This window comes from Poromitra crassiceps, assembly GCF_964638095.1.
Source record: "Poromitra crassiceps genome assembly, chromosome: 26".
Lineage (NCBI taxonomy): Eukaryota > Metazoa > Chordata > Actinopteri > Beryciformes > Melamphaidae > Poromitra > Poromitra crassiceps.
In genome coordinates, this window is record NC_139640.1 from 6,551,080 (window position 1) to 6,695,258 (window position 144,179).

A 144,179-nucleotide genomic window follows, 5' to 3' on the forward strand; every position below is an offset into this window, starting at 1 on the left:
AGGAGAGGAGGAGAGCGCCGCCAGAGCAGAGCAGAGGGGGGGAACCAGAGGAGAGGAGAGCAGAGGGGGAGAGGAGAGGAGAGGGAGAGGAGAGAGGGGGAGAGGAGGAGGGGAGAGGGGGAACCAGGGGGAGAGAGGGGGAGAGGAGGGAGGGGAGAGAGGAGAGGGGGAACCAGGGGGAGAGGAGAGGAGAGAGGGGGAGAGGAGGGAGGGGAGAGAGGAGAGGGGGAACCAGGGGGAGAGGAGAGGAGAGGGAGAGGAGAGGGGGAACCAGAGGAGAGGAGAGCAGAGGGGGAGAGGAGAGGAGAGGGAGAGGAGAGAGGGGGAGAGGAGGAGGGGAGAGGGGGAACCAGGGGGAGAGAGGGGGAGAGGAGGGAGGGGAGAGAGGAGAGGGGGAACCAGGGGGAGAGGAGAGGAGAGAGGGGGAGAGGAGGGAGGGGAGAGAGGAGAGGGGGAACCAGGGGGAGAGGAGAGGAGAGGGAGAGGAGAGGAGGGGAGAGAGGAGAGGGGGAACCAGGGGGAGAGGAGAGGAGAGGAGAGGGGGGGAGAGGGGGAACCAGGGGGAGAGGAGAGGAGAGAGGGGGAGAGGAGAGGAGAGGAGAGGGAGAGGAGAGAGGGGGAGAGGAGGAGGGGAGAGGGGGAACCAGGGGGAGAGGAGAGGAGAGAGGGGGAGAGGAGGGAGGGGAGAGAGGAGAGGGGGAACCAGGGGGAGAGGAGAGGAGAGAGGGGGAGAGGAGGGAGGGGAGAGAGGAGAGGGGGAACCAGGGGGAGAGGAGAGGAGAGGGAGAGGAGAGGAGGGGAGAGAGGGTGGGGGAACCAGAGGAGAGGAGAGCGGAGGGGGAGAGCAGAGGGGGAACCAGAGGAGAGGAGAGCAGAGGGGGAGAGGAGAGGAGAGGGAGAGGAGAGAGGGGGAGAGGAGGAGGGGAGAGGGGGAACCAGGGGGAGAGAGGGGGAGAGGAGGGAGGGGAGAGAGGAGAGGGGGAACCAGGGGGAGAGGAGAGGAGAGAGGGGGAGAGGAGGGAGGGGAGAGAGGAGAGGGGGAACCAGGGGGAGAGGAGAGGAGAGGGAGAGGAGAGGAGGGGAGAGAGGAGAGGGCAGGAGAGGGGGAGAGGAGAGGAGGAGAGCGCCGCCAGAGGTGGGGGGCGCCCCCCGAAGCCTGGGGGGTGGGTGGGGGGAACCAGAGGAGAGGAGAGCAGAGGGGGAGAGCAGAGGGGGAACCAGAGGAGAGGAGAGCAGAGGGGGAGAGGAGAGAGGGGGAACCAGAGGAGAGGAGGGGAGAGAGGGGGAGAGGAGGAGAGGAGAGGAGGGGAGAGAGGAGGAGAGGAGAGGGGGAACCAGGGGGAGAGGAGAGGAGAGAGGGGGAGAGGAGAGGAGGGGAGAGAGGGGGAGAGGAGAGGAGAGGGGAGGGGAGGAGAGGAGGAGAGCGCCGCCAGCGGTGGGGGGCGCCCCCTGAAGTTTACCCCCCAACCCCCCCCCCCCCCCCCCCCATGGGCGGGGTATCCGGGGATATGAGTCAAGCGCGTGTGGGGGAGGGGGGGGGGCATAGTGCCTGGACCCTTCCAGGGGCACTGCCATCTCTGGGCGGCCCTGGTAGTGGAAGCAATCATCTTGCTCTATAATGACCAGAATGGGTGTTGTTCAAACTGAACATTTATTTCTTCAACATGCTGCTGCAGAAAGGGAGATAAACAGCGGACACTATTTTCATAGTTAAGCTATGAAGTAGCCTACTTCCCCCCGCAGCATCGTGACATTGAATGAAAGTATAGGCTCGTTTGAGATGACTTCTGGCTCGCCTGTAACCTCGCGTCACCAGGCTCTTCTCGGCGAGAAAGAGCCTGGCTCCCGCCCACAATTGATTTTGTCACCCTACTGGTTCCCGCCTAGAGCCCGCCCTAGACCGGATGGCAGCGTTTCTAGCTCGTCAACTTTCACGTTAACTTGACAATTTGACCCAAGTATCAGAATCCTCTTTCACCGTTTTGACCGGTGTGTCAGGCGGTGGTGGCGGAGATGCCATATTGCATAAACGTTTTGTTTTATGTAACGCTAGCTTTGTTTTGATCAGACTCTAGTTTAGGTAACATCACCGCGTCAAGCTAACGGCAACAAAGACGTTGTTAGGCGCATTGCCATCCGGTGTTAATTCTGGGTCCGGGGTTTACGCCCCCATGACAAAAAGCGGGGTGGAAGGTGCCCAGACTACTCGCCTGGGAAGCAGGCGAGTGCAGTCAGCCAATTAGAGGCAGAGAGGGGCGGGTCAGCCTTTGCCTAGCCTTCACCATCATGGGAAAAAAAAGATTGCGTCCCGGAGCTAGCCTGAGAGGCTAATAAAAGCTACATGTTACAGAGTAAGCTGACTATCAGTACGTTATTGCACGCATAGGCCTATCTTTACATTTAAACGTTTACATAGCAAAAATAGAAATAGAAGTAGTAGGCTATGTCAGTGTTTTCCCCTGAATAGCTGAGAAAGTGGACACTGTCAATAGTTAGCACTGTGAAGCTGATACAATTCAGGTGGTGGTAATGCAACATTTAAGGATGCCAACCGCCATAAAACACAGAAGAAGAAGCTGAGAAAAAGGAAGTGCTGTGGGGTTGCAGCTGGTGAAAACCGTCTATAGGCCTCACAGGTCAATTGTTGATATATGGCAGTCAGGTCCAAAATGACAGCAGCCTCACACAGCCTCCACTCAGTTTGGAGCTTGAGGAGCCCCCACCAAAGCACCTGGTCCAGCCATCCTCCAGGCCCTCAGCCCCTCTGGCCAGTCAGCCGCAGGCAGCTTAGGATGATCTCAGCAACACTGACTCTGCTATTCCTCATGTATATGTTTATGTATGGTTTCCCTTTATATTTACAGTTATATAACATTTCCAGGAAGGAGTACTGTGTTTTTTTATTGCATCAATACAACTTTTATTGAAGAGCATCCATCGGCCTCCAAGAGTTTCTGAATTGTCTCCTTGTTTCAGTATGAAGCTCACACACATTTTGTCCTTCATCCACTGCTGAGACCTTGTCGGTAGCCCCGCTCCACTGGCCATGCAGGACGTCTCCAGCCAGCTTCACCAGGCAGTGGACCAAACTGACCATCTGCTGCCTGCTCTCACCTTAACCACTGAGGAGGAGATGATTGAAAGTGATGCTGCTGACACCAAGCAGTGCTGCTCAGGGAAGAGCTCTGGCTCTGCATCAGACATTTTGCTTTTAGAGCCAAACTTTTCTCCATTCCTCTTGCATAAAGGTTATAATGTCATCTATTCTCTTGTGTTTCACAGATGCAGCCTTTGTTAGGCGTACAGCTGCTCCCACTAAGGCCATGTTCAGACTAGGAGGCCAAATCTGATTTGTGAACTTTAGTGACGTATTAATGACTTTATCCAGATTGGTTTTATGAGTCTGGACGCTCCAAGTCTGATTTGTGTCACTTGTCCCAAACCACATATGGAGGTAGTTTCCAATCTGCTTTCGACTGATGTGACTTGAGTGCGGACGCGCAGATCCACCAAATCTGATTTGAACGTCACTCGCAACTCGTCATCAAATGCTTCTGTGCAGGAAAACCACGTCACCAACGTACGTATTTACTGACGCCCACGTCGTTACCATAGCAACCCATGCAGATAGGCTGTTTAGGTCTGGACACACAGATCCGACTTGAGAATCAGATTTGTGGCAGTGCGGACACACTCCCAAATCAGATTTGGGAAACCAATCAAGATAATGATGATTAATGACTTTATCAGCAAATCGGATTTGTCTGTAATGTGAACATGGCCTAAGAGCTTTGGACCTCTGACTTCATTGCTCTGTTCCAGAAAGAGAAGAAGTGAGGATGACAGTGGTCTGGTCTCTGTCCGGGCCCGAGCCCGGCGGCGACCATGCCTCCAAGAGGGCGAGACACATCACCTTGTGCCTATCAGCTCACTGAGACCAACCTCTGAAAGACGAGCAGGGAGACTGAGTTCTGCCCTCATCACAAGAGACACAAGACCTCACAGCTGGATGCACACCATGAATTTGAGCCTTCTTTTTGCAAAATGCTGTGACACTGACAGCATCATATTTCAAACAGATTCATTATCATTATCATTCACTACAACATTGATTATCATTATCAAACAAAAAATATATGATATGGACTCCATATCATATATTTTTTGTGATTTTTGAGTGATTTACAACACTCAGTGTTGTAAATCACTTTTTTTGGTGCATCCACTTTCCCTCAACCTGCCTCACCTAGCCTATATTCATGCTAGAGATTTCCTTTTATGGTGGTGGAGAGAGCAATTTGATAGTGATAGCATTAGTAAGAGCAGGAGAGCTAGTGGTCTCAGGCAAGAAAAGGCCAGACGTAGGCTAGGACTAAGATAGATAGGCCTTACCTTTATTCATAAAGGACATAAAGGCTCAGATGAAAAAAATCATTTTAACAAGTCTTATTTTTTTAATTAATACACAGGACAAGATGTTACTATCTGTAGTAACTCAGACAGAGTACTCATTGTGAACAGGAGTTATTTATTCTCGTGAGAAATGTGGCAGCCTGGTTACAACGTAGTTTCAGGAAGTACACTAGATATGGCTTCTTCTTCTATATCCCCGGAACCCCATTACAGAGCCCTCTAGTGCAGTGGTTCTCAAATGGGGTCCGTGGCACTTTGCCAGGGGGTCCGCGAAAAGTTTTCAGGATTTTTTTTTTTAATAAAAAAAAATGCTACATGTTACTTATTCCTTCTCAAACTACTTCCTACATGGTGCTAGTCTATCAAAATATCTTGGCTGTCATTGATTGTGTTGCATAGTGGTTTTCTGTACTGTTGACAAATTGTGATATTGTAAGCCGCTTTGGACAAAACAAAAGCGTCTGCTAAATGACGTAATGTAATGTAATAAAAAAAAAATATATATATTTTTTTTTGCTAAATCTTCATAGTTCAACGAAAATAGTCCATGCTTTAAATCTAAAATGGTTCATGGGTTACATTCTAATAACAAACCTATCAAATTAAAAGTCAAGCACGTTACCGTGGAAACAATTAAGCTTAGCCCAAAATCACAAATCAGAATGAGGGGGTCCCTAGTATATTTTCTATCTTGTAAGGGGTCCTTGGCTGAAAAACATTTGAGAACCTCTGCTCTAGTGGACTGGATGTAGCACAACACAGTGAATCGCACATCATCACATCCCTCCCCCCTTAAGCTGTTTCTATGCAACCAACAGAAACCTTACATCAGACAAGTGTATTAAAAAAAAATTCTTCTTTTTTTCCACAGGTGCCTAAAAACACTCCTAAACAGTTACTGTACTCTCAGTGGAAATCAAAGTCTCTAAGGTGACTGGGCACCTTAGTTTCCCTCTTTGACTGTCTCCTAACTGGAGAGGAAGTTGACACAGTCCCTTGGTTTGTCCCCGATCGTCCTGCAGCTTCGGTCACTGCCGGCTCCTCCGCCGTCTCTCCACTGAGCACAACATCCTCCACGTCCGAGAATGTCTCTGCTGTTGTTGTTATGGGTTGACTTTGCAGAGTTGTGTCAGTCTCTGGTCTCTTCTTCGTGTATTTGTCTGGTTTCTGATACCGAGCCTGGATCTGGTCCACATGTCTCCTTACAACTCTCCCATCAACCAGGATCACTTTGGCCACTGGCCCTGTCACAGACTCAATAACTCCCGGGATCCACTTCGGTCCTAGACTTAAGTTCCGGGTCGGCACCGAGTCTCCCCCTTTTTTCCTTGACTGTTGTGACCCACCCTTAGCTTTTTCTGTGCTAGCTGCGCCTTTTGACCTGCACACTTTCTGAATATGGCCTGTCTTGCCACACTTGTGACAGGTTTCATTTATAAACCTGCAGTCCCCAGCCCTGTGCTGCTCACTCCCACACCTGTAGCACGCCTCCTCCAGCGACTGTGCGTCTCTCACGTCCTTGCTGGCCGTCTCAATAGCATGGGCCAACTCCAGCGCCTTGTCGAAGGTCAATTCCGGCTCCGACAACAACCGCCTTTGTATGCGATCATCACCGATCCCGCAAACCAGCCGGTCACGTAGCATTTCGGCTAACTTGTCTCCGTAGTTGCAATCTTGCGCTAATTTCCTCAGCGCAGCGACGTAGGCCGTGACCGATTCCCCGGGCGTCCTCCTGCCTCTTGAGTTGAATCTGTAGCGCTGCACGATCTCGCTGGGTTTGGGGTTGAAGTGGTCCTTCAACAGTCCCACCAGCTCAACAAAGGACTTGTCTCCCGGTTTAGCAGGGCTGACGAGATTCCTCATTAGACTGTATGTTTGACTGCCAACTGAGCACAGCAAAATAGCCTTCTGCCGAGCCGCGTCATCTATCTTGTTTGCTGCAAAAAAGTGTCCGAGAACTTCACAATATTCCTCCCACGTCTGGGTTTGGCGATCAAAAGGAGCCGTGCTTCCTACCAATGGTAGTACCATGGCGGCCGCCATCTTTCTGTGTAGGGCTTTTGTTTACTTTACTCACGGTCCCGGGAGCTCTCGTCTTTTTGCGGCTATTTAATTAGCAGTCCATGTGCATTCGTGCACTTTCTTCATGAGGCAATCCGCAGTCTGCTTTGGCTTTATCCTCGTCGCTATTTATGTAGTAACTCAGACAGAGTACTCATTCATGTGAACAGAGGAGTTATTTCTTCTCGTGGCAGCCTGGTTACAACGTAGTTTCAGGAAGTACACTTCTTCTTCTTCTTCTTCTTCTTCTTTCTTATTTCCGGCAGTGTAAACGCTACATGGCGTATTACTGCCCTCATCAGGTTCTATACTTCAACTACGCCCACAATTGAGAAAAAAATAAATACGCATAGAAATAAAAATAAATAAACATTATATCCTCTGGTACAACTCTGATTCATGCAGAAATTTCAGCACTGCCTCTGTGATCAGCTGGTGGTTCTTATTCTTCAGGCCAAAAAAAGATTTTAGAGAGAAAGAATAAACTCCTAATACTGTTAACCTCTTATAAAAGATTTCCCTTTCTTTCCTATACCTGTTACATTCTAGAAAAAAACATGCTTGACAGTTTCAGGCTCTCCACACTCACACCGCCCATCTGGATCCCCGGAACCCCATTACAGAGCCCTCTAGTGGACTGGATGTAGCACAACACAGTGAATCCCACATTATCACACTATCCCTTGTGTCAAAATCTGAGGAAAAACACATTTAGAAGCCCAATCCAGAATAAAACAAGCTAACAGGCTAACAAACTAATAAACAAGACACAAATCACCAGTTAGCTACCCTAGCCAACAGCAGTATGAAGCATGTCATTGGGGTTTTCAAGTGGGCACCTTCCTTCACCGACGTTTCGTTAAGTTAGGCCCACGACACCTCAAGAAGGCTTAACGGTGTAATCCAGCGTCCTGGAAACACCCCCCTCCATGCTACCACCGCACAACTGCATATTACCTCACCATCTAAAGCCTAGCTATCCAGGTCGGTTTGGTATGACATTCTTAACTACATGATATCAAGGTCAAACAACATGTTGGGGAGTTTGAGTTGTCACCTAGAATGAGTCAACACACTGTGGTCTAACTTCACCAGAGGTGAGATACATTGCTGCTAACGTGTGCAGAGTGTGACACGAAATTCACACCTCGTGCAGCGCAAGCAGAAGATAATCAACAGGGTTAATTTCTTTCAGATGGGACACTATATACAATATACTATTTTTTAAAATACTGTTATTAGTCTATAAATCACTTAATGGCCTAGGCCCAAAATACATAGCTGAATTGCTCCCACGCTACGAACCTCTAGAACAGGGGTGCCCACACTTTTTCAGCTTGGGAGCTACTTTTAAAATGACCAAGTCAAAGTGATCTACCAAACATATTTATTTATATATATATACACTGAGTATACAGTGGAAAACAGTGGAACAGTGGAACAGTGGAAAAACAGTGGAAAAACAGTGGAAACAGTGGAAAAACAGTGGAAACAGTGGAAAAACAGTGGAAAAACAGTAAAAAAAAAAAAAAAAAAAAAAAAAATCCCTCAATGCCATGCGATCGACCACACTACCTTTGCGATCGACCGGTCGATCGCGATCGACGTATTGGGCACCCCTGGTCTAGAACTCTTAGGTCAACAGGGTCCAGCTTATTAACTGTCTCTAGGATCAAATCAAATCATGGGAAGGCCGCATTTACCCACTATGCTTCTGCTAGCTGGAACAAATTGCCTGAAGACCTCAGATCTGCCCCAACCTTACTTACTTTTAAAAATAGACTAAAGACTTTTATGTTTACCGTCGCTTTTAACTGCTGACAGCTACTATGCAAACCCAATGAGTCCTCTATAAGTTTTTAGCTCTTTCTGCAACTGCTGCGCCTGTTGCTTAATGCACTTTTTTTACTCTTTTTTTAAGTTTTGTTGTGATGCTTTTAAATGTCCATTTTATTCTCTTCTTTTATTCTTTTATTTTCCTGTCAACCATTTTATGTGAAGCACTTTGAATTGCCTCTGTGTATGAAATGTGCTATACAAATAAACTTGACTTGACTTGACTATAACACCTCCCTTCATATGCAATTCTAGGCAATGTAATGGGGGATCGGTATAGAGTAATTATGTTGAGAGAGAAAAAGCATAACAGCGCATAAAATGGCCATAGCCTAGGCCAGTGATACTCAACCTGCGGCCCGGGGGCCAGACGCGGCCCGCAATAGGGTGCAGAGTGGCCCCCCGACGTGATGTGAAATAAACTGTGACTGAGCTCCAGCTAAATTGTCCAGGTACTGTAGGGGATTTTTTGCATGACTCACACATGGAATAGGTGAAAGCGTTTCTAGGTAAAAAGTGGTCAACAACAAGTTCCCTGAGGGATGATTAGCTAGGTGGTGTGGTTTCCTTTCATTGTGTGAACTTGGGCTTTGCGTGCGAGTCTCGGTTCAGTTTGGTATAAAATGATTGTGTGGTGTATAAATAAATCAGATTCATCTATCTTCACAGCGACTCAGAGGGTGTCCTATTATTTCGACATATTATATTTATAACTTAAAATTAGCCTAACTATACATCCTGTGTGCACACAATTGTCAGACTAAACTCCGGCAATCTGCTACAGAAAATGTTACATTATTAAGGTTTGTTTATTAACTGGCCCCTTGGCCTCCTATCATTTTGCAAAAGTGGCCCTAGCTCGGGCAAAGCAAGTTGAGTATCCCCTGGCCTAGGCGCTGGGCTGAGTCGACAATCCAAAAATATTATGGAGTAATGGTAAATGGCCTGCGTTTATATAGCGCTTTTATCCAAAGCGCTTTACCATCAGTAGGTACATTCACCCATTCATACACCAATGGCGGCAGGCTACCACGCAGGGTGCTGGCACACCAACAGGAGCAATTTGGGGTTCAGTGTCTCGCCCAAGGACACTTCGACATGCAGACTGGAGGAGGCGGGAATCGAACCACCGACCTCTTTTATCCAAAGCGATTAGTGGACGACCCGCTCTACCTCCTGAGCTACAGCCGCCCCCAGAGTAATATGGAGTAGTCCTCCATATTATGCATCACATCAACAGCTGCAACACCATGTCAATCAAACAATGCCAATATCACATAGTGTAAAAGCACCAGTGCATGTCAGTACTGTAAGTCCAGCTATGACAATAGGCCTATATATAATATCACTTCCGTAAAATATGACAAAGTAGAAACAACTGAAGGAATAACGTTCTTATTTATATTGCATTGTATGTTTTCTCAATGCATTCTCATTTGTTAATTGGTTTCTTGGTGCCAGCTATTTTCAGAACATTTTTATGCTTTAAAAAGTGATGGGGACAAAATCAGCCCAAATCACGCTGGGGAAATCTCCCCGGTGTAAATGACACACATGCTCAAAATGCAACATGCAGTATGGCTGTATTGCATTCTGGTCTACTCCTGGTTGCTGTGAGTGGAGAACCTGGTAGCAGAGATGGGGACTTGGACTTGGGACTTGGACTTAAGTCACACTTAAGTCTCACTCACAGTGACTTGAGACTTGACTTGAGACTCGTCCTGAAAGACTTGAGACTTGACTTGGACTTGAGTTTTGGGACTTGTGAACAATCTTTATTTTCTTATTTTATTTTTTTGGTGCATTAACATTAAGGAAATATCTACTAATGTCATCCAATCAATGCTGATACTGTATGCTAATAGATAAGGAGGATAATACAGTACATGCTTTGAATTCCTTGGTTTTAGCTCTGCAGTGTTCTAAGCAGACCAGATGGCATGTAGCAGATGATAGAACGCTCATCCATAAGAGACTTTAGACTTGACTTGGACTTGTGACCAAAGACTTGAGACTTGACTTGGACTTGCAAAAAATGACTTGTGAGCATCTCTGCCTGGGTAGTAGGCTACATCATGTCTCTTGTATGATTGTTGAAAAAAAATGCTAGAAATTGGCTTTTGCTCTTCAATTTCGACCGACTGACACCAAAACGTGATATTTTAAATGTTCTGTTAGGATAACACTTAGCCACACTCAATGAAAGCGTTTGGTATGATGATTATCACTGGTGGGAACCAGAGAACGGGCCTATTGTAGGACATAATCCTTTTGGGATCAGTTGGCCTAATCCAATTGAAGTTGAGCTGTTGACAACCCAGATGTGACGTCACTGCGGGTCCGGATAGAAGAAGGCTGAATCAGAAGAATCAGTGCGTGGCAGCAGAGCTCTGCTGGAGAAAACATCTGGACCGAGACGGAATAATGTCTTCTTCTTACTGCATGGAGACACTGCCCTGCCCGCCTTATTGCTATTTCCTAACGGGATTCAGCTTTTAATAATAGAGAAATAACGGTTCGGGGGGGGGGAATAAGGCGTTTGGGTCTTTCAGCTCTCCTGCAGTGTGTCCGAAAGAGACTTGTCAGAAGTTGGCACACAAGAAGGCTACAGACAGTAGCCGTTAACTACTCACCATGGATCAGTCCGTCGCAATTCAAGAAACGTTGGACAAAGAAGAAAGTTGCATCATAGTATCCTTTGCGACTGACATGCATCTGTTTGTGTTGTTTTGCTGGAATTAGCTAAACGGGGAGTTAGCAGCTGATTGAAGTCTGTTTACCCCCGACTCACTTTTTAGCCCAGAGTCGGGGTTGAGGCCTCCTTGTTAGGCTGCGGTGTTTCTCCTGCTAGAAGTGTCTCTAAATAAGTCTAAATAAAGTCCTACATGACTCTGGCAGTTATATCAGTCTAAAGCAAAAACATTAAAGACGTCGTTTTTGTAGCTACAGCAGCACGTTGAGTCGGGTGTGACTGTCATAGGCTTTGGTCCAACTTTTGCAATAACACCTTTCATCCACAAGGTGGCGACGTTGTTCCACCAACTGCAGCCAAGATTAGTTGTAGGCCTAATGAGAGGAATATTATTTGCTATTATATTACAAATATAGTTATTACAAAATTCATGTGTAGATGTCATGCCACTTTGGCCTTTATGAATGCATATATGTGCAAAATGTCCTTAACTAAACTGTAAACATGCCGTCCAATGCGATGTCCTTTCTGACAGTATCACAGAAAGCAGACTGCTGGGTTTGGTGGAGTCCGCAAAAGAACATGCGTGAGTTATTATAACATAACAGACTTGTTAGATAGACATAGGCCTATAGAATAATAGTTCCTGGTGTAAAAACATGATTGATCATGAAAGCATGATCGATTTGAACTACAACTTCAATTGTGCAATGTTTCATCTTTTGTAGGCTTTTTATTTACAACCATAGAAGGATGGCCATTACTGCTGATGACGTGTCCCTAGAAGACATTATTCCCATCTGCCTTGACTTTGCTGTTGTGGAAGGTAAGCAGGTTTAATATATATTTGATCTCAGCAGCTCAAATAAACAGAGAATCACTACGCGGTCAAGACATGGAATAATTTCCCTCAAGATAATTATTGCTTTAAAAATAATAATGGCATAATTCCTAAAGTCACACACATATCCTAATACATGTCTTGTGCTGCAATCTCCTTAGTTTCCTCACCAGATGAACTTGCAGTTGTGGGTGAGTTGTCCTCATTTCCATTACAACTTAATCACATGACTATTGGCTATTATTGATCCACTTAACTTATCAAATGTTGCCTGTGCGCTTCCCTCGCCCCGCCCCCCAGGTGCCGACACCAGAGTGAGAGTGAGCTTCCAGCAGGAGGCGCTGGTGCTCAGACTTCCCTTTGGCTCCCACTCACCGCCTCTTCCTGAGCGAGGTGAACAGAGCCTGGAGTGGTAGGTCGAGCCTCAGGTCTCTTTACCATCTGTTTACATGACTTCAAATCATGTGATCGCAGGTGAAATCAAACAAAATAGATGCACGGCCTTGAAAGTGCTTGATTTTGAAATTGAAATATAGCAGCCAAATTCATCAATATACATTTTTGACTTTATAGAGACATGTCTGGGAAACGCCCACAAAATGTTAAACGGCTGGCGCGCGAGTGGGGTAAAACCGCCGATATATCTCATGGGCTGACTCACCAAAAGACGGTGCTGCGGCTCTAAACTACAGGTTTGGGGGGTTCTAGAGCAGAACACAAGACGTCTGCTCAGATGTGCGTTTACTGCGGTGGTTAAATCCCCGATCGTGTCTGCCTGGGCTGGGCTATCAGCTAAATTCTAACTTTGCTGAATGGATAGAACGGGGGTTTTTACCCCACCCTGACCACGCCCCCAGCCAGGCTGAGCCAGCTAGACCAGCGTCTATGACGAGAGGTGGCCTCAACCTATGGGCTTGTCCAGAGCATATTACAATAAGTACATTTTGTCAAAAGTAGTCCCCTCGACGTGTATCTCAGTCTTCATCTGCTAAGCAGAGGTCAATATGCAGTAGTTCACTATCAAAGCTTGTGAAGATCACAGTTTAGGCCTCTCTCTGATGTCTTTTGACCAATGTCATCATGTCTCTGTTACTCCAAACGTGCCGATTTCAACTCCTTGATTTTCTACCAAGCATGACCTTGAAAGACCTTGAAAAGTCGTTGAACTTGATGTTCTTATATGAGAACACTGCTAACCAGTTGAAACGAGACAACAACACAAGTAGGCCACTGAGTGTAAATTGCTGTCGGTTGCACAACACTAAACTCTTTGTTCATCGTAGTATTTTGATGCACCAGATATCCTCTGGCTCAGGAAATGAGTGAGTTGCACGTCTGAGAACTGGCTGACGTTGGAAGGCATGCAAAACATCTGCTCTCATTATCTCTGGAGGAAACCTGCCCGGCAAGTCTTCATCTGCTTCCTTGTTGTGACAGTAGAAGGAGGTGGAGAGATTTGAGCGTAAAATACACAAATTATTATCGGCTTCAATTTGGAAAATAAGCAAACTGGGGAGGGAATTGGAGAAAAGAAAAGAAGGCTTGTGTGGTTAGACCAAATTTAGAAACTGCAAAACCTGTTGATCTGTCAGTCAACAGCCACACGTGACACACACTAGAGAGAGAGAGAGAGAGAGAGAGAGGGAGAGAGAGAGAGAGAGAGAGAGAGAGAGAGAGAGAGAGAGAGAGAGAGAGAGAGAGAGAGAGGTAAGAGAGAGGGAGGGAGAGAGAGAGAGAGAGACAGAGAGAAAGAGAGAAAGAGAGAGAGAGAGAGAGAGAGAGAGACAGAGAGAGAGAGAGAGAGAGAGAGAGAGAGAGAGAGAGAGAGAGGGAGAGAGGGAGGTAAGAGAGAGGGAGGGAGAGAGAGAGAGAGTTGAGAGAGAGAGAGAGAGAGAGTTGAGAGAGAGAGAGAGAGTTGAGAGAGAGAGAGAGAGAGAGAGTTGAGAGAGAGAGAGAGAGGGAGAGGGAGAGAGAGAAGTAAGAGAGAGGGAGGGAGAGAGGGAGAGAGAGACAGAGAGAGTTGAGAGAGAGAGAGAGAGAGAGAGAGAGTTGAGAGAGAGAGAGAGAGAGAGTTGAGAGAGAGAGAGAGAGAGAGAGAGTTGAGAGAGAGAGAGAGAGAGAGAGTTGAGAGAGAGGGAGAGAGAGAGGTAAGAGAGAGAGTTGAGAGAGAGAGAGAGAGAGTTGAGAGAGAGAGAGTTGAGAGAGAGAGAGTTGAGAGAGAGAGAGAGTTGAGAGAGGGGTGGGGTGGGGTGGAGTTTGAATGATAGTTTGGAAATCCATAAAAAAGGACACGTTAAAAGGATCTGTTCCTGCCTCTCAAATAATACTTTTTTTTTTATAAGCGTTTACTTGTTTTCTGTCTCTGTGTTGCTCATCTGAATGGCACGGGCCACATGAAAGAGTGACACACACAGGCTACTTTGTTGTGGACGCGTCACTTTTGGCACTGACTCACGACTCCACAAGGGAGACATTTCACATGCCGATGGAAGAGAGACGATGTTGCTTTTAGACTTTTGTGGTAGAGCCACACAGGCTGTTTGGACCCGGTGAGGTGATACCACCAGTGATGGAAAGTTTAAAAGACCTGGCAGATGTTGTTACTAGGAAGAATGTGAAAAACTCTCAAGGTAAGCGAAGTGAGATCGCTTTAATGTGGGATACAATATTTGAGCTTGTGGTTTTGTCGAAAGCGGTCGAGCAGAGAGTGTGGTCTGAAACGGTAGGAGCAGAGTGAAGAGAAGTCTACTGATTATTCTTGTTTTCCCTGTTGATCTTGATCTCAAAATTGTTTCCCCTCCGACCTTACCATTGCTGTTCCTCCAGTTTCTCTGCTTTTCAAATCAGCAGAAAATCCAAGTTTTGAGTTCTAGCTTCACTCGCAACGCATTGTTTGGATCATCCTCACCACGTTTTCCAATTCTCTCCTTTTTCTCCGTCTTTCCCTCAGATGTTTGCAAGTCTCCGTCGCAGGTGCCGAAGTTTGAGTGGGTTAAGAAGTACCACAAAGCCAGCAGGGGCCAAGGAGGATCGGTCAAACAGGCCCTCGCCCCTCTCGGAGCAACGCTCTCTAAACTCAACCAGCACAGGAAAACAGGTTTGCCATCTTATTTCTATTTGTGGAAGCGCTCTCCTTTCCGAGAAAGTTGACTCGAATCACCGCTCCGCTAGCGTCCATTCAGTGGGTGACAGTCTTGATGTTTATCTAAGCCAGTGGTTCTCAAATGGGGGTCCGGGGACCCCCAGGGGTCCGTGGAACTTTGCTAGGGGGTCCGCGAAAAGTTTTCAGGAAAATAAAAATAAAACCCTTTTTATTTTTTTTGCAAAAGCTACATAGTTAAATGAAAATATTTCATGCTTTAAATCCAAAATGGTTCATGGATTACATTCTAATTCAACAAACCTATCAATTTAAAAGTCAAGCCCGTTACCGTGGGAACAATTAAGCTTAGCCCAAAATCACAAATCAGAATGAGGGGGTCCCCGGTATATTTTCTATCTTGTAAGCGGTCCTTGGCTGAAAAACATTTGAGAACCTCTGATCTAAGCTGATCATCAGTGATATTGATGTTTTTTTTTGTGTGTGTTTTGCCCTTACGCTGTTTCTCAGCAGACATGTCTGACAAAATGCCTATATCAGGCGGTTGCCTCATAAAACGGGAACAGTTTTGCAATTAGCCTACTTCCCTTGACTACAAATGGCCCAACCGACACGACTTGAATGACGAGTAATCCTCTTCAGAAGCATCGTGCTCATTGAATCTGAGGGGGCGAGATTTCTTGGGGGAGAAAAAAAGAGAGGAAAAAAAGCAGTCATTAGTAGTAGAGCATCAATCCCCTTTTCAAACATGAAAATGAAAAGCTGTTAATTATTATGGGTATAGTTTGTATAGCAGGTTAGTTGGCTATGTCAGTGAAAATTATTGATTGATTGATTGATCGATTGATTGTTGATCATTATTGTCTGTGTTCAGTGTTGGTGAGTGGCCTTCCCCATCGGAGATGTGCTGTGGTTCCAAAACATCATTAAAAAACATCATTAAGATGAATCATCTCTGCTTGCTGAGCTTCAAAGGCCTTCAGGCATGTGAGGGAGAGAACGTCCAGGTCTGCTTGACCAGAGTGAGAGTTGAATCCTCCTGATGAGGTGATGGAACTTTACAGCAGACTCCGGAGGGTGGGGGCCAGCCACTCCTCGTTATAAGATATAGATATGAGTTAGCTTTGGGGGCACTTGTTCTGAAACTTCCAGTCGAGTGTGACTCTCTGTATACAGACAGACCATTACTTGGAAATAAATCCTCCTTTGTTAATTTCAACGAGCGACTGATTAATTGTTTCAAACAACAAGCATTTTTTGCCATTACAGCTACTTGTACCATGCAGCTAAAGATAGCATTGTGATGTTAGCCAGAGTTGTTATGGCAGTGAGCTGTTAGTTTTTACCACCACTATTACAGATTATACTATTAGCAAAACACTGAAACAGGCCATTTGATGTCTCCAGGTCAAGATGCAGTTTTTTTTTAAATAATTAGCATTGTGGGTATAGTCTTTTTATGTGAATACCATTTTGGGTGAAGTAAGATTGAGCTATATTTCAAGAAAAGTGGCAGCAACCATAGGTTGAGGCGATGTCTCGTCATAGACACTGGGTTAGCTGGCTCAGCTTGGCTGGGGGCGTGGTCAGGCTGGGGTAAATCCCCCGTTCTATCCATTCAGCAAAGTTAGAATTTAGCTGATAGCCCAGCCCAGCCCAGGCAGACACGATCGGGGATTTGACCACCGCAGTAAACGCACATCTGAGCAGACGTCTTGTGTTCTGCTCTAGAATCCCCAAACCTGTAGTGTAGAGCCGCAGCATCGTCTTTTGGTGAGTCAGCCCATTGAGATATATGGGCGGTTTTACCCCACTCGCGCGCCAGCCATCCATATCACATTTTGTGGGCGTTCTCTATAAAAGCACAAATAATTGACCAAAATCTCTAAATAAATATACAGTATTTACCCTAATGAGAAAAGGAGCAAAAATATTGATGGTTACCTTATTTATTTATGCAACTTTATTGTATTTATACTTTTAAAGAGAGTTTATTAAGTAATATTGATAATAGAAATTGTAAAATAAATGGTTTTTGTGCTGTCTCCCAATTCTCACTATTCCAATAGAGACAGTCTGCTGTTGTTAAATGGCTGGCGCGCGAGTGGGGTAAAACCGCCCATATATCTCATGGGCTGACTCACCAAAAGACGGTGCTGCGGCTCTAAACTACAGGTTTGGGGGTTCTAGAGCAGAACACAAGACGTCTGCTCAGATGTGCGTTTACTGCGGTGGTTAAATCCCCGATCGTGTCTGCCTGGGCTGGGTTATCAGCTCAATTCTAACTTTGCTGAATGGATAGAACGGGGTTTTTTACCCCACCCTGACCACGCCCCCAGGCTAACCCAGCGTCCATTGTGGGCGTTCCTAGAGCCTGTATGGGCGTTCCCAGACATGCGGACTGTCTCTTGATTTAACATATTTTAAGTCACCAGAATTGCTCAAACACATTTTTTATGCTATGATATGGTTGTTGTACACGTAAATCAGCAAAAAAAAACAAAAAAACATTTGCATTCCGCAGATTTTAAGAAAAAATATGCGCAGAAAATGCAAAAAAAAGAAAAAAAGTGCGCAGATTCCGTTTGGGCCTAGTATAGTGGGGGTTCCGGGTTGAACAGAGATGTCAGTTGATATTATTTTGGTGCACAGTAGTAGGTTGCTGTGGTCTCTGCCTGCTTCTGCGGCAGCAGCCGAGGAGACTCCTCCTCCTCCTCGCTAGCCTGGAGACTCCTCCTCCTCCTCGTCTCCAACACTCCTCCTCCTCGCTAACTCCTCCTCCTCGCTAGCCTGGGCAGGTCGCTCGGCAGATTGGACATTGCGCTGCCTGCACAGAATGTGTGGTGGGAGCGGTACAGGGAGATGTCTAGGGTGATCAGAGACTCTGGTATGAGAAATCATTACTGATTTTGTTGAATTTGACGTGGTGGAGTAGCGAGTGGTTGTATCCCTCTGTCATTTATGAAGTCTGAACCATAATTAGGCTCCTACCTAATGTGAACAAAATTAACGATATATGGTAGATTCTCTTCAAGGCAGCTAGCTAACTTTAGCAAGAACGCTAGCTAGAAGGCCATTATTAGCTAGGCTAAGTAATGATTATAGCTAGTATTAATCTCTGGGAGTATGACTATCGTTACGTGTTGCCGATCTAGCTAACGCTAACGTTATTATAGGTTGGTAAACTAGTGTGGTGGTAGACTGGTGACTCGTTGTTGATGTTTTTCATTGATGTTGTGGATGATGGACGCTGCTGCTGAGGACGTTAGAAAATCACAAACCTGTTGTGGTTGCTGGTGTAATATTAACGTTATAACATGGGAGTTGTCATCCTGGCTGTCGCCTGCTTTTGTGTCGGTTTCCTCTGCTCCTGCCCTGCAAAACGGTTGTTCGCATGTGGCTAACTGAAGCCCTGTTAGCTTTGCGCCATGGTTACCTGTAAACTTTCTCTAGACCACTTTCCAATGACACAAAAGCTGCTTCAGCAATCGCCACAGGGCCTGGGTGGTTACACTGGAAAGGCGTTCTGTTATCCAGTGACACTATAATAACATGATACATTTTCCATTTTAAACGTTTTCCTCAAATTAAATGGTTGTGTTGAGAGCAAAATTGTATTACTGATTGATGGTGCTAGGGAGTTATGCAATGCTGAACTTTGAAGTGGCACTTGCTGTAAGATGGTGTGACTAACTCCAGGTGTAATACGGAAGAGACATGTACAGTACAACAAGACAGAACAGCTTTCAACTTCAACCGCTTTCAATCACACAGACATTTTGGACAGACATATTGCCTTGACATCAAGACATCATTTAAATGTGTCCTCTATTAGCCAGTATATACTACTACTCCGCTTCCATGTGGAATGTTTAAAGCTCATTATCTGTTTACTAAAGCCATATGCAGGAATGTAACACATGCAATATAGGCTGAGCTATTCCTCGGGATCAGAGAGGTTTGATTAAATTCCTTCTTTCTTAGAAATATGACACCTGGTTCAGCTATTTTTTTTTATTTAACCTTTATTTGACCAGATAAGACATTTGAGATACAAGATCTCTTTTGCGAATGTGATCTGAAAGCTAGTGCTTGCAGTACCAGATATGAGGATTTGACCACATAAAGATGTTTCAGATGGTGTTGCATAAGTATACTGAATGAATGAATGAATGAAAGAATGAATATTTTATTTTCGTGTCATATCTAACAAAACATTCCGGTATGTTACCCAACCAGAAGCTTCCAGTGCAGCCCAAATTAGAGCAACAGAGTATATATACATGCAGACATGAAATGCCTATACATATATAGTACATACATATACATTCATACATACCTGCACATAGAATACGAAAATAAAAAAATAAATTATAATTTATCAGTTATACGTCAACCTTCTCCTCCTGTCCCACGCTTTAGAAAGAAATTCAGAGAATGCAAAAATATGATCAAAAATAAATTCGAGTAGAACTCCGTTCTCACGATCATATTTAGCTCAGGAGTATGGACTCTTTTAAACATTATTTCTCTCAAGTCATGATACAAAGGACAATATAAAATGATTGTACTAATTGTAGGGCAAAAAAGAGTAATATCTATTTGGCCATTACGTTCTGCAAACGATAATCTTTCAATTTGACAGTTGCGATGTAGGGCTTTTCTTTGGTGCACCTGTGAGTGTGTTGGATGTGGAGTTTCAACCTCACACAGCAGCGTTCTTAAACGCACTTCTAAAGACGTCTCACAGTTTGCTGGGCCTTTTCTCATCATACCATCATACATCATCCTCTTTTCTTTTCCTATTCGCTCTGACACACACACACACACACACACACACACACACACACACACACACACACACACACACACACACACACACTAGGCCTGCACGATATGAGGAAAATCTGCGATGTGCGATAACATTGTTCAATATAGCGATGACGATACGACTTGCGATAAATAAACAAATATTAAAGTATGCATATTAGCTATACGGTTCCTATGTCGTTCTGCTTTAATAATGCTAACATAGACCCCAAACATAGCCTATGCCCACTGAATAAAGAAATGACATACACACTGACTCTAGCTGAAACTACACACAGCGTGTTTGGGCTTTGGCAGAGGGGCGGAGCGCACTGTTGCAAGGGAAAGGTGTACGCTGGATTTACAACACAAGACAAAATGATCAGACGCTGAGTGGGAATGCATGACGCATGTAAATAAAACCACTTTTGTTACTCATTGCGTTTCAGTCAGTCTTTGCCATGTGTTTATTGCGCATGTTCATATTGCGATGACGATGAATTGTGCAGCCCTAACACACACACACACACACACACACACACACACACACACACACACACACACACACACACACACACACACACACACACACACACACACACACACACACACACACACACACACACACACACACACACACACACACACACACACACACACACACACACACACACACACACGCGCATTTAAGGCCAGGGGGGCCAGAATGGAGCCTGTGGAGTTTCCCAGTATACAGATACAGATACAGATATAGGCTATCTCAATTGTGGCATTCTGCCAGCCAGGTCGACCCTTGACCCCTTGATGTTCTGCATCTCTGCTCCCTCTCAGTGAGATCTTTGATGTCTCATTGCTGTGTTGACGGCATGCGAACCAATACTAAAATATTAGGCTGTGGCTTTACACGGTGAAACTTTCACCCAACTTTAGTTGGTTGAAACTGCAAATGATTTGCACGCTCTAAAGCCCTCTGCAACACACTTGAAACTTGTCTGAAACTGAAACTCAGCTGCAACAGTTGCAAAACTCGTTTCATGCAACAGCCAATCAAAACGCTAATAAGTAGGCTATTAATACACTGATGGATCTCTTCCTATACACCCCGATACGACACGTCCGAATTGGTATTATCCATCTAGAATAGGGATGTTCATCAATTATCGAAAATCGATAATTGATCGTTAAGGAATTGAATTGATCATGTGGAATTTTGATCAATTATTGTTATTATAATTTTTTTTTTTTTTTTTTTTTTTTTTTTGCCGACAAGGTTTGGGTGGAATTCGTTCCTCCTCGCTCCACTCCATTGCACAGCTGACTAACGTGAGGTGGAGCTTCATATAGTCTCTAGTTTTCTGGCTGGGCACGGGCCTTTGTGCCAACAAAACTGTTTTAAACATGGGGAATTCACACCGGCATGCGCCGGGGACAGCAGTGTTAGAGAGGAGACACATTGAAATAAAGAGTTCATTGAGGAGAACATGTTGTCTTTCGTATTTTCTGCCATAGGCATTCATTTTGTAAAAAAATAAATATATATATATATATATATATATATATATATATATATATATATATATATTATTATTATTATTAATATGATCGATAATCGATAATTGATCGTTCAACTTCATCAAGACCCCTTATGAGCACAACACATCAACTTCATCAAGACCCCTTATGAGCACAACACAGACCACTTCATCAAGACCCCTTATGAGCACAACACAGACCACTTCATCAAGACCCCTTATGAGCACAACACAGACCACTTCATCAAGACCCCTTATGAGCACAACACAGACCACTTCATCAAGACCCCTTATGAGCACAACACAGACCACTTCATCAAGACCCCTTATGAGCACAACACAGACCACTTCATCAAGACCCCTTATGAGCACAACACAGACCACTTCATCAAGACCGCTTATGAGCACAACACAGACCACTTCATCAAGACCTCTTATGAGCACAACACAGACCACTTCATCAAGACCCCTTATGAGCACAACACAGACCACTTCATCAAGACCCCTTATGAGCACAACACAGACCACTTCATCAAGACCCCTTATGAGCACAACACAGACCACTTCATCAAGACCCCTTATGAGCACAACACAGACCACTTCATCAAGACCCCTTATGAGCACAACACAGACCACTTCATCAAGACCCCTTATGAGCACAACACAGACCACTTCATCAAGACCGCTTATGAGCACAACACAGACCACTTCATCAAGACCTCTTATGAGCACAACACAGACCACTTCATCAAGACCCCTTATGAGCACAACACAGACCACTTCATCAAGACCCCTTATGAGCACAACACAGACCACTTCATCAAGACCCCTTATGAGCACAACACAGACCACTTCATCAAGACCCCTTATGAGCACAACACAGACCACTTCATCAAGACCCCTTATGAGCACAACACAGACCACTTCATCAAGACCCCTTATGAGCACAACACAGACCACTTCATCAAGACCCCTTATGAGCACAACACATCAACTTCATCAAGACCCCTTATGAGCACAACACAGACCACTTCATCAAGACCCCTTATGAGCACAACACAGACCACTTCATCAAGACCCCTTATGAGCACAACACAGACCACTTCATCAAGACCCCTTATGAGCACAACACAGACCACTTCATCAAGACCCCTTATGAGCACAACACAGACCACTTCATCAAGACCCCTTATGAGCACAACACATCAACTTCATCAAGACCCCTTATGAGCACAACACAGACCACTTCATCGTTCCCTAGATCCAAACATAAAGCTGCATTATCTCTGTTTGACTTGATTGTCTGTAAAGCACTTAGTTGTAACCTTGTTTTAAAAAGTGCCACATCAATTAGGACAGGGCCCCAGGGTAATGCAGGGTAATGCAGGGTAATGCAGGGTAATGCAGGGTAATGCAGGCCCGGTGGCCCACCGGTGCCCCCCACCGGGCCTAAGCATCATCAGGGATTTCCGCCCCTTTTGCTTAATTTTGCCTATGGACCTGTGTCATAGCTTTTTTTTAAAGTATCAATGGACCTTTTTCACAGCCGCCATTTTGTGTCTAAAAGTCAGGGTAACACACAGGTGCAACCAACTCACTAACTACGGCCCCGGCACTGGAACACCTAAATGGACTAGAAGTTGGAAAAGCCTAATTCATGTTTTGGTGCACCTCGTGTTACTTCCTGCCTTTTAAACACAAAATGGCCGCTGTGAAAAAGGTCCCCCTGTCAAAAGATACTTGCCACCGGAAACCCTGTAGTTATTATTAGCCTATTATCTACTGTCATCAGTGTTATTTCAATGTGTTTGAGCCGTGGAGTTCTTGTGTAGAATCCTGCACATATATCTCAGCAATATAAAAATGCACTAGGCTTTCATCTGGCCAGATAGAGACAGAGAGGTGGATCTTTCCTTGCAGAATACATCTTATCTCTTGGGGGGTAAAAAAAACAACAACGCCATTGATCAAACACACCCATGAGTCGTAACTTCTTCCAATTTAATTTCCTGTCCAAAGAACTTGGCTTCCCTTTTCAGAAGCGCCAAACCGTGTTCCCCGCCCGCCAAGCTGCAGGGCACAGGGGCCATATTGTCTCATACACTCACCCATTAACCGTACTACTGACTACTTAGGATGCATTCACTGTAACCAGACATACCCGCACTACCAGACAGGTGGCGAGGGAGCGTTTCACTTGACCTAGGCCTAGAACAAATGCAATAAAAAAATCTGTCATGTACCGAGCCATGTCTGAATGGAATACTTTACCTCCTACAATTATAAACTTAGAAAATAAAAAATATAGACTTAAAAAGAAGATAAAAGTACATTTTATAATTTCATAATAACTAGTTAATTATAGGTCAATGAATGGAACTGGTATTAAAAATAGTGATTATACACCTAGATATCGTATAGAGTTGATAGTAATTAAAGTAGTAGTTAGACGTTATATAACATATGCATGTGTTATAGGGTTATAGGTAGATGTATTATATTATAGTATTATATTCCTGTATAAGTTTTTGTTTGTTTTCTCTTGTTTGTCTTAAACGTATGATTTTAAAATGTTTTGTCTTTTACTTTGCATATTTGTAATGTATCTGTTAGGGGTGCACCGATCACGTTTTTTGCCACCGATCACCGATTGCCGATCGCCTATGGGAAATATCTGCCCAACCGATCATCGACCGATCACCGATCACCGATCACCGATATATAAGCTCCTCAAAGAAAGTTTGGAAACGTTATTTTAGGTCGATTATTTCTCCCCTTTAATAATACCAATTGGCATTGTATTTTATATCGTTGGAAAGCCTGATTAGTGATAGGGCTTTTTTTTATAAAAAAAAAAGAAAGAAAAGAAAATTATATAAAAAAATTGCCGATCGCCGATCGCATATTTGAGGTCAAAATCGGCCGATACAGATTGCTTGCCGATCGATCGGTGCACCCCTATTTAAAATATGTTGATGGTTTGGCTTGATCTACTTTATGCAGAAGTTAGTAATTGAGAATTTTAAACTATCTGTATTGTTTGTTTTGACTGTGGACCCCAGGAAGAGTAGCTGTTGCCTTGTGTAACGGCTAATGGGGATCCTAATAAACTAATAAACTAATAAACAGACAGCCTCAGTCGTTTGACCACAGCCGAGTCCTGACCTGACACTTTGACCTGTTTGTTTTTATTCTCAGCCATTATTAGCTTACATAGGGAAATATCTAACATAAGTTCCATTGTCCACCTGCTAACATGAGCTGATGTGTGATGAAATACTCACATTGGAGGCAACGCTGATGGCTGTTGATACTGAGTTTGATTATTGTTCAAATAAATCAAACATGCACTCTCCTCTTCTCGTTCTTTCTCCAAACAGAGAGATCATCCAGGACAGAGAAAAAGGGATCGCTAGAGGAGGAGACAAGTTCTAACAGTGAAGAGAAGTCCAGAGCACAATCCAGCCCGGAGAGGTGACACTTTTTAAACCATTCACAGCTGGGGAATGCCCAGTGCTTCCATATAGTTCTGGTTTCAGACTAGGTGTGAACTGTGAACTGTTCAAAGACGTGAGCGGGGAGTTCCCCGAGTGCTCAGTCATCTAGGTGTGAAAACCACAACGGCCCCAAAACTAGGGCTGGGTATTTGTTTCAAATTTCAAGAATCGATTCGATTCCGATTCACAAAGTTCCGAATCGATTAATCCCGATCCGATTCGATTCCGATTCCGATTTGATTCATTTCAATATCGATTTGGTTAGTGATACTAAAACATGTTTTTTGAGCTGTAACCTGAATTACATGACTGTCCAGTTATGTAACACAGGGGTTCCCAACCTTTTTTGCGCCAAGGACCGGTAGATACATGGGGGGAAAAAGTTGCGGACCGGTTGTCAATTTTAATGGTTTTAGTTACACATATATTTACTCACCAGGTGGTGACAAAGGGTAAATAACAGCCTTTTCATCTGTCAATAAAGACACTTTCACAATTATGCACAGTGATTTGATTTCAGCCTATATCATTTCTAAAAGTAGATATTAATGATCAAACATTTCCATTTATGTAACCTACAGTATATATGTTTTTGTTTCAACTACAAACATAAATAAACATCAACTTGAAACTATGTTTCAACTACCACACACAGCCTATAATATATATACTGTATATATTTTTAAATAAAAAAAATCGATCTCTGGACATATGAATCGATATCAAAGGATTAAAATAAAAATCGATTCAAAATTGGAGAATTGATTTTTTTGAACCAGCCCTACTCAACACTCCAGATTACAAGAGCGTAAGTTGTGTAGTGTGAAAAGAACAGTGCCTGGCAACTGGCAACCGTCGGGTCGTGTGTACGAGCCCCTGCTGAGCAGCACCTCCACAGCAGCAGGCGGCCACGTGCGTCATGTTAGGGCCCACTGATGGTAGTCGTTGAGGTCTGGGGTTCAAATTCATTTGATTCAATTCTTCTCTAACCTTTAGGCCAGCGGTTCTCAAAAGTGGGGTCCGGGGACCCCCAGGGGTCCTTGACGGGGTTCCAGGGGGTCCCCCAGCAAAAAAAAGCGGAATCATTTATTTTCACTATAATTCCATCCATAAGTAACACAATGACAATATATGACTATTCATGGGTTTCATACACTTTCGATAATAAAACATCTAAAAGCAAACATCTTATCAGATGGGGGGGGACCCTGGGACAAACCCTCCCTGGATTAGTTTAGGGGTCCTTGACATGAAAAGGTTTGAGAACCACTGCTTTAGGCTATTGCTGCCACACTTGACGGTGCTGTGGCTCTAAACTACAGGTTTGGGGGTTCTAGAGCAGAACACAAGACGTCTGCTCAGATGTGCGTTTACTGCGGTGGTTAAATCCCCCGATCGTGTCTGCCTGGGCTGGGCTATCAGCTCAATTCTAACTTTGCTGAATGGATAGAACTGGGGTTTTTACCCCACCCCGACCACGCCCCCAGCCAGGCTGAGCCAGCTAAACCAGCGTCTATTGTGGGCGTTCCTAGAGCCTGTATGGGCGTTCCCAGACATGCGGACTGCCTCTATAATTACAGTATGTTCCTGGAAAGGCTGCAGGGGGCGTCCCACTGCACGAAACACTTACTTTCCGGGACTTTGCACAACTGCAAAGAGATCCACTTTGCAGGTCCTTGTGGCAAAGTGGGGGAAAGTACCACATCCGACCGTCCGGCCCGCATATTGAGTCCCTATGGCCTCTATGCGGTCATTTACTTGCCCCGGAAAGCAGGTTTTTCATGCAGTGTCCATATTGGATTTCTCCCTCTCCTGTCAGCCGCATCCCATATTGATGACATAGAAATAGAGCTCCACTGCATAGCCAGTAGGGCTGGGTATCGCCACTGACTTCCCGATACGATACGATTCCGATACACAAGGTCCCAAGTCGATACGATTTACGATACGATTCGATATAGATATTTCAGCTACAATACCACTTTTGCTTTGATAATGGAAGAGATTCTCAAAGAACTAATGCTGTAAATTGTACAAGGAAGTACCCTCTAACCTGGTGCATTATTAACAAATATTAATATTTACATTAAGAATTGACCATAAAGCAAGCAGTTACATCATGTAATTCTTTTTTATTTAAACATGACCAACATAGTCATTCAACAGCTTATCTTTCTTTACAGTCTTCTGTCTCTTTCTTTACAGTCTTCTGTGAGAAGCCAAACAAATGTAGATTTCCACTATACAACAGAATGATTGAACAGCAGCATGTTGTAAACAGTGTTTCATAAAGTATAAATGCTTTGTAAATAAAATAAAATAAAATACAGCTCATGAACATTTCCAGTTCACAAACATTATAGTGCAAACAGATTTGAGGTCTGTACATCTGGCTCATGGTGCATACATGCACAATGCATATGTAGCCTACAGTATTTATGTTTTTGTTTCAACTACAAACATAAATAAACGTAAACTTTAAACTATGTTTTAACTACCACACACAGCCTATAATATTATAGCCTATGTTTATTAAAAAAAAAAAAAAAAATCTTGTTTTTGTAAAATGCATTTTAAAAGATCGATAATGGGATTTATCTATCGATACTTGTTCCTTCACATGAATATCGATTCAATATCGATATATCAATTTTTTTAACCCAGCCCTAATAGCCAGGGTGCCTGTCGCCACTTTGGTGAGCTAATGTACATTAGGATGTCAGTGTGTGACAGTGTCTGTGGCGCATGGAGCAGAGTGTCTAATCTGTTACAACATAAGTATGTTCCTGTTTTTACTTAGGCAGCATGACATGATACAGACCGATCAAAGAGCAACCTGAGTGTGAACTGACGACCTGTGCAAATTGATATTTGAATAGGGAAATCAAAACAAACCCATGCAAACACTGTTTCCTGCAAAAGACCTGTGATCTGTGGTGCTCCTGTTAGAACATGCCATGGAGGTCACACAGTCTTTGACAATGTGATCCTGTGCTTCTATCTTGGTCTTGTCTCCACTCCCGTCCCGTGCGTCCCCTCCTCCCTCTCTGTGGTGCTGTGCAGCGAGGGCAGAGTGAGCCGCGAGGGCCGGGATGACATGGTCCGCTCCTCCAGCCACACCCTGTCCAACAAAGCTCAGATACTGGCCATGCCGCAGTTCGGCCTGCGCGACAACCTCATCAGGTGTGAGCTGCTGAAGAATGAGGACCAATACACCTACCTGGAGTACTTCAGGTATGTTACCCGTGAACTTGTTGTTGTTGTCAGGGATGCAGATTTGCTTTGGTTAAAGCAGCTGCGAGCAAGATTTTCGATTGTTATTAAACAGTATAATTATAATATTGATGCATCACATCATCTTACCTATAATAGTAGCTGAGACCAAAGCCGTGTGAATCGGAGATTGCTCTCTTGATGATTATAGAGTCTGTGTCTGTCTACCGGGCCGGATAAACCCGGAAGTGAAACGAAACGGTTTACGGCAGCTGCCTGCCTTCAACCGTTTCGCTCTGCCTAGCAACAGACCATAAACACGGAGAACACCATGCAGGGGCTTGCTACTCTCGCGAACATCTCTCGTTATATTCTAACAGTTTGTTTGGAAGTCATTTAGTTATTTTGTGGTTATGGCCGAAGTGGCTGCCGCAAACCGTTTCATTTCACTTCCTGATCTGCCCCGGCCGCAGACAGACTAATCGTCAAGACAACACTGGCCGATTCACTCGGGGTTCAAGCGAGACTACTCTGCGTTGGTCTCGTCTACTATTAGAGGTAAGATGTGATGCATCGATATTAAATTTAGACTGTTTAATAACAATCGAAAATCTTGCTCGTAGCTGCTTTAAACTAAGTGTGCAGGAGATTTGTCTTGGGGCACGTTGGTGCAGACGCATCGACACTCATGGTACAAGGATCTCATATGCATCTCTATCAAAAGGGCCTTTCTGTGTGGAGTTTGCATGTTCTCCCCGTGCCTCCTGGGGGTTTCCTTCATATAGGAACCCCTCACCAAAACATGCAATATCCTGGTTGCTGATGTGGTGCCTCCTCTGGTCGTTAAGGTGCCTGTTCGGAGGGAGGGGAACTGGTTGGAATAGAGGTCACAGCATCAGAGTATTCATCTAGATCATTATCTTTAAAAACAGACCAGTCAGTAGAGTCAAAACAGTCGATCACGTGCTTCATCTGACCATTGTTTCACAGTTCTTTTAGTTGGTTTAACGGCTTTCAGTTTTTGACGGGTACCCGGGGATGAGGAAGACGGTGTTGTGGTCCGACCGACCCCGTGGCGGTCCACGCTACAGAGTGGTCAGCGTCAGGGAGGACACAGTAGCAGTGGTCTCATGTCTTGTCTCCTCTAGGTGGCGACGCACATGTGTTGCTTGGGGAGTGACTTCTTCATGTTCACACGGTTAAAGACGTGTCAACTTCCAGGGTTCACAATATAGCTCCTGGAAGTAGCATGTCAGAAGGTGTGAATTAAACTTCTCTCCGAGTCTTACTGATCTGCAGTTTAATTTGATAGGCATGTACTAGTACTTGTGCTGGATGGTTGTTTGTAGCACTTCATCTCAATTAATGCCCGTGAAGTCTATCACTTAAAACATTCATTAATATTCAACATAGAGGTGTTTTTGTCCCCTCTATCAGATGACTTGGAGAGAAGAAGAACGGGCCCAGTGAATGTGGCAGCAGTGTTTATTTATAGACCACACTGCCTCCTGCTGGTGGACCTGTACATGAACGTTCATATAACCTTATAAATAGTCTTTGAACTTCATACAATTATTTTCCCCCATAAAACGACATGCAACTTGACTGATCCCCCTAAGACATTGTAATAGGATACATCAAAGGAAAAATGCATGTAAATAATGGATCAGTCATTAGACTATATACAAATATACAAAGTACGAAATATATTAATAACAGCATGTATGACACAAAGAAATGAATAATACAAATTTATATTATTATATTATTATTATTATTATTATAAATGGGCAAAAAGATTAACATATTCGGTATGAAAATAAATGGAAAAATAATTATAGAAATATCAAGGTATATGCAACCACAGTATGAAATATATTATATATAATATATGATATCATCAGCAACATTTGCATTGTATTTGCATTTTACAGAAGTCCATGCAAATGTGCAGAAAGTGCAGTCATCCAGATGTGCATTTGAAAAACTATTCAAATACCTTATATTCAGTTTACACATGTAGATTACTTATGTGAAGGATTTGCAGGTTTACATAAGCAGTCGCTCGGCTCAGCTCATAAAAACAGATAATTTACACCTGGCGCTAACATGCGTTTTCTGTGATCAGATTGCAATCAGATTGTGTTTTATCACTTGAAATGCCAGGTGTAAACACCCCCAAGTCAAGTCAAGTCAAGTTTATTTATATAGCCCTAATTCACAAGCATGTCTCAGAGGGCTTCACAGAAAGTATGTCTAGCTGATTCTAGCTAACACACAGTAACAAGAATATACAGAATAAAGATAACATTAACATTGAAGAAACGCATTGAAGAAGGATTGCAATCTGATCGGCCAAACCACCTCCGGAGGTGGTCAGGGATGCATTGTGTACACATTGAACACAGGTGTAAATGCAATGTGTCCTCTCAATCTGGATACACCAACTTTATGCGGATTGAGAGGACAACCATTTCTGCAATCGTATTGCAGAAAATGCATGTTAACGCCAGGTGTAAATGGAATCAGACTGAAGTGATCAAATATAATCTGATTGCAATCTGATGGCAGAAACCACATGTTAACGCCAGGTGTAAATGGCCTCAGATAGCGGTAGCACATATACAGATCAAGTGACATTGTTTACAGGCACTCAGCTAGCAAACGTGCGGAAAATGTGTCCAGAAATATACAAAGACCCATAATACAGTGTATGCAGTGATTTGTACAGTACTGAATGTCCAAGTTGAAGCGTAGATTAATATCCAAGATCTTAGGAAAGCAAAAAATGCAGTCCAGGATGATGATTTGTATAAACAGCATAGTGCAGGTGGTGCAGCCTCCTTAGTGAGCTGAGGCTATGACGGTGGTCAGCACAAAACAGAAGCTAAAGTGCTCTTTGCTGCACCCTGGAGGGAGGAGATGAGCCGGAGTCTGAAGGAGCTGTTGCTGCATCAGCTCACCATAGAGCAGCTCACCATTCTCAGCACATTGTGCTGTTGTAGTCTGCCTGTACTGTACTCTACTGTATAGTGTAGGGCTGGGTATCGCCACTGACTTCCCGATACGATTCCGATACACGAGGTCCCAAGTCGATACGATTTCCGATACGATACGATTCGGTATCGATATTTTAGTTACAATACCAGTTTTGCTTTGATAATGGAAGAGATTCTCAAAGAACTAATGCTGTAAATTGTACAAGGAACCCTCTAACCTGGTGCATTATTAACAAATATTAATATTTACATTAAGAATTGACCATAAAGCAAGCAGTTACATCATGTAATTCTTTTTTATTTAAACATGACCAACATAGTCATTCAACATCTTATCTTTCTTTACAGTCTTCTGTCTCTTTCTTTACAGTCTTCTGTGAGAAGCCAAACAAATTTAGATTCCCACTATACAACAGAATCATTGAACAGCAGCATGTTGTAAACAGTGTTTCATAAAGTATAAATGCTTTGTAAATAAAATTAAATACAGCTCATGAACATTTCCAGTTCACAAACATTATAGTGCAAACAGATCTGAGGTCTGTACATCTGGCTCATGGTGCATGCACAATGCACATGTAGCCTACAGTATTTATGTTTTTGTTTCAACTACAAACATAAATAAACGTCAACTTGAAACTATGTTTTAACTACCACACACAACCTATAATATTATAGCCTATGTTTATTTTTTATTTTTGTACTTTTTTTGTACTTTTTGTTGTTGTTGTTGTTGTTGTAAAATGCATGTTAAAAGATCCATACTGGGATTTATGTATCGATACTTGTTCCTTCACATGAATATCGATTCAATATCGATATATCGATTTTTTTTAACCCAGCCCTACTCTCTTCATCTCTCCCCTTCCTCTTTTAGCTTCTTCCTCGGCACATACAATGTGAACGGCCAAACGCCAAAGGAAAGCCTCCGCCCTTGGCTGAGCTGCACACACAGCCCTCCTGACATGTACTGCGTGGGGTAAGTCACATCCACCCTGCTGCTAGCCTTGTGTTTCTCCTCCACCTTAATCCTGTTCCACAGGCACATACCGCTCAAACCCCCCACGCATGGATTTGGCCATTGGACCCTGTTTTGAGTAGGAGGACGTTCCCGCCCGCCCACACATTCCACTGATATGTGCCAGATAGCCACTAATCCTGCCTACGTTTCAGTTAGCGACATTCATGTTGTTGAGGAGGGCAAACGTTTCAAGAAGACTACAAAGCCGTTTTCCCACATGCGCTTTGTACCGCAAAATGACCGGAACGTGGTGTAATGCCTGCATGTGAGAAAGGCGCCGTGCCGGTATAAGCGCGACCCCGTCGTCCCCGACATTTCACCACTTTCGACCTAGTCAGAAGAGCGGTATGCTCTTAAGGGGACGCAAGTGGAAACGGTTCCAGTCATTTTCCGCGACAGCGGTCCTTCAATCATGGGCGAGGAGTAGCCTACACACGTTGCTTAATGTTCCAGCGGGCATAATCTAATCATTCGCGCACATTAAAGCAAACTGGCGAAATGATCTTGTGATAGCCTAATAAGAGCAGTAGCCTATGTCAGCTTGCTGATTTCCGAAGGCAACCCCGGACACATCAAACGAAGCCAGTCTGCTTTCTCTACATACATACAAGCGTTGAGCAGCTTGCAAGCCTTTCTCGCTGTGTCTGTCCTGTGTGGCTGCTGCTCTCGAGCAGAGAGGGGAGGGGGAAATCGGCTGTGTTGATTACGCTGGCGGCTTGACGCTGCTCTTAAGTCAAACGAGTGTGATTTATTGTGTGACAACTGACAAGCGAACTTATTTCGAGTTTTGCCGACCCCCCAAATAAGCTCCCCCCTCCCCCCGCCCCCCCAACATACAGGAAAATTCGCTGATAGATTCCCACATGCGCGAGCAGAAGTGTGAAGGGAAATGTCCGATATTGACTTACAGGTAATTTTCCGGTACGCATGTGGGAAAACGGCTCAAGAGTGGTGGGATGAACCGCAGACATAGCAAGCAAACTCAAAGAAGTTATCTTAAGTTCTGGCCAAGGGACATCGGTTGAAAATGAGCCGTTTGGCTAACACTGGCATGTTTACAGTCATGTTACTTAATGTGCACTGTCCCTCAAATAAATAAATCAATACAAATACAAATAATCCTCTGTCCGCCTCCACAGTTTCCAGGAGCTGGACCTCAGCAAGGAGGCCTTCCTCTTCACCGACAGCCCCAAAGAGCATGAGTGGATGAAGGCTGTGACCGACGGCCTGCATCCTGATGCCAAGTATGCCTTAGTAAGAACATCTCCTTCTCTTACCCTCTGGTTAAGTATGCCTTAGTAAGAACATCTCCTTCTCTTACCCTCTGGTTAAGTATGCCTTAGTAAGAACATCTCCTTCTCTTACCCTCTGGTTAAGTATGCCTTAGTAAGAACATCTCCTTCTCTTACCCTCTGGTTAAGTATGCCTTAGTAAGAACATCTCCTTCTCTTACCCTCTGGTTAAGTATGCCTTAGTAAGAACATCTCCTTCTCTTACCCTCTGGTTAAGTATGTCTTAGTAAGAACATCTCCTTCTCTTACCCTCTGGTTAAGTATGCCTTAGTAAGAACATCTCCTTCTCTTACCCTCTGGTTAAGTATGCCTTAGTAAGAACATCTCCTTCTCTTACCCTCTGGTTAAGTATGCCTTAGTAAGAACATCTCCTTCTCTTACCCTCTGGTTAAGTATGCCTTAGTAAGAACATCTCCTTCTCTTACCCTCTGGTTAAGTATGTCTTAGTAAGAACATCTCCTTCTCTTACCCTCTGGTTAAGTATGCCTTAGTAAGAACATCTCCTTCTCTTACCCTCTGGTTAAGTATGCCTTAGTAAGAACATCTCCTTTTCTTACCCTCTGGTTAAGTATGCCTTAGTAAGAACATCTCCTTCTCTTACCCTCTGGTTAAGTATGCCTTAGTAAGAACATCTCCTTCTCTTACCCTCTGGTTAAGTATGCCTTAGTAAGAACATCTCCTTCTCTTACCCTCTGGTTAAGTATGCCTTAGTAAGAACATCTCCTTCTCTTACCCTCTGGTTAAGTATGCCTTAGTAAGAACATCTTCTCTTACCCTCTTGTTAAGTATGCCTTAGTAAGAACATCTCCTTCTCTTACCCTCTGGTTAAGTATGCCTTAGTAAGAACATCTCCTTCTCTTACCCTCTTGTTAAGTATGCCTTAGTAAGAACATCTCCTTCTCTTACCCTCTTGTTAAGTATGCCTTAGTAAGAACATCTCCTTCTCTTACCCTCTTGTTAAGTATGCCTTAGTAAGAACATCTCCTTCTCTTACCCTCTGGTTAAGTATGCCTTAGTAAGAACATCTCCTTCTCTTACCCTCTGGTTAAGTATGCCTTAGTAAGAACATCTCCTTCTCTTACCCTCTGGTTAAGTATGCCTTAGTAAGAACATCTCCTTTTCTTACCCTCTGGTTAAGTATGCCTTAGTAAGAACATCTCCTTCTCTTACCCTCTGGTTAAGTATGCCTTAGTAAGAACATCTCCTTCTCTTACCCTCTGGTTAAGTATGCCTTAGTAAGAACATCTCCTTCTCTTACCCTCTGGTTAAGTATGCCTTAGTAAGAACATCTCCTTCTCTTACTCTCTTGTTAAGACATATTTATTTTTATTTGTTACTTCTACTTGGTCTTGATTAGGGCTGGGTATTAGTTCAAATTTCAAGAATCGATTCGATTCCGATTCACAAGGTTCCAAATCGATTAATCCCGATTCGATTCGATTCGATTCCGATTCGATTAATTTCAATATCGATTTGGTTAGTGATACTAAAACATGTTTTTTGAGCTGTAACCTGAATTACATGACTGTCCAGTTATGTAACACCTTATTTGCGCCAAGTAGATACATGGAGAGAAAAAGTTGCGGACCGGTTGTCAGTTTTAATGGTTTTAGTTACACATATTTACTCACCAGGCAGGTGGTGACAAAGGGTAAATAACAGCCTTTTCATCTGTCAATAAAGACACTTTCACAATTATGCACAGTGATTTGATTTCAGCCTATATCATTTCTAAAAGTAGATATTAATGATCAAACATTTCAATTCATGTTGCCTACAGTATTTATGTTTTTGTTTCAGCTACAAACATAAACGTCAACTTGAAACTGTTTCAACTACCACACACAGCCTATAATAGTATAGCCTATGTTTGTTTGTTTGTTTATTTATTTATTTATTTATTTATTTATTTATTTATTTATTTATTTATTTATTATTATTTTTAATAAAAAATAATCGATCTCTGGACATATGAATCGATATCAAAGGATTAAAATCAAAATCGATTAAAAATCCGAGATTCGATTTTTTTAACCCAGCCCTAGTCTTGATGGTGCTGTCTGTTTCAAGGTTTTAGACATTTAGACGTGACATGTGAGTTTGTTTTGAATGATTTTGCTCGCTGTATATTATTTTTTTTGTGATATATTTTTTTTATTGAAGGTATAGCAGCATGATAGCCTGGTAAACCAGCCCGTCACGTGAACTCACATTTCATTTGGTTCTGTGTGACGGTCTGGCCCCAAAGCCAGTGGGGGAGGGTTAGCAGAAGCGGAAGAGCGGAAGAGCCAATCAGCGACTGCGTTGTGATTGACAGCGCAAGTTGGCCAATCAGGAACGCCACTAGCACTGTACTAACAAAACAATAATGGCCGCCTCCTTGCCTGATCGTCTTGAGGAGTAATGTCAGCGTTTGTCTAGTTTAAACAGCCATAAAGTGCAGTTGTTGCAGAAATAGACTCAATAAACAAGTACAGGAGTATCGCCGCAACCGCAGAGTTTCTCAGTGGAAAATATGTTTTTGCCGTTCTCCTGAGTGGATTTGGGTTTGACTGGATCTGACGCTGATTGGCTGAAGGAGTTGTCTGTCAAGGCAACTACAGGCACCTTACACCTCCTGACCAGGCGTAATATTTACGACCGGTCTTAGTGAGAAAAAGGCTTACGCCCTGTCGGTGCAACCGGCGTAGCTGTTACGTCGTAAAGTTACGACCAACTTAGCTTAAAGGAGAACTAACCTCCAAAACACTTTTTTTCAGCTTTTAACCAATATATATGACTTTGGGGGTGATGTGTGAAGAATTCTGGTCAGAATTTCCACATTTGACACCAAACTGTTGCCATTTTACCATTTGTATCATTTTTCAGCAGCATATCTGGCATAAGCGCCCTCTTAGGGTCAAAGACTGCTTTTTTTTTTTTTCTCAAATGAATGGGATATTTGACACGTCGTTACGTCACGGTGACCCAAAGACTATGGGATTTCAAGATAATTACTCCCCTACCCCCCCTGTACCCTTTCAGCTCCTCAGAACTCCAAGCCTATTCTTATTGAAGTTTGCTCTTAAAATACTGAACCAAACGTTGTCAAAGTTGGCACATGTCTTAATTATAGTTAGTTTCCCGCTGAATGTGTCACTACTTTATTAATATCTTACCTGAATAAGCTCGAATGATGATGTTTATATTATCAGTCCGAGTTGGAAGCACTGTCTCAAGCCCAGGCAGGTGGGAGCGGGCAGGAGAGAGTCGTACTGTAACCTCATGGACGAGCCAAGCTCCGGGGGCGCGCGGCCGCGCGCAGCAGCAGCTGGGCTCTCTGTGCTCTAGAGCAGAGAGCAGTCTGATATTTCCGCAAACAAATAGCGTCGCAGTTTAGCGCACATGTAAAATATAACGCTATACTACGACGTGACAACGTGACAAAGCTGGTCTAAACAAATCGGCTGCTGTAATATCGTCACTGTGTACAAGCAACGGGGGGGGGGGGGGGTGACTCGCTGTGTGTGTGTTTTGCTGTCTGGAGCACTTTCTCCAGTGCTCTCTGTGCACAGTCTGACATTTCATTGGAAGCACTTTCTCTCGGCCAGTCAAACGGGAGAGTCTGCTCTGCTCGCTCATGCACCCGCGGGGCGCGCGCACACTGCACACAGCAGCAGAGGCGGGGGCTTTCAGTCAGAGCAGAGCAACTGGCTCTGTCTGTGTGTGTGTGCTCCGAGGAGGAGAAGAGCTCTGTCCTGCTCTGCGCCCTATGAGGAAAAATCATAGGTGCTGTAAATTTCATCAAGAATCACGAAAACCCCCAAAACGCAAATTAAAAACGGATTTCATTGCGCGGTTTATCTCTAGTTAGACGAGGGAATTACGTGGAGAAATCTCGCATTGTGTTACCCCAGAGCGAGAGGTTTGTCCTATTGTGGGTGTGCTGCTGTTAACGAGCCCATGTCACTTTGCTCCCGTAACGTAGTTTGAGTAGTTTCCATAGAGTTACATGCAGAAAAATAATTAAATTTCTAGTTCGCCACTGAATTACCAAAATGATATAACTTTCAACCATTTTGAGCAAAGCTCTTTCCAAACAGGCCACCAGCGTTGGCTAGTTGCTGATATTTATACAGATATGGCCCCTCTCAAATAAATTATTTTTGAGGCAGTAGGCAAACTGTAATGGCGTCGATTTCCAAAAAAAAATCTGGACTTCAACACAGCCAAAGAGTCCAGTATAGACAAGAGCATATGTCATTTCTTGGTTTTTTCCATAGGTATTTTCAAATCACTGTTCTAATACATATCTAGGGGGTTAGTCCCCCTTTAAGACCAGTCGTAAGACCAGTTGGTGCAACTGGCCCCGGGTGATTGCCGTGCACCATGTGACGAAGCTCTCTATCGGTCTTGGTAGCTTGATTTACACTGTGGCCACCTGATATATGCACTCGGGGAACTCAAATGCACATCGAATAAAAACCTGCACAAATTGCATACGATTTCTTAATGTGTGGGTACTTGACTCTCTGTGTTGTGCTGCAGGTGAAGTTGGTGCGTCTGGTGGGCATCATGCTGCTGTTCTACGTGAAGAAGGAACACCAACAGTTCATCTCTGAGATGGAGGCTGAGACCGTGGGCACCGGCATCATGGGCAGAATGGTGAGGACGCATTCTACAGCTCTACATTTTAAGCAGGATGAAAAAGAGACGAGGAAAGGAAAAACGCCAGACACAAAAAGACATTGAAAGAACCCTAAACAAACTTGCAAGCTAATCCAGTTTTTGTACCTCCAAACCTTCTCCGTTTGCTCCTTTTGGACTCTTTTCTTCGCACATGATGAAGCAGTATGCCCAGCAGGCCCAACTTGAATCTTTATGGGTTGATGCAGAGTAGCCTGTCGTTGTCTCATACTTGCTTAGCTAGCATTCCCTGCAGCGTAGAGCAGATGGCTGGCTGCTGTCCAGTGAGAGCCTTTTTAATGTTGTTCCATCTTTCACCGAGGTAATGAAGGACAGCTTTATGTTCTGCACAAAGAACCATCATCATCATGACAACACTTATACCTTTTTTACATGAAAAGTACCGTTTATACACTTTTTATTTTAAACACATCAGCAACAGCGGGTGAACTAACCTTGCTTGCAAGATGGATAACCTTGCGAGATCAAAAGAGATTCTCTCGACGTAATCCATCTTGTCATGCACAGGCAGTTAAGATGATTGGCCGAACCATGCCGGCCCGACCAATCAGCGGCAGCCTTAGGCGGGGCTCGTCTGGGCAAGTAGTGGGTACATGGTCTTTGTAGTTCTTTTCACTCGTCAACATGGCTGCCGCAGCGGAAGTGACAGGTAGTCTGAATGAAATTGAATGCAACTTTCCCAATTCTATGTATTAAATTCTAAAAAACGACCCTCAACATTTGGGAAGGCTAAGCCACACAACTAGTTCGTTATACTCGAACGTCATGCTTCGAAGGCGGCTTTACGACGATGAGGACGGTGAGGACTCAATCAATGATAGACAGGCACCTTCCTCCGGTCGCAAACGTGACGTCAGAGGCATGGCGATCTGATTGGTTGAAGTTAACACCCACCAACGGTGATAGACAGATGGGTCATCCAATCACCTGCCAAGTAGCTTGGAAAAACTGCCTGCCTCCGTCAGCGGGTCGGGTTACTGCATTCCCAGATCGACTGGTTTAGTGAAACGTAATGTGGAGCTAAACCGTCCATCTGGCAGCGTCAGGTTAGGGGTGAACGCCATTGACACATTCACATCGCCTCCCAACTAGGGGTGTCAACGGTTACAACATTTTCTAAACGTGCACACGGGACCTTTTCGCACTGTGTAACCGGTTAACCTGTTGTTGGGTTTTTTTGGACCGCATTTGCGCTATATAATCGCTAGAGGGCACTGTCGCCATTCAAATACCTCCCGTGTATCTGTTCCCTCTTTGTTGAACTCTTTGTCTGGTCCAGAGCGGAAGTAGCGGCAACATTCGCTGTCATTACAGTTGCAGGTACATTAGAGACACGTTAAAGTGATCATCTGTAGCGCCTTACAGGCAGCATCATCACTTCTAAACAGTTAGTTTTTGATGAAAAATGAATGATTGCGAGTCCAAAACACAGTCAAATCATTGTCAAAACTTTATTTGAAAACGTTATGTAAAAGGTAAAAAAAAAAAGACGGGTAGTCGGTTCATTTGGGTTGGCACAATGTAAAGGCACTTTAAAGTAACTAGGCTACGTGCGCTCAATGCCTAGGCCTCGCTTTGCCCGTAGCTCGGCTCACTAAATGTTATTGCATCAGTGATGTTACAATGCCTCCGTGTGTGTGTGCCCCATTATGATATCACTGATGACATCATCTGTGTGTGTGTGTGTGTGTGTGTGTCTATGACATCACTGATCAGTCTTGTCACAATGCCTCCTTGTGTGTGTGTGTGTGTGTGTGTGTGTGTGTGCGCGCCCTTATGACATCACTTTTGGCATCATAATCACTGATGACCTCACTGATGACATCACATCATCAGCTAATTAGCCTAATTAAGAAATCTGGCTCCATCAGGTCACCCGCACTACGGTAAACAACTACGGTGGCTCGTAGTGGACAAACATCATGACATTGCGTAACGTTATAGCCCCCAGATGTCCGTCAATTCGTGTGCCTGTTGACGAGCGATTTAAACACAGCGACAGAGCGATTCCAAAGGGGTGAATCGAGCGACAGAGCGAAAAATAAATATCTCGGTGTGAACACAGCTTAAGGAAAAACTTAACTCAAGGTGTTTTGTGCCCCAGCAAAAGAGCATGTGTAACAATGTATTAACGAAAACAACTTTCCTTTCTGAAGCAGCACTTATCTGTCTGACTCACGCACGTCTCTCTCGCTCCTTCCCTCTTCTCTCTCTCTCTCTCTCATTGAATCACTGGCTGACTCACAGGGAAACAAGGGTGCCGTGGCGATCCGTTTTCGCTTTCACAACTCCGACATCTGCGTGGTCAACTCCCACCTCGCCGCCCACATCGAAGAGTACGAGAGACGGAACCAGGACTACAAGGACATCTGCAGCCGTCTGCAGTTTCGCAGCAACCTCCTGGACCCCACGCAGCCACCGCTCATGATCCTGAAGCACAAGTATGACATCATTGATCTATCATTTAAAAATATAATTTAGAATAATTTTTTTACAATTTACAATTTGTAAATTGTATTTACAAAATTTCACCACTAAATTCTTATGAAGGACTCCTCATGAATCCTTTATTTGCCCAGGCATTATGCCATCAGGCACAAATTAATTCCCCTGTCCAAGAATTTCTCATGCACCTTTCATCATAACAAAAATGCTTTTTTATTTTTTTTATTTTTTTTTACTTCTATGGGATTAATATGTAATCTTTCACGTAGCAGCTGGACACAACATATTCTCTTTCATGGTCAAGCTATAATTACATGTGTTTTCAATAGGGGTGCTCCAAAAAATCGATTCTGAAAGGATCGCGATTCTTAATGCCCTGATTCCTGGATCGATTCCAAACTCCCAAGAATCGATTCTTCTTCGTATTGTAAAAAAAAAAAAAAAACGCACCTGAATGCAACATGCAAGATACCGGCTGAATAAGTGTCCAAATGTTCATGTCATTTGTGTACTGTACTGCCACGGTGCCACCACCTCTTGCACTTAAGAACTCTGGTTAATGTATTCCCCCCAAAATCTATAAATCCTTCTCAAAGTCTACAGATCCCCCCAGTCTATAAATCCATCTTATCTGAAGAACATAAGGGGGGAATTCCCCCCTAGTTTGCAAAATGAATTTAGGCCCTGACTGTAATACTAAGTTGAATTTGAAGTTCAGCATTAATACATTTGTCATTTTTTGTCTTAGATTTACCTTTGTGTGTTATTGCAATATAAAACTACATCATTGAGAATCGATTCTAGATTCTGGAATCGAGAATCGTTGGAATCGAGAATCGTTGGAATCGAGAATCGATTCTGGAATCGGATCGTGACTCCAGGAATCAGAATCGGATCGGATCGTGGCTTAGCCGGATCGGAGCACCCCTAGTTTTCAAATTCATCTTATCTCAGTGCATCTTCTTCCTCTCTTCCTTTGCTCCTCTGGGGACAGTGTTGTCCTGTGGATCGGGGACCTCAACTACAGGATCAGCGAGCTCGACGTCGACTATGTGAAAGATCTCATCACAAAGAAGGACTTTGAAACCTTGCACAGTTATGACCAGGTAACCCCCAATGATGCTCTTCCTTCTAACGGTTGAAATACATCTATATTCCTTTTTGTTGTGTACGAGTGCCGGATGCTAACAGCTTGTTTGTGGTCCTCAGCTTAAGAGGCAAATCGACGAGGAGGCTGTGTTTGTCGACTTTGTGGAGGGAGAGATCGATTTCCAGCCCACCTACAAATATGACACCGGCTCTGACCAGTGGGATACAAGGTAATCTCATACAAAGGCCCTGTCTATAGATGGCAAGGTGGCATTCTGAGTGCAGAGATTGTCCTTCGGCTGGAGAGCCTCAGGTTCGTTTCGTGTAGGGTTAAGAAACGGAGGAGATCATTGAAATGAATCACTCCTGTCAATTTAGTAAACCAGTTATATTATAACGCACAGTATGTGAAGACCAGATGAAGCACATCCTAGGTTAATGATGATTAATTTAGTAATAGTTATATTGATGTTATTTTATCACTGCTTTTTTTAAATAAAAACTGGAACCTTGGACCAAGAAGAGTCATGTCATACCCACGTGGACAAAACGTGTGGCAGCTCTTCATCTCCTCTGGTCTCTGGCTCAGCTACAGTGTGGATCTCACAGTCTGCTCTCTGCCATAACAGCTTGCATGATGCATCATTACATAATTAGCTTGCCTCTTAGTAAATCCAGCCCTGAGTTTCCCTACAAGGATCAATCAAAGCATCACATCACTAGCCTGATATCCAGACTGAATTGTCGCCCTTAGTGCTAATTTACTTTTATTTATCCTGGTTGCTGCTCCACCCTCTGCCGATCTGGGGAGAGCCGAAACTGGCTCCATGCTTCCTCCGAGACATGGGCAGTTAGCCAGCCGCTTCTTTTCACCTAACAGGGGAAGAAGCTTCACTGGTAGGACATAGCACGTGGGAGGATCACGCTATTCCAACCGGTGTTTTTTTTTATATATATAACCAATTGCAAATTATTACAATTACCAAACAGATAAAAAGTAGATTATTATATTGATGTTATATAAAATGTTATTTTAGATTTAGAATGTTAATTTTCTATAAAACAACAACAATACATTTTAATGTAATTCCACAACGTTTATTTTTGGCCCTCGGCCCTCCACCCAGATTGAGTTTTGGCCCTTCATGGTAAAGAATTTGGGCACCCCTGCTCTGACACATGCGCAGTTTGCCAGCTGCTTCTTTTCACCTGACAGCGGGGAGCTTCACTGGCAGGGCGTAGCACGTGGGAGGATCACACTATTCCCCACCAGTTCCCTTCCGCCCCGAACAGGCGCCCCCGACCACATTATTATTATTAAGTTCCATGCACTGTAAAAACAGATGTAATTTTTGCATGATATTTTTTAAATATTTAACATGTTCTAAAAGATATAGATTTATAAAATGCTTGAGTATTTCATTCTGTCATTCCTTCTGCTTTCAGTGAAAAATGCCGTTCGCCGGCGTGGTGCGACCGGATCCTGTGGAGAGGGAAGAACGTGAAGCAGCAGCATTACCAGAGTCACATGGCCTTGAAGACCAGTGACCACAAGCCTGTCAGCTCCCTGCTGGAGATCGGAGTAAGAGACCCGACCCGATCTGGGCTTGACTTTGAAATTCTCTTCTTTTTGTTCCTTTTGAACACAAGGGGGCGCTGTGGTCCTCCTTTTTGAACCTCATACCCAGCAAGTTTTGAGAGGGGAGGTGAGACGAGAATAAATCAATGAAAGGTGCATTGAGATTAATCTCGCTGGCTGGTCCATCTTCTCCCCTCACATCTAACCTCTTTAGGCTGGCTTTACATGGCGAAACTTTCACGCAACTTTAGTTTGCTGACACTGAGCTGCAAATGATTTGCATGGTCTAAAGCACTCTGCAACACACTTGAAACTTGTCTGAAACTCAGTTGGCACGATTGCAAAACTCTCAACTTTGTGAAACTAGTTTCATGCGACAGCCAATCAAAACACTGATAAGTAGGCTATTAATGCACTGATGGCTCTCTCTTCCTATTCTGCGGGACAGCCATGCAAGGAAAGTAGCCAGCCAGTGACAGAAGAAAACCCAGATACAACACGTCCCAATTGATATTATCCAGCTAGAAAACGATACAAAATAAGATACAAAGATGCAAGTTACCATGAATGAATGATACAGTAATCTACTGTAGCAAGAGAGAGAAAAGGAAACACAATATGACAGATGAAACATGACCAATCTAGCTCGCCTGCTATAGTGAAACAATTAAGTGTTACATCATGAGACTTGATTCTTTTTGAATTGCTTTGTGTAAATGTCAAGTTGCATGAAAATTACGTTTCATGAAATTTGCAATCTGCAACTAGTTGCTTGAAAGTTTCACCGTGTGAAGCCAGCCTGACAGATGACTTTGGACTTTTGGAGAAGACATATCACATCTCTCAGTGAAATTAAATTCCAACGCAGTTCACAGTGCACGACATTTTGTTCAACTTTTCACAGTCATATTTGTCGAGCATTCAGCTGATTTCAACCGCTTGAAGTGTCCCATGAGCTAAGGCTTATAATTTAAGGGTTGTACTCATACATTATTCATTCTAATGACCGTTTCTCTCCGGCTCTGACCTCTGTCGCCCCCTACAGATCAAGAGGCAGAATGATGAGGTGTACAAGAAGACTTTTGAAGAGATCGTACGCAACATCGACAAGATGGAGAACGAGTGCATTCCGTCCGTAACCTTGTCCACCAGCGAGGTGAGGCCTCATATCCCTTTCAGTCCAATTATAGTGTCATGGGATCTGTAATAACCCTCCTGATATACTATTATAATATATAAATATATAAATCGCCTTCTCATCGTGTTCCCTTGATGATGAATTCAGTGAGCGGAGCACGACTGTTAGATCTCTTTATTGACCTTGGGCTCCAAGCCCAATGCTGGTCGGGAAAGGATACCTTTGCCTGAAATTGAGTGGATTCTGTCTGCCTTAAGCTGTGTTCACACCGAGATATTTATTTTTCTCTCCGTCGCTCGATTCAACCCTTTGGAATCGCTCTGTCGCTCTGTTTAAATCACTCGTCAACAGGCACAATAATTGACGGGCATCTGGGGGCTATAACGTTACGCAATGTCATGATGTTTGTCCACTACGAGCCACCGTAGTTGTTTACAAGCTAAGCCTATCAGCGTGCTCCTAATGCGAGCTCTATACCGGTAGTACAGACTTCACTTCATGTCAGCTGTCAGGCTGTCAATCAGCTGTCAATGCGGTTTGTTGCCACACAATAAACCAGCAGTTTGTTCCAAGCCAGTGTGATCCTTGACTCACTCTCACACGGCAGCCAATCAGCGTTGAACAGCGAGCGACTGATGCCAGCGTAATTTCGCTCAAGTTGGGATATTTCATCTCGGGCGACGAGCGAATTCTCTCCCTATCGCTCTGTCTCTGTCGCTCGGACGCCCAGCGATTTTTCTCCCGGGCGAATATATGCTAAATCGCTCGTTTGCATTGACTTTGTATGTAAACTCGATGCCAGCGAAAAACTTGAATAGGTCGGTGTGAACGCAGCTTCACAGTATGTATCCTCCCCTCTTCTCCCAGTTTCACTTTAAGGACGTGAAGTTCATGCAGCACCAGGCGTGGACGTTGAGCCTCCATAACGATGGGCAGGTCCCGTGCCAGTTTGAGTTCATCCAGAAGCCAAATGAGCCCACCTACTGCAAGCCCTGGCTCACTGCCAACCCGCCCAAAGGCTTCATCGCTCAAGGTGAGGAGCACCCAGAGTCACAGGGGCATCCACCACAGCCCATGGAGATGAATGGCTGGAATCATCTCACCGCATGCTTCTTTCCTTCTTCCTGGGTCTTGATGCCATAGGGCCTGTGTCCACCTAGCGTCTTTTTCCGACCGTTAAACGCCGGGAGTGCGCTGGGAAGCGCTGATCTCAGCGCACAATATTACAAGGAAGCAGTCTGAAACTAACGTTAGTTCAGTGCGGTAGTAGCTTGATAGCTGACAGCTAACATTAGCAAACAACACACATACAGTGATTTAGCTCAACACTCACCCAGAAATATCAAGTGTCTAGCCAATCTGCTCCCACAATTGAGCCTTTCTGTCTCTGTTGCGATAGTTTCTCCATGATTAAGTTGCCAGAAATGGAGCACCCGACACCAGCGTCTTTCTGAAAATATTTTCAGCTGGGAGCGCTGGGAGTTGGGCGCACAAAAATGCCGGAGCGCTGTGAAAATAGACGCTGGGCGCAGCGCACTTTCTCTAGATGTCCGTGTACGCCCCCCATTGGAAACAACTGAAGAAAGACGCTGGACCTGATGAAAAGACGCTAGATGGACGCAGGCCCTTATGTGTTTTTGTGAGTTTGTCTTACAAGACAAAATGTTGTTAAATATTCATGATGTTGGGATGCTTGAAATAGTATTACCTCCAAAAGTGCTTGTAGTGATCCTGGTACTCGTGTTAACACTTGCCTGACCAGGGGCCTCAGTTGACTTGACAATGGGCATCAGTTGACTTGACCATGGGCATCAGTTTGATTGATCCATGCAAGTTCAGCCACCCCCTTACCTTGTGCCGTCCCCATCTCTCTGGACATCTAGGAGGTCGCGTGGACATTGACCTGGAGGTGTTTGTCAACCGCTCGACGGCGCCCGAGCTGAACTCCGGGCGGCAGCAGATCGAGGACATCCTGGTGCTCCACCTGGAGCGGGGCAAGGACTACTTCATCTCCGTGTCAGGAAACTACCTGCCCAGCTGCTTTGGCTCCTCCATCCGTACGCTGTGCCAGCTAAGGGAACCCATCCAGGACATGCCTCAGGAGACCCTCCGTCAACTGGTTAGTAGTGCTGCCACATGCAGAGCCTGGGGCGACCTCCTGTGGCCTTGAAATATCTCCTAGGTCACACAGTCAAGAATAGATCTCGTCAGGATGAGTGGCAAATGAAAGCATGTGTGACTGTGACTTTAATCTAATCTGTTAGCTCAGCGATTCTCAAAATGTGGCCCGCGGCCCACTAGTGGTCCGTGGGAGCTACTGCAGGTGGGCCGCGAGTGGTCTGCCAACACTCCCATTTTGGGTCATTTTTAAAGCTACAGTGGAGATCCTGTTATCAGAAGAAACTAGAAGACCTAAAGCATCCACGGGTACCAAGCATAATATGCCTGCTTGTCGGGAAGGGGACTAAATAACGCTCCAAGCCAAACGTAGGTTAAATTTGGGCGAGGGAAAACCATTTCAAAGGAGTCCCTCTCAGCTCAATTTAGCTGAATGCAAATTGGTTCAATGGGTACCCCAATACCATGAGTCTCCCCTTTACAGATAAGGTAGCATTTTCCACAGCCTAGCATAGGTTATCGATTGATTTCTTCTGTTGTTGCTCATCACATTTTGTCTCAACAAATGTTTTATGCATGCGAATACTTCTGAATGAGTAAGGGGGGAGAAAATGTCGACAATCCGCTTTTGGGTAAAGTCAAGCCAAAGTAAAGTCCCACTGATTGTCACACAATGTGTGAAATTTGTTCTCCGCATTTGACCCATCCCCTGGGGGAGCGGTGAGCAGCAGCAGTGCTGCGCTCGGGAATCACATGGTGATCTAACCCCCCAATTCCAACCCTTTGATGCTGAGTGCCAAGCAGGGAGGCAAATGGGTCCCATTTTTATAGTCTTTGGTATAACTCGGCCGGGGATCGAACTCACGACCTCCCAGTCTCAGGGCAGACACTCAGACCACAAAGCCACTGAGCTGGTTTTGATATTTTGCCAAAATGTGTATGTATGTGTATGTGGATGGATTATTAATTTCCCTTGTTTTGCCCAAGTTTACATGCTCGGTTAATGAAGTCAAAAAAATAAATATGGGTGGGCCCCCGGAAGATTTTCAGATTTCACAGTGGGCCGTGGCATTCTTAAGTTTGGGAACCCCTGTGTTCGCTGATCATCTAAACTGATACTGTCAATGTGGAGACTTCCTCCGACTGTCAGCCAGTGAATTACATGTCCTGGGGCAGTGCATCATACTAAGGGACCGAAAACAGGCAAATAATTTAATTCATTCATTAAATATCGCTGTATTATCCTAGACTCATGTAATTGTTTTCATCTTTACATGTGCGTGCGTTAAATCTTCCTCTCTCACATTCTTCCTCTATTGTGAATTTATCGCGTGGCATTCTTGGAATGAGCTTTTATGCACGCGCTCATCTCACAAGTACAATTTAGAAAAAAAAGTGTAAGGTGATATATTGTCAAATGATGTATTTCTGAGATAATAAGCGTACAGTAAAGCACCACTATAGGGACTGTGACAATGATAAGCCCAGTCACGAGGAACATTATGATATATAAATGTATGCCACTAGTGTGAACCCTAAGTTAAATCAAACGTGCTGATGGGGAAAATGCTTCTTTGCCTATTTAGCTTTTCTAATATTTATACTCTGCAGGCCAGAATCTGCTGAGCAAAGCAGCTGAGGACTGATTTCTTCTTTTTGCAGAGAAAGTGGTAGATGCAGTGTCCCAATGTGAATAGACTTATTGCATTTGCATTTTGCATTTGCATAGGATTTATACTTTGCCTGGTACATACTAGCAAGGGGGCTGTCCATCAGGTTATTAGCATTACAAAACAGCCTTCCATGTATCAAATGGGATATCTCTCTGGGAGCCCGGTCATGTATATATTTTTTTATTCTTACAAAATATTATATATATATATTATATTATTATATATTTATATATAATCAATATTTGAGCCGTCTCATAGAAATTATTAGAGCGCGACCGATACTGGATTTTTGAGGCCGATGCCGATACCGATATTGGGGAGTAAAAAAATTCCGATATCGATATTCTTATATTATATATACCGGTACACATTTTATTACACAATGTTTTTGCAATGATCCCTCAAATATCAAACACTTGACAAAGATACAGTATGACTTGACATGACTTGAGATATGTAATGTAGGCAGGATACTTTACAGCTTATCAATAAACTTTATTTAACCAAAATGACATCAATGCAATGAAACAGTAAACTTAACTGGGGATTTAATAATTATAAATAACTAGAAATACAAAAACACAAATATAACAAATGTAAAATATAACTTGAATTAAGAAAAAAGATCAAATATACACAACATGTTGTCTATGACTTAAAAAATACAAAATAAAACAATATCGGCATATCGGCCAACATATCGGCCGATAGCGATATATCGGTTATCGGCCAATATCGGCCGATAATATCGGTGGACCGATATATCGGTTGGGCTCTAGAAATGATATTTAATATTCGCCGTATTTCCTTATCTTGTTTCTGTATTTGTCACTGAAAGTCAGTGTTGACATAGCCGCTGCTCACGTTGTCCTCAGTTTGTTCAAAGTTTTAACACCCTTGAGTCCATTTTGACGTTTGTCGTTTGTGTTTCTTCTCAACGACAGACGGAGATGTCAGGAGACGAGAGCGCAGCGGTCGCTGAAAAGCCTCTCGACATTCCGAAAGAAATCTGGATGATGGTGGATCACCTGTTCCGTAATGCCGTCAAACAGGTCAGGACGTTCGACGGTGAAGCCTTGAAGCAGCTACGAGCAACTTTTTCCATTGTTATTAAACAGTATAAATTTAATATCAATGCATCACATCTTACCTCTAATAGCAGACGAGACCAACGCAGAGTAGTCTCGCTTGAACCCCGAGTGAATCGGCCAGTGTTAGTCTGTCTGTGGCCGGGGCAGATCAGGAAGTGAAATGAAACGGTTTGCAGCAGCCACTTCGGCCATAACCACAAAATAACTTCCAAAAAACCTGTTAGAATATAACGAGAGATGTTCGCGAGAGTATGCGTGGCGTTCACATTGTTTATGCTTTGTTGCTAGGCAGCGCGAACGGGTGAAGGCAGGCAGCTGCGTTTCACTTCCGGGTTTCACTTCCGGGTTTAGCCGGTCCGGCGGTAAGGAGAGAGAGAGAGAGAGCCCCCTGGTGACGCAAGGTTAGACAGACACAGACTTAATAATCATCTAAGGGAGCAATCTCCGATTCACACGGCTTTGGTCTCAGCTACTATTATAGGTAAGATGTGATGCATCAATATTGTAATTATACTGTTTAATAACAATCGAAAAAGTTGCTCGTAGCTGCTTTGATATTTTGATGCTGTAATAAGATGAAACAACACTATGTTCCTTGCCTTTGTATTGGGTCGTTTTATTGTTTGCAGTTTCATATCCTCAAATAATTAGGAATGGATTGTGTAAGTCTTGGCCTCCCAGCTGCGTATGCCTTTCTCACAAGGACAAATAACAGCAGTTTGCTGCACCACAGCAACTTAGCAGAGCGAAAGGTTTGAATGTTTCAAGCTCTCTTAGTTTCTTGCAGCGATGAAGAAACTGGAATCACAGTAGTTTTACCCTCTAGTCAAGCTTCAGCTTCGTGGAGCCTCTGGTTTGTTTTGACGAAGGGAATTAAAGTTAATTTATAGTCGCATCAAAAGGCAAAATAAACACTATATTGTGATTTTACTTTAAGCTAAATTCCAATACAACTCCTGTAAACTGCAATTTTGAAAGTATTTTGGTCAGTCCAAGTCAACTTGGATGGCGCTTTAGGCTGGTTAGTTTCCTCAAATGTAACTGTAAATGTAAATAACTGAAAGACTCAATATCTTATTTGCTTCTTTTTGCAGGAAGACCTTTTTACGCAACCGGGGCTGCGGAGTGAGTTTGCAGAAATACGGGATTGCCTTGACACAGGCATGCCAGATTCTCTCCGTATCCTTCAAAACAATCGCCATCGTACACAACATTCTGGGGAAAATTATATTGGATTATATCTTTCACGAATATTATGGATGTCAATGATGGATGTATAGTTCTTAAATATTGCCCTCCAGTTAGCAGACAGGACATGAGTCAAACTAAAAAATAAAAGTACACGTCAGATAAATGTTTCCCAAATACGGTTTTGATGATTTTAGGTACTTCTTATCACACGGATGTATGTTGAAGTGCTCATTTTTCTGATTGTTTTACATTTTAAAATGGTTATTTGACGGTATAAAAATGGCTTATTGACAGCTGTGACAGCCACTCTCAAACCTCCGTCAGACGGCGGCTGAGGGGGGGGCTCAGCCCAACTCTACTGCACAGACTCTGTTTTGTTTTGGATACCGGTAGGAAGCAGGGACACATCATCCATATTTATATACATTTATATACAGTCAATTATTTAGGCCCATGGATCTTGGGACATATATATTTGATGACTACTTTTCGAAGTACACACACTCTGTCCAAGAATGTTGCCCTTGACTTTGTGTTGACCTGTAGCTGGCAGTAACCACTCAGTGGCCGAGGCCTTGCTCCTCTTCCTTGATGCCCTCCCAGAGCCTGTGGTACCCTACTCCCTCTACCAGCAGTGCCTACAATGCTGCTCCAATGCCAGTCAGTGTGAGAAGGTCAGACAACCAAAACAACAGCAGATGTTTTCAAAGTGAAAGTTCAAAGGTGATTTGGATAGGATATTGATTTTGAAATTGTTTTTGTCTTTAGATCATTTCCATGCTACCTCAGTGCCATAAAAATGTGTTCAACTATTTAGCTGCCTTTCTCCGCGAGCTGTTGAAAAATTCTGCGAGCAATCGACTGGATGTCAACATTTTGGGTAAGAAAAGGAGGAAGGTTGTTACTTCTTTCATTTCTGTGTTGTTATTATTAGCTGTTGTGTTCCTGCTTAAAGGATAAGTTCACCCAAAAATGAAAATTCAGTCCTTATCTACTCACCGCCATGCTTATGGAAGGACGGGTGAAGTTTATTAGTCCACAAAACATTTGTGGAGTTTCACAATAAAACACTGTTGCAGAATTATCCTAAACAATTGTGTACACTTACAGTATGTATTCTCACTGTATGTATTATGCTATCTTTGGGGGACTAAGGGGTTGGGGAGTGGCTAGGCCTGGGAGAGCTTCTTATGTGTATGTATGAGTGTATTTGTATATTGCTTGTTTTATGTAACACCTGTTTTTATGCCTCCGCCGGCGATAGCCAGGCCGGAGGCATTATGGATCCGGGTTGTCCGTCCGTCCGTACATACGTACGTATGTCCGTCCGTTCGATGTTCGTTAGCGCGATATCTCAGGAATGCCTTGACGGAATTTCATCAAATTTGCCTCGAACATCAACTTAGACTCAATGATGATCTGATTAGATTTTGGTGGTCAAAGGTCAAGGTCACTGTGACCTTTCAAATGCCATTTTCAAGCTTGTTAACGCGATATCTCAGGAATGCCTTGGCGGAATTTTATCAAATTTGCCTCAAACATCGACTTGGACTCAAAGATGAACTGATTAGATTTTGATGGTTAAAGGTCAAAGTTCAAGGTCACTGTGGCCTCACACACCAAATTTCCAAGCTCTTTAACGCAACATCTCAGGAGCGCCTTGACGGAATTTTTTCCAATTTGCCTCAAATGGCGATTTGGACTTAGGAATGAACTAATGGACTAAATCTGCGGTGCGGTCGTTCTAGTCTTTCTGTTTATTTGTGGTAAGGACCCCCTCGAAAACGAGATGGTTCATCTCAAGGGGTTTATCCTTCTAAGAAATTGTGAAATTGTGAAATTGAAATGAATGGTGACCAACTTTCAAACGTACACACACACACACACACACACACACACACACACACACACACACACACACACACACACACACACACACACACACACACACACACACACACACACACACACACACACACACACACACACACACACACACACACTGCTTCCATACTGCTCCCCTGGTGTAATCCAAGTCTCCACAAGCCCTGAGATGCCAAGTTGACTTGAAAATACATAACTTCCACCCTGTTTTTAGGTGAAGTCACTGTAGCAGGCTACAGTAGCTTGGAGCACCAAGTAAAGATTTCAGCTAAAAACAGGGTTTAAATTACGTCTTTTCAAGTCAACTTTGCATCTCAGGGCTTTTGGAGACTTGGATTACACCAGATGAGCAGTATGGAGGTATTTTTTCCTGTTTTTTGTTTTTTTACGTTTGAAAGTTGGTCACCATTACTTCAATTGTTTAGGAGAATTCTGCAATGGTGTTTTGCTGTGAAACTCCATTAATTTTCTGGGCTAAAAGAACATCTCACGATTGGCAGATCAGTATGACTTCATTTTCATTTTTGGGTGAACTTATCCTTGAAAGGGATAGTTTGGATTTCTTTGATGTGGGGTTGTATGAAGTACTTGCTGACAGTCAGTGCACTACATGCAGCTGGCGCGGTTCCGGTTCAGAGAAATGGAGATGGCCACGTCAGGGAAGTCATGTTAGAGCTGTCTGCTGAGTGTGAACAGGGTCACGAACAAAAACGTGATTTCTTTTTTTTTTCATATTGATCACCTGGCGTAATCCAAGTCTCCACAAGCCCTATGATGCCAAGTTGATGTAAAAAGACATAATTTACACCCTGTTTTTAGCTGAAATCTTCACGGTAGCAGGTACTCCACATCACTTATTCTTGGAGCAACATGACTACAGTGTATTTTCAAGTCAACTTGGCATCTCAGGGCTTGTAGAGACTTGGATTATGCCAGGTGAACAGTATGGAAGCACACACACACACACACACACACGCACGCACGCACGCACGCACACGCACACGCACACACACACACACACACACACACACACACACACACACACACACACACACACACACACACACACTTTTACAGTGATTCTATACAAATGTACCCATCAAATGCAACTTGTCTAATCAAGATAGTACCGTACAATCTTTGGGAAGAAAATTAACCTTATGTACGCATTTTGAATTGTGTGTTTTTCTTCTGCATAGCCACCATTTTTGCTGCCTTGCTTCTGAGATCATCTGCAAAGCAGGATTTTGCAGAAAAGAGGAAGACCCAGGAGTTCTTTCAGCACTTCCTCGTCCAGGACATCTCCTAGACGGAGCAGTCGCACTTCATGCTGAATAGTGAACACTAGAACTGTGTACAGCCCAGTATTTGAAATAAATTCTAATGATTTCCTCTATAGATGGCTCTTTGTATAGATAGTATAATTAGTATAACTGATAAGTCTTCTCTGATTTCAGTATGTTTCACAGCAATGTTTGTGAGCTGTTGATGCACAGCTTTTATTGTATATCACAGAGCAGCTGTAGAGAGCTAACTGTTTTTAATGTATGTATATTATCCTGTATTTAAAAAGAACTTTGTATTTTGACGTTTCAAGTCTCAACAGCTGATTGTTCTTTTATATAAAATTATTGAAAACATAAGTTATTGTGTTTACATAATTGTGTGTGTGTGTGTGTGTGTGTGTGTGTGTGAGAGAGAGAGAGAGAGAGAGAGAGAGTGTGTGTGTGTGAGAGAGAGAGAGAGAGAGAGTGGAGAGTATGTGTGTGTGTGTGAGAGAGAGAGAGAGCGAGAGAGAGAAACTGTTTTGAATATGTAATTTCCCACAATTCACCACGAGTGGCTGTGAGAGGCTGTGACGTATCATGGTATCCTAGGGAGGGGATGGGAAGAAGAAAGTGCTAAGCAGCATCCAAAGCATAGGGATAAGGCATACTTTCTCTTGCACAGGTAAATCTATTTTAATGTAATTTGCTTATAGTCGGATATTAGTGATGATCTGCACGTGGTCAGTTGGTCAAATTGAATTGATTGTATTCGTTGCGAGGAAGATAATGGCCACTGTCGACATTAAACTACCCACTATAGCTAGCTAGCTAACATATAAGCTAAATTGCTAGCTATCAAAGCTATGTTGAGAAGCAACACTGGTAACGATAGTAGACTCGGCTAGCTAGCTAGCTAGCCATTATTAATTGATCGGGGGTCACTGGAGAACTAGCTTTATGAAAAGTGACAAAATGATTATTGCTGGCTTTACAGCCAGTCTGATCAAAAAAAGGTATGAGTACGAATGGGCATGTTAATGTTACACATCTCACTTAACGTTACTAGTGTTACTAGTGTTTGATTGATATAACCCTAACGTAGCGTTACGTTATTGCTAGCAGCTAGCTAACGTTAGCGAGATGTGTCGGATGCTATTATAACGCTATGGCCAAAGATGGATCCTGTGATATAACATCAGGTTAGTAATCGACCTGTGATTTACCAACACAGCTAACGTTAGCTGGCTAAGTAAGTTAAGGAGTTCACGATCATTACATTAAGTTGTTACGCGTTGATTGCATTGTCAGTGAAGTTGGGGAGCACAGTTTGACAGGCTAAATAACACTCGCTCTTTCTAAAGCGAACACATCGCAAGTCGTGTGAACGTTGTGTTGAGTATGAAAAAGTAATTGACACCTCTCTAATAACGCTTAACGTTACCTAGTATAGTAGCTAGTAAGCTAAGTTTGTCAGCTATTCTCCCGTTTGTTATTAACTAAACACACGTTAGCGTGTAGCTAACGTTGTCTCGTGACTTTGTCCGTTCTGTTAATGAAATCCGAAAGTTCTAGATGCCCTGTGGGGTAGTTATCCCAATAAAGCAGTGTCTATTGTATTCTATTCGTATTTAGCAGCATTTATTGTTTATTTATTTTACTTGGGGAAAAAAGACGGAGAATCTGCTTTTTGAGTGAACGCACTTGTTTAGACTGGCATTTGTTATGGTCAAACCCCCATTTAAGCCATAGCATCACGGTTTTGACTCCCAAGGCCCAGGCAGAGATGGGGGCACTCCGAAATACCGGCATTCCGACAAAATTGTCGGAATGGAGATCTGTCTCCCCATTGCAAAAGAACCCTAACCCTCTCCCAGCCCCCACGTCTAAACCTAACCTCTCCCACCCCCCATGCCTAAACCTAACCTCCTGCAGACCCTAACCCTAAAGCTAACCTCTCCCACCCCCCACGCCTAAACCTAACCTCCTGCAGACCCTAACCCTAAACTCTCCCACCCCCCATTCCTAAACCTAACCTCCTGCAGACCCTAACCCTAAACCTAACCTCTCCCACCCCCCATTCCTAAACCTAACCTCCCCCCAGACCCTAACCCTAAACCTAACCTCTCCCACCCCCCATTCCTAAACCTAACCTCCCCTCAGACCCTAACCCTAAACCTAACCTCTCCCACCCCCCACGCCTAAACCTAACCTCCCCCAGAACCTAACCTCTCCCACCCCTGTAGGCTAAATAACTCAAGATGCTATGTCGGAATGGCGGACCTAATATCTTTCGCAATGGCGAAACCTTTTTTGGAGATAAAAAGGGCCGCCTCTCCGAAAGCATAGAAGTCAATGATCGGAATGCTGACACTTGGGAATGGCGAGATGACCCCGGCAGAGATTGTCCACTGTCTGTGGCTCAAGGCAGCCAAAACTGGGAAAGGACCCCTTGTCATCAGAACATCTGTCTGCTGTCAGAATGCTGTCTAGATTCCGTGTTTGTGGGTATTACACTGGACTAAGCAATCTGATCTCTGATCTGATTTGTGCTAGACAACGCTGTCTTTTGAATGGAAGGCGCATCTTTGCTTGAAAGGAAAATAAATGTAAACAAAGTGTGATGGAACTGACAATGATTCCCCCCTCTTATCTTGCTCACCATGGTTTCTGCAGGTTGTAGCTGTGTGAGTGTGCAGTCCTCTTCGCGGAGGGAAGAGAGGCTGCTGGGACCATGAGTGAGAATGGCCCTCATACGGAGGCGCCCTCCATGTATTTCGAGGTGGAGGTGGATCAGCTGGAGCAGGATGAGGACGAAGATGAGGACATTGCCGAGCCTTCCTCGTCGTCCGGTCGGGTGTACGACACCACCACGGTGCTCATTGAGCAGGACCCCATCCGGTTGGACGAGGAGGGAGAGGAGGATGTTCACTGTGGAGGGGACGAAGACGGAATCGAGTTCTTAACGGAAGGGGATGAGGAGGAGGGCTCTCTGGCCTTCATGGCCGACCCGGACGGCATGTCACAGGGCTACGTGCACCACACCATTTCAGCGGACCAGATCCAGTTCATCATCAATCCGGGCTCCACCCCCATGCCGCGCAACATAGAGGGGGCCACACTCACTCTGCACTCCGAGTGCCCCGAGACCAGGCAGAGAGAGGTAGGCCTAAATGTGCACCTTTCCTCAATATGTAAAACAAAACAAAAAATGGCGTGCTGCAAAAATACTGACTGAATTTGTATGTTCTGTTTGGTTGTCATTAGGGATGGGTATCGAGCACCGGTATTATCTGGTACCTGATTAGTCGGTACCAGGAGTTTTGATAACGTCCCGGACGTTCGGTGCTGCTACTGGTTTTTTCTTTATTATTATTATTATTTCTTACCGTCCCTAACGATGACGAAGCGGCACCAGGCGTTTGATGTTGCGTGTTTACACTCCTGTCCTGTCAATACGCTTGTCTTGGTTTAAAACATTTCAATCATCAGTAGGCTAGTACATTTGGAAGAAAATACATGTAGCAAATCACACAACAACAGTCTGATAAAGCGAGCGACTGCCCTGTGATGATTCACAGAGAAATCTCCACCTGCCGTTGCACAAGCGTCAAGGTGCTTTGCTGAACCTGACCTATTTTCTGACAGTCACAGAATATTATGTGGACTTGTATATATAGTTTTTTATTGTTTTATTTTCAGACATTAGTTCAGTGCCGTTAATAATTGGGTGTACACACCCAAGCAAAAAACAAAACAGAACAAAACAACAACAGCGAACAGATGGGACAGAACCCATAACAAATAGTCTTCAAATAATTCATATACAAATATGGTGTAACGGCAACATTGGCAGTGTGAATGCTTGATCTGAAAAGAAACGTTTTCTCCCACTCCATAAACTTAGTCCCACATCCAGTCAGTTATACAGGTTTGATTTTAAATGATTAAAAAGCAACAAAAAGCAAGACAAAACAAGTAAACAAACAGATTCAAATGAAAAGAACGAAAAGCAGAAGAAAAAGAGACGCGAAAAACAACATTACAACATGGTGCTACCAGTCTACTAAAATGTACAAAAAAGTCTGTTTCAAAGGGACACTGTACCTAAAATCTCACGCCGGGAGTCCATGAGAGGACGTGCAAGTTACTAATTTCTGACCTCACCCAGGTAGTCCAGAAATGGGTCCCCCACATAATCGAGAACTTCCTGATTGAGTTAGTCCTCAGAGACCCGAGTCTTTCCAGACTCGCTACAGAGACCATGTCTGTCAGCCACAGCTGAAAGGAGGGTGAATATTATGTGGACTTCACTTTGCCAACTCTGAATACAGAACAACAAACAGCGACAGTGTTCACTTGACCTGTAACGTTACATTAGCTTGAAGGCAGCTAACGCTACTCGACTGAGCCATCCATTCAGAATCAGATCAAGTTGGTCCACAAACTCCACGTAACGCAACTCCATCACACTGGTTTGTTTCATAATCTTTTGAAAACGGGTGTGATTTATCCAGACTCGATGAAGAAAATGTTTTGCGAATGAAAATATATATGCCCCAGTAAAGAGATCGCAGGAGTTTCAATTGAGTAAAACTACAGCCGTTTTCTCTGGTCAAAGGGCTCCAATTTAAAAATAATAATTGCATATTTCTACAACCTAGGTTGAATAAATCATATTCACAGCGGTGAAATAGGCCTTCTCAGGAATTTTACTTGTAATAACTAAGTAATAACAAAATAACTGTTGAGTCTATTCACATATTTTCATGTCATGTCTTTATTTTTTTGCACCAAATTATGGAGATGAGTATCGATAAGAGTATCGACAAGTATCGGTATCGATAACCAGTACCGATACCCCATCCCTAGATTTTTCAAAGCATTATATTACATATTTTTAGTTGCACATTTAGCTACCAGAGACAGTGTTATGAGGCTTATTTCTGTGCACACTTGATAAATCACCACAAACTTTATTATATTATGTTGAAAGTAGGTGAAATCTTCTTATTCAAACAGGCTTGTTTTAATTTGGAGACAGAGTACATCTTTTGTTTTCTTACTTTTTACAACGATATCTCATGCATGAATAGACCATTAGGAGCACAAGTGCAGACTACAGAGTAGCACTCTGCACTTCCCTTGCCTCAGTATCACCTTTGGCTCCGAGACTCAGTCACTCATACCATCACCGCCGCCATGTTCTCGACATAACGCAGCAGCTCTGAAGTGACAGCCTATGTGAGAGCAGCGTTTATAGGAAGCTAGCCGCTGTTAGCGTTACCTGTATCGTTCCTGTTGTGTTCGGATGGTGACCTGCGTTACACACGGCTGTAGTAATGACAGCAATAAAGTCCTCGTGGTTTGTTTCTATCTCTACCGTCCTCAGGCGTGAAGGGAGCGAGACGGAGGATACGTCAGCAGCACAGGAGATGTGTGGATAGTTGGGAGAGAGAGACAGGTGAAACTTTCTGACAGCTCCTCACAGCAAAGTCTGTTCACCTCGTTTTTTCTTTTGTTTATTTATTACAGGCATTAACGGCAGCATACAAACAACAACTGTGGGGTTTTTATTGCGGTCATCACTATCGCTATTTTGTAATGGAACAGAAATGACAATAAGGCCGTTACTATAGTTGTCAGCTGCAGGACGGTATGTCAACAATATGGCGCCGTCCGGGGTTAGCGAATAAGGTCTATAAAGCTGTTTCTTACCTGTTTTCCCATCGCAATTTGAAGATATTCACAATCACATGCTCTTGTGGATGTCAGTAGTTTAGTCGGGGGTGTTAAAATGATAATCCACTGTGAAACAAGCCAGTATTTGGACACCTCACACACACCACGGATGGTAACTTTATGTGACAGAGTCCCGGAGCCAAAGGTGATGGGCGAGGGAAACGTAATGAGGCCTGAGTGCATGTGAATTGTGAAATAGTAAAATAGTTTAATTTGAATAGGCCAATAGGGTATCTCTATACCCTATTGGCCTATTCAAATTAAAATCAACAGTGACCGCCCACTTTTTCCCAGCGCCTATTCCATCCGAGAATAACCCATTTGTCTTCCGGACCGGGAGACGTCACAGAACGTCACATTACTGTTGAGCTCTGTCCACCTTATTTCTAGCTGCCATGGTGCCTGATGGCTGCTTCTTCTGCTTCCGGTGTCATTTTTACACTGTTTTAACTTGACAAAAAAAACATCTATGAGGATTTTACAGCAGAGCCATTCTGCTCTACAGCCGTGTCGTTCGGGTGCTGGGATAACGTAATGCATTGTGGGAGCCAGCTTTTTCTGTGATAAGAAGATTGATTGCAACCTCTTAACTCATTGAGTGCCAGCCACTTTTGGAGAACGGACGCTCCCAGTGCCAGAGTTTCAGAGCGTTTTCAGTGATTTCTCGAGGCCCACAGAATATTGTGTGATATTACTATGTAAACACCGAACACGCACAAAGAACGATGAGACTCTCTTCTATCATCTGCAAAAAAAAGTTTATTGATACCATTTTCCGTTCTTTAGTTATGAGCCGGAGAAGATAGGTTGTTTTGAGCAAAAAGACACGTTTCAATTTAGAATCTGAGATATTCAGCCTTTTGTGAAAGGAAGCATTTCAAGCACATCATTGACTCTGAAGCTAATATTTTCTGATGTAATGACACCTCAAAAATAATTTCCTTCAATAAAAGAGTGAAAACAAAGGAATTTTGTTTGGCCAAACAATATTTTTTAGCTGCAACCAGCAGCCTGGCCCCTGCGTGCGCAGACCCTACACCTTCTTGCTGGTCTTGATTTACTGCTGGTGGGCATCAGATAGCCTATTCTAGCTTGTTTGCTCTCTGTGCATCGAGCCTGCTGCTGCCTGGGTCTGTGTGTACTGTCAATGGTTGTATGCTGTAGTGCCCTGCGTGCCCCACCCCCCTCCTCCTCCTCCTCCGTGGTGGGAGGAGTGTCTCTGGGGCTCTGCTGCGGTTTGCTCTGAGTTTGCTCTGCACTGAAAAGTGCGCTGCATCCCCCCGCTTTTTTACAGCGTGTCGCCAGCTCCCAGCTGAGAATAATGTAACTTTTCAGAAAGCTGCTGGTGTCGGCAACTAAATCATATGGAGAGGCTATCGCAGCGGACACGGATGGGGCTCAATTGTGGCAGCAGATGACTGCTGTTCACAGGCACAGCTAACGTTATGCTTCATGCATACCGATGCGATTTCCGTTTCCCCATGACTTCTTTTCTCTTTTTTCCTCGCCTTTCTCTAATCTGGAGAGCACTGTCGCCACCTAATGGGTCCCTAAAATAGGTTTTACACATTCAACAGCCACCATACTTTCACAGGAGATGGATCTGGCTTTGATGCACGTCCCACCGTCAAAAAACGCAATTGACGAACATACTCGTCCTTGGCACTCTACGTTACTAAACCAATTGACGAACATACTCGTCCATGGCACTCAATGAGTTAATTAGGCTATTTATTAACATTGCATTCTTTTCTGGTGGCCATATGCATCTCCATTATTAGGGATGCACCGATATGAAAATTTTGGCCGATGCCGATAACCGATATTAACATTGCTGTTATGGCCGATAACCGATATTTACCGATGTCGATATGATCTGTATAAAACCACATTTTTATGATCATCACATTTTGTACATACTGAAAAACACATGTTAACACTGAATTTGAAAAAGTTATGCATTTCTTTATTTGCAAAGCCTTTGGAAAAGCCCATAATTCATAGATTTACTGCATTATTTCATATCAATGTGAAGAATTTGGCTGATAATGATAACCGATATTAACATTGCAACATCTGACCGATACCGATATGACCGATATGTTAAAAAATCGGCCGATACTGGCCGATACCGATATGATTGCCGATATATCGTGCATCCCTATCCATTATGGTAGCCTACTGTGGGCAGAAGTTACGAGGGTTTTGTTTTATTTTTTTTACCAAATTACCGGAGTTAAATTAGCGCTCGTTAATGACACATCAGCCTGGCTCTTCTGTTGAGGGTCACAGTCTTTGATTGACAGGTTCTATAGCATGTTTGGGACATGGAAATGTCGGTTTTGGATCTTGTGGATACCGAGCAAGTGGAATGACGGCAATCGGTTCAGGGTGCCCTCTACACACCCTGAAGGTTTCAGCCCGATCGCACGTAAAACGGCATAGCTGTGGCTGAACACAGAACTTGAAACAAACAAACAGACAAACAAACAAAGTCCACATACTCAATTGTACATAGATTAGATCCAGGCGGCGCTCAGCCAAATATTACATCCTTAAATCCACCTAAAAGTTCAGCTTATGCTTTTAGCTGTGACTAGCCAATCATTTTTCCATAATTGTCCGTCACAAAAAAAAATCATAAAAACTTTGCTGTGTATGTGGCGGTGTGGAAAACCGCAGCATACTATATGAGCCTAACGGCTTCACCACTTTAAGTTGAACTTGGTTGGTAAAGCATTAGGTTTGCCGCAACAGAGATCCTGGGTTCAAATCCTGAGTGAGTCAATTTAGCGCCAATCTGTTCACGCGAGTTGTCATTTCATGTTGTCGCAGTTATTGTCACCATGTTTTCGGTCAGTGCTAGCTTAGTCTCGCTAGCCAGCCTCGCTTCCCTTCCGTCAGAGAGTCTGGCGCCGCAGGTTTCCATTGTGGGATTGCGAAAAAAATGCTCTGTGTGGGTTAACCAATCATCCTCGTCTTGGGCGGTGCTTAGCGTTAGTGCCCTTGGAAAATAGTTTTGGGGTGGAACTTGTGCCGAGCAGGCCTTCTTTATTGCACAATCCAAATTTTCTTCAAAACTTGCCATTTTCAGCGTGTAGCAACGAGTTAGCCTGTAGGTTTCTGCCGTTAGCTTTCTACGCTAGCTAGTTAGCGTCGTTGTTTTCACATTCGGCGGCCGGGAGCATTACAGCGACACACATGGGAGCGGAAGCCGCTCTGATTGACATATGGTCGGAGCCAATGACAGAGCGTGACAGAGCTTGCAAGCGGGGGAGCAGATATCCTGCTGCCACCGAAACAGCCGCTCGAATGGGAGAGCAGCTTTAGAGCAGGGGCGGGCTGATCCCTGTTGCCTGTTTCCACAGCGCCAGACTCTCTGACGGAAGGGAAGAGAGGTTGGCTAGCGAGACTAGTGCTAGCTAGACCTGCTGTGTTTTAGGCACTCACTCTGCTGGAATCCGTCCAGTCCTGACTCTTGTCCATGGCACGCCATCATGCACAGTCTGCATCATATCATTGATGGAGGGGAAACTGTATTGTGCAAAATCTGACGTAAAAAATAGGACAGATGCAAGATAGTGTTCAGTCACGTCCGCTGGCATTTGCTCTTGTGTTGCGTTATTATGCCTGTGGTGTCTCTGTGTACTGTACATATTTGAGATTTGAGTGTATGCGCCTCTCTTATGTGAGCACCTTGTCAGTCATGGTTCTAGTTTAAATGAATTGTGAAATGGATCTTGATCACAATGATCAAGGTTCACTTTATTTGTCTCCCGTCCCGTGGGAGAAATTTGTCTTGGAGTAGTATTATTATCAGTGACTTTGGAAACAATTATTTTGTCGGTAGAAATTGAAAAATCGGACTGATTTCAATCTTGCTGGGGTCTTAATTCACACATTCACATTAGGGCTGCACAATTAATCGTATTTTCATCGTCATCGCAATATGAACATGTGCAATAAACACATCGCAAAGACTGCCTGCAACGCAATGAGTCACAAAAGTGGTTTTATTTACATGCGGCCTGCATTCCCACTCAGCATCTGACCATTTTGTCTTGTGTTGTAAATCCAGCGTACACCTTTCCCTTACAACAGCGCGCTCCGCCCCTCTGCCAAAGCCCAAACACGCTGTGTGTAGTTTCAGCTAGAGTCAGTGTATATTTCATTTCTTTATTCAGTGGGCATAGGCTATGTTTGGGGTCTATGTTAGCATTACTGAAGCAGAAAGACATAGGAACTGTATAGCTAATATGCATACTTTAATATTTGTTTATTTATCGCAAGTCGTATCGTCATCGCTATATTGAACAATGTTATCGCATATCGCAGATTTTCCTCATATCGTGCAGGCCTAATTCACATACTAGATATTTTTTGATTGGATGGATTATTAAATTGAGGGGAAGGATTGGTTGAGCTTTTACTCCATTTTGGAAATCATGACATTTTGGATGGGGTCAAAATCACACTTTATGTGGGACTGTGCAGTGCAGTGCTGCACAACTCACAACAAAATTTCTTCCAAAGGACTGAGTGGCTGTGGCACGCACACAAATCTTTCCTGCGCTAAGATGTAAATGTATTTTAGCGCATCTTGCACTCATCACAGTTTTTATGAATGATTTTTCAGGTGAATTAAAATGTTTATTGCATTGCTCTGACTGAGGGGCAGGGGTCCCATGTGGCACAGTTTGTATTTGCAAGCCATCATTTCATTTTTAACTCAGATCTATACAAATAGTAGATTATGATAAAATGTTATGATCAGTGATTCCCATGGCATGCTAGCTTGTCAGTAAGGGGCAGTGTTGGGCAAGTTACTTTCAAAATGTAATATACTACATATTACTAGTTACTTTCATTTGAAAGTAATACGTTACTTTACAATATTACTTTCTGTGTAGAGTAACTCGTTACTTATTACACTACTTTTGCATTACTTTCACCAAAACAACAGCAGCAGCAGAATGACATTGCCGCCCCGGAACCATCCCGAAAAATAATTTAAACCGCCTTGAAGTCAGTGTAAACAATCCAAAATTCTAAATGTTATTATTTTCCTTTGTTATTGTCATCTATAGTGGTTATTTGCATAAAAACACACAGTTTGATTAGGAAATTATTGTATCTTTTTTAAATATGTGCTTTGATTTAATAAAATGTAACTCAATTTGTAACTTGAGTTACTTGACAAAGTAACTGGTATAATATTACTGAATTCTGATAAGTTATATTACTGAGTTACTGCTAAAAGTAATATATTACATGTAATATGTTACTTTTGTAATGAGTTACCCCCAACACTGGTAAGGGGGTTAAATAACGCTCCAAACGTAAGCTACATTTTGGAGAGGGGAAAAGTATTTCAAAGGGGCCGCTAGACCTCTCCGCTCAATTTATCTGAATGAAAATGGGTTGCGTGGGTACCCACGAGTCTCCACATTATAGATAAGGTAGCATTTTTCACAGCCTAAATAGCATTAATAGCTTGTGGATTGATTTCTTTCTGTTGTTGCCTAGTCTGGGTGGAAAATCCTCATTCCGTGTCATCCGGGTATGGGCGGAACACACCCACGACATCCGCCTGGAACCAAAGTGCAGCTGTGCTCCCGCCTCCCGCTCAATCCTTGCGTTCTCTTCAGAAAATGTGGGCGACGTGAGTATCTAGCTACCCAAAAAGCTACAAAACAAACAAACTAAAACCAAATAACGGCATCGCCGCCTGACACACCGGTCAAAATGGTAAAATGGGGGAACGAAAAGAAAACACTGCGGCACACAAAGCGGAAGACCCACCGGAACGCGGGGGCGGGTCTTCCTGCCTGTAGTAATGCGTACCAGGCACTCTCTCCTTTGAGAGAGCCTGGTGACGCCAGGTTAGTTTGCCTCAACACATGTTTAGGTAGACTCAGTCCTCAGTCTTAATGTTGTCGTGCTACGCGAGTGGGATCCGCGGAGTACCCGCCTGGAATCTCCGAGAGACGACCCCTGACAACCACGCTCCCAGCGCGCGCCTTTTACGCTATTTCTGTAAATACGATATTCCTGGAATGCGAGTTTTAACGAGCCAGTTACATTTCTTTGCATTCTTAGAGAGATTATAGTTTTTGTTTTTTGTTCATGTTTCATACAATTGGCCAAGTTAGTAGTTAGTTTATGGGATAGGAATTCTGCCAGATGACCGGCACTAGGCGCCATTTTCTAATTCATTTGGAAGAGAAAATTATCCTGAAATGAAGATTTGATTGACAGCTGCCATGTCGTGATATGATTGGTTGAAATGGGGTAGAAATTTGATAGTACTAGGTGACGTCAGCAAACTGTACATTACTGTTATCAATGAAATCTTGAAAAATGAACTTTTGATGTGAAAAAGTGTGAAAAACTAAAGAAATTAGATTGTTGTGATTTTGTTTGCATACATTATTAAATAGGTGCACTGCATACCCAGGTATTTGAACTAAAAGAAAAGAAAAGTCATTTTTGGGTTCAGCTCGACTTTAAAGTACTATTGAATTACACCATCATCGTCATTGGAAGCTAAAATCAACATGATGAATTGTGCAACATAGGGCCGCCACAAACGATTATTTTAATAGTCGACTAGTGTTGGCCAACACTGTTTGCTTGCTGTAAGTCTTCTTGCATAAGCATTGAATTTGTCCTGGCCTGGAGAGGTCTTTTCCTCTATGCATGTTGGAGGCTGGTGGAGAAGAGTCACGATGGTGTGGGAGATGGATAGTACTGAGCTAACATGCTTTAGCAAGCTTCCCACTGTGGCTTTTTACATGCCTGTTAGCTGAACAACTGATCTCTCCCACACCCTTAGGTTAAAAATGAATAGCGTTGGCCTACCCCATCATTCAGATCAGTGCTCGTCAGTTAAGACTCTCAGCTATTCTTTACTCAACAGGAATTGAATCGGCTTGATATCAGTTGTATTTGAACAGCTCAGGAAGGAGAAATGGGGAAAACACAAAAGAGTTCTCTTTGACCGGTGCCTGCCTGGCTGTAAAGACAGACATTCGGGGCACAGCGGAGTCGCCTCTGCTCTTTACGCTAGTTTGTTGTCAGAGGAGGTGGAGGACACTGATGGGAATAAGGGGGAAGCTGTGTGTGTGTGTGTGTGTGTGTGTGTGTGTGTGTGTGTGTGTGTGTGTGTGTGTGTGTGTGTGTGTGTGTGTGTGTGTGTGTGTGTGTGTGTGTGTGTGTGTGTGTGTGTGCGTGCGTGCGCCTCGCTTGGGTGGATGAGTTCGGCAGAGTGGCTTGCTTGGCAGGGCAGGAAGAAGCAGTATCAAATTATTTCAGGCGTAGAGATGGAACGGTATGACAATTTCACATCACGATTATCGTGACCAAAATTATCACGGTTATCGTATTATTCATAAAATTCATAAAAAATTGCTGAAAATGTTCAAAAAGTACTGAGAGACTCACTGAAATCATTTTCCAAAGTTTTATATTGAAAACTCAGACCCAAAAAGGATTGATACACTCACTGAAATCATTTCTCAAAGGCTGTATGTTTGCATCTGGGAAGACTGTTGCCAACTTTGGTTGATGATGGAGAGTATTTACCATGTTTTTCAAAGCACTGTAATCACAGTACCACGGCACCACGGTTTTAACGATAACGAAAAATTGAAACGGTACGGTTATCGTAAGGAATTTGATCACGGTTATCATTAAAACGGGTTATTGTTACATCCCTATTCAGGCGTGGTTTCATCTAAACCAGGTTGGGAAAAGTGATACACGCGATCAGGACACATACCCTTAATCTGGCTTCCCACCTGCAGACACGGCCATTTGTTCCTGTATGGACGCCCGACCAAGCCGGAGGTAACACAGGGGCTCGAACCTGCAACCCTTGAGCATAGAGTTGGTAGGCAGGGAATCTACCGCTGCGCTACTCTGACGCCCGTCAGCCAACAGTTTAACCCATTGATACCTGATGCAGCATTTGCGTGTATATTAGGGATGGGCATCGAATTTCGAATTTTCGAATAATCGTTGTTATTATCAAGGTCGACTTTTATTATTGAAATTCGAAATTCGAAATTCGAAAAAAAAAAAAAAAAAATTTTTTTGAGTGAAATGTTGCATTGTCTCCCCTGATTCTAAGTATAGTCAAATCGCTTGGTTTGAGCAAGTAAAACAATTTTTATAAGCATTTTAAGCAAGGTTTATGGAAAAATGAATGGCGGATGAAATCCCATGAAGAGGGAGAGGGGGTGACTTTGGCACCCCTTTGGCACTCAGACCTGAGCCTACTAAATATTTAATGAACCACTCATGATTGTCAAAACTGTTTTTTATTTTCGAAAATGTCAATGTCATGTAACATGTTCTTTACTTCAGTGGTGCAATGCTTGTTTGAGCTAAAAATCCACAGCAGAAGCTTTTTATATTAATTAATAAAGCCGTAGACTTAGAATCAGGGGAGACAATGCAACATTTCACTCACAAAAAAAAAAAAAAAAAAAAATTTACATTTTTATTTTTATTTTCGAATTTCGAATTAAATTCGAATTTGGCCAGCGAATTTCGAATAGTGTTTTTGCTAGAAATGCCCATCCCTAGTGTATATCCCTCATTTGTGTGTGTATCCCTTTAAGAATGCGGTTCGCAGTCTTAAAGGGATACACACACAAATGCTGCATCAGGTATCAATGGGTTAAAAATAACCACAACCCCACCTGGCTTTGGATAGCTCCTGCCATTGTGTCTGGAGTCAGTGTGTGTTTTGAGATTCAGATTCAGATTCATTTATTTAAAGAATGGGACTTTACACATTAATGAACAGTACAGCCGTACAGTAAACATGCCAGGTTATAGCCCAAGGGCTAGTTTCCACCTGTAGTCCCATGGCAGGTTGATGTAATCATGAAAGCGAAAGAAAAATTAATAGTACAAAAAAGATTAAAAGTACAGAAGGTTAGTAAAACCAAAAATGATTAAAACACACACAATTAATAGTACCAAAAAAATTAATAGTATAAAAGGTTAGTAAAACCTAAAATAAATAAAACACACAGAGCATGCTGCAAAACATGGCAAATGATATGTTAAGTATGTTAATTGTGATCACATTGTTGGTTTGATCTGAGCCATATTTTCAACTGGCCTTTGAAGGTGGCGAGACTAGGGCATTCTCTAATAGAGGAAGGTAGATTATTCCAGAGGGTGCTTCCCATGAAGGATAAGGTCTTCTGACTAAAGGAAGTTTTTCTAAAGGGGACCTCACAGACCTTGTTCGTAATGGCCCGGGTGACACGGGTCGAGTTGGCGGTCGAACGATATTTGATGAAGTCAGCAAGAGGAGGCGGCGCCAGTCCATGTAGAACTTTGTATATTAGACAGGCAGAGGTGAAATTTCTAAAGTTCTCAAAACTTAGCATGCCATATTTACGTATGACATGACAGTGGTGATGAGAAAAGGGTTTTTTATCTAGTATTTTCAGGGCTTTTTTATAAAGTAGTTCGGCTGGTTTGAGAATGGTTACTCCTGTCAGCGACCAGCTAGTTATACAATAATTCAGATGCGAAAGGATCATCGAGTGTAAAAATAAAAACGCAGCGTCTGTGGACAGACAGCTCCTTATTTGTCTGAAATTATACAGGTGGAATTTAATTTTTTTGGAGATCATTTTAATATGGTTGCTAAACGTTAGGTTGGAGTCTAACATCACGCCTAAGTATTTAAACTCGTTAACTACAGATAATTCCTCTGACCCCAAGAAGACATTGGAGCGCGGAGGTGCAATGTTTCTTTTAGAAAAGAACATACAAACTGTTTTTTTTGCATTCAGCACGAGACAAGATTTAGTTAGCCATGCCTGGATATGAGAGAGAGCTGAAGATAGGACACGTGCCGCCTCCACTGGGTTTTTAGCCCTTGTGAAAATAACTGTGTCGTCAGCATAAAGCTGGACATCTACATTAAAACAGTAATCTGGAAGATCATTAATGTACAGGGAAAAGAAAATTGGGCCCAAAATTGAGTCTGCCGGGTTGTGTCAGCATTATTATCGGTTTTTGACTGATACATTGTCTTTTTAATGCGGTCAGGGGCAAATGCACAGACTTTGTCTTGATAGACATTTCTGTGGAAATTCATGTCAGTGAATTCAAGACTTTGCACACAGAGTCCGTTTTTTCGTGGGGTGTGTGTGTGTGGGGGGGGGGGGTGTGAGTGAGAGAGAGAGCCACACAGACACACTGCCAGCCGCTGTTCTGGATCAATAGGATCGCGGTAGTTTTCTTTCCCTTGCGAATTTTCGCAACGAATATTGGATAATTAACGCATCGGACTCAGTGTGCAAGGTATCTGTGCGTGACGTTTTTTTTTCTTCCGGATGACGGATAAAAAAAAACGCAGCGAACAATTCGGACTCTGTGTGCAAAGACCTTTAGTCTGCCTCCTGTTTTTAACTCCATCTCTAAGAGGAGCAGGGTAATACGTTACAGGAATAACACTCGCTGTGAAAGGAGATGCTCTTTGTCCAGGGGCCCCAATGCACAGCTTCCTCCTCCCAGCTTTGTGCTCTGACAATGCAGGCTAGAGAGGGGACTGCTTTGATCGCCATGGCCCCAGGCCAGAGCAGGAGACTGCCACGCCATGGCCCCAGGCCAGAGCACGAGACTGCCACGCCATGGCCCCAGGCCAGAGCAGGATACTGCCACGCCATGGCCCCAGAGCAGGAGACTGCCACGCCATGGCCCCAGAGTAGAGCAGGAGACTGCCACGCCATGGCCCCAGAGCAGGAGACTGCCACGCCATGGCCCCAGAGTAGAGCAGGAGACTGCCACGCCATGGCCCCAGGCCAGAGCACGAGACTGCCACGCCATGGCCCCAGGCCAGAGCAGGAGACTGCCACGCCATGGCCCCAGGCCAGAGCAGGAGACTGCCACGCCATGGCCCCAGGCCAGAGCAGGAGACTGCCACGCCATGGCCCCAGACCAGAGCAGGAGACCGCCACGCCATGGCCCCAGGCCAGAGCAGGAGACTGCCACGCCATGGCCCCAGAGTAGAGCAGGAGACTGCCACGCCATGGCCCCAGGCCAGAGCAGGAGACTGCCACGCCATGGCCCCAGAGTAGAGCAGGAGACTGCCACGCCATGGCCCCAGGCCAGAGCAGGAGACTGCCACGCCATGGCCCCAGGCCAGAGCAGGAGACTGCCACGCCATGGCCCCAGGCCAGAGCAGGAGACTGCCACGCCACGCTGCAGTGGAGCTTGGTGCTGCTGTGACACAGAACTGGCTGGATGTATTGCATGAGGGTTAGAAGTGAGATTCAGCGCTGTCGCGCGCTCCCCCGCTCTGCCTGCTGATGGGGGGGCGGAGTCATTGAGTTCAGGTCCCTTCTGAAAGGTCACGCTGACTCAGTCTGTCGCTTCAACGTACGGAGGGGGCGGGGCTTCTTATTGCTCAACTGAATAGACTACTTGCACAACTCCACTACTTCCTGAAGTGAGTAGGGCATCTTGGTTTCCTGTCCTACACTATTGGATGAACTGATTAATGTCAGGTGTGCCTGATCACTGTTGTTGTGACTGCAGCAGTCAGGCACACCTGACATTAATCAGTTCATCCAATAGTGTAGGACAGGAAACCAGGGCCGTTTCTCAATACCAAGAATGCGTTCTTGTTCTTGGGTTCTTGGGGAGAACGTTCTTGCTAGTCGTTCTTGGAAGAATGAACTTGCTAGGTCACAAGCACACATGACGCTGTTGGCAGTTTGAGACGATGCGTTCTTGAGGGTATTGCGCAATACCAGCGCAGAGGCCGCCTGCAGTACTACACAAATAAAAAGCTCAGCTGATGTAGATGCAGCCAATTGCAGCTCTGGAGCTTTTTTGACATTTTTTGCCATAAATGTTCGTAATGTGGCACTTATATGCCCTACTCATTTCAGGAAGTAGTGGAGTTGTGCAAGTAGCCTGTTCAGATAAGACTTGATCCTTGGCTTTGTGAAATACTGCATCAAATCGTTGGTTGGTTGATATTAAAGAGAGCTTTTTCCTAAGCGTCACTGTGGTTTACTCCTGTATTCACCTTATCATTTGCCCATATCAGGAGGCTTCTGCATACCTCATTTTTCTCATCGTTATTCCCTTTTAGACCCGGAAGTAGATTACTCCTGCCTTTATCATTTTTACACTTGCCAAAAAGCTGTTCTCAAGCAAAAACAAACGGTTATAAAGTTTTAATATTTTTTTGGATGAGGTAAAGTAAGGTCAAGTCCCACTGATTGTCACACACCTGAGTGTGCGAAATTTGTTCTCCGCATTTGACCCATCCCCTGGGGGAGCGGTGAGCGGCAGCAGCGCCGTGCTCGGGAATCATTTGGTGATCTAACCCCCCAATTCCAACCCTTTGATGCTGAGTGCCAAGCAGGGAGGCAAATGGGTCCCATTTTTATAGTCTTTGGTATGACTCGGCCGGGGATCGAACTCACAACCTCCCAGTCTCAGGGCGGACACGCAAACCACAAGGGCGGCCACTGAGCTGAGAACGTAACATCCAAATATGTGACACGTTTATTGGAATAACGCCTATTTGGACATTTCTAACGAGCAGTGACGAGCGCTGGCTGCGTGCCGGTCGGACTAGCTAGTATCTGTCAACCCCTACTGGCAGTGAGAAAACACTGTCGATGTGCCTAATTGTAACTAACGTTATGCGGACCACCCGGTCGGCATAGCCATCGGCTCCTCGCAGCAGTAACGCTATGAGCATCATGGAACTGAAGTTGGCGTTACCTGTATCGTTCCAATTGTGCTCGGATGGTGACCTGCGTTAGGCATGGCTGTAGTAATGACAGCAATAAAGTCCCCGTGGTTTGTTTATCTCTACCGTCCACAGACGTGAAGGGAGCGAGACGGAGGATACGTCAGCAGCACAGGAGATGTGTGGATAGTTAGGAGAGAGACAGGTGAAACTTTCTGACAGCTCCTCACAGCAAAGTCTGTTCACCTCGTTTTTTCTTTTGTTTATTTATTACAGGCACTAACGGCAGCATACAAACAACAACTCTGGGGTTTTTATTGCTGTCATCACTATCGCTATTTTGTAATGGAACAGAAACGACAATAAGGCCGTTACTATAGTTGTCAGCTGCAGGACGGTATGTCAACAATATGGCGCTGTCCGGGGTTAGCCAATAAGATCTATTATGGTAGCAGTTGTCTGTGCAGACTTGAATCCCCATCATTAGGTACGGTACTTGCTTCTTAACTCTCTCCTCCTCCTCTTCTTCTCTGCTTTCCTCTCTCCTCTCTCAGGTGAAGCGTTACCAGTGCATGTTCGAGGGCTGCACGCGGACGTACAGCACGGCGGGGAACCTGCGCACGCACCAGAAGACCCACCGGGGCGAGTACACGTTCGTGTGCAACCAGCAGGGCTGTGGAAAGGCCTTCCTCACCTCCTACAGCCTGAAGATCCACGTGCGCGTCCACACCAAGGAGAAGCCCTTTGAGTGTGACGTGCAGGGCTGTGAGAAGGCCTTCAACACTCTCTACAGGTGAGCCTCAACACAAGCTTTACATTTTGTTTTCGTCATGGTACTGTTGTTACGGTGCTGCTGTGTGTCCCAGAGTTCAGGTCAGGTACGTCAAGACACAAATCATGTCTGTTGTATACTTAGCAGTGTCTATTGTCTAATAACCAGTGCTATCTGTTAGGGGTGTCACAATACACTAATTTCACGATACGATACGATACACGATATTGGGTTCACAATAACGATACGATACGATATTTTAACTCATTGAGTGCCAGCCACTTTTGGAGAACGGACGCTCCCAGTGCCAGAGTTTCAGAGCGTTTTCAGTGATTTCTCGAGGCCCACAGAATATTGTGTGATATTACTATGTAAACACCGAACACGTACAAAGAACGATTAGACTCTCTTCTATCATCTGCAAAAAAAAGTTTATTGATCCCATTTTCCGTTCTTTAGTTATGAGCCGGAGAAGATAGGCTGTTTTGAGCAAAAAGACACTTTTCAAATTAGAAGCTGAGTTATTCCGCCTTTTGTGAAATGCAGCATTTCAAGCACATTCACTGAGTCTGAAGATAATATTTTATGATGTAGTGACGTGGTGTCGTTGTGTGGTGCCTGCGTGCCCCACCCCCCTCTCCCCCCCTCAGCTGCAAACTCCTCCCCACACTACACAGCCTCACGCACCCAGTCTAGCTCTGTTTGTGTGCGCCGGGCGGCTCCCAGCGCGACAAGGAAATGTCAACCCCGACTGCAGGGAAAGGTTTGGCCCTTCGGCATCGGGTGCTGCCTTTCTGGTGGCTAATCGTGTGAAGAAACTATGCAGACAGACAGACAGAGGCAGAGGAGCTCAGTTGTGTGCGCGGATTGACTGCGGTTCGCAGACAACGTCAGCTGCAGACAGAGCAATCTATATGGCTCTGGCTGCAGCATGCATCGGTTTCTCTTTGATCACGGCTTTTTCCTCCTGTTTTCTGGACCTTTCTGTAATCTGGAGAGCACTGTCGCCACCTACTGGGTCGGTAAAATAGGTTATAGACCTCCAATAGCTACAATATTTGTACAGGAGATGTATCGGGCATTGATCCACGTCCCACCGTCAAAAAACGCAATTGACGACAATCGTCGTCTTTGGCACTCTACGTTAGTATTCGAATTGACGACAACTGTCGTCATTGGCACTCAATGAGTTAACAATATTTCTTTTTAACAAAAGTAAATAATTTTTATGTATTTATTTATCATTTATTTAACCATGTGAGTCCCGTTGAAATCGAAACCTCTTTCAAGGGAGCCCTGGGAAAATACTGGAAAAATAGTCTTTCATTTGAAATACACAAAATACAAAACAAATGCTGTTTTTGGAAATTGTTATTATAATAACTAGAAAACAACATGGAAGATAATGCTTCTCTTGCAATAGAATGTGTCACACTGTCACAAACTAAATTTTGTTGCATGGTGAAAGAAAAATAAAGTATACAATCTATTTCTTAAATAACTCATGCTCAATGGTCCCTAAACTTATGTAATCTTATGTACCCCTTGAGCTGTTTTGCCATGCCAGTAGTAGTCTACCCCCTCACTCATGCGTGTTGATTCTGCTAAATTTGTTCTATTATTATTCAGGAGCAAATTTGTTTTTAGTTTTTTACGATATAATTTTTTTCTGACGATATCGATATCGTGACGTTTCGATATCGCGATATATCATGCAACAAAATATCGTGACACCCCTACTATCTGTGCATCATGCCGCACCATGCATTGGTGTGGAAGGAATGGAGGAAACTGAGGAGTGCAGACTTTAAATAAGGAGGGAGGGAACTCAGGTGAAATGAATGGGGACTATCAGTGAGGGAACCAACAGGTGAACAAAATAACTAAGTAGTGAGGAGTAAAGCTAGGGAAAGAAGTGAGCTACAGGAAGTGAACTGGGTGAGGAGAGGAAGTGGAAAAACTAAGAATAAAAGGAAAATCATAAAGTTCACGTCTTCACGACACCCTGTGTAGAATTTGACCTGTTTGTTTATTTGGGATCTAGGTTCCCTTGTAATGTGAATGTGGAAAGGTTAAAGTGGAACTGAACCTGTTCGGACTGGATTGGGCTTTGGCCAATCCTGGCGTGTTCCGCCTCCAAATCGAGTGCGATTCAGTCGTGTTGTGGCGCTCCCCTCGGGAAGAGCATTTTGACGGGAGGAGTGGAGCTCAGCGACCCGCAGGCAGCCAGCTGCCTTCGTGTTGCCGAGCGGAGAGTGCAGCACGTCGGCCTGGAATCTCCGAGGTGCGACCCCTGACAACCAAGCTCTCGGATGCGCGTTTCAACGAGCCAGTTACATTTCTTTGCATTCTTAGAGATTATAGTTTTTGTTTTTTGTTCATGTTTCTAACAATTGGCCAAGTTAGTAGTTAGTTTATGGGATAGAAATTCTGCCAGATGACAGGCACTAGGCGCCATTTTCGACTTCATTTGGAAGAGAAAATTATCCAGAAATTTGATTAGATGAAATTTGATTGACAGCTGCATGTCGTGATACGATTGGTTGAAATGGGGTAGAAATTTTATAGTACTAGGTGACGTCAGCAAACTGTACATTACTGTTATCAATGAAATCTTGAAAAATGAACTTTTGATGTGAAAAAGTGTGAAAAACTAAAGAAATTAGATTGTTGTGATTTTGTTTGCATACATTATTAAATAGGTGCACTGCATACCCAGGTATTTGAACTAAAAGAAAAGAAAAGTCATTTTTGGGTTCAGCTCGACTTTAAGAGTTTGAATGCCTTTCACGGGCCGTGTGAAATTAAGTGTCAAATGTAATCGCTCTTTACTTAGCATTTAACCGCAATGTGCTTAGTTTGTCTCTCTCTCTCTAAGCCGCCCTCTTGTGGTTTAATGAAACCCCCTGGTTTGTCTCCGCAGACTAAAAGCACACCAGAGACTTCATACGGGCAAGACGTTCAACTGTGACTCGGAGGGATGCACAAAGTACTTCACCACACTCAGCGACCTGAGGAAGCACATTCGCACGCACACTGGGGAGAAGCCATTCCGGTGAGCAATGTCATCGTCACACTGGCTTTGAATCCTTCACTAGGAGGAAGACATCTGCCGCGGAGAGAAGAACCAGTAGGGGTGCTCCGATCCGGCTAAGCCACGATCCGATCCGATTCCGATTCCTGGGGTCACGATCCGATTCCAGAATCGATTCTCGATTCCAACGATTCTCGATTCCAACGATTCTCGATTCCAACGATTCTCGATTCCAGAATCTAGAATCGATTCTCAATTATGTAGTTTTATATTGCAATAACACAAAGGTAAATCTAAGACAAAAAATGACAAATGTATTAACACATTGAGTGCCAAGGACGTCTGTGCACGTCCTAAAAAAAAGTAACGTTCAGTGCCAAGGACGTCTGTGCACGTCCTAAAATCATAATTCATATTATTCCATAATTCTGCTGTTTAAGGTCGTACCCAGCCAGTGAGCATGAATCCCTTCAAGGGATCACACGGCGCCACCTTAAACATCGACACGGAAGCTGCGCCACCCACCTCAGGGGGGGCACGCAGGCTGCACAGAAACCACACCACACGCCACCACATCAGAAAACACCAGCCAGAGTCAGTGAATGTGCTCGAAATTAGAGTGCAAAAGGTATTCATAAAAGGGACTATATCTTGGAAAGTAAAAAAAAACGACAGAAAACCCTTGAAAGTGCACTTTTTTCAAAGGCTGTCATTTCATAATGGAACTGTCTAGAAACAAAATTTCTTCTTTGGAAGAAGCAGGAGTGTTCAATGTTTCATTAAAGTCCAGCCCTATCAATATAGCCCTAATAGAAAAAATTCTATAGCTGTTTTCAACTGAATGGAAGTGAATCTGGCACAGGCTGCAGACAATTTTACTGAAGCGCTGTGGCACTCAATGTGTTAATGCTGAACTTCAAATTCAACTTCTGAAGTATTACAGTCAGGGCCTAAATTCATTTTGCAAACTAGGGGGTAATTCCCCCCTTATGTTCTTCAGATAAGATGGATTTATAGGCTGGGGGGGATCTGTAGACTTTGAGAAGGATTTATAGATTTTGGGGGGAATACATTAACCAGAGTTCTTAAGTGCAAGAGGTGGTGGCACCGTGGCAGTACAGTACACAAATGACATGAACATTTGGACACTTATTCAGCCGGTATCTTGCATGTTGCCTTCAGGTGCACTAAGAAAAAAATAAAAATAAAATTACAATACAAAGAAGAATCGATTCTTGGGAGTTTTGGAATCGATCCAGGAATCGTGGCATTAAGAATCGCGATCCTTTCAGAATCGATTTTTTGGAGCACCTCTAAGAACCAGTGTTCTCCATAGCCATTGGTAGACAGCTCCCTTAGTCTATTTTAATGATAGCTATGCCTCTGGATTTATAAGTAGTTAACACGTGTTGACAGGGGAGCTGCTGTTGCATAGCGGATCAAACTGTTTAGTGAGGTTCACTATTCAGCACTTCTTGTGGGGGGTGGGGTGGTGCAGTGGTAAGCGCTGTCGCCTCACAGTTCGAAGGTCCTGGGTCCGATTCCCACCTGGGACGCCGTGAACGCTGAAGGAGTGCGTGCGCGTCCGCATGTCCTCGAGTGCCCACCGCCCGGGTCGGGTCGTCAAAAAGGGCCTTTCTGTCTGGAGTTTGCATGTTCTCCCCGTGCCTCCCAGGGGTTTCCTTCATATAGGAACCCCTTCACCAAAACATGCAATATCCTGGTTGCTGATGTGGTGCCTCCTCTGGTCGTTAAGGGCGCCTGTTCGGAGGGAGGGGAACTCGTTGGAATAGCGTGAACCTCCCACGTGCTATGTCCTACCAGTGAAGCTTCCCCTGTCAGGTGAAAAGAAGTGGCTGGTTAACTGCCCATGTCTCGGAGGAAGCATTGAGCCAGTTTTGGGTCTCCCCAGATCAGCAGAGGGTGGAGCAGCAACCAGGATAAATAAATTAAAATTAGCACTAATGGGGGATAAAAAATCGGCAGGGGAAATATTGGAAAAACAAATCTGCACTTCTTGTGCCTTTTACTGCACCTGATAGTTGCCTACAGTACATAACATGTAGATTAAAGGAGAATTCAGTTTTTTTTTAACCTGCAGCCCTCTCCTCACATTAATTATGATCTGACGACTCACCCAGTGTTCTCCGCAGCGTTTTTGTGCCTCCTAGGCGTTGTTTTGAGATCAATAGTGTCCAAGCCAGTCCTAGAATGGAGCTCCGTGGGGGCCAAGTGGCAGCGTGCTTTTCCTCCATCTAAATAGACAGTTTTATTCCCGTTGTCGACGCATATCGTCATAAACTGATCCCTAAAGAACGATCAGACTGCTATTCTCCCCCGGGCTCTTTTCACTGGTGGTTACAGGCATCCCATTTTCGCCTGTCGGGTCAGTGAGACACAACTCTCGTCAGGAAAGTCTCACTGACCCGACAGGCGGAAATGGGATTCCTGGCATGCCTGTAACAACTACCGCTCGGCGCTCTTTACCGCTGTAAAGAGCCCGGGGGACAATAGCAGTCTGCTGGTTCTTTAGGGATCCGAAAACGGGAATAAAACTGTCTATAGATGGAGGAAACGCGCGCTGCCACTTGGCCCCCACGGAGCTCCATTCTAGGACTGGCTTGGAGAGTATTGATCTCAAAACAACGCCTAAGACGGAAAAAAACACTGAGGAGAACACTGGGTGAGTCGTCAGATCATAATTAATGTGAGGAGAGGGCTGCAGGTTAAAAAAAACAAAATTTTTCGTTTTTTTAGGTAGGCTCACTCGCCTACCTGCAGCATTACTTTACTGTAGATAAATGATCATGTATTGAAAATGTATTGAGTCTAATGTTGTGTGTTTGACATGATGATCTGTTTGATCCTTCCTTCAAGGTGTGACCACGGCGGCTGTGGCAAAGCTTTCGCTGCAAGTCATCACCTAAAAACACATGTACGGACACACACAGGTACTGGTTTATACAAGTCATCACCTAAAAACACATGTACGGACACACACAGGTACTGGTTTATACAAGTCATCACCTAAAAACACATGTACGGACACACACAGGTACTGGTTTATACAAGTCATCACCTAAAAACACATGTACGGACACACACAGGTACTGGTTTATACAAGTCATCACCTAAAAACACATGTACGGACACACACAGGTACTGGTTTATACAAGTCATCACCTAAAAACACATGTACGGACACACACAGGTACTGGTTTATACAAGTCATCACCTAAAAACACATGTACGGACACACACAGGTACTGGTTTATACAAGTCATCACCTAAAAACACATGTACGGACACACACAGGTACTGGTTTATACAAGTCATCACCTAAAAACACATGTACGGACACACACAGGTACTGGTTTATACAAGTCATCACCTAAAAACACATGTACGGACACACACAGGTACTGGTTTATACAAGTCATCACCTAAAAACACATGTACGGACACACACAGGTACTGCTTTATACAAGTCATCACCTAAAAACACATGTACGGACACACACAGGTACTGGTTTATACAAGTCATCACCTAAAAACACATGTACGGACACACACAGGTACTGCTTTATACAAGTCATCACCTAAAAACACATGTACGGACACACACAGGTACTGGTTTATACAAGTCATCACCTAAAAACACATGTACGGACACACACAGGTACTGGTTTATACAAGTCATCACCTAAAAACACATGTACGGACACACACAGGTACTGCTTTATACAAGTCATCACCTAAAAACACATGTACGGACACACACAGGTACTGGTTTATACAAGTCATCACCTAAAAACACATGTACGGACACACACAGGTACTGCTTTATACAAGTCATCACCTAAAAACACATGTACGGACACACACAGGTACTGGTTTATACAAGTCATCACCTAAAAACACATGTACGGACACACACAGGTACTGCTTTATACAAGTCATCACCTAAAAACACATGTACGGACACACACAGGTACTGGTTTATACAAGTCATCACCTAAAAACACATGTACGGACACACACAGGTACTGGTTTATACAAGTCATCACCTAAAAACACATGTACGGACACACACAGGTACTGCTTTATACAAGTCATCACCTAAAAACACACGTACGGACACACACAGGTACTGGTTTATACAAGTCATCACCTAAAAACACATGTACGGACACACACAGGTACTGGTTTATACAAGTCATCACCTAAAAACACATGTACGGACACACACAGGTACTGCTTTATACAAGTCATCACCTAAAAACACACGTACGGACACACACAGGTACTGGTTTATACAAGTCATCACCTAAAAACACATGTACGGACACACACAGGTACTGCTTTATACAAGTCATCACCTAAAAACACACGTACGGACACACACAGGTACTGGTTTATACAAGTCATCACCTAAAAACACATGTACGGACACACACAGGTACTGCTTTATACAAGTCATCACCTAAAAACACATGTACGGACACACACAGGTACTGGTTTATACAAGTCATCACCTAAAAACACATGTACGGACACACACAGGTACTGCTTTATACAAGTCATCACCTAAAAACACACGTACGGACACACACAGGTACTGGTTTATACAAGTCATCACCTAAAAACACACGTACGGACACACACAGGTACTGGTTTATACAAGTCATCACCTAAAAACACACGTACGGACACACACAGGTACTGGTTTATACAAGTCATCACCTAAAAACACATGTACGGACACACACAGGTACTGGTTTATACAAGTCATCACCTAAAAACACATGTACGGACACACACAGGTACTGGTTTATACAAGTCATCACCTAAAAACACATGTACGGACACACACAGGTACTGGTTTATACAAGTCATCACCTAAAAACACATGTACGGACACACACAGGTACTGGTTTATACAAGTCATCACCTAAAAACACATGTACGGACACACACAGGTACTGGTTTATACAAGTCATCACCTAAAAACACATGTACGGACACACACAGGTACTGCTTTATACAAGTCATCACCTAAAAACACATGTACGGACACACACAGGTACTGGTTTATACAAGTCATCACCTAAAAACACATGTACGGACACACACAGGTACTGGTTTATACAAGTCATCACCTAAAAACACATGTACGGACACACACAGGTACTGGTTTATACAAGTCATCACCTAAAAACACATGTACGGACACACACAGGTACTGGTTTATACAAGTCATCACCTAAAAACACATGTACGGACACACACAGGTACTGGTTTATACAAGTCATCACCTAAAAACACATGTACGGACACACACAGGTACTGGTTTATACAAGTCATCACCTAAAAACACATGTACGGACACACACAGGTACTGGTTTATACAAGTCATCACCTAAAAACACATGTACGGACACACACAGGTACTGGTTTATACAAGTCATCACCTAAAAACACATGTACGGACACACACAGGTACTGGTTTATACAAGTCATCACCTAAAAACACATGTACGGACACACACAGGTACTGGTTTATAGATGTCATCACCTAAAAACACATGTACGGACACACACAGGTACTGGTTTATACAAGTCATCACCTAAAAACACATGTACGGACACACACAGGTACTGGTTTATACAAGTCATCACCTAAAAACACATGTACGGACACACACAGGTACTGGTTTATACAAGTCATCACCTAAAAACACATGTACGGACACACACAGGTACTGGTTTATACAAGTCATCACCTAAAAACACATGTACGGACACACACAGGTACTGGTTTATACAAGTCATCACCTAAAAACACATGTATGGACACACACAGGTACTGGTTTATACAAGTCATCACCTAAAAACACACGTACGGACACACACAGGTACTGGTTTATACAAGTCATCACCTAAAAACACATGTACGGACACACACAGGTACTGGTTTATACAAGTCATCACCTAAAAACACATGTAAGGACACACACAGGTACTGGTTTATACAAGTCATCACCTAAAAACACATGTACGGACACACACAGGTACTGGTTTATACAAGTCATCACCTAAAAACACATGTACGGACACACACAGGTACTGGTTTATACAAGTCATCACCTAAAAACACATGTACGGACACACACAGGTACTGGTTTATACAAGTCATCACCTAAAAACACATGTACGGACACACACAGGTACTGGTTTATACAAGTCATCACCTAAAAACACATGTACGGACACACACAGGTACTGGTTTATACAAGTCATCACCTAAAAACACATGTACGGACACACACAGGTAATGGTTTATACAAGTCATCACCTAAAAACACACGTACGGACACACACAGGTACTGGTTTATACAAGTCATCACCTAAAAACACATGTACGGACACACACAGGTACTGGTTTATACAAGTCATCACCTAAAAACACATGTACGGACACACACAGGTACTGGTTTATACAAGTCATCACCTAAAAACACATGTACGGACACACACAGGTACTGGTTTATACAAGTCATCACCTAAAAACACATGTACGGACACACACAGGTACTGGTTTATACAAGTCATCACCTAAAAACACATGTACGGACACACACAGGTACTGGTTTATACAAGTCATCACCTAAAAACACATGTAAGGACACACACAGGTACTGGTTTATACAAGTCATCACCTAAAAACACATGTACGGACACACACAGGTACTGGTTTATACAAGTCATCACCTAAAAACACATGTACGGACACACACAGGTACTGGTTTATACAAGTCATCACCTAAAAACACATGTACGGACACACACAGGTACTGGTTTATACAAGTCATCACCTAAAAACACATGTACGGACACACACAGGTACTGGTTTATACAAGTCATCACCTAAAAACACATGTACGGACACACACAGGTACTGGTTTATACAAGTCATCACCTAAAAACACATGTACGGACACACACAGGTACTGGTTTATACAAGTCATCACCTAAAAACACATGTACGGACACACACAGGTACTGGTTTATACAAGTCATCACCTAAAAACACATGTACGGACACACACAGGTACTGGTTTATACAAGTCATCACCTAAAAACACATGTACGGACACACACAGGTACTGGTTTATACAAGTCATCACCTAAAAACACATGTACGGACACACACAGGTACTGGTTTATACAAGTCATCACCTAAAAACACATGTACGGACACACACAGGTACTGGTTTATACAAGTCATCACCTAAAAACACATGTACGGACACACACAGGTACTGGTTTATACAAGTCATCACCTAAAAACACATGTACGGACACACACAGGTACTGGTTTATACAAGTCATCACCTAAAAACACATGTACGGACACACACAGGTACTGGTTTATTTGATGTAACCTCAGTTTGTCTAAAGCCCCTTTTAGACTGGCCAAAAATCCCACTAATATCCACAAACTAGTGGCATTTTCTTCCGTCTAAACGTTTCCAAGCCGGGCCGAGCTGGGTTTTTAATGCGGCGGCTCTGCACGCCATGACGATATCAATCTTGGCGGTGGTCCAACACGTGATTTTCCGACCGCGCTTCTCCTCCTCCTGAGGTGCCGCCCCTTTTCCAGCGTGAGTCAGTGAGATTCAGTGATTCACAAAGCAATATAGACTCTATTGTTGGTCAAATGGGTAGGAATATAGCTGTTATTAAGAGATGCTCTGCGTTTATATCACCTCATTTGACCAAACAAGTACTACACTCTAGTTTGATCACATCTAGACTATTGTCCTGTCCCATGATATGGTCAAGTGCAGCTGAGAAAGATCTAGGAAAATTCCAACTCCCGCATTTTCCTCTCCAAAATAAAAAGTTTCAAACTAACACCTGATGTTCTCTCTCCCTCCTCTTCTCATCCCTCCCTCCCTCCACTCTTCCCACAGGGGAGAAGCCTTTCAACTGTCCCAGTGACGGCTGCGAGAAGATGTTCAGCAGTTCGTACAGTCTCAAGAGTCACATCCGAGGCCACGACAAGGGCCAGCCGTTCACTGTCACCCTCACCCATCCACTCTCTGAAGTAAGTCACACCACACACAGCTACTTCGGACTATTTGTCTCTTTTTCCAGCATAGTGGTCATGTCCTCTATACCAGAGGTTCTCAAATGTTTTTCAGCCAAGGACCCCTTACAAGATAGAAAATATACCGGGGACCCCCTCATTATGATTTGTGATTTTGGGCTAAGCTTAATTGTTTCCACGGTAACGTGCTTGACTTTTAATTTGATACATGTAGGTTTGTTATTAGAATGTAATCCATGAACCATTTTAGATTTAAAGCATAAACTATTTTTGTTGAACTATGAAGATTTTGCAAAAAAAAAATATATATATATATATATATTTTATTACATTACATTTACATTACGTCATTTAGCAGACGCTTTTGTTTTGTCCAAAGCGACTTACAATATCACAATTTGTCAACAGTACAGAAAACCACTATGCAACACAATCAATGACAGCCAAGATATTTTGATAGACTAGCACCATGTAGGAAGTAGTTTGAGAAGGAATAAGTAACATGTAGCATTTTTTCTTTTTTAATTAAAAAAAAAATTACCTGAAAACTTTTCGCGGACCCCCTGGCAAAGTGCCCCCTGGGGGGTCTGCGGACCGCCATTTGAGAACCACTGCTCTATACAGTTCTAGAGCAACATTACCTCAAGTGCCCCATATTATTCACCTTCATTCATTTGTTTTTCAAATGTGCTATTTTCCAGGATAAGAATAATGTGTCTCCGTCTGGTGATATCTAGGGTGTTTCTTGAATCAATTTGACTTAAAGCCCCCCTCCCCTCCAGTCAGTTTACCACCTGTGTACAGTCCTGGACACGCTGGAGTATTATAATTGAAATGTTGTGATAATTGTTTAGTTGCCCGTTTAAAGATATCTAACTGCAGTGTGAGTTATTGCTTTCAAAGGGTGTGTTTTAGTGCAGCGCTCCCGGCAAACTGGAGATGGGTAAAGCGACGGTGAAGTGAGGAAATTGTGAACACAATCGGCATGAAAGAAAAAAAGTAAAATAGGAAACTAAGGCCCAGTTTGAGAATAATCAAAATAATCATTGAACCTGTTTGCATGATTCAGCACTTGTCCCATCCCATATGCAGTGGCAGGTTTAATTATGGCCTATTCGTCTCTCATTGCAGGATGCAAATCACTCGCTGTGCCTCAGTGACTTAAGCCTCATTTCTACAGACTCCGAGCTCCGAGAGAACATCCATAATGTAAGTGTGGCCTTTGCTCCAGCACTGCCAAAATAGCCATTTGATTGACGATGATGAAGATGATCTGTCTGATATGCTCAATATATTGTTTTCCTCAACAGGAACAATTGGCACCTTAGGCTCAATTGTGTCATTTCATATCCTGAGTAATTAAGGCCATCTATGGCTGTCCTAATAGATAGTGAGCTCACTTGATCTATTTATTAAATACCTCTATAATTGTATTCCAGGCTCAGAATTTGGACCTGAACAATGTGACCCCTGTGAAAATATTTGAGCTCATGTTCCAGAGTCCTGAAAATAGTGTCAGTCAAGACGATGCCCAGCCCAACGGCAAGTACTTTTTTAAAAACCTGTCAGTTTGAATTGAGTTGAATGTTCTCTTCCACTGACCGGCGGCTTATTCTCCTCCTTCAGAGAGCCTCGCTGAAACCTTCAGCCTGGAGACCCATGCCCACCCGGGGGTGACCGACGCCTCGCCTCTCCTCTCCTTCTCCTTCTCCCTCAATCCTACCTCCTTGTCTTCTTGTCGCCACACGACCGCGGTCCCGGAGGCTCCTTCCCAACTCAGCCAGACGACCTCCACCTCTCAGACCTCCACCCCTGCTGCCTCCGTCAGCGCACCTGTCAGCTCGGGCCAGCCAGGCCCCTACGTCCACCTAACAACAGGCCCCAAGCAGACTCCCGGCGTGCCGGCTGCCCAGGCTCCGGCCCAAGCGCCGAACCACGTCACCCCACAACAGCACTACGTGGCAATGCCATCCACATTCCTGCAGCCAGATGGCGCTGCCCAGACCACTCCTCTAGCACCGCCCATTGTCTCTTCTGCTCCTCCTCCCTCGGTTCCAGCACTGACCGCCACAGTGCCAGCAGCAGGCACCACCGCCGCTGTTTCCGTCGTCGCAGCCACCACTACAGATGCTCCACCGGCTGTGGCTCCTCCACCCGTGCCTTTGGCCACCAACCCAGGCCCCGTTGCTGCTGGCCCCGGTGTGGCCCCCACCCCCGCCACCATCACCATAGCCCCCACCCAGAACATGCTGCCGTCGAGTTTGGTCATGTCGGACCAGAACCTGCAATGGATCCTCAGCAGCGCCGCCAACAGCCAGCAGAACCCAGATCAACCGGTGAGTTAGAGCAGTGGTTCCCAACCATTTTTGTGTTATGTACCCCTTGAGCTGTTTTACCATGCCGATAGTACCCCCTCACTCATGTGTGTCCATAATTCTCATAAAGTTGTTATATTAAACTTATATTAAACTTTTAGTAGGCCTCTCTAACACATCTCATTAACACATTCACTGCCAGCCGTTTTTTCAATACTGTAGGTAGCTTCTGCCAAGTTTTTTTTTTGAGGATTCTGGCTCATCTTTGAAGAGCCGAGGATTCTTTTCTGCTAAGATTTTGTGAACACAAAATATCTCAAAAGAACTAATAGAATGTGTGCTTTCTCTGTCTAAAAGAGTTAGTTTGTAGAGTTAGTAGTTATGTAGGCATTAGCAGTAGAATACAGCATGGTTTCAGCGTCTGAAAATTTAAGCTGAGATAAATAGCTTTTTGTGAAATTCGATAGAACAGTCACTTTAACCATTTATTTTTGGCGTAAGACGTCAGACCACTAAACAATAGTTTTGAACAGTAATTTCCTCCATAGCAGCAGGAAACCCCCCTCTCCTTCAAACTCCTCCCTCCGTGTGTGTTCTCCTCCCTCCGTGGCTGCAGCGGTACAAGCGAGGCTCTGCCTGGCTGCTGGCGGCCGCTCTTTGGGCGAGTCTGCATGGGGCTCGTTCCTTTCGGTTGTGAGCTCAGCTGGAATGAAGCTGCGTGCGATTGTGGGCTTTCTGCCGGTGTTTCAAAGTGTGTTGCACCCATAATCTATTATGCAAATTTGCAATCCCCCACCGCCAGCTCTCAGCGCGAAAGCGAAAGCGTTTTCGCCAATCCATTTTACAGTATGAGAATGGTTTCCTCGCGCGTTCCCCTGCAGTTTTGGCTCCGCTTTTTCTAGTCTGGAGAGGACTGTCGCCACTTAGTGGGTCGGTGGAATGGGTTGTACACGTTCGGTGGCTCCCATATTTTTATAGGAGACGTGGGGGGCGTTGATCCACGTCCCACCGTCAATTGGGAATCACTGAGTTAGAGCATCAACTCCTTAGCGTGGGTTTGCATAGAAATGCGCTTTGTAGATGGCTTCGTAGTTTGGGTTATAAAGGTTTGAAAACGCATTGCATCACACATGCAACCCAGGATTTTATTTTTTTATTTGTCGTACATTATGCTTACATAAGAGGATTCGCCAAGGGTGGGGTATCACACACTTAACAATATAACTGGTAGGGGTGGGAATCACCTGATGCCCACGGTACGATACTAAAACGATACTTGAGTCACGATACGATAGTATTGCGATATTGCGATATATTGAATATTGCGATATTTCGATATATTGTCTAACTCCTTTTCCTACCTTTTCCTCGACCTCACCGGAAGTAAAACATGCAGTGTTTTTTTGTTTTGTTTTGTTTTTGCCCCACACGTAGGCTACATTATTAAGCTTCTCTGGACTCAATACGCCACTACAGGTGCGGACTGCAACATCGGGCGCTTCAGGCAGATGCCCGGTGGCCTGTCATGGCATGGCCTGCAAAAAAAAAAAATATCGATACAATATCGTCAGGCAAAATATCGCGATACTATGGTGTATCGATTTCCCCCCCCCCACCCCTAATAACTGGTGTCAGAAGAGCTCATCTTGCAGCCAGGAACATGTGCAATCAACATGAATTCATATGTATATATTAATATGCACAATACTGCAAAGAGAGAGAGAGAGATGCAGTCAGCTTGGTCTGTGCACTCTGCAGTAAGACAGTCTGTGACGAGGCTTTATCCAATAGACAAATGTGGTACGAATCAGCCCAATAATCCTCTAGTGGAATGTGTCCCAGCCTTATCTGCATCCTCTAGTCGAATGTGTCCCAGCCTTATAATCCTCTAGTCGAATGTGTCCCAGCCTTATAATCCTCTAGTCGAATGTGTCCCAGCCTTGCAATCCTCTAGTCGAATGTGTCCCAGCCTTACAATCCTCTAGTCGAATGTGTCCCAGCCTTACAATCCTCTAGTCGAATGTGTCCCAGCCTTATAATCCTCTAGTCGAATGTGTCCCAGCCTTATAATCCTCTAGTCGAATGTGTCCCAGCCTTATCTGCATCCTCTAGTCGAATGTGTCCCAGCCTTATCTGCATCCTCTAGTCGAATGTGTCCCAGCCTTATCTGCATCCTCTAGTCGAATGTGTCCCAGCCTTATAATCCTCTAGTCGAATGTGTCCCAGCCTTATAATCCTCTAGTCGAATGTGTCCCAGCCTTATCTGCATCCTCTAGTCGAATGTGTCCCAGCCTTATCTGCATCCTCTAGTCGAATGTGTCCCAGCCTTATAATCCTCTAGTCGAATGTGTCCCAGCCTTACAATCCTCTAGTCGAATGTGTCCCAGCCTTACAATCCTCTAGTCGAATGTGTCCCAGCCTTATAATCCTCTAGTCGAATGTGTCCCAGCCTTATCTGCATCCTCTAGTCGAATGTGTCCCAGCCTTATCTGCATCCTCTAGTCGAATGTGTCCCAGCCTTATAATCCTCTAGTCGAATGTGTCCCAGCCTTATAATCCTCTAGTCGAATGTGTCCCAGCCTTATAATCCTCTAGTCGAATGTGTCCCAGCTTTATAATCCTCTAGTCGAATGTGTCCCAGCCTTATCTGCATCCTCTAGTCGAATGTGTCCCAGCCTTATCTGCATCCTCTAGTCGAATGTGTCCCAGCCTTATAATCCTCTAGTCGAATGTGTCCCAGCCTTATAATCCTCTAGTCGAATGTGTCCCAGCCTTGCAATCCTCTAGTCGAATGTGTCCCAGCCTTATCTGCATCCTCTAGTCGAATGTGTCCCAGCCTTATCTGCATCCTCTAGTCGAATGTGTCCCAGCCTTATAATCCTCTAGTCGAATGTGTCCCAGCCTTATAATCCTCTAGTCGAATGTGTCCCAGCCTTATCTGCATCCTCTAGTCGAATGTGTCCCAGCCTTATCTGCATCCTCTAGTCGAATGTGTCCCAGCCTTATAATCCTCTAGTCGAATGTGTCCCAGCCTTACAATCCTCTAGTCGAATGTGTCCCAGCCTTACAATCCTCTAGTCGAATGTGTCCCAGCCTTATAATCCTCTAGTCGAATGTGTCCCAGCCTTATCTGCATCCTCTAGTCGAATGTGTCCCAGCCTTATAATCCTCTAGTGGAATGTGTCCCAGCCTTATAATCCTCTAGTCGAATGTGTCCCAGCCTTATAATCCTCTAGTCGAATGTGTCCCAGCCTTATAATCCTCTAGTGGAATGTGTCCCAGCCTTATAATCCTCTAGTCGAATGTGTCCCAGCCTTATAATCCTCTAGTGGAATGTGTCCCAGCCTTATAATCCTCTAGTCGAATGTGTCCCAGCCTTATAATCCTCTAGTCGAATGTGTCCCAGCCTTATAATCCTCTAGTCGAATGTGTCCCAGCCTCATCTGCATCTGCTTGATTTGACTGTGATGCTCACTGTTTGTTCACAGACACATCCAGGTGCTCCAAAAGTGGAAAAGGTTTTCTTCACCACGGCCATACCAGTTGGAGGAAATCCAGGTAAGTGTCATGTGTTGCTGTTCATGTTGTAGACATTATTCCGAGAGTCAGGCATGATTAACACAGGGTGGTGGAAGTCTTTCATGTTTTGCACCTGAGAAATTATTACGGTGTTAACCACAACTAAGAATTCCACGTCCAGTCCATGGGGGTTGAACATGTCCTCCTCCGATAGCATCTGATGAAGAGAGCTATGCATGAAACGTTGCTTATCGTGTATGTAGTATATTAGAGGCCATTCACTGTTCTATTTAACTCTTAATGGGTTTTTACTGATGAGCGTCATGAGCTACAAAGGTGGCTGGCAGTCATTTATTTTCAATGGGAGCTGTCCGATGCAGTGGCAGCAGCGAGCGCCACGGTGCTGGGAGCGGCGCGGTGTAGCCGACCAGAGCGACGGGTTGAAAATTTGAAATTGAGCTGAGCTGACCTTTATGCACATTAGTGACGCACTGAAGCAGCAGCCAATCACAGATCTGGATTTGGTTTTCTTCACTGTAAAGGTCTTTGCACACACAGTCCGATTGTTTTCGTATGTGTGTTTTTTCATCCGTCATCTGAAAACAAGGACGGGTCCCAGCTCGCAAAAATCTATTGACTGATGCGAAAAACGCAGAAAATCGAACCTCGTCCGAAAACATAAATGACGGACGTTATTGTCGGACTCAGTGTGTCAATGATGATTGAAACACATGAGGTCGTATTCATTTTTTTTTTTTTTTCGTGCGTCAATTTCGGACGAAAATACGGACTTGGTGTGCAAAAGCTATAAACGTCTCCCTATGTACTGAAGTTGCTCGCAGCAAATCTCCAGCTGCACGTCGTAGTTGTGGCTTTTCGCATAACAATTTCTCAAAACACCACAGAGTGACTGAAATGCATCTAGAAGTCTGATTTCAATGGTGAAATCCGTTTCCTTCACAATTGCTTGGTTGCTGAGAAAAAGGTGTTTTTCCACGAGCTAGCGACTACCAAAATAAAGCTACCCCACTGTAATCTAGCTAGACTCACACGATGATGAAAATCAGTTTCCTGTTCAGTTGCTCATGCGCGTCCCCGGGGATGGACTATTTTTTACTCAGTCGAAATACAGACTGGGTTCATTTTGCAGGAGCACATGGAAGTTTGCTTGTCATGCTATCATGCTTGTCAGAGTTCACGACAGGCCAGGCCTGCCGAATAGCTCTACTGCCTAGATCCTCTTTGCGCGGCTCGCGAGACGATGGTGGCTCTAGACTCTTTCATTGGCGGCTCGCGTCTCGCAGCTGATAGAAATCATAAAATCATGTCAAAACCATCCCCTCACTGCGGTGTCAAACAAACTGCGTGGTTGCCAGGTTTGTGGCCCTTTGGAGCACCAAACGGGGGTTGAAACTCATACCGGTATCTGGCAACACTGCAAAAAAGCCAATGCCTCGTGGAGGGATTGAGCAGGGACGCAGAAACCGAGGTGTGAATGACAGGGCGTATTGTTGCAGCTGGCATTTCCTCGTCGTTAACGAGAAATGCTCAAGCTGCAACAATCAAGTCACCAGCGTCCCAGCGTCGGAGTTTTAACGATAAGCAAAGCAGCTGTCTGGAGGTTTGGAGCTGCATCCCAGAGAGAGACAGACTGAACATCAGAATGTTTTCATATATATATATATTAGTAATAGTGTCCAGCGCGCTTCAGCCAGGTTTGGAATAAAAAGGGTCCTGGTGCTCAACAGTGGAGGACAATATGCATAAAATAATATTTTACCTGGGCACTTCACACAGACTACCCGAAGTAAAGACACCGGAGCACTCTTTTCCGTCTGCACGTTTTAATAGAAGGGGCTGACTGACGTTTCGACAGACTTGTCTGTCGAAACGTCAGTCAGCCCCTTCTATTAAAGGAGAATTTCGGTTTTTTTTAACCTGGAGCCATTTCCTGGCATTAATTATGATTTGGCCACTCACCTAGCGATGTCTGCAGCGTTTCTGGGCGTCCTAGCGTTGTTTTGAGATCAATATCGTCCAAGTCAGTCGTAAAATGGAGTTGATTTGGGGCCAAGTGGTAGCCTGTATTTCCTGCATCTAAATAGCTATTTTTCTTCCCGTTTTCGCCACATATCGCCGTAATCAGATCCGTCAACATCCAGCCGAGTGTTATTTCACCCCAGGCTGTTTCCTGGACTGCACAGGGATCAAATTACCTCAAACGTGATCTAGGTCACCAAGTCTCGTGAAGTCCCGCGATACTTTCCTGTCGACTGGCCAAATACAGGCAGGACGCTTTGCGGTCGTGGTTTTAGCGTAACCTATGTGGGGTTTGGCGTAACCTATGTGGGATTCGAAATAACGAAGGTTATGCCAAACCCCACATAGGTTACGCCAAACCCCACATAGGTTACGCTAAAACCACGACCGCAAAGCGTCCTGCCTGTATTTGGCCAGTCGACAGGAAAGTATCGCGGGACTTCACGAGACTTGGTGACCTAGATCACGTTTGAGGTAATTTGATCCCTGTGCAGTCCAGGAAACAGCCTGGGGTGAAATAACACTCGGCTGGATGTTGACGGATCAGATTACGGCGATATTTGGCGAAAAAGGGAAGAAAAATAGCTATTTAGATGCAGGAAATACAGGCTCACACTTGGCCCCAAATCAACTCCACTTTACGACTGACTTGGACGCTATTGATATCAAAACAACGCTAGGACGCCCAGATACGCCGCGGGGATTGCCTGGTGAGTGGACAAATCATAATTAATGGCAGGAGATGGCTCCAGGTTCGAAAAAACCGAAATTCTCCTTTAAAACGTGCAGACGGAAAAGAGTGCTCCGGTGTCTTTACTTCGGGTAGTCTGTGTGAAGTGCCCAGGTAAAATATTATTTTATATATATATATATTTTTTAATCAAGTCGGTGTGAATGTTTTCATCACTTTTATCATTTTTATATCATTTATATATATATATATATATATATATATATATATATATATATATATATATATATATATATATATAAATAAATATAAAGTCGGTCTGAATGTTTTTATGATTTTTATAATTGTTTCTAACATTTTTATCATTGGTTCTAAATTTTTTATCATTGGTTTTATCATTTAATAAACTAAAATCTAAATCAAACGCTTACTGTGTGGTTTTGCGGTAAAAAGTGGCTCTCCTCTTGACTTTGACCGGCTAGTGTGGCTCTCATGGAGAAAGTAGTGAGGATCACTGCTCTACTGCAAACTTGATATATTGGCCACAACAAGCAAACCTGATGTCTGCAACGCTGGCTTGAATGCCCCGCACCCTGGTGATGACTGCTGGGAGCACCCAGGGGTGCTAATGACACTACTGGTCTGAGTGTAAAGTTAGTGTTTTATGCCTACTAAGCAGTTAATACATTATCGCCTTTGGCATTGAAGCATTGAGCCTTCCGACGTTTTCATCTTCATCTTTTTACATCAACAATTTCATTTTGATGTGTCCAGCTCACTGGGAAAGGAATGACAAAAGATGGTCATGGAGCGAGCCAGTTGGCGGTGTCTTTCTCACCACTTTGTTCTGTGTTCCAGGTAGCTCTGTCCAGCAGATTGGCCTCAGCCTGCCAGTCATCATCATCAAACAAGAGGAGTCGTGCCAATGTCACTGTGCCTGTAGAGACTCTGCTAAAGACAAGAGCTCACAGAGCACCACCACCTCCACAATTTCGCTCATAGCTCAGCAGCAACCTCCAGAGCCCCCTCCGCCCCCCCTGCCGCAGCCCCCGGAGCCTCCGCACCTTCCGGCCACCTCACCTCCCTCGAGCGGCCTCCCCGAGTCTTCCTCCAAGGCGGGTGAGGTGGTCGGACTCGGTATCCCCTCTTCCTCTCCTTCCTCAGCGCAGACTTTCCCCGCGGCGGTGAGCAGCAGCAGCACGGCGATCAACCCTCCTCCGTCCGAGGGATTAGCCAACATGGACGTCTCCGACTTCCTCTCGCTACAGAGTCCCGAGACGGCCGCCAACATCGAGGCCCTGCTGCTCGTCGCCAATGACTTCAGCATGGCCGCCGATGGCAACAGCAATGGCCGTCCTTAGAGGAGCGGTCTGCTGAGCTGTCGGCCTCGCACCGTGCGCTTCATCCACAGGGCATTGATATCCTCCTTCACACGTCTCTCGTCATTCTCCTCAGCGAGGGCCTCTTCTGTGTGCCTGTGTACCTTGTGCATAGCCATCCCTGTACCTGCAGTGCATTCTGTTCTGCATGGCGTTGTTGTGCAAGGTGTGCTGTATACAGGAGCTCTGAATCAAATTGTTGAGTCTCTTTGCAGTCGTTTTTAGAAGCAGCGTTAGTTTGCATATTATTTATGAGGTTTAGCTAAGCTAATTAATGCGGGGGAAAAGGCAATCGGTCCATAATTGTGAAACATACACTCAAATGTCAAGCTAAGCAGAGTAAGCCAAGCATATTGATTCTGGATTGACTTTGAATGAAACTATATATATATATATATATATATATACTGTATATACATACGTATATATATATATATATATATACATACACACACATATACATACACATATATATATATACACATACATTTATATATATACATACACATATATACATACATATATATATATATATGTATGTACATACATACATAATACATATATATATATATATACACGTACGCACACACATATCCTTGTACTGTACTAAAGGTCCTAACAAATACTTAAAGCTGGTATGCAACTGACCAGAATGCACTGTATGTTAGAGGAATTTGGTATTGTTTTATCAAGAATCGTTCCCAGCAGAAATGAGAAGGCATTGGCTGCCCATTCCCTTCTATCACCTTCATACAATGCCAAGATATGAAGTGATTCCCTCAGTATTTCTGTTTTTCTAGGAAGACTAGTGTAGTCCAGAAAATGTGATTTCTTTGTTGTTTTTGCTATTTCTTTTTGACACATTTAGTTACTAATTGAGAAGATAACCTGTGATCAAATCTGCTTGCCTTTTTAAATGAAAGTAAGTCGACACGTCTATAAGTTGCCTATAACTTAAAACTAATTTGTATTTAATTTGTACATGTTAATTTATTTAAATGCTTGATCCTTTCATCATACTGCTCTTACTGTTTTGTTAAAGATGGCTGAAAAAAATCATAATTATTAATTTATTTCAAATAACTTTCGGCGTCTATTTTATTTTTTAGTTGAGCTGTTTTTTATGATGTTACTGATTTTCTTTCCTTCTAATGGGTATTGCTAAAAGCAAGTTTCAGAAAAGAGGCACCGACAGTAGACTGCACAGTATAGCAAAAAAAAAAAATCCTCCGAGATCTACTTGTTTGCAAAAATTGTTCACGATGACATGGTAAGGAACTGCTGTTGACATCCCATGTTTCATAGGATTATGACCCACTCAGGGATGCATGAAGTCATAACTGATCCTGTTTTCTCTTGATTTGTTACTCATCACACATGCATTTCCTTGGCAGATGCCCCGTACTGTCTTGCAGTAGCCCTATTTTTTGCTGCACTTTTCCTTGCTTATTGCACTCTTAAACTTGTTCAGTGAACGATCCGACAACTCGTTAGCTGAGGTGCGGCACCACTACAGACTTTATTTGTATACGACTGCTGTAAAGTAGTGTTTGAGAAATAATAATACCGGTGTGTCCTGGCGACAGTGTAAATACAGTACATTTAGTAGTGTAAAACATCTTTGAAAAACTTGTAGATTGTTCTAGAATTTGTATTTTTGTATAGAATTTTCAATTACCTAGTCTCAGAGGTTGGAACCAATGTGTATCCTCTTTCCTTGGCACCCCCCCCACCCAAGCAGGCAGTCACGTCTTATGTTGAATAATATTATTAGTTGAATAATTCTACAAGTTTGTGGGCTTCTATACAGTCCACACATAGTAACATTGAATATACACAACACATAGCCTGTTCAGAGAATAATATAACAGTATTGTTTCACATGGGACACAATGCAATGATTATATAGTAGGAGAGAAGGCATTATGCCCTATATATATATAAATGATATATATGTATATATGTGCAGAGCTATTTGGCCTTACAGCATAACTTGCTGTTTTATGAGCCTCCTTGCCTTGACAGCCTCGGACTCGCCATTGACCCCTGACCCTAGCCTAGGTAAACCCAGCCACCACGTGACCTGCTCTCTCAGTTCCCAGTCATAGTGACTGAGAACAGGTCTGAGAGCAGGTCACGTGGGGGATGGGTTTACCCAGGCTACCCTGACCCCCCCAATACTCCAGTCGACTTCATTTAGTTTCAGTTAGCACAGTCTCACAGCAAATCACAAGGCAAAGGCTTTGGCAATACACAAAAGCCTACAGCTGTATTGTGTGCCGGCGATCATATCTGTAATTGTTTGGAAAGTCACTAACGGGTGTTGCAGCACTGCTGAAAAAAAACGATCAACTGTTTTACAGCTGCAGTGTTTTACTATTCAATTCCAATGTGTAGTATCAAAGCAAAATGACTACTCAAGACTTATGTCTGACAGTTTATTGTTGCCATAAATGGCGAGAATGGAACTTTCTCTTGCACGCCACAGGAGTTATGAAGGCGATTAATGGACATCCTATTTTGTTCGAAACTTATTCCAGATACATTCTACAATATCCCCAACATGTAAAGCTGGCTCCGGTGGAATATCAAATGTTGAGATTTCTCGGTTCAGTCACTACTAGGTTGAGTTTTTGTCATGATCCACACTCTTACTGCCGTTTATATGTTCATGAGTTCCATTCATGTTATTGAGGGAAAGAACTATGCAATTTTTTAGTGTGGCATTCACTGTAGTAGTAAATACTTCTGACTCCAGGACAAAAATATATAATTTAAACCCCCCCCCTCCCCTTCTTCATGGAGTGTGCCAGTCTGCAACAAACTGTAATTTGCAAACTGCAACTGGTTGCAAGAGTTGCCCCTCCAATGCATACATCATTTCAGCATGCTTCTTGATGAACTCGATGCATCGCTTTAGATCGATCACATTTGGAGTGGTGTGAATCTGGGCGTTGTAATGTGTCTTTATTGAACCATGACTTATTCTTTTTATACATACTGTTTTGCCTCTGAGAACTGGTTTAAAACCAACTGGATTTGCTTGTAAACGAGGACTTGGTAAATGAATGATTCTGTTTTAAGAATTACTTTGGTCAAATGTACGTTTAATACATGTTATTGGTAAGAAATAACCTTTCATTTGGTCTCATACTCTATTTTAGTCATCTCAGTCTTTCACGTTCATCTTGAAAGTTGACTTGAAAGTTGAAATTTGTCCATGGATTTATATTTGTCCATGTTTCCTTAACCCATTGATACCTGATGCAGCATTTGTGTGTGTATCCCTTTAAGACCGCGTCACACGGTTCGCGGTCTTAAAGGGATACACACACAAATGAGGGATATATTACGCAAATTCTGCATCAGGTATCAGTGGGTTAATGAAAGTCAAACTGCTCAAAATCAAGCACTGGTTTAGCCTTTTTGGTGTATAAAAATGACAAAGCTGCCGATATTTGTTGTAATCATTAAGAAATAGTTTTTGAAATTGGAGGTCCAGGTGTGTCTGTCTTTCTGCAGAGTTTACCTGTGAATCACTGATGGTGACATTTGTTTGGAAGCAGGATGTTTTAGCAGACAGACCGTGGCAAAACTAAACCGTATAGCAGCAAGTGCATTTAGGAAATCTGTACATAGTGACATGCAGAAATTCTGCTTTCTCCAACATTTCCCGAATAGGTAATATGAAAAGGAAACTATATGCTTCCAAAGGAATGTCTTTACACCCAAAGAGTGAGGAATTAAGGATTTGTATTTTTAAAAGAATGTATAATGTGAAAATGTTTGCTTTTGCTTGTTTTGTATAAAGTAATATTGTATATGATAAATAACTTTTTGAATTGAGAGCAATATAATACTAATAAAACCTTATCCTTGTCACAGAAGCCATTTGTTTCTCTTGTGCATCCTAGAACATGTCACAGTAAAGATAGTCAAGAGTAATAATTCAATGTCAACATTTATTTATTAAAAGCGTAAGTTCCACTTCCAGTCACTGCTGCATTGGTAAGGTTACATCTTGGAGATCTACCTGTGGGACACAGTGAAGGAAGGTAAATGTTTCAGTTAATAATTTGTAACAGAGGAGGCAGGAGGGTGAACTTACCACCAGGATACTGTTAAGATCCCTGCAATCCTTCATGATGGCGTTACAGAGAGTAATCATCTCGAACAGGTTGCCCAGTTCGCCTTCAATCTCCTCTAGGTTCTGTAGTAGAAACATTGATTATCTAGTTACTGCAAAGCCACAAACTGGCTCAGAACCTAACCACTCAGAACCTAGGGCTGAAACAAGTCCATCAAACAGTCAGATCACGTGTCATTGTAACCCTGCTGCAGACCCGAATTATAAACCGGAAACTGGAGCACGTTATAAAAGTTATGAATATATTCACGTTATAAACAACTAACCAACGCTGGGGGTCCGTATGGAAACAGTGTTACTCGAAATGGTTAAAAGTTAAATCAATTTGGTCATTCAGTGGCGTTTTACTGCCATGTAAAGTAACTATTACGCTAGCCGCTAGCTAATAGCCACAGTAGCCGACTACCCACAATGCATTACGTTATCCCAGCACCAAGCTAGCTAGCTGCTGCCGGTTGGTTGGCTAGCTAGCTAATGTTAGCCGTTAGCTAACGTTAGCTAGACAAACACAGACATGCAGAGCTCCAAAAACAGAGCAATTCGTGATTTTGTTACTGTCGTTTCTGCAGAGTAACGTCCATGTACCTTTATGGATTGCACGGGGTTCGTATTGCAAAGGGATCTGACGGATAGTGCAGTAACAGTCAGCAGCTATCAGCACGAGCCACTCGGGGGGAGGAAGTCCATATATGGTCCATCCGGTCATGGAGCACAGGACATTACGTCATCACAGGACAACGCGATTGGCTGGCTCAGATCTGTTCAAATCTGAGCCAGCCAATCACGTTGTCCTGCGTTGTTTGGACCGTGTATAAAAGGCGACGGCTGAGAGGGGTGGGTGGGGGGAACCAGAGAGAGGGCGAGAGGAGATGGACGAGGGGAGAGGGGGAGGAGGGAAGAGGAGATGGACGAGGGGAGAGAGGGACAGGAGAGGGGGAGGAGGGGAGAGGAGATGGGGGGAGATGAGGGGAGAGAGGGCCAGGAGAGGGGGAGGAGGGGAGAGGAGGACAGGAGAGGGGGAGGAGGAGGGGAGAGGGGGGAGGAGGGGAGAGAGGGCCAGGAGATGGGGGGAGAGAGGAGAGGAGGGGAGAGAGGGCCGGGAGGAGGGGAGAGGGGGGAGGAGGAGGAGGGGAGGGGGAGGAGAGGAGAGGGGGAGAGGAGAAGGGGAGAGGGGGAGAGGAGAGGACAGGAGAGGAGGGGGGGAGAGAAGGGGAGAGGAGGGGAGAGAGGGGGAGAGAGGGGGAGGAGGGGAGAGGAGATGGGGGGAGAGTGGGGGAGGAGGGCAGAGGAGAAGGGGAGAGGAGGGGAGAGAGGGGGAGGAGGGGAGAGGAGATGGGGGGAGAGTGGGGGTGGAGGGGAGAGGAGATGGTGGGAGAGTGGGAGGAGGGGAGAGGAGAGAGGGGGAGAGAGGAGAGGAGGGGAGAGGGGGGAGGAGGAGGGGAGAGGAGAGGGGGGGGAGGGGAGAGGAGAGGAGGGGAGAGGAGGAGAGGAGAGGGGGGGGAGAGGAGAGGGGGAGAGGAGAAGGGGAAGAAGAGAGGATAAGAAGAGAGGAGAGGAGAGGAGAGGAGAGGAGGAGAGTGCCGCCAGCGGCACCACCCCGCTGGGCACAGACACCCAGGCACAGCCACCCCAACCTCCAGGCTGCCACCACCCAGGCTAAGTGCCCCTCTGCTGGGCAGACACCCAGGGCAGCCACTCCCACCACCAGGCTGCCACCACCCGCCGTGCCCCCCACCCTGCCCGGGTCCCACAACCCCCGGCCGAGACCCGCGACGCAGAAAACAAACTCATGTTTGAATGAAAGTATAGGCTATAATTAGGCTCATTTTCTGTGTTATCATGTGTGATTCAGGAGATATGATGAAATCAGGGTTTTGTCATTTATATGGGGGTAGGCTTGTTTACCGTCAGGGTTATCATACCAAAATATAATAGAGACATGTAGGAAGACAAAAATTACAAAATTGGGTGGTACCGATATGTGAAAATTGCAGCATTGGCCCATCGACTATGATCTTACCGTAAATGACTTGCTGTGCCGCATCTTCAACCTGCCCCTTTAAGAATAGTGACGTCATCGTTCGTGGGCGTAACCCGGAAATATCCGCCTGTTTGTCATTTCATCATCATCAGGCAGGCGACGCACTGCAGGCGACAGACAACATGCTGTAGTGTCGTAGTGTATGTCACGTTAGTACCCTTGTTTTATGAGGTCCATTTATTACATCGGAGTTGAATTAATCAAATCAAGATCAAGAGGTTCTGGCAGTTCTGCCGCGGCCCATCAGCTGGCAGTGGACATGTGCAAAGAGCTGAAGACCAAAGTTCTCCGTTGGTTGCCGCCGACCTCCAATGGACCGTCTGCTGCTCGGCAGGATGAGGGACAGACAGGTGTGTGAATCACAACAAAGCTAAGGTGCAGACTGACATACTGCCACATGTGACAGTAGGTGACGGGCTTGGACACATGTGTGCTATTTATAGATTATAGATAGAACAGCTGCCAAAATCGCTGTACCTACCTTGTTGCAGAGAAATGCGACAGATTGTAAACATTACAGTGTGTTGCATCATTTTCCTGTTTTTCCACATTGTATGTTATGAAATGCGCCAATATTGACTGGACCCACCCCCCATGTGACATCTTAAAGTCGAGCTGAACCCAAAAATGACTTTTCTTTTCTTTTAGTTCAAATACCTGGGTATGCAGTGCACCTATTTAATAATGTATGCCAAAAAAATCACAACAATCTAATTTCTTTAGTTTTTCACACTTTTTCCACATCAAAAGTTCATTTTTCAAGATTTCATTGATAACAGTAATGTACAGTTTGCTGACGTCACCGCTAGTACTATCAAATTTCTACCCCATTTCAACCAATCATATCACGACATGGCAGCTGTCAATCAATAAAGGCGCGCGCTTGAGAGCGTGGTAATCAGGGGTCGCCCCTCAGAGATTCCAGGCGGGCGGGCAGCACCCATGCATTGGATTGTCCGCTCGCTCCGCACGAAGCAGCTGGCTGCCTGGTACTCCGCGGATCCCACTCGCGTAGCACGACAACACGCTGAATCCCACTCGATTTGGGGGTGGAACACGCCATGATTGACGAATGCCAAAGCCAGTCGACAGAATTGTCCAATCAAATCGTGGACACCGTATATGGTCCGCCTCTCAATTTGTTTTCAGTCTCCGACGCTAGTGCATTCCGTTCCAGTTCACCTCGACTTTAAGGTTTTGACATCTGCCTTGTCGTGGGTGCTGCCGGCGTTGACCTAGCCCCATAACGTGACCCTGCTACTGTACTCCGATATTCTCGTACAGCAGTCGGCGTCACACAGCGTTTGATTCGTCAATGAGTGGGAAACGCTGTTCAAAAAGCTCTCCTACCCGTATCCGACGTCCGATTGCACAGCCAAAGATATGATAGCCCCCCTACTGAAGCCAGTAATTTGACCGGCGCTGTTAAAATGATACTGCTGCGTGAAACAACCGTTTAGGAGCAGTCTTTCCACAGCCTGTGCCGTATTGAGGACAGGAGAAGCTTCCTAGTGCCGACAGGAACCTTGGGAGTTTGAGTATTTCATGACATGTTTTGCTTCCCAGGTGCGCTGGATTTGCATTGATCACTGACAGCCGCCGTCTCCGTGTGACTGCATGTGTTTGCTCGCTGCGTGTAAGCGGTGCACCATGATAGTGAGATCAAACACACCCTGCTGTAAATTCAGTACAGGCTGTGCAAAGACTGCTTCTAAATGGTTGTTTCATGCAGCAGTATCATTTTAACAGCGGCGGTCAAATTACTGCCTTCACTAGGGGGACTATCATATCTTCGGATCTGCAATCGGACGTCGGATATGGGTAGGGGAGCTTTTTGAACAGCGTTTCCCACTCATTGACGAATCGAACGCTGTGTGACGCTGACAGTACAGTAGAGGGTTCACGTTTGGGGCTAGCACTGACCCTGCTTGCTTTTGAACTGTAGATGGCGCTGACATCCTGAGTTGTACGGTCAAGGCTCTGCAGGAGGGGCAGGTGGTGGCCCTCCCCACCGACACCATCTACGGGCTGGCTTGCCTGGCCCAGAGCCCCGAGGCCGTCAGGAGGGTGTACGACATCAAAGGACGAAATGGACAGAAACCGCTGGCCATCTGTGTTGGAGAAATTCACGACATCTATAAGTACGTATGGACTTGTTATCAACCAATTGAGAAGAAGACCATGCTTTCTCTAGATCAGGGGTGCCCAAATTCTTTCCCATGAAGGGCCAAAACTCAATCTGGGTGTGGAGGGCCGAGGGCCAAAAATAAACGTTGTGGAATTACATTAAAATGTATTGTGTTTTATAGAAAATGAACATTCTAAATCTAAAATAACATTTCAATATAATAAATCTACTTTTGATCTGTTTGGTAATTGTAATAATTTGCAATTGGTTATATATATATAAAAAAAAACATCTGCATTTGTGGGGAGCTTAAACATTTAATCAGTAAACACCCAGTTAAAAACAGTTGTATTTTCCACCTTTGTAATCGAGAGAGAAATTTGACTTAATTCACAACTTGAAAAATCCTCAAGGTACTTTGAAAATCGGCTTTATTGTCCATCTTTTGTAAACAATTTGCCATGACAATTTGCAGGGATGCAATCTCAGGAGTGAACACAGTATATCCGCAGCCACATTCAGACACTGTTTCACAAAGTCACCACATGAAAAAGCTCGTCCACCCTTTGCAATCAGTGCATATATCTGATAACTGGGAACTTTTTTCCCCCAAATCCGTGGCGGGCCAAAACAAACAGAGGCCCGCGTGCCCCAAATTGGTCAGCACTGCTCTAGAGCCTAGACTCAGTTCTCAGTCTCTCCGTGTTGCTCATTGGTTAGTGTCTCAAGAGAGCCTGGTCAAAGGAAGTTGGGGGGAAAACATGCTTCAGACCGGAGGAAGTTCGAACCGATGCACGTGATTGGAGGAATACGGAGGCGGGACATCCGCTCGTATTTCTCCAATCACCTGCTTTTCGGCGGAACATCCGCCTATCATTGCTCATTGTTTTCCCCGAGTTTCCCTTTCCACTCTGGACAAGTTTTCCCAGCTTGAAGTACAGACTGTATGATGCATTCACAGAATGTAGAGGAGACAGTCTGGCTTCAGACTACTCATTGGTAGTCTATGCTCTCCCACACTAAAGCACTTTAACACAGTTCAAAATAATAATAATAATAATAACTAAAATAGCCATTGGTTTAATGTTTAATCGTTTAATTTGTTTTGCATTTCAGCTCACATTTCCCTGTATGGTATGTGTAGTAGACACAATATCATTTTGAAAGTTCCAGTGCAGCTACAGTGGAATTTGAGTACAGAAAATGTTGTAGCTCCAAAACATCAGTAGTAAATGTCAGGTTTTGACAGTAGCCTCATTAGACCAGAATGCAACACAGCCACAACACGTGTGTTTGGAGTCAGGGGTGCGCCTGCTCTCACAGACAAACAAGTTCAGGTACGTTCAATGGGGGTTGTTAGAATTCTGGGAAATGTAGGAAATCACTAGTAGATGATGAAGCAGGATTGAGGGAGTGCAAGTGCAGCAGAATGTTAAATTACAACATTTCTGGGGGGTACGGTGGTGCAGTGGTAAGTGATGTCGCCTCACAGCTCGAAGGTCCTGGGTTCGATTCCCACCTGGGACGCTGTGAACGCTGAAGGAATGCGTGCTCGTCCGCATGTCCTCGAGTGCCCACTGCCCGGGTGGGGTCGTCAAAAGGGCTTTTCTGTGTGGAGTTTGCATGTTCTCCCCGTGCCTCCCGGGGGTTTCCTTCATATAGGAACCCCCTTCACCAAAACATGCAATATCCTGGTTGCTAATGTGGTTCCTCCTCTGGTCGTTAAGGGCGCCTGTTCAGAGGGAGGGGAACTGGTTGGAATAGCGTGATCCTCCCACGTGCTATGTCCTACCGGTGAAGCTTCCCCTGTCAGGTGAAAAGAAGCGGCTGGCTAACTGCCCATGTCTCGGAGGAAGCATGGAGCCAGTTTCGGCTCTCCCCAGATCGACAGAGGGTGGAGTAGCAACCAGGATAAATAAATTAAAATTAGCACTAATGGGGGATAAAAAGTGTGATTAGGAAAAATCGGGGGGGACGGGGGGGGGGGATTACAACATTTCATCACAAAAATAACGCAACGCATTGAACATCAGACTGTTTTGGATGGATTTTATTGTTTCATAATGCATCCCTATGCAGCTCAACCCCAGCACAGCTCAACTTGAATGTCGTCTGTTTTGCTTTGGTCACCGTGCAGGTACTGTAAGGTGAAGGTGAAGAAAGAGCTTCTAGGTGACCTGCTGCCTGGTCCAGTCACACTGGTGTTTGAAAGGTCTGAGATACTGAACACAGACCTCAACCCCTTCACTCCGGTCAGTCCACGTTTCTGAGTCCTTACCTGCCTTGGAGACTTGTATTCAAAAAATTCATGTTCTTCCAAATTTGAAAAGTCAGCCACATATACCAAAGCATTTATTATTTACTTTAGTGACTGCAGACATATTGAAGACTCAAAGAACATGATTTTTCATTTCTGATTTTTGTAAAAAAAAAAAAAAAAAAGTGGATTGTCTATCAGCTGTTGTCCATATGTCTCCTGCAGCTAGTAGGGGTTCGTATACCAGACCATGCTTTGATGAGGCGCCTCTGCCAGATGTGTGGTGAGGCACTTGCACTAACCAGTGCCAACATCAGCACACACAGCAGCACTGTGGCCGTGCATGTAAGTGAAAATAAACGAATGTAATTAATCAAGGAAAATCTAGTGTCTAAATTCTCTGTTGCAACTCCACTTTGTGATTTAGGCTGATAAGACCGGTGTATTTTTAGATAAAGTGGTAAAAGTTTACAATAAGGGGACATTCACACCAAAAGCGCTTTTTTCAGTCAGAACGCTATGAAAATCATGTTGAGAGCGCTTCCATTGTGCACAAAACACAGCGCACGGAGTGGGTTTTTTCTGCTCCGTTTGTTTTCCCATGTAGTCGCGTGTAGTACAGATCAGAACACAACGACCACAAGGATGGTAGCCTGCTGGTTTTGTCTGTTTGATGTTGTTCACTGTCAACATCAAAGCCAGATTATTGCCAATTCTGGCAGAAGCCGAGGTTGGAGGATCCCTCGGGAGGAGAAAAGGTAGGACGAGAGGAAAAGACGATCAGGGAGCTTTTCCTCTAATGTTCAACTTTTTTCAGCTTTAAAACGCTCCACAGCGCTCCTCCAAAAACAACAGACGCCACCAACACTGAAACACCAGGTGCGTTCATTAAAAGAGGAGCACGTCTAGCGCGTCATTACATAGAGAATGAATTGCAGAAAGATGCTGGCAGCTCCAAAAACGCTTTTGTTATGAATGTCCCCTAAGGGTACATTAAATGTTAAGCAGGTTGAGTATCTCTTCAAGCATTAACTAACCGTTAAGCACAGGTTAGTTAATGCTTATTAAGTATTAACAAACCATTAATTAATGTCCCCTTATTGTAAAGTATTACTGATAAAGTGTATATATTACTGATAAAGTGTATTATCTATCAATGCTGCTGTGTTTGCAGGAGTTCCAGGACCTCTGGCCCAAGCTAGCAGTGGTGGTGGATGGTGGACCAATAGGAGACCAGAGCCGCCTGGGGTCAACAGTGGTCGACCTATCAGTACTTGGCAAATACCGTGTCATCAGGCCTGGCTGGTGAGTTCAGGTTCCACGTTCTGGTAGACCGTTGGCTTTCACTGGTTCCATGAGAGCCAGTTTGTCATGGCCGTGCCTGATATTGTGGCAGACCGTCACAATTAAAGTTTGTGTACACTGATAAAAAATATGTGTGGAATAGGCGTATTGCATTGTGTTTGCATGCTTCTGGGTGGGGTCTGAGGGAAAACATGGCTAACTTCAGCGCAGGACCACGTTCGTCATGTAGCAACCAGGCGACCACATGCAACTCAAGCCCATTCGAGGAAACTACGTCTTTCAACAGCCCAAGTTTGGCAGGTTTAAATATGTTTTCAATATCGTCAATCTCTGGCAGATGTTCAGCTGTGTAAAGGGCTCATTATACTCGAGCAAGCTCCGTGGGGGTGGAGCTCCCCGAGTCACCGTGCGGACCTCGCGCTGGGGCAGATGCTATTATACTCCCAAGTGATCAGCCAAGTGATCAGCATGTATTGTACAATGGTAATAGTGAGAACAGTGAAAAGTCGCAATGAAACACTATTATGTGAGTGCACTTTCACTCTCAAACGACCCCACATCAGCACATGAATGAATCACCAAACTTGTTTTTACCGAAAGCCGTTTTAGTTCTCAGCCCTGATAGCCTACTCTGTGCTGCTTTTAATCTCTCTCAATCATGCTCTCAACACAACACATATACTTGGTGAAATGACTAAAAACGAACAGTTGCTAATCAAAGTTTATAGCCTACCACATGGGTCAAGAAATGTGGGGAAAACACAGCTCAGTGTTCAGGGCTCAGTGGCTTGAAAGCGGCCATGTTTGGAGAGAAGCCGTGCGCTGCTCGCGCTGTTAGAAAATAAATCAGCCACACGGTGGGCGCCCTATGGAGGTAGCGAATAACCACGCCCAACAAATTTATGTAATTTGACGCGCCCGGCCCTCGCTCCACCCCCGCGCCATTCACGGCAGGGTGAGCATAATACAAGCTTGACACTGCGGATGACATCATCGCGGATGACATCATCACTGAACTATAGCCTCAGCCAGGAAGGATGACATCATCACTGATGATGACATCACTGATGACATCATATCCGTTATCCATTCCTGACTGACCATTCCTGACTGAATGAATGCATGACTCACCCCAAAAAACCCTTTCTTGACCGTGACACGCCTGTTTATTGAGACAGTTTCCATTGAAAGACAATGACCTTGATTCTCTTTTCAGTGCTCTGTCTGCAACGGTCGACGTGCTGGAGCGCAAATACGGACTGTCAGAGAACCCTGCAGAGGAATGACCTTTGACCTCTCCACACTCCATATCTGACGCTGAGACGCACAGCCAGCTTTGACCCAGGGCTTCTTCAAGATGTTCACATGGAAGAGTGTGTGTTCTCCGGGAACGCTGGATAGGCAGGGAAGTCTGAAACGAGCCTCGTTTCTCCTGTGGTTGACATTGTTCTGGTGGCTGCTTTGAGGAATGAAGACCGTTTCGTTTTTTGGATGACCGCATTTTCTGCCTTTCTAATTGTCCCTTAACCCATTGATACCTGATGCAGCATTTGTGTGTGTATCCCTTTAAGACCGCGTGACGCGGTTCGCGGTCTTGAAGGAATACACACACAAATGCTGCATCAGGTATCAATGGGTTAAAGGATGGCTTTACCGATTATCAACCCACTTTGTATTAGGGGTGTCAAAAATAATCGATTATAAGATGCATCGCGATGCGGACGTGCACGATTCTGCATCGATTCACAAATGTCAAAAATCGATTATTTATTTTTTAATTTTTTAATAATCAAATCAAATATAATAGTACATGCAGTTGTTTATTTTAATTATGGATAATAATACAATGCAATTCCAAAACGCACTTTTATTTTAAAAGTAGCCACACAGTGAGAAAAAAGAAAGTGAGAAAAAATAAATCATGTATTGGGGAAAAAAGTGATGCATCGATTTAAGATGCATCGATAATCGTAATCGAATCGAATTGTAGCCCTCAGGATGCTGTTACAAAGAGTCGTCATCGCCGACAGGTTGCCCAATTTGCCTTCAATCTCCTCTACGCTCTGTCCCGAGTTACTGCAAATCCACAAACTGGCCCGGAACCTACGGCTGAAACAAGTCCATCAAATCGTCGGTTGATCTACAGAAAATTAAAATGGATTATAATTTTGGTAATAGTTTGTAATTTATCAATGCAAAAACAACATATTTGCTAGTTCAAAAGCTAACTAATGAGTCAATAATGGTGCATTTCCTCCTGGGGAAAAAAACGCTCTGTTGTGATGTGTTTTTACGTCACAAGTTTTTCGTCGCAGCAGAAGTACCGGTACTGCTCGAGATGCGAAATCTGCTCCGAGGGCGCCTGTTATTGTTTATTTTTATTTTTTAAGTATCCCGCGCATCCATGGAGAATTGCATAGAGAGCCTTAAAAAGCCTTAATGACTTGCAGCTGGTGGGGGCGGAGTTTCTGCAGGCAGACAAAAGGAGGATTTTTCTCTTGAGGAAAACAGAGAGAGAAGGTCAACACCGCCCATGTGTTTATATTACCGAGATTATAATGATACAAAGTGGGTTTATAATCGGTAAAGCCATGCTTTTAAGGTGAGAAGTTTGTGGGAACTTCAAACTTATTCAAATTTCTCTTCCATCTTCATCAGTTTTATTCAGAAACATGGAAGGTCACACTTGTTTTTTGCATTAGTAAATTAAAACGTGATGATGATACATGTTCTATTGTCAAAGCAGTGCGACTTAACTCAGGAAGTAGTTTGAGTTTTTATTTTTGGATTATGGTAACAGTTGTTAGGTCAAGCAAACAGGCCACTAGTCTTTTGTCTTGTTTGAAGAAAGTTAGTCCTTTTTTTAAATCCGCTAATGGAAAGGGATGGAAGATTGCATAATATAGAATATAATTACAGATTTGAATTCTATTTATTGGAGTGGAGAATTTTTCTTTTTTGGGGGGGGGGGGGGGGGGGGGGGATTGCCAGATGTCTGCTTTTATGATTTCATGCATGTCTGGCTGCCTAATGATATGCATCTTAACTCTCATTACCAGCGATGGTTACAGTAGCATTGTTTAAAGTGGTCATGAAACGGTCACAGCATCATGTAAACTACGCGTGATTTCTAACCCCACATAGGATGAGCAATAACCACGCCCTGTGGTGCCGGGATTGGCCAGGAGCATTGAAGCTTGGGACTAAAGCACCTGGGGTTTTTCATCTTTTAAAATAAAGATGTTTAAAAAACTATTGCTTGTTACATTTTCAGTGCTGTACCTTTTCTCTGGGTAAGAATTGAGCTTGAAATTAACGATATGATACATTATATTTTATGAGCTATGAACGTGAACACAACACCGTTGCATGTTTTTGTAGATTGTGTACATTGTGTAGATTACAATTATTATGCTTATTATTATTATTACTATGCTAAGGAAGGTAGGTGACCAATGACCATAATTCATTTCAATGTCTGCTCTCGAAATCGCTGTCCGTTCTCAAGAGCTATTCAGTTGGTTCATGAAATCGCTGGGCTGCGTGCCCTCCAGTGTTGCTCCTGGCCAATCCCGGGGCCACAGGGCGTGGTTATTGCTTATCCTATGTGGGGTTAGAAATCACGCGTAAACTACCTTACATTTTGAAAGTGGGGAAATCCTGTGGTCTGCACAGTGGACCAAGAGGTGACCTGGTTTGAAAATCATCTGCAAGCTGTGCTTTTCCCTCTCCCCCTGATGGATTGTACAAGTTTGTAATGGCAACAGTAAATCCTTCATAACTTTTTCCTCATTGCTGTCGTCTTGATGCGTAATGAGTCATTTGGATGTAATGCGCTCTTTATTTTTAGATGTCTGGCTTTGACTGATAATTGATTCTTAATGGAGTGTGAAATCAAGGGAGTCGGTTTTAAAGAAACCAGCACAAACCACTTAAAATTGCCCTTCACATGGAAATCAACCAATGATTGCATATATTTGACATTTAAATCCTTTTATTCACGAAATAGCCTTTCTGCAAGTGCCATTTACGTCAATAGACGGCTTGATTTCTGTCCGTATACCAAGGTTATTATAGTTAACGAAAACTAACGAAAAAAACGAAAACTAGAATTGAAAAAACATGAAATAAACTGAAATAAAAATAAAAACTGAGCTTTACAAAAAAACGATAACTAACTGAAACGGTATTGTGTGTTTACAAAACTAACTAAAATAAAATAAAATTGAAGAGAAAATGTCCTTAGTTTTAGTCTTTGTCAGTTTACAGTATTTCATACATAATAAGCCTATATTTTGAGTGGAGATGAAATCTATTTTCCTAGATCTATCATATTTTATGACCCTTTTGAATCTCACCCCTGACAAACACCCCATATTACAAAAAAAGAGGAAAGTAGCAAAAAAAGACAAACTAACACTGAAACTAATAAAAACTAAACTAAAACTAAGCATTTTCAAAAAATAAAAAATAAACTAAATGATCAACCCCACCTTAAAAACGAATGAAAACTAAACTGAAATTGAAAACAAAAAGTCAAAACTAATAAAAATAAAAACTAATGAAAAAATCCAAAACTATTATAACCTTGCTGTATACGACCATATTACGAATGCATAGTACTCCACTCAGCTGTACAGTTTTATTCATAACACCAGTTTGAGACAATGATTGGCCTTGACCGTGTCCTTTAAAAAAGACTGAGTCTGTTGTGTCACGATGAAAATGCGATGGAGGCCTGGGTTTCTGCGGGCCCCTAAAAAGTCTAAAATCCAATCTGAATTTTAGGCCTTAAAGTGTGGACTTAAATTGTTTGGGTTAAGAAGTTAACATTTTATTTATCTGTAACAAAACTACGAAATGAAACCAACATGGAACCAATAACCTCTAATGCAAACTGTGCAGCCGGGTCAGAATTGATCGGCGCACACCCAGCTAGTGTGTCGCCATAGAGACAGTCGGCATGTCTGGGAACGCCCACAAAATGTTAAACGGCTGGCGCGCAAGTGGGGTAAAACCGCCCATATATCTCAATGGGCTGACTCACCAAAGGACGGTGCTGCGGCTCTAAACTACATGTTTGGGGGTTCTAGAGCAGAACACAAGACGTCTGCTCAGATGTGCATTTACTGCAGTGGTTAAATCCCCGATCGTGTCTGCCTGGGCTGGGCTATCAGCTAAATTCTGACTTTGCTGAATGGATAGAACGGGGGATTTACCCCACCCTGACCACGCCCCCAGCCAGGCTGAGCCAGCTAACCCAGCGTCTATGACGAGACATCGCCTCAACCTATGCAGTGTTTTGGGCGAACATTACTTGAATCTAAAATGGGTAGGCCTAAGTGCAAGTTCAATGAGATCTGGCTTGAGAACAGTGAATTTAGGTGGTTGGTTGAAGCCGGGTGAAAATAACAAATTTGAAGTCAAGTCTTGGGCAAGAAAACGCTGAAATTAGGAATGTTGGGTATAAAGGAGTTTTACTGTATGGGAAGTCTGAAAAACAGCAAGCTGCTGTAAAAAGCCAGCAGCAAACGCCTGCTGCCATCCCCCAGTATAGACCCTTTTCACGGGGGCCATTTTGTGTCGAAAAGGCAGAATAAACACAGGTGCAAGCAAAACATTAATGAGGGTTTCCAAATTCCAATCATGGACGTTGGAAACCCTCATTAGTGTTTTTCTTGCACCTGTGTTTATTCTACCTTTTTGACACAAAATGGCCCCCGTGAGAAGGGTCTATTGTTTCACATCGGGAGCATAAAAGCCCGATGTTCCAGCATATCCCTCATACTTTTTTAGCTGTGGTCAGCTTAAAGTGGAATTTCAATCAAATCGACTGTAAGGTTGTTCTTGGGATATAAAGAGCATTTCTATTTTTGTATAATAACCTAAAGGTCAGCTTTGGTGGAATTGTCCTTTAACTGCCTGGTTGATTGATGATGGCTAGAGGGCGACCCAGGCTCAGGCCTCTCTACTCTGTTCTGATGCATCATTCTGTAGTCAGGATGATGCTCTGCTGTCCTGTCAGGTGAAAACACACTAACTACACTTTTATTATGTTTCATGTTTGGAATTGATTTGTTAAATTACCAGTTCCTTTTTGGCAGTCTTGGGGGTGACTCATTACAAAAGTAACATATTACATGTAATATATACTTTTAGCAGTAACTCAGTAATATAACGTATTACCAATAGAATTTCAGTAATATTATAACAGTTAATTTGTCCAGTAACACAAGTTACAAATTGAGTAAAAAAAAAAAAAAAACACAAAGATACAATCATTTTCTAATCAAATTGTGTGTTTTTATGCAAATAACCACTATCGATCACAATAACAAAGGAAAAGGAATTTTCAACATTTAGAATTTTGGACGGTTTACACTGACTTCAAGACGGTTTCAATTATTTTTCGGGATGGTTCCAGGGTGGCGATGTCATTCTGCTACTGCTGTTATTTTGTTGAAAGTAATGCAAAAGTAGTGTAATAAGTAATGAGTTACTCTACACAGACAGTAATATTGTAAAGTAACATTACTTTACAATGAAAGTAACTAGTAATATGTAGTATATTACATTTTGGAAGTAACTAACAAGTAACTAACAATATCAGAGAAGCTCTGATATTGAAGTGTTTTCTTGGCAGGCGCGGACTGCATAATCGGGCGCTTCGGGCAGATGCCCGGTGGCCTGGCCTGGCATGCCCTGCACATTTTTTTTTTTGTGCAGGCCAGGCCACTCACTGAACAGCAGGCCAGTATGTATACGTGTTCCTAGTTGCGCAGATTGCAGGCAGGCAGGCAGGGAGGAATGAGTTAACTTTTCAGTCAGAAGCTGCTGAGACCCCAGCACGGGTGGGCGGGGCTTGCTGTTCAATGGTGCCAAAATGGAGAAGAAAAGAGGTGCAGAGAGGTGGAAAGCAAGGAGCCTATGTTGTGTCTTGGCCTAAACTACAATATCAGTGGTAGACAATTGTCTATTGCCTCTAGAATATTTGAGAGAAATTAAATTAACACTAATTTGTATTTATTTATTTATTTATATTAGGCTATATAAAAAATCCCATTGGTCAAATGTAAACAGTAGTGGCTAAACTGAAAGTATGGGTTGGATTGCTTTTGGGGTTTTCTTCACAAAAGTGGAGAAGGAGTCAGAAGCAGCACTAGCACTGCAGCAGGTGCTCCTGCAGAGCTGGAGGTGGTGTTGAACTGATCAGAATCAGGAACCTTCAGGTAGGCTACAATTTCAGAGCATAAAGTGAAACATGTAGGCTATATGCTTATTGCTTTCACATTAATGTGCTTTATGGGATTATCAGTAGGACTGCACAATACAGTTTAAAGTGGAGATGAAGCAGTTTGATTTTTTTGTATTTGCATTTAAACTCAGACGAGCCAAGACAGGACACTGCACTCTTCCTCAAATTAAGTTTGCTGTGAAGCTTTTGTACAGAGGCATGTTTTTGTTTCTACGTCTTCATATTATACTTGCAGTTATCGAGGCAATGTTGAATTCTATTAGTGAACAAATAGGTAACATAACATGTAACATCACGTTAGCATTATATTTACCAAATCTTGCTTCAAACGGCCCAAATTTTTGTTCTGTCCACGTGTGTTGGCCTGGCCTGCATGGTATCTAATGCCCGGCCTGAATTATGGTCCCAGTCCGCCCCTGTTTCTTGGTATAAGCATATAAATACTTTGCAGTTATGTTTTGTTTAGTTTGAGTTTGATGTTGGAAGTAAGCGGTTTTTACCTGGCAGCCATGATGATGTTGTTACTTAGGCCTACATGTTGAAGCATCATGACTGGCCTTCATGTCATGAGGAATGCAAGAAGAACACTTCAGCTTTAGTCTTCAGAATGAAAGCAAAACCATAGAAATGTTCAGCTACCCTGTCTATTCTAATCGCTTGTGTTATTTTAGTACCGGCAAGAAAATTAGGCGATAGAGACACTACGTAACGCATCATCATTCACATTCAGAAGCCACGCCCAAGACGGGGGGAAAACAGAAACCCCCCCTCCAATCCTGGCGTTCTCCTATGTCACGTGCATGGTTGCGTGTTGCACAAAAAGATCGTATATACGGAAGATGAACACTCCAACTTACTTCCTTGACAGCTAGATCCACATTTTTCTTCTCGCCAATTCCCAATGGCTTCCTTGTTTTGCTCGGGAGTACAAAAAAACTTTAACTGGTGATTTTTTACATTTGTTGTCTGCGCAGCCCACCACACAACAGCTTTTAGCTATGTTTAATTCAAGGAAAATGACGCTGGTGTGTGGAAATAAACGGAGCTTTTCCCCCGTGATGGGCGTGGCCTATTTCATGCAGTGTCTCTATTGGTTGCGACACTGGTTACATCAGGCAGTATTGAGTGTTGGGGCTAGCTGTCCATTGGGTTGTGTTGAATGAACATAGTAGAGGTTTGTAGATGTCAATGATGTCTCTGTGCCTGTGAAGGTGATGTGAGCAGGGGAGAACCGGGGGAGAACCAGGGTGGAGATAAGGCAGAGAGGCCTCCAGAGCAGTGGTTCTCAAACGGTTTCACATCAAGGACCCCTAAACTGACACAACCATTACGCTACGTTCACACAGGGCACCTACGCCTTGCCTTGCCTCAAGCCACGCCTACGCCTACAGACCTTGAGCTGGGCGTGAACCTATCACACGCTTTTGCGATCACACTGGACGCCTATTCCACGCTGAACCTGAGCCGAGTCACAAGCGCCTCTCCTCTCTCCCGAGTGTTTTTTTTGTCACGTGTGGTCCCGAATTATCACGGGTAGGTAAAATAAATCGGATATATTTAATGTGCTATTGATGCTGGATATGTATAACCAGGTCTCCTTCTTGGGTCACTGTTGTCATCTTGCTTCTTCGGTCGCTATTCTCTCTCCTGAGGATTTGTTTACCGACGGGGAGAAAGCCCCACGTGATAGCCACCCGTCAATCACTCTCTCTCTGCTCAACACTGTTGTAGTAACCGTTGTATTGTTATTTTGAAATTCAGTTGACTTTGCCATTTCCCACGGATATTGTCGTGTTTTTCCTTCATGGCTTGACAGAAGAAGTCTGCCTGCACGCGCCTAGTCGGCTTGAAAATATAACTCACGCCTAAACGATAAAATCGGCGCAGCTCAGGCGAGGCGTGGGTACACGCAGGGTTCACGCTCAGGCGCCCTGTGTACACAGCCTCATTGACTAAAAAGGACGCCTATTTAAAAGCGTGGGTAAAGGCAAGGCGTAGGCAAGGCTTGGGTGCCCTGTGTGAACGTAGCCTTAGGTCCCCGATCTGATCATATTTTTGCTTTGAGATGTTTTATTACAGAAAGTCAGTCATTGTGTTAGTTATGGTATAGTCTAAATAAATTATCCCCCCTTTTGCTGGGGACTGCCTGGAACCCACCCCCCTCAAGGACCCCTGGGGGGGTCCGCGGACCCCACTTTGAGAACCACTGCTTACAAGTCTGGGCTGTCAACGGCAGTAGGAGGGAATCCCTTCAGACTAACCCCATAATGTCAACTTATTCTCAAATTTAGCTCAATCAAGAGGACCCCCCACACCACCGCCACATTGTCCTGTTCTTATTGGTTAGCATGTGTGTGTGTGCGTGCACACACACACACACACAGAAACTCACAGACACATGGTAAAAGATTAATGCAAGTCCATACGCTTACACATCTATGTTCATCTCCCTTTCACTTTTTCTCTCTCGCATGCACTGGAGCATAGAGACAGTCCGCATGTCTGGGAACGCCCATACAGGCTCTAGGAACGCCCACAATAGACGCTGGGTTAGCCTGGCTGGGGGCGGGGTCAGGGTGGGGTAAATTCCCCCGTTCTATCCATTCAGCAAAGTTCGAATTTAGCCGATAGCCCAGCCCAGGCAGACACGATCAGGGATTTAACCACAGCAGTAAACGCACATCTGAGCAGACGTCTTGTGTTCTGCTCTAGAACCCCCAAACATGTAGTGTAGAGCCGCAGCACCGTCTTTTGGTGAGGCAGCCCATTGAGATATATGGGCGGTTTTACCCCACTCGCTCGCCAGCCGTTTAACATTTTGTGGGCGTTTCCAGACACTGCGGACTGTCAATGACGAGACGTGGCCTCAACCTATAGGCGTTTCAGCTCAGTCCGACGACGGCTCACATGAGCCACTGCTCCTTCTCTTTGTTGAACTGCTCGGCCCAGCGGCGCGTCAGCTCCAGGTAGTGCTGCGGCCCGTGCGGCTGGTAGTCCAGGTACACCCGGGTCACCGTCTTTTTGGGCACCGCCCGCTCGATCTGCGTGCCCTCGTGCCACTCGTTGAACGACGTGATGGCGACCACCTCCGGCCGCACGTTCAGCGCCGCCTGCAGGGCCGTCTCGTAGTAGCGGCCGTTGACGCGGTTGCGTGTGTTGTGGTTGTTCCACGGCCGGACCGCGGTGTCGATGTAGCCGGGCCCCACGCTGGGGATGAAGAGGAGGCTGTTGCCGTCGCAGAAGGCCTTGACGGCCTTCCAGTTCTGGTGCGAGGAGCCGAAGGAGAAGCCGTTGGAGGCGAAGTACGTGTACATGCCGTCGAAGCCGCCCGCCAGTATGTCGTGCTTGTGGCGCTCCTCCACGAGCAGCGCGATGAAGAGGGCGTCGTAGGCGGAGCCGCGCAGGCTGTGCGAGCCGGTGGGGGTCAAGAGTTCGGACCAGGACTCCGGAGGGGTCAGGTACGAGTCGTAGATGTAGAACAGAGGAAGGCTCTTCCCCGTGCCGGAGGTGAACTTGTAGAAGGCTCCGTGGTCACCATACCTTTTAAACACAGGAAACACAATAAGAGCATAACACAATATGGTCAGTTTGGGCTGCCGACATCTGTTGTTTTCTTTTTCTTTTTTTAACCATGGTTTCTTTATTCAAGGTTTTTCATTTCGTAATACAAAGTTTACAATATCAAACTGTATCAAATCCCCTGAAAACCCCCCACCCACCCCACCCCACCAGACCTGTAGAAAGAAAAAACACAAAAAAACAAACCAAAAAAACAACAACACAGGCGTTACATTTTCAGCTTCCATGTTTTCCACGAATGTTAGGAAGGGCTGCCAAATGGCAAAAAATCTCAGTGCGGACCCTTGAATCGAGTACCTGATCTTCTCTAGTTTGAGAAATTGCATAACATCTTTAATCCACTGAGATGAAGTGGGAGGAAGAGGGTCTTTCCACTTAAACAGTATTAGTCGTCTGGCTAACAAAGTACAATATGCCATCATGTTGCATTTATAGTTATTTAGTTGGACATCCGGTGGTGCGACACCAAATAATGCTATAAAAGGGGATGGGACTATAGGTTCTTCTAAAATTTTGGAAAAAGTATCAAAAATACATTGCCAGAAGTTAAGTAATCGTGCTGTTGTTTTCTTTTGACAGGTGTTCATTGTAGGAGCAATATATACCGTTCCCTGATGGTAAAACAACAGCTTGTACTTTATTATAAACTCATTCATAAGTCATCGAGCAACCTGGCCGTGATCTGAATGGCTTTCTAAAAGCATGTCGGTTTATTAACGCCTGTTCTTTCAACAACGGCGCATGAAATCTTAATGGTTTTCCTTTTTCTGACTGACTCAGAGGTAGGGCTGGGTTAAAAAAAATCGATTCTACGATTTTTAATCGATTTTTATTTTAATCCTTTGATATCGATTCATATGTCCAGAGATTGATTTTTTTTTATAAACATAGGCATTACTAGTATAGGCTGTGTGTGGTAGTTGAAACAGTTTCAAGTTTATGTTTGTAGTTGAAACAAAAACATAAATACTGTAGGCTACATAAATGGAAATGTTTGATCATTAATATCTACTTTTAGAAATGATATAGGCTGAAATCAAATCACTGTGCATAATTGTGAAAGTGTCTTTATTGACAGATGAAAAGGCTGTTATTTACCCTTTGTCACCACCTGGTGAGTAAATATATGTGTAACTAAAACCATTAAAATTGACAACCGGTCTGCAATTATTTTCCCCCATGTATCTACCGGTCCTTGGCGCAAAAAAGGTTGGGAACCCCTGTGTTACATAACTGGACAATCATGTAATTCAGCTTACAGCTCAAAAAACATGTTTTAGTATCACTAACCAAATCGATATTGAAATTAATCGAATCGGAATCGAATCGATTCGGGATTAATCGATTCGGAACCTTGTGAATCGGAATCGAATCGATTCTTGAAATTTGAACCAATACCCAGCCCTACTCAGAGGTGAGAGCTAGTGAGTCAAGTGCTTACCTGTCAATGATATACTTGACGTTGTCATGGACACTTTGGTCATTTCGTTCGCTGTATGGTTGGATGTGAAATGCCACCTGGGAAGACACACACACACACACACACACACACACACACACACACACATCACACACACACACACACACACACACACACACACACACACCTTGTTGGTCTCCATTCATCATATTACTGTCACAAAAGAAGCCACGGTCAGCAGTTGTTGACCTTAGCCAGTATTGACTTCAACTCAACAGTCAGTTGCTCTGGGGAGTCTTCTCATTTGGAGCGGTTGACAAGGAGCGACAATATGATGATCCTCTGGTTTCTACCTGATCGAAGCCTGGGCAGCTGCCAGGAGGAAAGCAGGCCAGGATGGTGCACTCATTATATTAATGTCCAGGCTAATTACAGCTGATTGGATCCACCTCTCATCAAACAGCATGCACGAGCGACCTGTGTGACCTCGCGTGACCCCTAAAGCACCCGCATGACACCAGTGGTCTGGTTTCTCTGCTCTAGTAACACGTTGCAGGTGGTTGTATTTGTTAATAGGCTTTCTTATCACCTACGATTCGAAAAGGATTTCAATCATGAGAGGCCAGTTGGTAGGATTTAACCAACTTTATTTAGCAATCGGCATGCATGGCAAATACTTTGGCGCAGTGGCGCTCCTCTTGAGGCGAGAGGAGGGCATCTGCATAGGCTAGGATAGGGGATCCCCCGATTATTTTTTTTTTTCTCGATCTTTTTAATCCAGAATGCAACTCAGGCAAGTTATCAGATATCTGCACTGATTGCAAAGGGTGGACGAGCTTTTTCATGTGGTGACTTTGTGAAACAGTGTCTGAATGTGGCTGCGGATACTGTGTTCACTCCTGAGATTGCATCCCTGCAAATTGTCATGGCAAATTCTTTACAAAAGATGGACAATAAAGCTGATTTTCAAAGTACCTTGAGGATTTTTCAAGTTGTGAATTAAGTCAAATTTCTCTCTTGATTACAAAGGTGGAAAATACAACTGTTTTTAACTGGGTGTTTACTGATTAAATGTTTAAGCTCCCCACAAATGCAGATGTATTTTTAAATATATATAACCAATTGCAAATTATTACAATTACCAAACAGATAAAAAGTAGATTATTATATTGAAATGTTATTTTAGATTTAGAATGTTAATTTTCTATAAAACACAATACATTTTAATGTAATTCCACAACGTTTATTTTGGCCCTCGGCCCTCCACCCAGATTGAGTTTTGGCCCTTCATGGGAAAGAATTTGGGCATCCCTGTACTAGAATGAACTGACGTCGCAACATACAGTAGCTGACGTCATACTAGAACTTGACTGACGTCGCGGGGTGATCAGGTTATGCATGTGTGGCCTTGTGCTTGAAATTTGGTGTGGAAACCTCACAACATTGACTAGTGCAGCATAATATTGAGGAGGCTTTGCCTATAAGGACTGCACTTCCGCTCCATTTCATTTGATGACATGCTCTGGCATACGATGTAGGCAATGTTTTCAACCCTGACTCCTCCCCCTCAGGAGATTTTTTCAAAGTTCAGTTAATGGCTCTGTCAGAAGTGGCTATTTGCCTCCATTGATGAGCAAAAGCAGCTGCAGCAACATCATGGGACCAGAAGTGAAACATACACAAAGAGTGCTTAAGCTGAATATTTGAAGGCAGAACGAGAGAATCCCGTGACTTTGAATTATATATGATCAAAGCGAGAACACTTTTCTTCTTGCACAGTGGAGACCCGAGGGAAACTGCATTTCTAAGAGGGTGGAGGCCACCATTAACAAAATGGATGTAACACGCCATAGAGTGAGCTAACGCAATAAACTAGGGCTGCTCGATTATAGCAAAAACCATAATCACGATTATTTTCACTGATAATAAGATCACGATTATTTAACGCAATTACTCATTGACTTTGGCAACATCATGCATTTATTTAACTTGAATTTTTTTAATTTTTAATACTGGATGTCTTTGAACTTTAAATATAATTTAAAGGCAGAACAAATCAAAGTATTATTGTTTTTAGATAGGCTAACTCAAATAAATAATATATAAAAAATAATAATTGTTTTATCTCGATTATCTTGATTTCATAATTGTGGGAATCCAAAATTGTAATTGAGATTAAAATCCGATGAATTGAGCAGCCCTACAATAAAGCATGATTCTTTGCTTAAGCTGTATGATTCCCGATTTGCCCCTGATAAATTCCTAGTCTGACACTGCATTGAACCCTTTATTTGCCTGGGGAAATGCAGCATTATCACTGAAAGAGGATTTACTATCTTAAAGAACATTTACCCATATCTAGCTAAATAAAGAACTTCACAAATATGCCAAAATGCTTTTACATCTTACTTGACTGCAAATTGTCTTGTGTGGAATGTCATTTAGAATTTGAAACAAATGTGTGACTGTGCTTATTGTCCATTACAAGGATGCATTGGGGGAAGCTGTGTTGATGGGGGCGGGGCCTATTGGACTCTCAGAACAGCTGCTGTGGAAATGGGTCCACTGGCAGCACTGAGTATGTCACTATGACATTGAGCCATAAGTGTACTAATGAATCGAAGTTGAGAGGGAATGTTGAGAGTAGGCTATATAGCCTTGTGAGTTTTCAACTGCAGATCTGGATAGATGTAAGAGCAGTGTTGGGCAAGTTACTTTCAAAACGTAATATACTACATATTACTAGTTACTTTCATTTGAAAGTAATGTTACTTTACAATATTACTTTCTGTGTAGAGTAACTCATTACTTATTACACTACTTTTGCATTACTTTCACCAAAATAACAGCAGCAGCAGAATGACATCCCGAAAAATAATTTCAACCGCCTTGAAGTCAGTGTAAACAGTCCAAAATTCTAAATGTTATTCTTTTCCTTTCTTATTGTCATCTGTAGTGGTTATTTGCATAAAAACACAGTTTGATTAGGAAATAATTGTATCTTTTTGAAACATGTGCTTTGATTTAATCAAATGTAACTCAATTTGTAACTTGAGTTACTTGACAAAGTAACTGGTATAATATTACTGAAATCCTATAAGTAATAAGTTATATTACTGAGTTACTGCTAAAAGTAATATATTACATGTAATATGTTACTTTTGTAATGAGTTACCCCCAACACTGTGTATGAGCTGTAGGCAATGGAAACCATTGTTTTGACGGGGGGAGGGTTTGGGTCGGCTGCACTTTTCCATTTCAATTCTAGGTTGGGGGTGCAGAGAGAGAGATCCTGGCTGGCTAAACTCAATGTGATTAACGTGGCAGTGCTGGGCTTCATGTAATGTAACGACACAAGCTGCTGCAATAAAAGCGTAGATATTTTAAAAGGGGGGGTTAGAATTTGAGGCCTATTTCCACATAATTATTACCCAGAGGGGAAGAGAGCTGCCATGGTCTCCTGCTCTCTGTAGTTGAATGCAGTAAACCACTAGAACAGCCAACTCATTTTCCAGAGCCATGGGCCCATTACTCTGTGGCAATGTATGAGTAAATGAGTCGAAGCATTTGAATATCTCACAAACGACAGCATGATGTCACAAATGTAGACAGCATGATGTCACAAACATAGACAGACAGCATGATGTCATAAACATAGACAGCATGATGTCGGAACATCCCCAGCATGACATATGCTGGACAGAGTGGCATTTAGCGGCGTGTCACACAGCAAGCAATGAGGATGAGGGATATGATAAGATAAGATAAGATATTACTTTATTACTTTATTGTCAACACTTAAACACTTAAAAAATAAACAAAGTATTTAGTCGGGCGTCCATCCAGGCACAATTGGCCATGTCTGTGGGTGGGAAGGTGGATTACGAGGGTATGTGTACTGGTCACTGCACTAGTGCCTCCTCTGGTCGGTCGGGGGGGGGGGAGAACTGGGGGGAATATCGTGATCCTCCCACACGCTACGTCCTGCCGGTGAAGCATTTGCTAGTCTACAACTCTCCCCATATTGAAAGGAGGGAGTGCAGCAAAGACCAGGACAGCAGGGGGGGGGGGCATTGGCCCAAGTACAATTGAGGAGAAAATGGGAGGGGGGGGATCTAAGAGTAAAAAAAGAGTAAAGGTCGTGACCTTTACGATCGTTCCTCAGAACAATTAGACCAATCACTTCACTTTGTCATAGCAGCCTATAGGCCCACACACACACACACACACACACACACACCAATGGAGGACCATACGAGATGGGATGTAGCGGGACGCATGGTTGCCTGGTGCATCTGGAAGCGAGTAAGTGTGGCTGATGGCAGCATCCACTGTGCACCCATGGGCGATATCCCCCTCTGTATGCCGCTACATCATGGCCTACTTACTGGCTACAACATGTTCGGCCCCTCAGGGTTCACATTGTTCAGAGAGGCAAACTAAAGTCATGGGACCCATGGTGCACCCCCCCCCCCCCCTCTCCTCCCCGCACCCAGCCTCCCCTCCCTTCCTGCCCCGAGCCACAGGCCTGTTTCAGCTCTGTCTCCTCTCCTCTCAGAGCTGTTCCAATCTGACTGTTATTGAGGGTTGTGTTGTCTATCTGCTCTTGAACGCACACTGCACGATACACACGTTGTGTGTGTGGGTGCTCTTGAACGCACACGACACGATACACACACATTGTGTGTGTGGGTGCTGCTGGAATATTGCTCATCTTATATAAATGAGAAATAAAACTGCCTGCCTTTGCACTGTTACCCAAAGTGAGGTCAGGGAGTTTTAGCAGTGCGATGATGAATGATGTGTGGGAGTGTCAGTTTGTAAGATAGATGGGAAAGTTATAGCACAACTGAAAAGTTGCAAATCCTAGTATCCTTTTTTTTTTAATTCGGAGTGTTATCGTTTTCATCCAATGGTGGGTGTTAGTTTTTCTCCTTGGAGGAGATGAGTTATATCCCAGTGGGCACGATAGAACTGGACTGTACTATATCTCCACTTTTTCTTGTGAATGCTACTGCGGCCGGTGAATAACAAATAACAAATATAAACCTCTAATCCTGGAAATGCTCGAGTCATATTCAGGCCCCATTGAGCCACATAGGACCATTTCAATGATGAGAGACTAGAAGAAAAGTACAATCAACGTTAATGATGCAACAAACAACACTTAGATTTGGTGTATGACTCCATAGAGACAGTCCGCATGTCTGGGAACGCCCACAAAATGTTAAACGGCTGGCGCGCGAGTGGGGTAAAACCGCCGATATATCTCATGGGCTGACTCACCAAAAGACGGTGCTGCGGCTCTAAACTACAGGTTTGGGGGTTCTAGAGCAGAACATAAGACGTCTGCTCAGATGTGCGTTTACTGCGGTGGTTAAATCCCCGATCGTGTCTGCCTGGGCTGGGCTATCAGCTAAATTCTAACTTTGCTGAATGGATAGAACGGGGGAATTTACCCCACCCTGACCCCGCCCCCAGGCTAACCCAGCGTCTATTGTGGGCGTTCCTAGAGCCTGTATGGGCGTTCCCAGACATGCGGACTGTCTCTATGCTATGATGACGCTCCTCTGAGACGTGAGGAGGGCGTCAGTGATTTATAGGATAGAGAACCCCCCTATAGGGAATTCTACAGGAGTCATGACATTGGTGGTGTTCAGGGGAGGAGGTGGGGCGAAGCAACTGCTACGGTGAAGACCATCACTGAGGGGAGACACACAAAGTGAGTTACAAGTAACACTCTAAAATACGAGGGAACTGATATAGAACTCCGGTTAGGTGATTGGCCAGCAGGCCAGAGAGAGGGAGAGCATGGGAAAAGCGTGGGAGACATTGATTGGACAGGAATGACGGGGCGTGCATATTTATGAATGAGTGATGTCACCTGAACAGGGCGTTGCTGCGGAGGGAGAGAGAGGTGAATGGAAGGAACAATGGATTCATGAATGAGATTGTTAATCAGACATTGATTAGGGGAAGTCGTCTTGCATGATCGAAAATAGTCTGAGACATTATTTTAACCCATTGATACCTGATGCAGCATTTGTGTGTATATCCCTCATTTGTGTGCGTATCCCTTTAAGACCGCGAACCGCGTTAACGCGGTTCGCGGTCTTAAAGGGATACTTTACAACTTTTTAACATAGCTCATCATTTTTTACACTTTTTTTTTTTTACAATCTAGAAACACTGATTAGAAGTATATTTCCGGGGGGTGCATGATACCCCCTTCTTCCTAACTAGACTATACTTCTTCTTTTCTTTCTCTTGTTTTGTCTTGCTTGATTCTCTTTTTCAATCATATAACATGATTCAGGAAAAAGCCTCGAGACCCAGAGGGCCTGAAGTTGCAACTTCAAACCAAAACTGCTCTCTCGCTCGCTCCACCGAGCGTTTCTCCGACCAGCTGCTTTCCTCTGTGCTACTGGAAGCAGATTGCAGAGAGCTGCTTTTACATCCGATGCATTCTGGGCCGTTGCTGACCCACCTCTTGCTGACCCTCCACACCTGCATCCTGGACCCGGTGCGATCAAGAGGCCTCACACTAGGCGTCCCTCTTTTTAGTCTGTCTTTCAGTTGAAAAGCTGCAGGGGAATTATCTATAGTTGTTGCATTAGCAAAATTTGCATTCGAGCTCCAAATGATCAGAGCCAAAGTTCTTTACCTTGTCAGCATTTTAGCTGAGATTCTGCAGGAAAAAAAGACACTCCAAAGATAATGTCCTGTGCAGAGGGAGTGGGAGGAGGCAAAGAAAACACAGACACATACACCACACAACAACGGAATACTGTTATTTACTAAGACGCAGTGAGTCGATGTGTCTTAACTAGGGATGTCACAATATATCGTCCCACGATATATCGCGATATCAAAACGTGACAATGCGTATCGTTGAGATGAAATCTCATATCGCGAGAAAAAGAAGCTGCACATGGTGGCACTGATCTGCGTCTGATTGCATGCTCGCTCTCCTTTTCATTGCTTTGTTTGAACAGACGAGGGACGTTACAGACACGGAGGATGAAAATGGTGAAAAAAATGGCATCCTCCACGCTAATTTGAGTAATTTCACTGAAATGACTCAAATTAGCGTGGAGGATGCCCCCTCAACTTACAAATCGATCGCAAAAAAATATTGTTAAAATATCGTATCGTTATCGTGAACCCAAGATCGTGTATCGTATCGTATCGTGAACTGAGTGTATCGTGACACCCCCTAGTCTTAACTCAACCAGAATGAGCTACAACCTCTCTGAAATGCACCGCTGATATGAAGAAAGCATGCCACAGCTTCCCCCCCCCCCCCCCCCCCCCCCCCCCCCACACACACACACACACACACACACACACACACACACACACACACACATGGCTTTTATGAATAGCCATGCTTGATGGAGCATTACTGACAATAAAGCGTTCACTTCCATCTAGTAGCTGTTTTGCTGACAGCATCATGTCTGAAACGTCGTCAGCGTTGCGTCGCGTGTCTAATCTTTCTTTCTTTCTCTTAGCAGAGATGCATTATTTCTTCGCCTGCAGCCAAACAGCGGAAGAAACCGATGTGATATCAGATCTGACAGGCAGGGTTTAGAGGACACGCCCCGCTGCCTCTCATCAAAGCTGTTCAGGGCCCCCCAGAGAGATGGCAGTGCCCCTGGAAGGGTCCAGCCACTATGCCCCCCCCCTCCCCCGCACGCGCTTTACTCATATCAACGCTGCAGCTTTCGGAGCTGACTGAAAAAAGTTTGTTAACAGATTATTATTTGGGTCTAAAGCCCTTGCCTGCTCCCGCTTTTTTTTTGCCTTGCGATTTTGGCATCCTGACTTTTGCTTTGCTCCTGGCATTTTGCCATCACCGGTCTTGTTTTGTTTGCTATCACCTGTCTGTGTTGTGTGTTACACCATAAATGGTCCCTCTAGCTGCTGCTGCCCCAAGCAAAATGGTCCGCCCCAAGCCTGCCTTGTTCTTCTTCTTCTTCTTTTGGCTTTCCGGCAGACTAGATGCCTTGCGGCACATTGCTGCCTCTCACTGCACTGGTCGGACGGGGGATTACATCAAAATGGCACTATTTTCCACAGGAGCACTCCTGCCCAAGCATGCCTTGTTACTGCTGCTGTGTTTTGTGTATTTGTTCGACTCCTTGCAAAAAAATGAATTAGTTGCCGCATTTTCAGGATGGGAGATATATTTTAGTGTTATTTTTTTTTTTTTTTGCCTGGCTGATTGCAATCAGATTGCAGAAATGGTTGTCCTCTCAATCCGCATACAGTTGCTGTATCCAGATTGAGAGGACACATTGCATTTACACTTGTGTTCAATGTGTACACAACGCATCCCTGACCACCTCCCGGAGGTGGTTTGGCCGATCAGATTGCGATCCTTCTTCAATGCGTTTTGGGGGTGTTTACACCTGTACTTTCAAGTGATAAAACACAATCTGATTGCAATCTGATCACAGAAAACGCATGTTAACGCCAGGTGTAAATGGCCTCTCTCTCTCTCTCTCTCTTTTGCTCTCTCTCTCTCTCTCTCTCCCTCTAACTATGTCTCTCTCTTTCTTTCTCCCACTTGCTTTTCCCTCTTTCTTTCTGTCTTATCTCTCTATCTAAAGAGCCATCGTGACAGTAAATGTATTGCATTACAAGGGACCCTGTAAAAGTTTTATAAGCCTTCAATACGCTGACAGCAGGCAGAGGGACCAAATATTGAATACAGTTGTTTCCTCTGTCATGTCATTTTCCAGCCTAATTGGCATTTGGTCATGTGGTTTTGTCCCCCCCCCCCCCGCGCTGACGTGCTCGCCGAGCTCCTTCGCTCCCCGCTGGCAACTGATCCCAGAGCAGCTCTGTGACCCTTTTCAGTGGCATGCGGGAGATGTCACTGCATCGGGAAGCAAATCCCTGAGTGGCTAAAAGACAGCTTTTTACAGGAGGAGGTCCAGAACAAGTTTGATGTGACTGAGCGTGTGTCTCTCACTCCCCACGGTGACAGAGAGATGTCTCTCACTCCCCGCGGTGACAGAGAGAGGAGGAACTGGTACACCATCCAGTTTCCACTTTCTTGCATTGCCGTTGCTCGGTTAGAGATGTCTGTCCAGAACCCCTCTGCTCTCCACTGTGAAGTGTCACAATCCCTTTGTCCTATAGATGTTGTGTCACTGTGCTCTTAGGAAGACGGCAGAGATGATCACAAGTCATTCTTTGCAAGTCCAAGTCAAGTCTCAAGTCTTTGGTCACAAGTCCAAGTCAAGTCTCAAGTCTCTTATGGATGAGCGTTCTATCATCTGCTGCATGCCATCCGGTCTGCTTAGAACACTGCATAGCTAAAACTAAGGAATTCAAAGCATGTACTGTATTATCCTCACTCCTTATCTATTAGAATACAGTAGTGGCATTGTGGGATTGGATGACATCAGTAGATATTTCCTTAATGTTAATGCACCAAAAAAATAAAAATTTTAAAAATAAAGATTGTTCACAACTCCCAAACCTCAAGTCCAAGTCAAGTCTCAAGTCTTTGAGGACGAGTCTCAAGTCGAGTCTCAAGTCACTGTGGGTGAGACTTAAGTGCGACTCAAGTCCAAGTTTCAAGTCCAAGTCCCCATCTCTGGAAGACAGATGGATGGACAGACAGGCAGACACAGTGGGAATTCAAGAAATAATATAAGCAGTCTCTCTCTAGTCGTACAGTATGAGCTTTTACTCATACTGTAGACTAGTTCAATCAGTGCAATTGGGCTGTTTAAATACTCCACACAGCAAAATCACCAGGGTTCATTTAAATCCGAGAGTGTAAAAAGCCGACACTGTGCCAATGTTTGTATGAGTTCACACCCATCAGCTAATTTAACACTCGCTTTGAACAACCTCGTCAAATCAGCTCTATAAGTGGACAAACAACTCTCCAGTCAACAGTTGTCAACTCCAAATAATTGTCTTTGTAAAAAATCAACACTATTTACAAGTGTAAAATTAGCTGTGTACAGTGAAAACTGATCTGATTTTGGCCTATAAGATCATCGTCTTATATAGAATTGATTTATTGCTCTCTTTTGGTACCTTGGACTCTCCATCTCTCTCTCTCTCTCTCTCTCTCTCTCTCTCTCACACACACACACACACACACACACACACACACACACACACACACAAGATGAGAATGTGCTGATGCCGTTTACCTTGAGGTTGTGTCTATATGCAGCATCCAGTACAGCTGGTACCAGGTCCTCCGTGGGTTCCCCGTTGTCGTCAGCCAGGCCCGGAGGATACCAGGACAGCACCAGAACCCCTGGAGAGACACACAGCAGTGTTTCAGTCTTATCTATTGCCAATCCTGGACCAAAGATACTGTATCATCCAATATACCACATAGCAATGGTGTCTTTGTCTTTTCCCCCCAGATTTCAGAATTTTCTCCCCAATTGTACTTGGCCAATTTCCCCTGTTGCCCCGGTCGCTGCTCCACCCTCTGCCGATCTGGGGAGAGCCGGAGACAGACACACACATGCTTGAAGTGAATTGACTCTGCTTTAGAATACAGCCCGCACCCCTGTATTACTACTTAACTGAGCAGTTCTAAAGCAGTGTCAATTCCCCCGTACTTACATAGTAACTACAGTGTAACTTACCCTGTAAGTACAGATTTGGTACCATGTACTTACAGGGTAAATTCACTTCTGGGTAAGTACAGGTGTGGTACCCCGTACTTACCCTGTAAGACGTATAGGCTTTGTACCCCGTACTTACCCTGTAAGTACAGATCTTGTTACCCTGTACTTACAGGGTAATTTGCGGGCTGTATTCTAAAGCATTACCCAAATAAACACGGGGGCACGAACCTGCGACCCTTGTGTTGGTAGGCAGGGAATCTACCCGCTACACTAACCCGGACGCCCCAACATAGCACTGCTGTCTATGAGAACTCATTGGGAATTGGAGAAAAAAATTATTTGGTTGCATTTTTTAAAAATGATACAATGGATTTTTCAACTAGACAATGTATCAATCCTCCCCGTGTGGAATTTGAGAGCTGGGAAAACTTCTGAATAGCTTCCATGGCTGTTACAAGGTTCTCACACTGCAGCGACACTGTATCCCCACGCATGGCCACACAGCCCTTCACACACTCACACTTACAGTCCCATTTGAAAGCACTGAATGAACACAGTAAATTGGGTGACATTGATTGAGCGTAGCTGTGAATTTTTTCCTCCTGGCGCTCCATCAGTGTAATGACTTATTTTACAGTGTGCAGACAGATGTTGGGTGAGGTACGTTGCATAATGGTGCGTGGAGAGAACAGTGCATTCTTTTTTACCTCCAACGCCTTCACTTCATGCATATCTTGCATCTGATTGATAAATATGCACTTGTCACCTTGGGGACTATTTATAATGTCTCGCTTTAGTAGGCAATTTCTCCGCACAGCTCGAGTGTATGACAGCTCATAAATTTCCGGCAGAGAAACGCTCGTCCATATACTCTGATACGGTCCGAGGAATGGCTTCCATATCAGACAGCGGTGCCTGGCAGCAGACAAGGCGCTGCTGGCACATCCAATATGCACTCAAACCTAATTTGTTAAACTCGTGTCCACTTGCCCGAGAGCTGTGTGGGGGAATATTAGATTACAATATCCATAGCGATGTCGGCATGTATTAAAAAAGATATGGCCACCGCTATTCATTTTATTTATGCCCCTGTGAAGGTGTGGGGAATCAGTCTTCAAGCCAAGTGGTGCTGTTTAGAGTTTGGCTTTCTGTGCCTTTGTGTGCCAGTGGCTTCTAATTAAATGGATTGTTTTAACTGCACGGTACTGTGCAGTTGGCCTTTTCTCATGGTCCATCTGTCATGGCCGGATGGGTGGTTCTCATTCCGGATGGTGTACAATAACCTATTGAGCCGCAGGGTAGACCGATCTGGGCCTATCATGTGTATAGGCTGATGTTGGGCAGGCTGCAACTCGACACCAGGCGACAGGCTTCAGCTGTCTTGTAGAGGAAACCATACAACTTTTTCAAGAGTGTAGCCTAACATTACATCCAAGTGAGCCACTCAAAGATCTGAAATGGACTTGGTCTACCCAGGTCTTACAGTGGAGAGTAGGGATGAGTAAGGCATGATGTGTGGAAAGCCATTGTATGGCAGCAGAAATTGTGATAGTCAAGAAAGCAACCTGGATGAGATTTGGTCTCTTGGACCCAAATCTGAGAATATTTTTGATTGACAGATATGATCTTGCCCAGAATTATACGACTATCTGTATTGTAGGTAAGAGAGATTACAGTGACACTATGACCAAAATAGTCATTATTCTAACGTTGCATTCAAGTTTTGTTAATGAATGAAAGTTTAAGAATTCATCAATTTGCTGGGGACCCCCTGGAACCCCCTTCAAGGGCCACTGTTGGTCCCCAGACCCCACATTAAGAAGAACCACACTGGCCTAAGAAACTTAAGAAATTACCCTCCTGATCATCTGCACATTTTAAAGTCACGAAGCCGCCTCCTCTTACTGTGCAGTTTCAGGAGTGTGGAGCGTGTAAGGAGCTGTCCAGCGGGTAAGTGGTGCTGAAACTAGAGTTTCAGTCAGCACGACAGCTCCTTGACCTTACACGCTCCACTCCTGCAACTCAAGCGAAGAGGAGGAGGCAGCTTTCTGTTTACAACAACACTTTTTCCATCTCCCCCCATCCATGAGAGCCTGGATCTGTGCTCACTGCACCGCTGAATCGTATACCTGCAGCAGATGCTCCTATCTGCTCCATGTGGGACTCCAGCACCGCCGGGTCCCTCGAACTGTACGGGTTCAGTTCGGGGTAGAAACTGGAGCCGATGTCTTCCGGCGGCATGTGTCTCCCCCTCGGGTAGCTGGCTGCGACTTTAGGGTCCCAGTGTGGGACCAGGACGTGGTCCCAGTGCGTGTATTTCCCGTCCATATGGGGCGTCCCGTACCAGATGTAATAAAAAATGTGAACATCGTAAAATATCGTTCCATCCGGGCCAGAGTTGGATACAACTCCGTTGGTGTTACTCCCGATCGGCCGAGCTGCTTGACCCGGGGACGACGTGGTGGTGTCCTGGGACACCGAGCGCCGGTCCATCTTCCCCCCGCCGATCATCGGCAGCAGCTCCAACCCCCCCGGAGCCAGCTGGTCCGAGAAGCCGTCGCCGGGCTGCTTCAGTGTCCTCAAGCCCATCATGGTCCCGAAGACGAATAAGGTGAAGAGAAACAGAGCTATGCACGCTTTCTTCCGTAGCCGTGCCATGTTTGGGCAGCAGTGTGGCAGCAGGTCCTCTGTTGTGGAGAGCAAATAAGAAAACCTCTGTCCCCCCTCTCCTTGAGTTGAAGATCAACTCAATAGGCTATAGAGCCTCCTACTCTCCAAAGTGTCGTGCATGGCATTATCAAAATGACATATCAATGCGTCGTTGTCTTCATATTCATAACTTTAGAAAACAGTTACTACATGATTGCAGTCGAGCCACATCATGACGCATTTAAATTGGGTTTTAGTTTCTTCCACAAGCTCAAAATGTTTTGAATTTTGAGTTGCTAAAGACGCCGCAAAAAACTCACAAGCGCGCTTATTCTGCTGCTCCACACACAATGGGAAGAAACTGAATACGTACAGGCTATTTAGTCTATAATTCTGGTTTCAGCACCTCCATGGCCCAGACAGTTGCGAGAGAGAGAGAGAGAGAGAGAGAGAGAGAGAGGAGATTTTTGCGGTGTCAGTGTTGTCACGGATCTTCAGTTTGACACTCCTCCAGGCAGCTCGCCGTCTTGTCCCACCCAGAGAAGCTGCAGTCTGCCTGCAGGAGAAGCCGACAGATGACAGCCGGCCCGGCCGAGTTCTTCCGCTCTCCAGTCGCTGTCCGCGGTACTCAGGCGGCTGGTTTGCTCTTCTAGCCTACTGTATACTGCCCCCACCCCCACCCCCGCCTTGCGCAGCAGAATATGACTTGTGTGCGATCCCCGGAGCTATAGAGACAGTCGGCATGTCTGGGAACGCCCACAAAATGTTAAACGGCTAGTGCGCGAGTGGGGTAAAACCGCCCATATATCTCATGGGCTGACTCACCAAAATACGGTGCTGCGGCTCTAAACTACAGGTTTGGGGGTTCTAGAGCAGAACACAAGACGTCTGCTCAGATGTGCGTTTACTGCGGTGGTTAAATCCCCGATCGTGTCTGCCTGGGCTGGGCTATCAGCTAAATTCTAACTTTGCTGAATGGATAGAATGGGGGTTTTCACCCCACCCTGACCACGCCCCCAGCCAGGCTGAGCCAGCTCAGAGCCAGCTAACCCAGCGTCTATTGTGGGCGTTCCTAGAGCCTGTATGGGCGTTCCCAGACATGCGGACTGTCTCTATACAGGGAGGTTTTTGTCTTTTAACCATTTAAAGCTCACAACAAAAACCTGCATCAGCAACAAAATATAAATTGTATTGGTGCCAGTATACCTGCAGCCTGTTAAGAGTTTGTGAATCTCCAATTTTCATAGGTCCTACATTTAATTGAGAGAGAGAGAGAGAGAGAGAGAGAGAGAGATGGAAAGAGAGAGAGAGATATAGTGTGTGTGTGTGTGTGTGTGTGTGTGTGTGTGTGTGTGTGTGTGTGTGTGTGTGTGTGTGTGTGTGTGTGTGTGTGTGTGTGTGTGTGTGTGTGTGTGTGTGTGTGTGTGTGTGTGTGTGTGTGTGTGTGCTGTCGGAGGTTCCCGATAAGGGTTTGTGGATGCCAATGCTTTATCTACTGGATAGTCAATATTTTGGGGAGGTGTTCCTATCTTTAATTTTTTTTTTCATGCCAAAGATTACAAGTATAGAAGTTTGAGGTGGGAAATATTATTTTAGCAGCTTCTTATTAAGGCAGGGTGACACACTAAGTCAATGGTAGCAGACAAACTATATAGAATGATAATGTATAAAGACAATGAGATCTGCATTGCAGGTCTCACAGATTTATTTTTTATTTTTTTATGTAGCCTAGCTGCCGTCAGGGAGGACCCCGCATATCGGCAGTCACTGGCCTATATCGGTAGCAGCCACTGTTTTCTTTCCTCTTCAGTGATCATTGACACATTACAATCACAAACTCAAATGATATAAAATATTGTGTCTGTGGATACAAGATTTTAAGATAGATAGATAGATAGATAGATAGATAGATAGATAGATAGAGATAGATAGATAGATAGATAGATAGATAGATAGATAGATAGATAGATAGATAGATAGATAGATAGATAGATAGAGATAGATAGATAGATAGATAGATAGATAGATAGATAGATAGATAGATAGATATATAGATAGATAGATAGATAGATAGATAGATAGAGATAGATAGATAGATAGATAGATAGATAGATAGATAGATAGATAGATAGATAGATAGATAGATAGATAGATAGATAGATAGATACAGATAGATAGATGTCCACGCTTTCAACCTCTGTCCACAATCACGTTATTCTCAAAGACTAGTTGTCAGCTGTAAGACCAGTTTATTATTTTCACTTTTTATCTATTGCCGTTTGTGGTTGCCAGTAAAGGGTCTTCTGGTCTGACTGCTGAATTGGGATCGTTTTAATTGGTTCAAGTAGTCTGCTAACTTCAGTGATTAGTGTATTATCATTGTTATTATAAATAACAATAATAATAATAATTATTATTATTGTTGTTGTTGTTGTTGTTGTTGTTGTTGTTGTTGTTGTTATTATTATCTTGTTTTTACTCATAATTTCAAATTGGCAGACTGTTTCCAGGATCCAAACGCTTCAGCTTTGATTTCAATCCGTTTTTCTTTTCTGTTTAGTCATTAAATATCCACTGTCTGATGCCTATACTGGATGCTTGGCTTGCCCTGAGAGCCAAAAGAGTTACACTGACCCCTAGTGGTCATTTTATATAACACAGGTGTCTGTCTCAGTTGCTACCATTGACTGTGTATATTCACTACATTCACTTGCTGCGTCAATATCATAATGCCAAAGACCCAACAAAGTGAACTAGGAAATCAAAATGTTCTGAGTTGCCGAGATGTGATGTAGGGAAGATGGACGGAAGCAGTTGACCAAGGGTGGTAAAAGTATTTTGAGTTATTTTGTAACTAACGTTTCTATTTTCACTCATAAACGTTTAGGTGTCGTGCATTTTGTTCATAATTAGCAATAAATTAATGCAATCAATCAATCCATCAATTAGCATACATGCTTGATGCACATTTTTTCCTCTAAGTCGCTCTATGATTTCTTTCAAACAGCCACACACCTTTTTTAAGCTTTTGACCATTTTCTTGTTATTCTTGATAAAAAGCCAAACAAATTAGGCTATTTATGAGAGGAGCATCGTCACAGCACAAAGAAGCCACTCAATTCAGATATCACTGCTGTTGTCAGTTTGAAAATCCTCAACTCAACTGGAGCTGTTTTGACGTCAAGACAGGGGACGCCATCTTTTGTGAACCTGCAAGGTGCATTATACTGCATGACTTGAAAAGCCTATTGGTTTAGGCTACATCCAAGATATGGTCCATGAGAACCCCATTCGCTGGAAATGTTCTAGGTTATTTTATTTTCTGAAACTTGTCCACTCTGTTGAAAATCTGAGTTTAAGCTGCTGCTTAAAGGAATCCATTAAGATAGGCAACCTGCCTTTTAAGCTATTTGGGCCTTGATACCCGTTTTCACTTCCCGAAAGTGGCAACTGAGCAAGTTCGTTTCAGAAGAGTTAACCTATCAGATGGGCCTGTTTCCACGACAACAAGCTCTTTAAATATTTAAAATGTATTTTAATAACTCCTTCCGGAGTTCGCACAACATGAAGAGACTCGAGCAGATTCTTTCTTATGTGGAAATCCCAACGTTTGTGTAATAGTGTCAACAGACCTTCTTCAGGGGCCAGGGCATAGGCTAATGTAAAAATAACATTTCCCATTATCAAGATCAGAAAATATATTCTGCAATAAAGAATCATCTTTATTGCAGTTAGTTCTTTAGGACTAAACTAATCTATAAGTCCTGCAATTTACTTCTTTCTTTCTTTCTTTCTTTCTTTCTTTCTTTTTTTCTTCCTTTCTGTCTTTCCTTCTCTCTTTCTTTCCTTCTTTCTTAATTAATAAATCTGTAAAATAAATAGGGTTAACTAACTAACTAACTAACTAACTAACGAACTAAACAAACAAACAAACAAACAAATAAATAAATAAATAAATAAATAAATAAATAAATAAATAAATAAATAGCCTATACGATAAGGAACATAAACTAATTTAAATTAAACAATACAGACTAGCCTATAAATCCCTGTAAAGGATCAGAATGTTATGATGTTTTGCAGATACTTAAATGGTTCTCTCTCGTCCTTTTCTGATATGAACAGTTATGAATTCGATTCCAGTGTTGATCGTCACCAAAGAAAGCATAAAAACGCAGTCTCATGGTCCCAGGCGGTTCAGGCCCACAAGGGGTCGTCGTGGTATGTTGGGGTGAAATCGACAGGTCGGTTCTCAAAGCATCCATCACATGCGCGACAGAAGTGGGCTCTATCCCATTCAGAGAAAATCCACAGAATCATTCAAATTGTTTGATGTAGTGCCAATAAATTCAGATAATTCGTGCAGATGCTTCCTCACATAATGGTCGAATATAATTTCTGAATTAATCATAATAATATATAGAAATAATAACATATAGAAAACATAGCCTATATTTTCAGACTATTATGTGTAGGTGGTCTTGCTTGATCAAAACACGAATAAGTGGAGGAATAAAAGTTTTATAAGTTTTCTTTAGGATAATAAACTATCATTGTATGCTGTTTAGCTGTGGCTTGTTATTCATATTGTTATTATAGGCTATTATTGTTATTATGTTGTTGTTCGTGATGTTGTTATTATTATTATTATTATTATTATTATTATTATTACTATTATTATTAGTAGTAGTAGTAGTAGTAGTATTTAAAATGATTGTTGTTCTTGTATTTCGTTATAATAATCAGATGATTTCTGTTTTGTCCATTTCAGATGATCTGGCTTAGTATGATCAGTTCTCTTGTCTCTCTTTGCTTCATCCATCATTCCACAAGGACAAGAGTCAACAGTCAGCTTAACATAATGCGATCAATCAATATTGACCCATGAATTCGTTTGACCAGCTTGGCTTGTTTTCATGGTACACATTTTTGAATTGCTCTTTCTTGTACGAAAACAGTTTGTCGCCTTATAGTTTCGTCCAAATTCAGTCTTTGTTTTATTCTCTTTCTTACAATTAGCTGTTCCTATGTTGCATGAAAAAACCCTCCTCCCTGCATTTTTCAACTCAAGAGCAACTGGATTACTCTTTAGGCTACATAGGCATGTTAGGACAGCAGCAAACTAACTCACTGATCACAAAGAAATGAATGTTGTGCACCCACCAACAATCAACCTTAGACACAGGAAATGTGACATTTTATGCAATACAATGAACCCTATCTGAAGCTTGGTAAGGCTGATCTACAGTAATAACTCCAATAAAATATTACCAAAGCACAAATGACACAGCTGATCATGTCATCTTGTCCTGAACAGCTCCACTATTTTAACCCTTAACTGAATAGACTAAGCCAGGGGTGAGTTTTTGAAATATCAGAGCAAAACTAATAAGAGTCCTCAACTCAAATATAACTAATCCTAAGGATTTTTAGAATATGTGCAAATGTCACAGCAAAACAAAACAAAAGTCCATATAGGCCTGCATGAATATTTTAGTAGTGGAGATGGAAAACAAAATGCATAAAGGTCACTGATGAGTAATGAAAGAAATGTCCTGTACTGGTAGAGTGATATCAGGAGATAATGCCACAAATGACAACAACAACAACAACAACAACAACAACAATAAACAATAAACAGTGCCACTGTTGAGCCCCTATATAAATATTATAGGGATTTTTCGTTCGGTGTGATTGGTTGCTTGCCACATTTGGGGCCCTTCCGTCATACAATGTTCAATAAATCCTTAGGGACTATAATTGTGAATCACGTGGACATGACCGAGAGTGTGTGGGGGGTTTGTTGCTGAGGATGAGAAATGGTCATTTGTATTGAGAGCAACAGAGCTGACCACTGGCTGGAGACGGAGAGAGAGAGAGAGAGAGAGGGGAAAAGATACGTCTCCCAACGCTTTGGGTCAAGACACACAACGGTCTGACTGGGGATAAACTCCAGAAATGGCAGAAGGTACGTTTGACTTGAAGCTCTCTGTTTTTTAGGGGCTATCTCTGGAAGAGTGGAGGTGGTTTCTGGAGAAGGGGGCTGGGTTTCCTTGCATTGTCTTTGGGATTTTCGGAGGGATTCTTCAACCAAATTGTGCCCGGCAGGGTGACCCCCCCCCCCCCCCTCCCCTCATTGTTTAGGGGGAATAGTTGCCAGCCCCCTTTTGTTTACCTCCCTCTCCCGCTTTCCCTCTCGCTGCGCAGTTTCTTCTTTTCACAGCATTTTGCATGGAAGTGGCAATCTGCGAGGATTACCCAGTTTGAGGGCTAAAAGGAGGATAGGCCTACTGTAGTTTGGGTGCTTATTTGGACTCAAGGCAGAACCGAAGACATGGGCTCTGTTTCGAACCAGGAATTTCCAGGTCGAGTAACAAAATGAATTATGCAATTTTCTTTGGGAATTTGAAAAAAAAAGTTAGGGAAGTTGTTTGGGGGGGGGGCTTTGTAATGTAGGCTAATAGGTTCGAATGTATCATTTTCACGCATTGTTTACGCATGGAGCATTCAATCAATATCCTATCAATAAATTAACGCACTTAGAATCGTTGATTTCTTATAGTCTCAAAACTACTTTAATTTGTATGCGGATGGAATGTTTGACATAGGCTATTTATTAAAGATTGTAGGCCTTAAATGCAGACGCTGTTTTTTTCTTTTCTGAAATTTTGTCACAAATGTCGACGAGATAATTTTACTGCATCGAATTTGCATTGCGGTCACATCAAGTGATAAATGAAACGGAAAAAAGCGCTTGTTCTCCAAACCAGATCGACTTCAAACGTTAAACAAGCTATGTCGCGTCTTTCGGGTTTGTGCGCACTTTGTAGGCCTGAAGAGCCATGATGCGCGCCTTTCACCTCGACGTGGGAGTTATTATAGGCTTCGATCTTTAATTGAATATGTTTGAAATTGCAGGAGTGTGCAAGACGGAGGAGGACTCGGGGCCGAGCGCCGAGGAGGACTGTGCGCAGCCTGTGCACGGGCTCGGCGTGTGCAAGTGGTTCAACGTCCGCATGGGCTTCGGCTTCCTGTCCATGACCAGCCGGGAGGGAGTCACGCTGGAGGAGCCGGTGGATGTGTTCGTCCATCAGGTAGGGACGGGTGGATTATAGGCTATCTGGTGGGGAGAAACTGTGCAGCAAAACTTCACTTGTCTCGGGTCAGTTAAATTATCCCACTTTGGCCTAATTATTATGATGGAAAAAAGGGCAACAATTTGAGAGCAAAGTGAAATCTTCTCATCCAGTCGCCGGATTTTTCACTTGTTTGAGGAAAACAAAGATTTAAGGAGTTGGTTGGATGGTTGGATGGTTTTTGCAGTAGCCTATAGTGGGTGTTGCTCCTCTGGGGAACACGTGTTGCAGGCAGACGAGACCAGCAGCTTCCCTCGTGGTCATCTAGATTCTAGAGCAGTGATCCTTCTTCTCAACCTTTGTCCATATCAAGCACCCATCATTTGATTATCCAAATCTGAGATTTTTTTTTTTACATCTGGTTTCCTGAATCCATGACTAATACTATCTGTATTGTAGGCAGTAAAGTTATTAAAATAGCAATTCTTCTATATTTTGTAATGGTGTTAACTTATTGGAAATCAGATAATGGTTTAAAAAAAGTAGAACAATTCATCAATTTGCTGGGGACCCCCTGGAACTACTCCTCCAAGGAGCCCTGGTGGTCCGCAGACCCCATGTTGAGAATGACTGCTCTAGAGCAGTTCCCCAGCTAAAAGAGCAATTTATTTCCACTATAGTTCCATAAGTAGCACAAGGGGTTAGGGTTAGATCTTATAGCAGCATCAGAGTAATGTATGGTGTTTGAAGGAAGTCTTTTTAAGGGAAAACCACATTCAATTCATTATCTTCTCAAACTAACGTTTTTTTGGCCTATGTTTGCTGTCTGTATGCACTATGATGACTGAAAGTTATAGTTTCTACTTCATCGCCTGATATGGAATCTTTTAGGCTATGTATTAGTTTAACCCAATTTCCACTGACTTGATGTGGAGTTGTGGACCTGTTCATTGTATGCATGTTTCTCCAGATAGTCTGGTAGGCCTGATCAGTGTTGCCAGATAGCTACACAGCTAATGGTTTCCATACTGTTCAAAACGCACTAGCGCCTCCTCTGGTCGGCCCAGAGGGCGCCTGTTCGCGGTGGAAGGGAACTGGTGGGAATAGCGTGATCCTCCCAGGTGCTACGTCCTGCCAGAGAAGCTCCCCACTGTCACGTGAAAAGAAGCGGCTGGCAACTGCGCATGTGTTGGAGGAAGCATGGTGCTAGTCTACAGCAGTGGTTCTCAAATGGCAGGGGTCCGTGGCACTTTGCAAAGGGGTCCACGAAAAGTTTTCAGGCAAAAAAATATATATATACAGTATATATATATTTTTTAAGCTTCATAGTTCAACGAAAATATTTTATGCTTTAAATCTAAAATGGTTCATGGATTACATTCTAATCTAACAAACCTATCAATTTAAAAGTGTAGCACGTTACCGTGGAAACAATTAAGCTTAGCCCCAAAATCACAAATCAGAATGAGGGGGTCCCCGGTGTATTTTCTATCTTGTAATGTAAGGGGTCCTTGGCTGAAAAACATTTGAGAACCTCTGGTCTGCGGCTCTCCCCAGATCGGCAGAGGGTGGAGCAGCGACTGGGGGAGCAGGGGGGGAAATTAAGAAAAATCCAACACACAAACAAAAACGCCAAAATGCACACAAAACTGCAGGCCTATGGAAACAATGGAACCCAAAACAGCCCAATCGGCGGAAAACCGTCCTATCTGGCAACACTGGGCCTACTATCTTGTCTTCAAGTGAACCAAAACACTCCTTGCTGTCTATAATTAAGGTGTTTACATTTCTTTCTCTGATACTGACCTGCAGATGTAGATGGAAAACTACCCGGTTCATCCAGGTTTGGCCAAAGCCTTCATTCACCTTTGCTAATGGGGGAGGGGGACGGGCTCTTGTGTGACTGAGCCCCTGCGCTGCACTGCTGTCTGATAAGATAAAGACTTTGCATCTGAATGAGAGGAGTCCCGACTAGCTGCTCTTTCACCTCAGGTTCCTGTCATAAAGTGATTAAAGGCACTTTGCTGTGTGTGTGTGTGTGCGTGCGTGTGTGTGTGTTTAGTGTTTACTGGGTTTAACTTGCTTAAATGTCCTTCCCCTCACCATGCCACCACCCTTCCAAGACCCCCCGCTGTGGAGGCATTTGCCCCCCCCCCCCCCCCCAACTACATCCTTTTCAGAGATGTAGGTCTTTATATGCATCCCCAAAATGGTAGGTCTCTGTTTTAAGTTACATTTCCGTTAATCTGCTCTCATTTAAGGCTGGTGTTTATGATGATGCATAATAGTGTAGGAACATTATTTTAATTTTGTATTGAGCGGTTGAGATTTGTATTCAATTATGTTTTGACACGGGAAGTCGGTTTGTGACGACTCGTATTGCAAACCTAAACCCGAGTTGAATAGGGGAGATCAACTTTAGTTTGGTGCCCCGTTTAGTTTCAAAGCTGTGAAGCCGTCTGCATTGATTAGACATATAGGGGATTGTTATTACCTGGCATCCGTGTTGACATATACAGCTGATGGTTTTCCAGGGCCAAAGACTGTTCAAAAACCACCAAAATGCACACAAAACCGGCCAAGCAACTGCAGGTCTATGGGAAAAAAGCGACTCTGTGTCCACCTTTCCAAGCCCCTCCCCCCCCCCCCCCCCCCCGCACAATGCAACCCAAAACAGCCCAAAACAGCCCAATTGGCGGAACACTGGGAACACTGGCTGGCAAAATGACCTGTAAGTCCTGGCATTAAAGGGATACACCACTTTTTTGGAAGTTTAGCTCATTTGCCACATCCCCCCCACATAACCAAGATACACCATGCCTTACCGGCACTGTCCGCTCAGTTTACAGTGAGCTACAGTCGTGAAGTTAGTAATTATCGCCATAGAATGGAGGCTAATGGTACAGCTGTTAAAAATCCAAATACTTCCAACTACTAAAAAATGCCAAAGCACACATCTCACTGCGCCAAAATACATGTTGTGCTTCGGGTACTCACCACACGATGAAATATTAATCCAAAATGCACATAATTGGTCTTTTTGGAAGGAAAAGAGGTATCCGGCACTACTTTCCAAACATGGCCGCCGACCTCTTTTCCTTCTAAAAAGACAGATTATGTGCATTTTGGATTAACATTTCATCGTGTGGTGAGTACCCGAAGCACAACATGTATTTTGGTGTCATGAGATGTGTGTTTTGGCAGATTTTTAACAGCTGTACCATTAGACTCCATTCTATGGCGATACTTACTAACTTCACAGCTGTAGCTCACTGTAAACTGAGCGGACAGTGCCGGTAAGACATGGTGTATCTTGGTTATGTGGGGGGGGGTGTGGCAAATGAGCTAAACTTCCAAAAAAAGTGGTGTATCCCTTTAACTGATATGCTGATTGAAGTAGATCCAAAACCCACCATATACTAGTTCATAGGAAGCTTGAGTTGAGGGAGCAAATCCGTGGTGACGCTGATCTAGCTTCCAAACCCTCACGCGCTAGACCTCACACACGTGAACACCGTGTCCACGGCTTTGACTTAAGCCGTGTCCTCCTCACACTGCGAGGAGCGCTCTCGTCATATCTGCAAAGAGAAGCGTATCCGATGATTTCCTCCCCTCTCCATCACCAGAGAAGATAGAAGCACACGCGTGTCAATGATGGATGTATGGGGGGGGGGGGGGGGGCTATGGCAACAGCAAGGCCCTGGGTCCTAAAATTAGTGGCCGCGTGTCAGGGAACATTAACTCCCGGGGTCCTCTGGCCTTTGTGCAGGTGGACAATAGGGCCATGCATCCCAATGAAGCTCTCCCTCTCGGCCGTGACCGAGCCCCTCTTTGTCTCAGCAGCAGTCCTCCCATTGTCCTTCACAAGCTCTGATGTCTTTCTCTACCTCCCTCGGCTTCCAGAACCCATTGTGGGGCAGAGCTTACAGTAGACCCCCGGTGTCGCCTCCTCCCCGTAGCTTCCATCAGGTTCTTCAGGTTAAAGAACATACCTCAATCATACCTGTCCCACCAGTAAATGGCTTTGCTTTGTGATTTGGTGCATGTGGCTGCTGGGGATGGACCTTCATGGGGGTGGGGAAGGTCACACATGTGAGAGGAAGTGTGTTAATGGTCAGCGGGCAGAAGAAGCACAATGGGGCCCGGTGCTCGGCAAAGGTCCATGCTGCCACCCAAATGTTTCCCCCGTCACCGATGACTTTGCAGCAGATGCTCATCTGCTGTTGACAATGAACGTCAGAGGAGAAGAGGGACGTTAGAGAAGATGGCACTTTCATTTTCGTGGCGCAGGCATTGCTGCTGTTGCTACTTAACCGAATGCCAGTGTTTTGAACGGTTGCATTATGGATTTTGGAGACTTAACCAAGTGTCTTTATTGGTTGATGAATCTGAAAAGGAGTTAGAGAGTCATTTGAGTAATAGGCCGCAATACTCCAGAGATGCTTAGAAAAACATAAAATTTCACCCCCTATAATTTATTGTAATGACCATTTACTTTCTTGTGAGCTTGATTTGACTTCTGGTGGTTTTGGGAAAGTTCTGAATGGGAACCATCGGCTGCACTAGATAGACAGATGTGAATTCACTCAATCATGAAAGAACGGCAAACAAACAGGATTTACAAGTATTCAAAATCAATGATCTTTCTGTCAATCTCAACTTGCTTGCTATAGTTGTGGGAGTTTTCAGAGAGACGATTCCCCATGTTACAGAGTTGGTCTCTCTCCTTTTTATGGCTTAATGCACACCATACCTTCTCCTTCCACTCTGGTTTCCTCTCTGAGATGGTTCCTCTTCTGGAGAGGGCTCATGATTCTCTTGTAGGAAGTAGGAACGTTTGCCAGGGTCACATCAGGTGAACATAGTGGGAACGGGAGAGGCTAGAGTTCTTTGTCCATTATTGTCCCACCTTACCAATTAATGCCACTCCAAAATGCTTTAATTGATTTGCGAATGAGGAAATTGGGCCGGCCCCTGCCTGCGTTGATGCCATTCATCCAAGACGCTGTGAAATGAAATCGGCGTGTTTTTTTAACAGGTTTCTTCTCGATCACAAAGAAGATGTCACCTATTCAGGCACTGATATCAAAGGGAGATATCAATCATTTGGACCCAAGAGAACTTGCCCCCTAACTTTTATCTTGCATGCCTCTCTGCCAAACAACTATCCGAGGAATGTCCCCCCGACCCCCGACCCCCCCACCCAGCGTTACAAGCCCCCCCTTCCCTCCTCACCCCACCCCACCCCACCCCCAGCACTATTCCCTGCATCCTGCAGTTTTTTAGTGGTCAGTGTGTTAGTGGAGCTTTGTGATGTGGGTGGGAACAGGGGCTGGGGGTGGGGGCAAGCAGTGCGGAATGCTGTTCCTCCAGGAGGGGGGGGATGGGTTGAAGGTTGTCCTCCTCATCAGGTTTTTTACCACGGAGGAAAGACACACCAGCATTTAGGCAACAGCACCTTCACGCAGGGCGGTGGACAGAGTGTGAACAACAGCGCTTGTTTATTTATCGGGTGTGAGAGTGTGAGACGTAATGATGACCGTAATGATAATAGCACATAGCCTGATAAGTCCTATCGGCTCCGATGCTAATCACACACACAGTGACGATTGAGTGGGGTTTGCTCTCAAGAGGGCAAAGTCTCCACATGCTCATTTTGGCGTTGGTCACTGATGGTATGAGATGTTTTTGGATGATCAAAGTGATCAAGTTGCTATCGTTTCTATGTCGCACACTAAGATGCAGCAACTGTGTTATCTCGGTTTGAGATGTGGAAAAGGTTTAAGCACTCATTAGTTCCTTGGTGATGTTGTGTCCAAGTCTTTAGCCACTTCTTAACTAGCCTAGGTAAACCCAGCCACCACGTGACCTGCTCTCAGACCTGTTCTCAGTCACTATAC

General features: G+C 44.0%; 5 protein-coding genes across 6 annotated transcripts in view; 4 read left to right on the forward strand and 1 right to left on the reverse strand.

Annotated features, from left to right (window-relative positions):
- Positions 1-11,548: 11,548 nt before the first annotated feature.
- LOC310798637 (type II inositol 1,4,5-trisphosphate 5-phosphatase-like) lies at positions 11,549-53,823 on the forward strand. Its single transcript, XM_083661178.1, is given in 23 exon segments — positions 11,549-11,588; positions 11,731-11,828; positions 12,005-12,034; positions 12,144-12,217; positions 12,219-12,255; positions 14,794-14,940; positions 24,665-24,758; positions 27,845-28,015; positions 31,871-31,972; positions 33,154-33,268; positions 37,834-37,950; positions 40,240-40,433; positions 41,432-41,543; positions 41,647-41,756; positions 42,973-43,108; positions 44,151-44,261; positions 45,111-45,276; positions 46,127-46,362; positions 48,979-49,086; positions 50,220-50,304; positions 50,863-50,990; positions 51,085-51,196; positions 53,400-53,823. Coding segments are annotated over 22 exon segments (2,568 nt in total). The 5' UTR covers positions 11,549-11,588; positions 11,731-11,755; the 3' UTR covers positions 53,510-53,823.
- Positions 53,824-56,199: 2,376 nt separating this feature from the next.
- Positions 56,200-93,791, forward strand: LOC310798955 (metal regulatory transcription factor 1-like; the record flags this gene model as incomplete). Its single annotated transcript, XM_083661511.1, has 11 exons — positions 56,200-56,628; positions 72,501-72,739; positions 75,642-75,773; positions 78,630-78,666; positions 83,139-83,175; positions 83,729-83,862; positions 84,997-85,074; positions 85,305-85,411; positions 85,496-86,201; positions 89,669-89,742; positions 93,293-93,791. The coding sequence occupies 11 exons, from the start codon at positions 56,200-56,202 to the stop codon at positions 93,789-93,791; spliced, it is 2,472 nt and encodes an 823-aa protein (XP_083517637.1).
- Positions 93,792-100,182: 6,391 nt separating this feature from the next.
- LOC310798618 (threonylcarbamoyl-AMP synthase-like) lies at positions 100,183-107,215 on the forward strand. Its single transcript, XM_083661161.1, has 6 exons — positions 100,183-100,347; positions 101,943-102,138; positions 104,263-104,377; positions 104,608-104,727; positions 105,557-105,687; positions 106,904-107,215. The coding sequence occupies exons 1-6, from the start codon at positions 100,257-100,259 to the stop codon at positions 106,971-106,973; spliced, it is 723 nt and encodes a 240-aa protein (XP_083517287.1). The 5' UTR covers positions 100,183-100,256; the 3' UTR covers positions 106,974-107,215.
- Positions 107,216-115,845: 8,630 nt separating this feature from the next.
- LOC310798627 (glycoprotein endo-alpha-1,2-mannosidase-like protein) lies at positions 115,846-131,212 on the reverse strand (the record flags this gene model as incomplete). Of its 2 annotated transcripts, none has more annotated exons than XM_083661169.1 (4): positions 115,846-116,482; positions 117,963-118,039; positions 128,123-128,232; positions 130,684-131,212. In XM_083661169.1, the coding sequence occupies 4 exons, from the start codon at positions 131,210-131,212 to the stop codon at positions 115,846-115,848; spliced, it is 1,353 nt and encodes a 450-aa protein (XP_083517295.1). The 2 variants fall into 2 exon arrangements, with proteins under 2 accessions (XP_083517295.1, XP_083517294.1); XM_083661168.1 differs by having other exon boundaries at positions 128,081-128,232.
- A 6,325-nt stretch (positions 131,213-137,537) lies between these two features.
- Positions 137,538-144,179, forward strand: part of lin28aa (lin-28 homolog Aa) — a gene marked incomplete at both ends in the record, with an annotated part of 13,067 nt that continues 6,425 nt past the window's right edge. Inside the window, 2 exons of the mRNA XM_083661235.1 lie at positions 137,538-137,568; positions 138,122-138,297. Of these exons, the coding sequence (XP_083517361.1) occupies positions 137,538-137,568; positions 138,122-138,297 (207 nt within the window). The remainder of the gene's footprint in view (positions 137,569-138,121; positions 138,298-144,179) is intronic.

Coding starts and splice junctions, on each gene's coding strand:
- LOC310798618 (XM_083661161.1), top strand. CDS start 100,257: ATGTGCAAAGAGCTGAAGACCAAAGTTCTCCGTTGGTTGCCGCCGACC. Junction 102,139..104,262: donor GAAATTCACGACATCTATAA/GTACGTATGGAC, acceptor GTCACCGTGCAG/GTACTGTAAGGTGAAGGTGA. Junction 105,688..106,903: donor CGTGTCATCAGGCCTGGCTG/GTGAGTTCAGGT, acceptor TTCTCTTTTCAG/TGCTCTGTCTGCAACGGTCG.